This window comes from Eretmochelys imbricata, chromosome 8, assembly GCF_965152235.1.
Source record: "Eretmochelys imbricata isolate rEreImb1 chromosome 8, rEreImb1.hap1, whole genome shotgun sequence".
Taxonomy (NCBI): Eukaryota; Metazoa; Chordata; order Testudines; family Cheloniidae; genus Eretmochelys; species Eretmochelys imbricata.
Window position 1 is genome coordinate 15942639 of NC_135579.1, and position 144179 is coordinate 16086817.

General features: G+C 41.2%; 4 protein-coding genes across 8 annotated transcripts; 3 read left to right on the forward strand and 1 right to left on the reverse strand.

The window, feature by feature from the left end:
- The first annotated feature begins 7371 nt into the window (after positions 1-7371).
- HSPA4 (heat shock protein family A (Hsp70) member 4) lies at positions 7372-48110 on the forward strand. The gene is made up of 19 exons (XM_077823608.1): positions 7372-7802; positions 14871-14928; positions 17226-17366; positions 18498-18620; positions 19193-19292; positions 19720-19853; positions 23201-23445; positions 24812-24888; positions 25245-25396; positions 26603-26709; positions 27123-27256; positions 27847-28028; positions 37947-38036; positions 38911-39063; positions 41376-41501; positions 43908-44015; positions 45275-45394; positions 45956-46117; positions 46406-48110. Exons 1-19 carry the CDS (start codon positions 7696-7698, stop codon positions 46610-46612), a joined length of 2526 nt encoding a protein of 841 aa, XP_077679734.1. The 5' UTR covers positions 7372-7695; the 3' UTR covers positions 46613-48110.
- Positions 48111-50949: 2839 nt separating this feature from the next.
- On the forward strand, positions 50950-69898 carry RNF14 (ring finger protein 14). Of its 3 annotated transcripts, none has more exons than XM_077823609.1 (9): positions 50950-51098; positions 53379-53589; positions 54866-55028; positions 56466-56617; positions 60135-60662; positions 61631-61859; positions 63828-64000; positions 65489-65619; positions 67476-69898. In XM_077823609.1, exons 3-9 carry the CDS (start codon positions 54875-54877, stop codon positions 67531-67533), a joined length of 1425 nt encoding a protein of 474 aa, XP_077679735.1. In that variant the 5' UTR covers positions 50950-51098; positions 53379-53589; positions 54866-54874; the 3' UTR covers positions 67534-69898. The 3 variants fall into 3 exon arrangements, with proteins under 3 accessions (XP_077679735.1, XP_077679736.1, XP_077679737.1); XM_077823610.1 differs by having other exon boundaries at positions 51038-51193; XM_077823611.1 differs by having other exon boundaries at positions 51046-51203.
- GNPDA1 (glucosamine-6-phosphate deaminase 1) lies at positions 67224-82242 on the reverse strand. 3 transcript variants are annotated; one of them, XM_077823612.1, is made up of 8 exons: positions 82139-82242; positions 80359-80488; positions 76631-76732; positions 75108-75290; positions 73843-74027; positions 72780-72954; positions 70934-72152; positions 67224-67555 (listed from the first exon to the last, which is right to left on the reverse strand). In XM_077823612.1, exons 2-7 carry the CDS (start codon positions 80480-80482, stop codon positions 72055-72057), a joined length of 867 nt encoding a protein of 288 aa, XP_077679738.1. In that variant the 5' UTR covers positions 80483-80488; positions 82139-82242; the 3' UTR covers positions 67224-67555; positions 70934-72054. The 3 variants fall into 3 exon arrangements, with proteins under 3 accessions (XP_077679738.1, XP_077679740.1, XP_077679739.1); XM_077823614.1 differs by lacking the exon at positions 82139-82242 and adding an exon at positions 81929-81953; XM_077823613.1 differs by lacking the exon at positions 67224-67555 and having other exon boundaries at positions 70817-72152.
- A 13750-nt stretch (positions 82243-95992) lies between these two features.
- On the forward strand, positions 95993-128459 carry NDFIP1 (Nedd4 family interacting protein 1). Its single transcript, XM_077823989.1, has 8 exons — positions 95993-96299; positions 111725-111812; positions 115517-115647; positions 116788-116875; positions 118474-118598; positions 120938-121004; positions 123645-123750; positions 127505-128459. The coding sequence occupies exons 1-7, from the start codon at positions 96255-96257 to the stop codon at positions 123746-123748; spliced, it is 648 nt and encodes a 215-aa protein (XP_077680115.1). The 5' UTR covers positions 95993-96254; the 3' UTR covers positions 123749-123750; positions 127505-128459.
- Positions 128460-144179: the final 15720 nt, after the last annotated feature.

Here is a 144179-nt window from a genome sequence, read left to right on the forward strand (position 1 = left end):
GAACTGGGAGAAGAGTGAATTAATACAACCAAAGGTATTAGAGAAAATAGGATGAATTTTAGCAAGTATATCTGGGGGGAAAATGCTAGAGAGAAAGTAGGTCCATTAATAAAAGAAATGGGGAAGTAAAATCATTGATGGCTCTTAAATGGTTGAGATATTAAACTGCTCTTTTAAAATATGTCAGTAGAAAGGACAGTTAATAACAGAGTTTGTCAGTTAGGAAGTAATGAAGACATTGTAAAGACAGCTATTGATAAGGAACAGCTAAGGGAATATTTAGAAAATATGTACACATGCAAATTAGTGAATCCAGAAGATGTATTGTGGACAACAAAGTAGTAAGCAAAGACGATTAAGATCTATTTCCACTGTAGAAAGGTTTAATCACTTTATTTTATTGAAAGAGAATAACAAAACAAAAAGTGTAAAAAAAAAAAAATAAAGGAAGGAAGGAAAGAAGAAGATCAAAACAGTTGAAAAATGAGGGCGGGTTTCTTACAACTCCCAGATCTGAGAACAAATGTTATTTCAAGATGCCTCTTTTGTGGCTTGTAATATTTGGTGATTTTCTTAAAGTCTGGAATTATGGGATTACCTGAGAATCTCATCTTTAATTTAGTAAAAAAATAAATTTCTAGCGCTCCTTTTTTTTTTTTTAATGACTATCGTTTGTATTCAAGTATGACTATGATTGGAAATCAGTTTCCACATGTAGGTTCAGGAGACGTGCCAGGGCAAGTTGGTGTCTACATTTCCTCCTACTGTAGGCCAAGGTGGCACAACAATATCCTGTTGCTCGTTCTGCTTCCTCTGTAGCAGAGTGCCAAGCTTGCCTGTCATGGGCCATATCCTCCTAGGCCATTAAGTCCAGCCCAGCAGACAGTATGTGCCACTTGATGCAATCCTGGTAGTGGAGTTTGGGGCAGCCAAACTTCCTACAGCCTTTTTCAAATTCAGTGTGTAGAACTCTCTTAGGCAGTCGATTGTTATCCATACATATAACATGGCAAACCCAGGTCATTTGCCTCCATGCTAGCATGGCTTCCATGCTTAGCATGGCTGCCAGGCATAATACTTCATTGTTAGTGATTTTGTCAGATCATTTGATTCCCATTATGCTGTGTAGGTGTTGTTGTTGCAGACAGTTAAGTTTTTTGATACGGTGACGATAAAGGGGGCAGGTCTCTAATGAGTATAGAAGACAAGGAAGCACAACAGCTCTGTAAACTTGGCATTTTGTGGATACTTTGACTCCCTGTCTTGTCCATAGTCTTTTTTGTTTGTAGACGACTGAAAGTTGAGACAGCTGACTTTAAGCGCGCTGGAAGTTCTTTGTCAATGCTGATGTCATCAGTAACTATGCTACCTAGGTAGCAGAAGGATTTGACATTGTTTAATTGGCAGCCATTCAATTTTATTTCTGGTGGTGATGGAAGTGATGGGTTTCTGCCAGGAGATAGTTGGTACAGGATTTCTGTTTTCTTTACATGAATACCGAGGCCAAAAAGGGATACAGAAAATATTGCAGATCATTCTTGGAAAGGGCAAAAAATGCTGAGCTGTCGCCATACAGTAGGTCCATTATTTCACTTTGCTGGGATTTGCTTTTAGCCTTGAATCGGTGAAGGTTTAGAAGTCCTAGTTACAGAGGAAATATTGAAAAAGTGACCCAGGCTCAAACCCCGAAGTCAAATAAAAAAGAATCCAAAATGTATTGTTTGAAAATCTAGTGAGTTTTTAAGCCAATCTCATACATTTTGGAATCTGATTCATGATTTTTGAACACTGGAAGTTGACAATACTACTTTCTTTTTCTTACCTCTGTACTGTGTAAGTACCTGTCTTAATTTCTTCTAGCAATAAATGCTAACTCTATTCATTAGAACAAATTCTGTTTTCTGCTCTGGCTCCTTAACAACACTCTTTACAGTATTTATTTCAGGGGTGAAATCCTGGCTCCATCGAAGTCAATAGGAGTTTTGCCATTAACTTCAGTTGGATCAGGATTTTATCCCAGAGCAACCTAGAGTCAGCCAGGCCAGACTGTTATAGGTTAGTTGGTTTTGGATTGTTTTTTTTCATTGGTTTTATATATTGTTCAGAACATTCTGTTTTGGGTTTGTGAGTTATTTCCCCCCATATGCATCTGTTTCTCTACTCAGTTCCTGGCTTAATCCCACCATACTGTCATAGCAGAGGGTGAAGAAGTCACATGCTACAGACAGGTGTTGGAAGGTTGTCATAGCCTCAAGTACACTGGTATTAACACCCCCGTGATGTCAGTCTGGTGATGTATCTCAACCCATCTCCTCGCAGGGGATCTCATTATCAAAATGAAAGTGCAAAAAATAGGAAAGGTAGTATTTTAACTTTAAGTTGTGACTGTTGATGTGTGGTACTATACACTACACACAGAGTCACAGGAGCAGCTTTGTTCTTTGATGTTGCACTTTACGCCTAAGGACATGTAAGCTTAAACATTTCATTGGTATTTTTTTTCATTACCACTATATGCAATTCGCAGCCCACTTACAGCTGCCAAAGTGGTGTAACTGAATTTGTTACAAGGAATTACAAACATCCAGAGCTAAGACTACTCAATGGTCTTTGGGGTAAGAGCCCTTCCTGCTTTAAATATTGTGAATTCCTCTGCCATGTGTTAGACCTATCATTGTAACATTGAGCAGGAAAGTGGTGATGTGAACACAGAGGTAGGGAAAAGGAAACATTGTGGTCATAATACATTGCATTTGTATGTTTTATCTCAGAATTAAAAAGCACTTCCCAAACAATTAAACTTTATGGCACTCTTGTGAGTTAGGTAAGTATTATCATGTCTATGTTAAAGATGGGTAAACTGAGAGCCTGCATAATTTTTCAAAAAGAAAAGGAGTACTTGCGGCACCTTAGAGACTAACCAATTTATTTGAGCATAAGCTTTCGTGAGCTACAGCTCACTTCCTTCTCTCTCCCTAGTCTGTGTCTTTCTTTCTCTTACTTTTGTATTTCAGTGGGGAGTAGCCTTTCCTCTCACTTGTCCCACTAGAGCAGCCAGTCCCCTCTCTAATCTCGCCAGGGAGCATCCCATTAGCAATCCTATCTGACCAGGGGAGCAGCCTGCCCTACTGGAGAGCAGCTTGTTTGCTCCCTGTCCTGTCCCACCAGAGAACAGTGCCGAGCCCCCAGCCTGCAATCCTATCTCACTGGGAGAAAGCAGCCAGTCTGCCCTCCTGTGGTACCAGGGAGCAGCTTGTCCACTCTCTTGTTCTACCAAGACCTCAATTATATATTTATCTAATGAAATCCATCTGACACTGAAGCTTCTGGTTATAACACAGTCATTCTCCAAACACAATTAAGACATAGTTTGTCTTTGCAGCATAAATGGGGCTAAGTTGTGTTTTAACCACATTCTCAAAATGTGACACAGCCTTGAATTTTTGGATGACTAGTCAGAAACATAATCAAAACGTGATACGGACCAGTCTGCACAGCAAGATCCAACTATGTTTTAACTGTTGGGGTCTGTTATGTCTTACCTGGGCACCCCCAGCATGGCAGAATGTTGACTTAATAATAAATACTACTTATCTAAATAGCGCTTTTCATCCGTTGATCTCAAAACTGCTTTACATTGCAGAGGGGATATAGGAAAAGGTAAAACATTTATAATTAACTCCTTAGTTGCTGTATAAACTTGCCAGCTATGTCAGGCCAAATGCACCTCCATTGCTATCCCGCTTATACTACCAATATTCTACTGAGATTTCAACAGAACATCGGTAGACAATAGACTCTTCAGGGAGTTCCATCAAGTCCAATGGGACTTACGGTGTTATAGTGGGAAAAATGAGGGAGGACTCAGCAGAGATTTTGATGTGTTAGGGAAGAACTGCTGATGAGGTATGCTGTTAAAATCTTTCTTTCTTCTCAAGTATACAATAGTGGTGAACCAAAAAATGATGGTATCTCAGCAGACAAGGGGTCTTTATGTTGAAAGTGCAATGGTCCTGCCTTGAATAGTCTTTGAATATTGCCAACACCTGCAATTTTATCATGTCTCATGGTATCTGGTGTTTTTCTTAAAGTCCACGATCCTGGAGGCAAGTGATTTCATTTAACAAAACTGTAGATTTCATTTAACAAAAACAAGTACTTTTCTAGCCTTTACGGTTGCAGTGAAAGAATTAAAAATGTTGTTTAAACAACAGAACGCAAATACTCCCTCCCAACATTTATTATTTATAAAATCATGGTTTTATGCCAATTTTATGATATTTGTATGCTTGAGGAGGGCAGTATTGCTTTATACTTGTGATAACATTCTGACTATGGTCTTTCATAAAACCCAAAAGAATGCAGATGATGGGTCTATAATACATGGACTTTCAGTGTTGCTAACTATCACAATTTCATCACAAGTCTCACAATATTTGGTGTTATTCTTGAAGCCCTAGCTTCTGGAGACATGGGATTACATGAAAAAAACAATTTTCTTATAATGAAAATATAAATACATTTCTAACCCTCATGGTTGCAGAGAAAAACTAGAAAATGTGCATTCTATGGGTTCAAAAACCAGAAGGCAAATAAACAGAACCCAAAATTCACTGTTGTTTTTTAAACACATAATTTGGGGTGGACATGGCCCATGATTTTTGAGCACTTGGGATTGGCAATTCTGCTTTTACAGAATATAGTTTATTCTAAGCCGATGCTTGATGCATATTTTGGCAATGCTTGTTGAATTTGTCATTCCAATAGAGTATATTTGAACTGAACTGTCGATGCACTTCCCAAGATACACAAACAAGGGAACCCAGGCAGACCCATTATATTTGGCCATGGCATTCTTACTTAAGGAATATCAGGACTCATAGAAACTATCCTCAAATCACTCACCACACAAACAGCCACCTTCCACCAGGACACATCTGACTTTTTCCAGAAATTCCGCAACATTAACAACCTCCCTCAGAATACCATCCTTGCCACAATTGATGTCACCTCCCTATACACCAAATTCCCTTGCAATGACAGCATCACTGTCTGCCTCAAATATCTACAAGACAATGGACAACACTCACATATCCATCCCAAACATCACCAAACTCATTCATTTCATCTTCACCTGTAACATTTCACATTCAACAACAAACACTTTGGCCAAACCATGGAAATAATCAGGATAGCAGGATGGCTCCCCAATATGCCAACCTCTTCATGGGATACCTCGACAAAGAATTTCTGGACACATGCACCACGAAACTAATGATATACCTGAGATACACTGATGATATTTTCATCTGGACAGATGATCTAAACTCCCTCAGAGATTTCACCCTTCCACCCACCCATCAAACTCTCTCTAAAACACTCCCATGGAAGCATCTACTTCCGGGACACCATGATCAGCTTCAACAATGGAACCCTATAGACAGCTATATACAAAGAAACCCATGGATCACCACACTTACCTTCAGAGATCCAATATCCATCCCAAACACACCAAGAAATCTGTTATTTATAGCCAGGGCTTCAGATACCACAGAATATGCTGAGGTGAAAGTCTTGGATATATGGCCTAACACATTTCAAACCAACCAGTACACATTTAAAACCACCAGAAAAGAAGATCTCATAATGGAACAGCCACCTAAATCCGCCAAGAAAACCTGCTTCAATATGGAAAAAAAACCCTTCCAACTGCACACCCCTAGTTGTCACCTGTCACCTCACATGGGGACTCAGACAAGGTATCATCAAACAATTACAACCCACACTTGATGGGAACAACATCCCGAAATAAATCTTTCCCAAGCCCCCTCTTCTGGCTTTTAAACAACCTGCCAACCTCACCAAGTTTGTCATCAGAAGCAGACCAGAACCCACCAACTCAAAGTGGCACCCTACATTGCCATAACAACACAGGCAAAACCAGCAGACACATCTCCAATGCTATGATAATCAACACATCTTTCAAGATCCAGGGGTCCTATACATGTCTATTATGACTTGTGGCATACCTCTTCCAGGGCACTAATTGACCTAATAACAATTATGAGGGTGAAGTCAGACAATCACTTTGCTCTCAAAAAAACTCACATAGAAAAATGATAAAAGACAAAAACACCATATTACCCGTGGGCAAATACTTTTAATAAAACAATCACTTCATATCTGACACCCCAATCCTCGTCCTCAAAGGAAACCTACACAACACTTTCAAAAGATGAGCCTGGGAGCTTAAATTCATAACTTTGCTAAACAGGGCAGGTCTACACTACACTACAATCTTGCATCGGCACAGCTGCACCGAGGCAGTTGCGCCGCTGTAGCATTGCAGGTGAAGACGCTCTAAGCTGATAGGAGAGAGCTCTCCCATTGGTTTAATAACTCCTTCGCCACGAGAAGCTGTCTACCCGGCGGGTTAAAGTCTGTATAACTATGTTGCTTACACCCCTGAGCAATGTAATAACTGTATACTGAAGTGAGTGTTTAATGTAGACCTGGGCTAAAAAATGATGGTTTTAATAAAGACACTGGATTTATGGTTTATTACAGCAATCTATAACCCACTAACCCTCCTATAACTGCACAGGTGTTAACAAGCCAATACAGTATGTGTTAGTTCAGCATAAGCAGTTATCTGTTCCACCTTGTATTTAGCTGTGGCATTTCTGAGTACCTTTCCCAAACTCAAAGAAGAGCTCTGTGTAGTTCAAAAGCTTCTCTTCCACCATCGGAAGCTGGGCCAAGAAAAGATATTACCTCACCCATCTTGTCTGTCTGTAATGTTGCCTATGATCCTACTCATACTCTGGATTCTGGCTAATCCAGATTAACTACATTCAAACCTGTATAGGTGAGGGGAGTGACCGTGGCTTTGCACCAGTGTAAGAACAGACTCTGAGGTGGTGTGCCTCACTGTCTCCCTGAGGTACTGTATTTCAAGGCACTGGTGTGGGGGGCAATGTTGTGCCCTGGCTGGAGCATTCGCGGATGAACCCCGCCCAGGATGGGACAACTGCCGACCTCTCACCCCCAGAGTGAGGCCGGGGCTCTGTGAAGGAACCAGGCCCCCGGGGGCAGGGCAAGGCAGGAAGGTGACGTTGCAGGCGGCGAGGCTGCCAGCCCGCTGAGGGCAGGGCACAGTGACTGACTCACAGGGTGTGCCGGGAGGAGCGAAAGGGGAGGTTGTCGGAGGTGAGGATGAGAAAACGGGGAGGAGCCGTGTCGAAGGAGGCGACGCAGCTGCCCCACCCCTATGCAGCTGGGGGAGGGGGGGGGGATATTCTCTGAGCATGCGTACCAGCCGTTTGGCGTAGAGCCGCTCGGGACGTCCCAACGGTCGCTCTCGCCCCCGTATCCTGACGGTCGGGGCGGGGAAAGAGAGCGAGCGCCCCGAGGGAATCTCGCGAGAGGTTTTCCCTCCACTTCCACGCTCCCCTCCTCCTCCGACAGGACGGGATCTTTCGAGATCTCTCCCCCTCCCCTGAGAGGAGACTGCCGGAGCCGCTGCTCATTTAAACGGGCTGAGTCGGCTACGTCGGCACTAGTGAGGCTCAGGCGCCGGTCGGGGCCGAACCAGACGCTTCAGCCGCCCTTCCCGAGCTCCTCAGCCGTTCAGTCTTCGCCCGGCACCCTCCGCTCGTCTCCCGGATCCCTCCTCAGCCCACCCCCGCCCTCAGCATGTCGGTGGTGGGCATCGATCTGGGCTTCCAGAGCTGCTATGTAGCCGTGGCCCGGGCCGGAGGCATCGAGACCGTCGCCAACGAGTACAGCGACCGCAGCACCCCGTGAGTAAAGGGGCGGGGGAGAAGCGGGGGAGACGCGCCGGGGACCTGCCGGATCCCGGCTAGCCCCTGTTAGGCCTGTGCCTGGGGCCTGGTGAAAGGGCGGCGCTGCCCCTTCTCTCTCCCGCTCCCTTGTTGGGGAACGCTGGTGACTTGGGAGGGGGGGTCTCCGGAGCGTGGAAAAGCCTCATAACACCCTGGTTCTGCGCATGTAGTAAATTAGTAACGCGCGGGTGGGGGCTGAGCAGTGCCCTCTCCTTGCGCACCCCGGCGGGATCTGTGTACCGCTGAGAGACCTCGCTGCAGGCCGGGGCGCTAGCCTCTGGGCTCCCCACACGGGCTAAACGCTGGTCCCGTCTTGTGGCGTGCCTGGGAGCTGTGCGGGCGAACCACGGCGCAGCTCGGCGAGCAGGGCTTGGGACATGTGTTTCTGGGAGAGGGACCAGGGGCAGCAAGGCCTAACTCCACTGAAGTGAGAAGGTGGGGAAGAGGGAAATGTAACTTAAAAAAAAAAAAATCAAACTTTTTCAAACAGGAAGCGTGTGTGAGTTTATTTGGTTCACATTTATGACCTACAAATAAAAAAAGGAACTAAGATTGTGCAAAAAGTGCTCTTTTGTTGCTTTTCAGAGTAGCAGCCGTGTATTTGCAAAAAGAAAGGGAGTACTTGTGGCACCTTAGAGTACTCCTTTTCTTTTTTCACTGTGCTTGTATGCTTCAATCTGTCCTCTGTGCTCCACCTTTGAATGTTATGAATATTTTGTCTGTCAGCTCTTAGGGATGCTTCCCTGGGGGAATTCTGTGCAATGCAGAATTAATTTTCTGTGCGGAATTCCACTTTTCCTTGCAGAATAGGCACTGCAGAGTGGCTGGCCGCTGCTAGAGGCCACTGGACCTAGCAGTCTGGCTCCCCACTTCAGTGTGCTCGCCCAAGAGGTGCAGATGGGCTGTGGTTCCTAGCATGCCCTGAACAAAGGAGGTGGCATGTGGGCTGTGGCCCCTGCAGTGAGCGGAGTGCCCAGCCCAGTGGGGATGGAGGTCCTGCGTCTCTGTGTGGTCTGGCTGCTGGGCCTGATCCTCATCTACCCGGGACCTGAAGTGGGCCCCTGAGATGTAGCTGCGTTGGCTCTCTCAAAGGGTGTGAAGAGGTGGGGTCATATCGCATCCAATTGTGGCACAGTAATGAAGCTCAGCGGATCCTCAGCGGCTTGGCTCTGGAGACAGAGAGGTGCAGGTGTCTGGGCCGGGAGGTGTCCTGCAGCTGGGTTCTGGGGGGAGTGGTTTGTGAGTGACTGGACCCCCAAATAGCCCCATCCCAGTACACAACCCCCTCAACTGTACACCCCTCCAGCTCCCTCTCCCTTGGCAGTGTCCTCTGTTTGGGAGCTTGAATTATGGTAACCTTCCAGGGAAGAGTGAAAAAATGAGAATTGACTAAAAGACTGGAGGGACAGTTTTCCCCTAAAAAATACCTAGCTAGCACCTGTGACACACCCAAACTGAGGGAACCAACAAAAGCATAACAGGAAAACAGAAACTGGGTTGTTGTAGGGGTTTAACACTCTATTTGTGAGGAAATTTCTCTTAGCAAGTATGTCTAACAATACAGACAAACAGGTATTTTTAGATTACCAGAAAAATTGAAACTGGTGATTATATTGTGTTGTTTTGACAAATACAATATGCAGAATTTTAAAATTTTGTGCAGAATTTTAATTTTTTGATGCAGAATTTCCCCAGGAGTATTTGGGCAGGGACCTTTTCATCATGACTGTAAAGGGCTACACAGGCTTTTATTTTAGAAACAAAAGTGGCAGTTGAAATACAGCTAGAGTCTTCTCTATACTTTGTGACTGAACTATTTTAAGCTCGTTGTGAGCCACCTCTGTAACTGTCCTCAACAATGCTAATGGTGAGCTTTGTGCTGTACCAAGGTAGAGGAAGATGGCTTCCTTTCTGGTCATAAATAACTCACTAAATAAAATAGCAAGAGACGGTAAAGTGACCTATTGTCAGCAGTATAGCTGAAATTAGAACTTGGGGTGTCCCTGACTCTCAGGTCTTCTTAATAAGGTTGTTTTTTTAGAGGGCTGACTTGTATAAAACTATATTCCGATGTGTCAGAATAAAATGTCCATTCACTTGAACACAGTGTGGTAGGAACTGATAGTATTTTACAACAAACTACATAGTCAAGGTAAAATTATTCATTAGTAACTCCATTTGTCAGTTTTCTCTCATTTTGTGTTGGCAACAGTGATGGATGGCCAGCAGTATGGCCTCATCTTGCTTCCTTGTAAGTAATGCCATAGCTCTGGCTGTCTTTAAGGAAGGAATGTAGAAAAGCTGTATGATTAACATGTTTGTTCATTATACCTTTACTGGTTCTATACAAAGTAATACTGTCAAGGCTTGTTTCTTAAACATGTATTTAAACAGTCTTGAAAACCAGTGTCTAGTAAAATTAGAGAATAACAGATACAAGATGTTGGTTAATTTCAGAAATCTTTCCCAGGTTTCAGGAAATTACTGCTTTTTTAGTTTTGAAACTCTAAAGTGAGTGTGAGTCTTTCCATTTCAGTACATACAATGTAGTGCAGTTTTGCCACAACAGCTAGTAGATGTTCAAAAATAAACCAATACTGGATTTGTACTAAGGGTGCTAGAGGATTAAAAACTTGAAAAGGTTCTCCAGCATCTCTGAGTAAAATGCTAATTATCATGGAATGTCTACATTCAACATTCCCATGTCATTTTAATAACACTAAATAGATTTTAAATCCTGGAAACAAAATTTAAATACACTTTAACCAAAGTCTGAAACGCAAATGTACAAAGATACAATTACTTAGTGCCCTGCTTGAGAGACAGAGAAAGAAGAGGGCCTGGCTCTCAAAGAATTGGATGCTTATCATGTTCAGTTAATTAGGCTCTTTAAAGGTGTCACAAGTTGTGTACTCAGAAAAGTGAGGCATCCAAAATCATTAGTCACTTGTGAAACTTTTGGGCCCAATGTGTAATGTAAAATTAGCTCAAAGTGAGGCTTGAACTTCCTCTACAATGTACTTGATACTACCTGGTTCCACAGATCCAACACTTTCTGGGCGGGGGGAATGGGACAATATGGAGGCAGAGTAAAATAATGTGGTTGGTTTTGGTTTACATAATGAGATTTAAACCTAAGACAGGGTCAGGATGTGTGACTTGCTGTAACCAATATATATTGAAGTATTGTCATCTTAGCAAAATCACTTTGCACAACTGATCACAGTTGAGTTTGTACAGTAGTTTAAAGAAAATGAGTTTTGTGTTTGAATTCTACCCTTGGATCCATGCTTGCTAGGTTCTTATTAAGTTTGGTGGGATCTGCTGATGTTCATCCCAAGGCAGAACTTGACCCTAAAAATATTTGCTCCGTGTTTGTTCAACTTTGAATATATGGAGTCCTCCATATGCCTTCCCCTGCCCCTCTGGTGGTTGCTTATGTGTTGACTAGACCTGTTGTGCATGAACCCTCTGAACAACCACTGGCTCTAATGTTTTTGGGTTGAGGTTGCTCACTTCAGTTGTAACTGAGATGGAGAAATCTAAAAGGGATATTTCTTGAAGTGCTCATATTATGACACAAAAATGAACTTGAACGCAACAAATTACCTGGAGAAAATGAATTCTCAATTGTGAAAATTAAAGTTGCCATCAAACAGAAGCTTGGGGCTGATCTACATGCAGAAATTGCACCAATTTATCAAAGGCCATGTCTACACACTGGGAACTATACCAGCATCGCTTCGGTGCCATCGCTATGCTGGCATAATCCTGTATCATAGACACAATCTATGCTGACAGAAGAGGTTTTGTCAGTGGTGGAGGAACACCGCCTCCCTGAATGATGGTAGCTAGGTCAATAGAATCATTCCTCTGTTGACCTAACTGTCTGTTGTGGATTAGGTTGGCATAGCTATGTTGCTTAGAGGTGTTGATTTTTCACCCCCTGAGTGACAGCTAAGTTGGCCTACATTTTAACTGTAGACCAGTCCTAAATCTTTCAAAACTGATTTAATTAAATCAGTGCAGCTTGTATGGGCACTCATAAATGGTTTGAGTAGCAGCTATCAATTTATATTGATTAAGTACTGAATTAAGATTAAAGCACTTTTAAACCACACAAGGAAGATGCACTGATTTAACTAGACAGATTAAGAAGTTGATTTAGCAAAATAGTGCCATTTCTGTGTGTTGACTGGACTGCTGTCTTGTATGACAGATGGGATGCATGCATCTTCCAAGGTAGTGCATGGAGACAAAGGATAAGTGTAATCTAAAGTGATATCTGAGCAGCACCCACATGTTACTTTGTCCTAGCCTATTAATATGATAGTTGAGTTTTAACTTTGCTGAAATCCTGTCTTGACAAGATTTCACTAGGCTTCCCATGTCCGTCTTGTGATTGCGTCTGCTTCTATTTAAAATGTGTGGGTGTTTGTTAAACTAAATTTTCACCATTTGTGTGTTTATCCTATAATGTTCTTTGAAATTATAACTTAAGTGTCTCTGTTGCTTAAGAAAACAGAAAGGTATATAGCTTGAGCTTTGATATATCGTATGTACCTGTTACTGAGGTCTACATTCAGTCAGCTGGAGGGAAGGGGAAATAGCTCCTAGTGTCTTAATACACAGAAAATACTAAGATCTGACCAGTAAAGCCAGTATGGGCCACATAGGTTCCAAATACAAAACTAAAATATTGGAAAGTTTCCCAACGTTCCTTTTCCACCATCCAGAGACAGAAACTTTTCTTATAAACTTCTTCCTTAGCACTTCTGAGGATTTTTTTTTGAAATCTGCAAAACATATATGAGGCAGCTGTTTAGAAAATAAATGTTCACTAAAGCCAAATATAAATAAGGGCTTTTTAAGATAATCTTACATAGCACTTTTTTTTTTAATTGATCCCTATTGGGATCTCAATAGAACAAATGTGTGGCAGTGTAGGAAAGCCTGTTCTGCTGCTGCCCATGTGGCACCCCTTTCTGTGGATAGAGAGAGGATTCTAGTCTCAGAACTATTAATCTGGAACTCTGGAGAAGCACTACATTAATAACTAAACCAAACGTAGTGATGTTCCTGTGAATTCAGAATGACTCTTGAATTTTGCAGGTAACTAGCTAAATATGTTCTATGCGCACAGGAGAGAAGTAGAACCTTCAGTTAATGCTTCTATATTAATTTCTTCCTAAGGGCCAAATTGAATTAATCTGGTTTCTTGTGGAATGTTTAGCCTGAAGCCTCAAGATATATAGTTATGTCTACGCTAAAAACATTAGTGGCATAGCTGCAGCACTGAAGCTGCACCACTGTAGACACTTGCTACAGTGACTTAAAGGGATTCTTCCAGTGCTGTAATAAATCCATCTCTCAGCCTGTTGGGATCCTGGAAGTATTCTTCTATTGACCTAGCAGTGTCTACACTGGGGCTTAAGTTGGCTTACTTAAATCATGCAGCACATTAAATTTTTCACAGTTATGTGTTATGCCATTAAGCTGACCTAACTTTGTAGTGTAGACAAGTCCACAGTATTAGTTTTATTATTGCCTTAATGTTTCCATAAAACAGAACTTGGTAGCTTTTTATTGGCCAAGCCTTTGAATCACGTTATTAAGCACAAGACATGTTTCTAAGTATGTGCTTCTTAAGTTCATTACAGTGTACTTCTATAAGTGCATGACTGGCTTTCATTTGTTAACTAGACAGTGCACCAACAATGACTATAAAACAATAACCCAATCATGCCATGGCAAATTTCCATGCTGGTGGTGTCTGTTTATTCACTGTGTTAAGGTAGTTCAACATAGCAGGATATTCTAGAAGCCGTTTCTTTCGCTTCCCATGGGGCAACCAGTTCTGTAGAGCAACTCCCTTGTGTGCTGCATTGGGATCAATGTAATAATTATACCTATTAAAATGTGCTTGTTAGTAGTAAAAACTGGTTGAAATAATCCCTTTACAATGTTGCTTGCAGACAGATAACTTGGCCTAGAGGAACCATGTGGGAAATCTGTTTGATTTTATTTTTGAGTGTATTCAGATTTTGTAAGGGTGCTGACTGTTTAACGTAACAGTTTTAAAATTCCTCAAGTAAGGAGGCTTGACCAGTAGTAACTCTCATTCTCTAAAAAGATGAGGACTTCTTTTATCTCTTAAAGAACTGGTAGGCATCAAAAAGCAACACACACACATTCTTTTGAATAAAGTGTGTCTATTTGACTTTCCATGATCCAAACCCTGATGTTTGGTTTGATTTGGTGTTTGTGGGCTTTTTGCCTTGTGCTTATTCTATTCAGTCTTCCTTGTTGTTGGAACTGAAGAGTTAATTTTAAATTAGTCCACTATACAGATATTTATAACTATAGAAATGAGTTTTTCCTTGGTATTTTTATTTTCACAAATATGATGGTGAAATTGGGTATCCATGATCACCTGCATTAATGGATGACAAAATTAGCCCTCTTGACTAATATTTATTCACCTTGTTGTGAACAACCATCATCCTGTCAGATTTCTACCCCACTGTATAAATTGCTTTGCAGACAAACCTTCAAAAGTGGCCAGAAACAGAAGTTGCCTTAAATTATGAATTCTCTTCTAAAATGAAGAATGTAAATGTGTTTAAATTTAAAATTAAGGCTGGACAAATGTTACTTTTTTATTATGAAACTTAGTAGGGAATGCATTTGACTATTAACAGGTTTCACTGCTCATAAGTTTGCTATTTGTTAGAGAACTACTCCATAATGAGTGTTATGCTCTTCAAATATTATTCTAGAGCCATAATGGCAGAGTGGTCCTGCATTGTTAATATATTGACTCTTAGTAGTTAACAGTGGGAAGAGCTTGGGGAAAATAGCAATTTTAAAATGTTGTTACAGTAGTCTTGTTCTATACAACTGACAGTTTTATCTAGTGATAGTCTTAATCTTTAAATACATTTAAAAAAATCACTCAATGGCTGCTTGTTAGAAATCTTTATTTCTAAACTTGAATTAGATCAGAAATGTTTCTTCTCATTCTAGGTCATGTATAGCCTTTGGACCCAAGAATCGTTCAATTGGAGCTGCAGCTAAAAGCCAAGTAAGGATTTTGTATGTTCAAGAACTGCTTATAAACCAAAGCAAAATTCCTAACACAGTGTTTTTTCCAGTATTTTCTTGTTTATGGAGAGACTACAAATATCCATGTCAAAGTGGATATTTGCTTCTAAATTAAATCTTTAATAAAACTCTTAAGAAGCATTTGAGCTTTATTAAGCTGTTCAGTTTGTAACTCTGTAATCTGTCATTGTTCTGGATTGGGACTTAAGGGTTACGTAAGAATGTACTACTTGTTGTACATAATAGAATTTTCCCTTTTTAAAAGAAATCTGAGAAATTACATACCAAAAATCTTGTTAATGTTTGGATTGCATAATCAAGCACTCAAAGTAAATACCATTTTCTCATGAAATGTTAGTTCATCCTCCTTGTGCATATGCATTAGGATAGTCTTTAATTACAACATTGCATACCGTTCTTTCCATGGGATCCTTGCCTCATTCATTGCACAGGCTGGAGGCCAAAGGGGCAGATAGATTTATGGTTGCCCATGCAACCATAAATGTCATTCCAGTCTTCTGAGTGCTTGACTTTACAACCTAAATAACTGTCTGCTAATAGTTTTTTGTATAGCCAAGTAGAGTAGTTATGTAAATATTAATCTGGGAGTAAGGCAAGATTTAGCTGATTTATGACCCTTCCTATCTACCGGTCAGATTGTTGCCAATTTTTATTTTTGTAAAAGATGTTTCCTGCTGGATATATTGTTTGTCACCTGCAGAAAGTAACTTTTCAAACACTGTCAACATTTCACAAGAACAAATATCTCTAGATATTAGGAAATGATTTCCAGAATCCCTGAGATGCTTAAACTACACAGCAAGCATACTGTAATTGTGATCCCCCACATGTTCAGTGCGTTTTCTTCTTTTGCTAGAATTAAATGGAAACATCTTGTCAAATGTAGAATTGCTCCCTATGTGTGTTTGGTCTGATGTTGCACTAAGGTGTTTGCTGCCTGGAGATGCACATTGGTGCAGGGATATAGTTGATATGCAGTTTGAACTGTAATAACTGGATTTCTGGAAATTCTAAGAGCAAGTTGCTTTTTAAAGGGACAGTCAATTTAAAATCTAGTTACATATATTAAAAAAAAAAAAGTAAAGTTAATGTCTGATACTAAGCATGCCCTTGAGCACCCATACCAGTTCTTGACTAAGGCCTGGTCTACAGCAGAAAATTATATCAGTTTAACTACGCTGGTCGGGGTGTGAAAAGTCCACACACCTGAGCAGCCTAGTTAAGTCAACCGAAGTCCCTGTGTCGGCAGCGCTAGGTCGAATTCTTCTGTTGACCTAGCTACTGCCTCTTGGGGAGGTGGATTATCTATGCTGATGGGAGAATCCCTCCTGTCAGCGTAGGTAGTGAGTGACTCTACACTCAAGTGCGACAGTGGTGCAGCTGCTGCAGCGCAGCTGTGCTGCTTGTAGCATTTTAAGTGTAGACAAGGCCTTAGCTTTCCCTTATGTGTTTTCCTCTCCCTTCTTGCTAGTGAAAGAATCATGTAAATATAATGGAAAACCTAGTATTCAGAAAAATGGCTATGCGTAAAGTGCTGTCACACACGTTACAAAGAAATTAAAAGCAGATACTTTTCTTCTCATCCTTGGTTACGTTAATCATAGGTGTTACTTATAACAAGAGTATCTAGACAATTTTCACTACTTCAAGTTGACTGTCCTTTTAAGTCCCCGCTTGGATTTTAAATGGGTTCACGATAACACTGGAAGTTTTTTAGGTAGGAACGTTCCAAAGTAGGTAGTAGTATCATGCAGGAATGTCACATGGAGTTGGCTGGCCAGAGCAGGACAAGATAATGGGCCGGAAAGTGACGTTAAATGTGCTCAATGTCCTTCCTAGCTTAGTTGGTGGCAAGCTGGGGAAGGTGGTCAAAGTGGGGAGAAAAGTAGGGGAAAAGAGGAATACAGTGAAGAGAGGTATATTCCTAAAGATGGAATTTTACAGCTATTTGCAGAACACCTTTTAAAAGTGAACTGTATTTACATGGATTTTCATCAACATTTGCTCAAGGTTTTAAAATAGAATTTTTAAAAATCTAAACAAACTCCTGCAAGAATCATTTGGGAGATGAAAGGGGAAGAGGTAGGTTTTTGGGTTCGGGTATTTTAGTAGACACCTTATATTGTTGGAAAATACAAATTAATTACAAATTTTGATTTGGCAAGAAAAGCATAAACAAACTTGCTATTGGCTTATTTTCTCTGAAATTCAGAAGCTCCCCTGCCATCTCAGACTAATGTATTTTTCTCCCTTTAGGTTATTTCAAATGCAAAGAACGCCGTACAAGGTTTTAAAAGATTTCATGGCCGTGCATTCTCAGATCCCTTTGTTCAAGCTGAAAAAGATAACCTGGCGTATGAACTTGTCCAGCTGCCGACAGGCTCAGCTGGCATCAAGGTGAGTCAGACATACTTGGAAGAGAACCACAGGGGAAACTCAATGACAATTCATATGTCTATTTAGCTTTGAACCCTTTTGCACTGGGGCCTCTACCTTTGCAAATGCACTTTCCATTAGAAAAATCTTCATTGCTGGATTAATAAATGTAGGGAGATCTGTAGTGTAGGCTAAAATTCAAGCTAGTAAAATCTACTTATTTTATGAAGGAGGCTTAGAACTGCCTTGTGAAATAGACTATCTTGGCTATTTCTTTAAATAAACTGATTTCAGAATGATAGAGAACTTAATTGAATAGAATTGTATGTAGTGTGGGAAGGATCTGTGTAAACTTTTTCATATGACTCAAGCCTGAATAGTAGTACCCTTTTGAGACCTGAGCATCTTGATTAGATATTCCCAATTGTAACACACAGTGGTCATTGATGTGCTCAAGTAAGAATTAAGACTTAGATTCCTTTTCACTTGTGATTTAGCTAATCCAGGATTTGAATTCATTTATTAGAATGCTATTGTTTATCAAGGTCTGCTTTAAATTTAAAAAACCTCTTTGCTGTGTGAACAGTCTTTTGCGCTCCATAGTGAGTTTGGGAAATGAAGAAAGTACCAGAATAATATTCGGCACCAATGCTTCAGATATACTGCAAGGCTAGAGGAGAAAAGCAGAATATTTCAGACCAAATTTCAATAAATATATTTATATTTTAGTTGCAAAACCTGTTCAACCATGGAGGAATTTCCTTAATTTAAAAATAGCCTAGTGGTATCTAATGGAACAGGCTGTTGTTTAAAGGCCCGGTAAAGAGTCAGCTGCATACATTCTTACATTTGGAACCCACGAAACTTGAGCTTGTATACATGTCCTTTTCAACTTGCCTCTCTTAAAATGTCTTGAATTCTCAGATGTAAATATGAATAAAATGAGAAACTGTCATCTTATCCTGTGGTGCCTTCCCTACATGGCTTAGGCAGTGAAGTGGGGGCAATTATACAAGTATGCTGCAGGACTTAGGCTTGGTGTTAAGGACCACTTACTTTTTTTTTTTTTTTTTGCAGGCTTAGGTCACTACTTAATATCACTTGAGCATGTTTCTTGTCATTTACTGTACTTATACAAGCTTTTCATTAAAGGTTATGTATCTGGAAGAAGAACGAAACTTCACCATTGAGCAAGTGACAGGAATGCTCCTCACGAAACTAAAAGAAACTGCTGAGAATGCCCTTAAGAAGCCTGTAGTTGACTGTGTTGTTTCTGTAAGTAGGTGATGGTAAACTTGATTACGTTAAGTTGGCTACATAGTGTATCTGCATAAATTGAAGAATCATGGTGATAATGGAGTTGTATTGCAATTTATAAACCAAATAGATAAACAAGGTTCACATAAACTAGTGCCCCTGCTTATTTTCAGTAAACCTTGTGACTTTTTTTACTCAGATCTCTCCCTGAAAACTGATGTTTAGCTTATCATGCTAACATTCTAAATATATTTTAGAGATTTAATCAATAAAATAATACTATTTGTAGCTGGGTTTGCTCAGTTTTCACTAAAATGAATGGTTGTAAAGATGAGATCAAGTGGAAAGGCATGAGAAAATTATATAAGCAATTAAATCAAACCATTCTCTTCCCCATGTAGCTACTCACTTTTCCTTGCTTGCAACACTCAAAATAAAAATCTTGAACTTGCAGGAAATACTTAAAAATAAATAAATAAAAGTGGGGAGGGTTTGGCTTGTGTACCAGACCTCTGAACAATATTTTTCTGTTGATTTGGTAGAGGATTGCCTTTCAAAATATGTATCTCACTGCTATGCATTTCTTGCAGGTTCCGTGTTTCTATACAGATGCGGAGAGGAGATCTGTGATGGATGCTACACAGATTGCTGGCCTCAACTGCTTGCGACTAATAAATGAAACTACTTCAGGTAATCTTATTCTCTTTAAAACGTATACAGGATTGGAATTATAAATCTTCTTTCCCCATGTCTGTCACAAACCCCTTCCATCAAGAATTACCAGTTCTATACACTAATCTGACTCTGCTCTCCAAGGTTCCTAGAATCCGAGTTATTTCTATGGTAATACAGCTCCAGACTTTCTTCTTTAAAGATACTTAGAAATAAATGCAAGACATAAGAGGAACTAATAACTGTTTTTTTTAGTTAGTCTTCCATGCCATAGCTTTTGTATCTGGTCCATTATTTAACCAGATTCAAACTTTATAACTTGGAAAAATAGCATTAAATCTTGACAGTATAGTTATTCTTTAACAAGTATTGTTCAGGAAAGCAGCCAAAAAAAGGAGATGAATGACTGCCATTTTGTTTACTATATTGACTTTTTTTTTTGTAGTTGCTCTTGCATATGGAATCTATAAACAAGACCTGCCTGCCCTAGAAGAGAAGCCAAGGAATGTCGTTTTTGTTGATATGGGACATTCTGCATATCAAGTTTCAGTATGCGCATTCAACAAAGGAAAACTGAAAGTAAACAATCTTATGCATCCATTGTAATTATGAGTAAAAACATTCACGTTACGTTTATGGACTACAATAGGCTTGGTTGACTGCCTTAATATGACAGTTTATCCAGGCAGTGCAACTTATACTTTCCAAAGGTTCAACTTTGTCCTATGTTAGAGAACTGGGAAGAAGATCTGCTTAAGTTTTCATTGCTACGCTTGTTGAAACAAACATGTTTTCTTCAGTCACTTTTTGGTATAGAGTTAGAGTTCAGTTTATTTTTTATTAACTTCTCTATAGTAATAGTACAACTTACAAGACGGGATGTCTTTTTAAAAATGGTGCTTTAGTTCAACCACGAATTCATGTCTTAAAGCAGGAATTACTGGATTAATTTATTGTTATGAAAGTCTGACTAAATGACCATAATGCTTCCGGTTGACCTTGAAACCCATGATATGAGCGCTATAGGAAATATAACAGGTGTGAAAGTGTCAACAGTTAATTAAATCTCTTAGAACTTCCTTAACTTGAGCAGGTGATTAGATTGGATCTTTCTTTGAAGCACAATTGCCTTAACACTTGTTTCTATTAGGTATTAAAATTTTTTTTCTTTGAGAAAAAATCTTCAGTAATGTTAGCAGCATAGCCAAAAACGTATTATGAAATCCAGTAATCCTATATTGCTGCTCCAGTGGAAGGAACAAGTAATTGTGTTGTGATAGGCGCTCAGATAGTTAGGAGAGTAGTGCCTTAAGAGAACTGAAAAGTAAGCTAAAGTCTTAGAGCATCCTAGTTTAAATGGAATATAGCTGAGATTATGTTGTTCTGAACCAGAAGGCTACAAAGTGCTTTGATGGGTCCAAGAACAAATTAATTGTATGGAAACTTTAATAAAGTTAACACACTGAAACAATAGGAATGGTACATATTGAAGGAGAGAGGTGAAGTGTTAATAAGTACTGGTGTGCAGAACTGGATAACGTCATTTCTAGGTGGTGTGGAATTTCGAATTCAGCATATTTGAAAAAGGGATTGAGAAATCGGTGAGATGGAGGTAAAATGATGCAACAGGAAAAGATCAATCTTAGATTGTCATTCTGTGAGCAGAATGAGTTTAGATATGGGAGTGAAGGAACTAATCTCAAAGCCATAGTCTAGTAGCGATAGAAAGGAGGCCTTTTGAGATTGGGTGATGTGTGCATGTGCAAGTGGTACATGCATTTCAAAACTGTCTGGAATTCAGGCAAATTAGAAAGGCAGTAGAGAAGGGTCTTGTCTTAAAGATGTGAATTAACAGGTGAATAAATGAGCACTTATCTGCAGGAGTTAAACATGAAGAAAACAAATGAGTTTATTTTTAGCCCGGTGTGGACATGCAGGCAGTACCCTTTTAGGCATCATAGATTAAACTGGGATATGACTCAAACTCTGGCAGTAGTGTAATGAAGGTTGAAGAGTACAAGATCATGCTACTCTGCACCTGTGTTCCTTGTGTTTGATAAGCTGAAAAGTCTTCCTGTAGCAGTGGGAGTCCTGGCTACCCTAGTGCTAGCACTAGACCCAGGTGTCTAGAAATAGATTGGTGCCAGGGGTTATGCAGAACAAAGGTTATGACAATTTAAGGCAGGGGAACCACATAATTGCTACTGTAATCTCCAATATCACCATATTAATGCATATATGACATGTAGTTGCCTTTTAATATTTGGGGATATTGATTTTTTTGGGTGCGCGCCAGAGCTGAGGACTCTATCGATATACAGGATTGAAACTCCTGCAGGCATTAGCAATTTGAAGTGAACTATCTTACTGTTCTTCAAGTAGCATCCCTATGGGTGTTCTACTCTAAGTGTATTCCCATCCCTGCGCCTTGGATTGGAGATTTTAGGTCGCAGTGTCTGTTCAGCCTGTGCATGCACTCTCTGTCTCGGGCTCTGATAGAACTGATGTCTTTCTCAGATAGAATTGCGTCCCCCATCAACGAGGCCCTGCTTAATCCAGTGAAATCTATGTGGCAGGCACTAGCCACAGTACCCCCTCCGTGCAAATGGGCAGACAAAAAAGTGTGTCCTCTAAAGACATGGACATTTTGTTTTCTCACCCCTCCCCAAATTCCCTGCTTGTCAATGCTGTTAACAAATGTGGCAGACAGCACCATGCTAAAATGACACCATGTGACAAGGACTGAAAAAGACTGGATTTATTTGGATTGAAATCATATTAATCAGCAACAGATCTATGAGATCCCCAGTCTCTAAGCAAAGACTTTTTAGTGGGATATCAGACTGTATTATCTACTGCTATCGCACACAGACCTTTATTCTCCTTCTGGAGCGCAAACTCGCTCTACAAGATCTGCCTCCACTTCCACAGCCTTCCTCAATAACATTCCAATCACAGAAATATGAAGAGCAGTGACTTGGGCATCTGCTTGTACATTTGCTGGACGCTTTGCAGTCATCTGTGACTCAGCATTTGCTGCTGTATTTGGCTTGGCTGTACTGTCTTCAGTATTGGACTCTGCGTGCCCCTCCCACTCCATTAGGGGTACTGCTGTAGTCCCCTAGAGTGGCGCACCCATAGGGACACTACTTTAAGAGACACTACTGCACCTTGTGCAGTCTGGGACGGTCAAAACATTACACAGTTCTCTTACTCTGTTCCGTTTTGGTGAATTGTGTAATCCATGTCACCTCTAACTGGTATAGACAGGTATAGTGTATGACATACTATCCTCGACAAGACATGCACTTGGTAACTAGAAACATCATCTAATCTTAAAACTGTCTCTACAGTGCTAGCCCAGGGAAAAGACCATCTCTGTCAGGATTGCACCCTTGCTGCTCTTACACATGGCACTTCTATAGTGGCACAAGTAGGAGCATCAGAGTGAAATAACTTTACTTCTGCCGGCAGTGCTGGTAAAGTGAAATGTGCCAGAGTGGCATGGGACTATGCTTCATTGCTGGCAGGGGATGAACCAAGTGAAGGCACTGAGGAGGGAAATAAAAGGTTGTTAATTGGTTCCTTTTTTTCTACTAGTAGCAGAAAGTGGTTACCAGGCTGCTCCAACACAAAGCATTTATCTTTGTAAATGATGGCAGTAGGGGGGAAAAAGCTGAGCAATATATCTGATTCTTTCTGGTTTTACTCCTGCCACTGCCATAGCAGAAGATCTGTGGAGCAGCCAGGCGTTATTCTCCTAAGCAGGATTATGATGTCAAATATATATTACTGGAACAAGCTATTCTGAGTATTCAGACAAAGAAATTACTTAACCTGTATTGGTTACTAACAGGTTTTAGTGAGTAATCAGTAAATAGAACCATTTTCTTACTGAAATATTTTACTCCTTGTCTCGTTTTTAGGTTCTTGCTACAGCATTTGACACCACACTTGGTGGCAGGAAGTTTGATGAAATGTTGGTTAACTATTTTTGTGAAGAATTTGGGAAAAAATATAAATTAGACATCAAATCAAAGATTCGTCCATTGCTGAGACTATTTCAGGAGTGTGAGAAACTGAAGAAGCTGATGAGTGCTAATGCCTCTGATCTCCCAATGAACATAGAATGCTTCATGAACGATATTGATGTTTCTGGAACTATGAACAGGTATCGTCAGATTGCTTAGCATAAAGTCTGAGTTGATTTAAAAACTGCAAAAATAGGGAAATACAAATGTTTTGATCACCTTTGGTACATTTAGGTCACTGATTCTAACTCGAGTTATTAGCAACAAAGTAGTGAACAATGACTCTTTAGTAGCCTGCATGAATTAAGCAGGCAGTCTGAGTTACTAGTGTCCTAATTAAAAAACAGTTGTCAGTCTGGCACAATGGTGAATGGTCACAATGGGAATGAGGATTGAACTATCTTTTTGCCCTTACGTGTGTCATGTTCTCCTGTGTTCTAGTATTAGAACTAGTACAGGTGATACCTCCAGAGCATAATTCACAAACATTGCTGGGGCAATGGGGGAGAAATATATGTTGACCCTTTGTATGCTGTACATGTGATCACTAGAGGATTTGAATTACTAAACTGTTAATATGGCACTTTCTAGATCGCTGAAATTAGTTAAAAGAAAGGTTTCATGTTGGCATTTAACAGATAATAGAAAACTGAGGCTCTCATTTAAGGAACAACAAACTGGTGCATAGCTTATAAATAACAATAGTTTAGACAATGAGCAGAAGAGGGGAAATGATTAGTATACACTTTCATAGAGATTGTCACTGCTTTTGAATTAGTAAGTTTCACCATCTCTTGCTCTACATTCTATAACAGAAGTTAAGAACAGCTTGGAAGCAGTTAAGATAGAACCTAAGTTTGAACCATGTTCATCAGCAGTAATGGGCACTTATCTTTAGACTTCATGCTCCTTGGTGGCCTGTCAAAACCCAAATCTATGGACCTTCAAGTGCAAGGGAAGAGGGACATATTCACTTTAGCATTTGATTATTTTTGTGGTGGGTGTTGTAATTAATGCATGTAATCACTATAAAAATTGATGTAATGTAAATTCTTCAGGACAGGGACTGTGTTTGTAAAGTACTGTACCTAGCAGAGTGGGATTGCAATCCTGGTTAGTAGCCTCTGGGCACTAGCCTAATATAAAAGGTGGCTGGAGTTGGAGGGATCATGGCAGAATAAGTATCATTTGTACGTGACGCTCTCCAAAAGTATATACCAAAATATCTTACTCTTGATGAGTTTTCTTTTTGGCGTGGGTGTAGGGTTGTTGTAAATCGCACAAACTTGTATTGTGGAATATTCAGCTCTGTTTTATTATACAAAAAATCACTTTAGTGAAACACAAAACTTTATAAAATACTCTAGGATTCTGGATGGAGAAATAGAAAATTTACACTACGTAAACTTAAAATTGCTTTTTTCCATTTCAGCTGCATACAGTTGCGTTTTGCAATTTAAATTTTTGTTCATGGGAGTCTAACTTGACGTATGGCTTTTTCAACAGGGGCAAATTTTTAGAGATGTGTGATGGTCTCTTAGCTAGAGTAGAACCACCTCTTCGCAGTGTTCTGGAACAAGCCAGTAAGTGTACATGCATTCTCTTGACTACAATGCTTAATGGTATACATACAGGAAGAAAATATATCCATGGTTTTAGCTTTCTTTAGATGTTTGCCAAATCTTAAATTTAAACTTTTTTGCGCACTTGATTTTATGTAGCAGTTCAGTTACAAGTAGCATAAAAATTTCCTTAAAGAATCCCTGTGTAAAATAGGATATTTTGATATCCGAGAGTACAAAACTTTTAATGGTGGCTAGAGATTTTATTGTAATCAAGTGCAATACCTTCTTCCTTGTTTAAGAGGCACTAAATGCTGCTAATTTAGTGTAGGAATTTTCATAACACAAAGTTGCTAATGTATGTCTGCTTTTTTTAGAGTTAAAGAAGGAGGATATTTATGCAGTAGAAATAGTTGGTGGTACTACAAGAATCCCTGCTGTAAAGGAGAGGATCAGTAAATTTTTCGGTAAAGAAGTCAGTACAACTTTGAATGCAGATGAGGCTGTTACACGAGGCTGCGCATTGCAGGTAAACAATTGCCTGTATGCTAGGGGTCTCCTTATTCTTTGTTACTGCAGTCAGTGAGGTCATGTTGTGCTATAGTATCAGGCATTGTGAAACTTATTTCACCTTTTTGAAGTGCGTATGTGCTGTAAAAGTGATTTGATTGAACATTAAGAAGTGGGCAGTGGACGGGTGAGATTGGCTCACTGCATAGACTGTTTATGTTGGCTGATCAACTGAGATGTCTGGCTGAGGCAGACAGCACAATCAACAACTTGGCATGATCCTCTAGAGTTGGGTATATGTTCCAGTTATGACTGGAAACAATAGATGCTATATAAATACATTAAATATTAAATTATTTTTTCCACTGCAAGACTTTTACTGGTATCTTGGCAGATAGCTGAATTCTTCTGTAGAACTAACACTAAGAACAGGTTGACATTAAGAGTAATCATGAAATTAGGCAAAGCAAGATTACATTGCATTGTTGCTTAGTTAAATGTATTGCATATCTTTTTATAGAAGTGAAACCTAGTTCAAGTAAAGAATAAGATGACATGGCTTGACTTAAATTCTTGCAAATGAAAACTACATTGGTGTGACGCTTGCTATATCCAACCCTGGAGCAGTGCTAGAGTCTTTGCTAGAGAGACAAGTTTAAAGGTCTAATAACTTGCGTATTACATGAGCTTGAAGCAAATACTATGTATTGTTTCAAGTGCTCACTAATTGTCATTTTTGACAACTCTCTTTTCAGCCATTAGTAAAGGGTAAAACATCTGTTTCTAGTTCTAGCTGTTCTCGAGAAAGGGCCTTTACTTTAATTGTTGTATGGCACTTGAATACCATGGTGATATGCCCCTTAGAAATCCCTGTTAATTTAGGGTTTTTTGACTCCTACATCATTTGTTAGCACTAAACATTTTATTGGAGCCATTAAAATATTCAGAACCAGAAAACTTGCCACCAGATGATCTTGAGTGACCAACTGGAGGAGAAATTTGATTCACTTAGAATGAATACAAACAAAACATGACTGTCCCTGAAGTTGTTTATAGCAAAAGCGCATGACTCCATTAAAACAAATAGGATATTTTAAAAATTTAGGTGTCTAACTTGGAGTTAACATATTTGTAATAGTCATTAAACAATCTAAAGGTCTGGCATTACTGCTATTTGTATTTTCATTCTGTACAATTGGACTTACTCTTCTGCTATTTCTTATAGTGTGCTATTTTGTCCCCGGCTTTCAAAGTGAGAGAATTTTCTATCACAGATTTGGTACCATACCCTATTTCTTTAAGATGGAATTCACCAGCAGAGGAAGGGTTAAGGTAAGAATTTAACACTACCAGATCTTTAGCATGCCCGTAAAAGGCTCAAAACGGAAGCTACCGAAAAGTAGACCAGATTGATTCACTTATTGTAAAAATTTTGAAAGCCTAAATGCCAAAACTTCAATTACTGCTCTTGTGGTGGTAACAGTAAAAAGCAATCATTTTAGCTTTTGTCTAGTTAAATACTTTAGCTTTTTAAATATACACATTCTTTAATTTGTATCACTGCTAATGAGAGTCTATGGTAAAATGGTGGTCAAGGTAAAGCCATATGTTGTGCAGTAAACTTAAGTTGTCGCCTTTGTATCCACCTCTTTGAGGCATTTTAGTGCTTCTGCTAGGTCTTGTTGCATATTTCCTTCTAGATATTATAACAGCTGCCTACTTTCATATATCTCTTCCTTCCACAGCAACTGTGAAGTTTTCCCCAAGAATCATGCAGCTCCATTCTCCAAGGTCCTCTCATTTTTCAGAAGGGAGCCTTTCACTCTTGAGGCCTACTATACTACTCCCAAGGAGTTGCCTTACCCAGATCCTGCTATAGGTATTTAACAAAGGGAAAGAAGAAATAAGAACTAACTCCATATAGTTAGAAAAGAAAGTTGGGGTGTGTGCGTGGAGTGTTATCAACTTTTTGATCTTGTAGGTTGGACTTTCCCATCCCACTCTAACAATTATGATACTGAGGGTGTGTTAGCACATTAGTATCTTTTGGTTACATGTTTTTGTATGACTCAGATTGGGTTTTAAAGCCATGTGAGTGGAGAACAAAATTCTAAACTCCCAAACCACATTAATTAGAGGAGAAACATATGCCAAACGGAAAAAGATAGTTTAGTATTTGGGCAGAGCTAAAGGTTTCCTAAAACTACCCACAGCCATTTTTCCAAATGCCACATTTCTAAACTTTAAGTGTATCCAGAAAATGAGGGACAAACTGCAAAGCACAGTAAATGTTACTATGACTAATTGAATAAAATAAATCATTTAGTTCAGTTATTTTTGGCAAATGACTTCCACAATTGGATTTAATTGCAGTCTGTTATCAGCAATAGTCAAGATCTGCTAAATGTTCACACTTGATTATTTATCTTGAGTAAATATATCCTTTTTTCTCTCTCCTGGAATGTTTAGCTCAATTTTTGGTTCAAAAAGTCACGCCGCAAACAGATGGATCCAGTTCAAAAGTGAAAGTCAAAGTTAGAGTAAACATCCATGGTATTTTCAGTGTTTCCAGTGCATCTTTAGTAGAGGTTCACAAATCTGATGAGAATGAAGAGCCCATGGAAACAGACCAGCATGCAAAAGAGGAAGAGGTAATCCATTTTATTGCTATGGAGGTCACCTAGGAAAGAACTTGGAACTGAGAACAAACTGATTGCTCATAATTTGGTCTCAGTTTCAGAAAAACGCCAGGACTAGTGCATTAACCCTCTAAACCAGATCAAGTAACAGTTATATCTTTCCACCCACATTGCTGCTTAGGCATCAGATGGATTTGAACACAGTGTGTAGATTGTTACTTGCATCATAGTCTAGATGAAGCATGCAAATGTAATGCATTAGCCTTGACTTTTCCTGAAACTACGGCCAAATTATAGGCAACTCATAAGTGGATAGTTTGTTCTTTCACAATTTCTGTACATCACAAAAATCACCACACGTTTGTCAGTCTCTGCCTAGGGAAAGCCCATGACGAAGGACTGGGTTGGTGATGCAGCTGTAGATTTAAGAACGTTGCTAAATAGATAGGGAAGAGAATACAGGGCTGTATCTTTATATCCTACTTAATAGTTCTGTATTTTGGGAATACTAGTCTTGCACAACAATACTGTTACAGGTTAGTTAGTGAACAAACAGACAAAACTAATATATTTAGTTTAAGGAACAATATTTGGTAGCTTGCAGGCAAAACTTGTTTTGTAAATGTTTTCGTTATATATATTATTCTCTGTGAAACTTCCAAGGTTTTTGTCTTTGGTTTTTTTTCCCCAAGTTTTTTTTTGTTTTGATTTAAATGTTTTCCAGCAGTTTGTGTCTCTCAGACACAAAGTGTCGGAGAATAATTGAAAATGAAAGAAGGGCAAAATGTAAACATGTATTTGGTAAATGCCAACAGTGTGCTTAGAGACAAGGTGGTGGGTGAGGTAATCTTTTGTTGGACATTTTTCTGTTATGAAAATATAATTGATGTGTCGTGTATATCACTGGATTCTTGATGCACTTGTCCAGAAATTCTTCTTCAAGGTGGCCCATGAAGAGGTTGGCATATAGGGGAGGTTGGTCCAATAAAAGATATTACCTCACCCACCTTTTCTCTCTTAATATCCTGGGACTGACATGACCACGACAACACTGCATACAACAGTGTGCTTGGCACTTGTACATAAGAGTGAGTGTTTTGCTGTCTGTCCATGTAGACTGTAAGCACCTCTAGACAAGTTCAGTATATTGGGAGTACCATAGGATGGTTCTGACTTCCAAGGCAACACACACACTACCCTCCAAATCAGCAGACCACACTGCCGTTGGTACTGATCCCTTGGCACTGACCCGAGCACCTGATGCCTTGGTACTCAAAGCCTGGGCACTGAGGGTCACTCACAGTAGCCCTAGTACTTTCCACCTCAGTGCTGACTACGTCCCATCTCTGCACTGAAACTTCATATAATGTCAAGTTACTTATTGGTGGACCCAGGACCATAGTCAGTTCTCCTCAAGAAACTGAGGTGCCTGCCAAACGACCAGGTGTTGGAGGCACTGATACACCAGGCTAGTGGCAGGACAGAAGAAGCCTTCAGCTCCCTAAATGATTCAGGGATGACTGGGTTTTTTAGGACTCTTATTTCCTGACCTCAAAGAGGAAGCAGACATGATAAATCATCTTTTTAGATGGTGCTCTTCTGTCCAGTTTTTGTCAGCTACAGAGATCCTTATAGCTGGTGAGGAAGAAACAAATTCCCCTAGTTACTATCCTCTGCCACTTCCTCCTGCCACCCTACAGTCTGGGGCTTCCATGAGGTAGTAGGTTTGATGCAAATGTCAAGACCCTAAGAGGACCAAGAGAAATGTTTTGTTCTCACCCCCTGCATAAAACTTGTAAAAGTTTTAAGGTCTCATGCAATTATGTCACACAGCATGCCAGACTTCACCTATGCTCCATGAAAGGATGATTGAAATCTGTACATCCTACCAAGAGACACCAGATGAACAGGGTCGTGGTACCACCAGAAGTCCTCTCCAAATTAAACGGTGGAAAGACACTTTTCAAGTATGCAACAGAAAATCCTCTACACTTTCCTACCCAAGGCTCTGATGGATGCATCCACTTATTTAGATGACCTTCAAATTCAAGGCCCTCGGGAAGCTCTTCTCCACATAAATGTCCGAGAGCTCAGGGCCATCAGTTCGTCATGAAAAGGGTTCCTGCCTCTTTTTCATGGTACAACTGGGGATAGACAGAATCACAGCAATGCACATCAACAGGCATGAGGGAGCAAGATCGTCCATACTCTGTCAGGAAACCATACATCTGTGGAATCTGTGCATTCTGAACCAAATTACAGCAGTGGCTCTGCACCTTCCTGGCCTTCAGAACACCTTGGCAAATCAGCTTAATAGGCTTTTCTATGATTTGAGGTATCTATTCGACTCAGGTATATAGAGCCTCTTTTGCAAATGGGGATTTACAACAGATCAGAACAAGTGTCAGAGATTCTATTCCGGTGGGTGTGCAAGCTCAGGATTCCTAACAGATGCCTTCCTCATCCCTTGAATACTGGGTTTGATGTATACCTTTCGACCAATCCCCATGAGAAAACAGAGGATGCAGGGCACAGGACTGAAAGACCCAGCATAGGTCAGGCAGTTCTAGTATTAAGATCTGACGAATCTTTCAGTGTGGCTCCCCAAAAACCTTAGCTGCTTTCACTGATACTCTTCCAGAACAACTGCCAGGTCCTGCACTTGAACCAGCATCATTGTCCCTGATAGCCTTGGTACATCCACTGAAAGAGGCTGTTAACAACGTTGTGCTCCAAAGCGAGAAATCCATAACCAGGCTGACTTACAAAGCTAAATGAAAGGTTTTCTATTTGGTAATAAGGGAGAAAGTTGGTGCTGAAGTCCAAATCTCAGTGATACTGGACTGTTTCAGGGCTAGTAAACAATCTGGATTTTCTGTCCCTTCCATAAGGGTCCTTTTTAGCAACAATATCTGGACAATGCCCCCGGATCCAGGGCCACACTGGATTTTCCCCATCCTACAGCAGCAAGAGTCCTGAAGGGCCTCCTGCTTGTTTTCTCCCTAGTTTGGGAGTCATTCCTTCTTTGGACTTTAATATAGTTTTAGTTTATAGTGCCTTCTTTGAACCTTTAGCAACCTGTTCCCTGTACCACCTCTCAATGGAGGCTGTCTTTTTGTAGCCATTGTATGAGCTAGGAGAGCAGGGGAGACTTGAATCTTCAATAGACAGTATTTCATAAGGACAAGATTACTCTTAGACCTCAACCCTAGTTTTTACTAAAGATTGTCTTAGAGTTCCATATAAACAATTTCTAGTTTTTTGTTCCTAAACCTCACTTAACCCCCAGAAGAATGTAGGCGTCAGTCACATGCTTAATGTAGTAAGAGCACTGAAAAATCATCCAGGAACATGCTGACTATTTGTAGTTTTTGCTATATTCTCTGTCCTCATGGAGGTTATCCTAATGCAGGGGATAGGGATAATGCAGGGATTCTCAAACTTCATTGCACCACGGCCCCCTTTGGACAATACAAATTACTATGCAACCCCAGGAGAGGAGACTGAAGCCTGAGCCCTAGCAGGAGGCCTGTAACCTGAGTCCTGATGCCCAGGGCTGAAGCCCTAGGGCTTTGGTCCCAGGTCCCAGCAAATCTAAGCCAGCTCTGGTGACCCCATTAAAATGGGGCTGTGACCCACTTTGAGGGCCCCGGCCCACAGTTTGAGAACCATTGTCCTAGTGCGTCTCCAAGTATAAGGAGATATCAGTTAGCCAAGAACTACTTAGCCATATTAGAGCTCATTCCACTAGAACTCAAGCAGCATATGGCTTAGCAAATTTGTAGAGCAGCTATATCATAAAAATAAAGAAAGGGTAACCACCTTTTTGTATACAGTGCTATAAAATCCCTCCTGGCCAGAGGCAAAACCCTTTCACCGGTAAAGGGTTAAGAAGCTAAGATAACCTAGTTGGCACCTGACCAAAATGACCAATGAGGAGACAAGATACTTTCAAATCGGGAGAGGGGGGAAACAAAGGGTTCGTCTCTGTGATGCTTTTGCCGGGAACAGATCAGGAATGCAGCCTTACAACTGTTACTTAGTAAGTAATCTAGCTAGAAATGCGTTAGATTTCCTCTTGTTTAATGGCTGGTAAAAGATGATGTGCTGAATGGAATGTATATTCCTGTTTTTGTCTTTTTGTAACTTAAGGTTTTGCCTAGAGGGATTCTCTGTTTTGAATCTGATTACCCTGTAAGTTATTTACCATCCTGATTTTACAGAGGTGATTCTTTTACCTTTTCTTTCATTAAAATTCTTCTTTTAAGAACCTGATTGATTTTCATTGTTCTTAAGATCCAAGGGTTTGGGTCTGTGTTCACCTGTACAAATTGGTGAGGATTTTTATCCAGCCTTCCCCAGGAAACGGGGTGTAGGGCTGGGGGGGAGGAAAGAGGGGCGTGGATATTTTGGGGGAAGACATCTCCAAGTGGGCTCTTTCCCTGTTCTTTGTTTAACACGCTTGGTGGTGGCAGCATAGGGTTCAAGGACAAGGCAAAGTTTGTACCTTGGAGAAGTTTTTAACCTAAGATGGTAAAAATAAGCTTAGCGGGTCTCTCATGCAGGTCCCCACATCTGTACCCTAGAGTTCAGAGTGGGGAAGGAACCTTGACATGGTGGCAGAGCGGTGGGATCATTTTGAGATTTTTTTTTTTTGAGATCATTTTGAACCAGAAGCACAGCAGGATTTTAAACGGTTTTGTAAAAGAGAATTGCAACTGTAGATTCTGTGTCTTTGCCTGGAGACATAGGTGTTTTTTTTACAAAGGGATTTTTCTTTTTTGAGCTGGGTACCTAAAGGCAGGGTAGTTAACCTCCTGCGGGGAAATTCACAAGTTTTTTACAGACCTGAAGAGGTGTTTTTTTTCTTTTCTTTTAAGCTGAGAGCAGCTAGAGGGTTTTCTGTCTATTTGCCTGGAGAAAGGGGTATTAGTTTTTCTTGTTTTGTTTTTTTTTTTAAATAAAGGATTTTTCTGTAGGCTGAGAATAGCTATCAGAGAACGTAGGTATCACGTTACAGCACAATTTTACAAGCCAGGGTGTTTGGTTTTGTTTTGTGGTTTTCTTTCTAACTCTTGGGTGTAAAGTTAGTTAAAAACAGAGATGCTAGGATGACAGAAACCAAGGCACAGCACAAACTGGAGTTAACCAGCGTGGATGCAGCATAAGAGGCAGAAAAAGCCCAGGAGGCTGCCCACAGGTGAGCTGTGGAGTCAAGGGGAAAAAGAAAAGGAGAAGGAAAAAGAGGAAGCATGCACAGGAGATGGAGAAGGCAAAGGCTCAGCAGAATATACCGGATAACCCTAACAATCCTTCCCCAACAATCCCCAAATGGGAGCGACTGTGTCCACAGTATGATGAATCTAGTGATATTGCTGAATATTTTCTCGCCTTTGAGAGACTGTGCACACTCCATAAAATTCCTGAAGCTCACAAGATGGCCACATTGGTTGCAAAATTGACTGGAAGAGCTCTGGACATATTCAATAAGATGCCTATTGATGAGGCTTCTGACTATAATAAATTTAAGGATTTGGTTTTAAAGCAATTTCAAGTTACACCTGAAACTTGCAGAGTAAAATTTAGAGCCCTTAAGAGAGGACATGGACTAAGTAATGTGGCTTATATAAACCAGATGAAGGATCTGTTAGATAAATGGGTCAAAGGAAGTGGGGTAACTAGCTTTGAAGGAATGTGTGATTTGATGACTCAGGAACAATTCCTGAATATGTCCAAGGGAGGATATAAAACAGTGTTTATGGGATAAGAAAATGGACTCAGCAGAAAGTCTTGCTGCTTATGCTGATCAATACGAGCAGTCCCAGACCGCCAGAGGGGCGGGGCAAACCGGAACAAAATGGGTGGAGGGAGGAGAGAGAAACAACCCTGGTCACAGTTGGAGCGGATACCAGAAGGGACAACCTCAGACCACACCCTACTACTGGGGGCAGCCCAAGGCCCCAGCTACACCCCAAGGAGCACTCAAGACACCTTATCATCCCGCCACACCGTTCTCCAGCAACCCGCCTCACCCCAGTGACCCGTCAGCTGGACAATGTTTTAAATGTAACGAGCCGGGGCATGTAAAGGCCAACTGCCCCAAGAATCCCAACAGATTTGTGTGATTCCAGTGCAATGAACTGTAGAGGTCCTCAGGCCCAGATACCTCCCAGATACCCTGAGAGCGGAGGGAAACTGTGTGAGTGTGAGCGGGAAGAAGGTTACTGCATGGAGGGACGCCGGAGCACAAGTTTTGGCTATCCATGCTTCCTTAGTGGACCCCAATTTAATCAACCCAGAGGTCCAAGTGACAATTCAACCTTTCAAGTCAAACTCTTTTGACTTGCCTACAGCCAAGTTGCCAGTCCAGTACAAGGGCTGGTCCGGCATGTGGACTCTTGCAGCCTATGATGATTATCCCATCCCCATGCTATTGGGGGAAGAGTTGGCCAATCATGTGAAGCTAGCCAAGTGGGTGGGAATGGTCACCCGCAGCCAGGCTAAGCAAGCTGTCACACCTAGCTCTGTTCCGAAAACTTCTACCAGGACCCAGTCAGAGGTGATGGGACCAGACCCCATGCCAACATCTGGAACGGCAGTCGTGGATCCAGTCAGAGACCTGAGACTGGCTCTGTCTGGAACCGGAACAACCAGAACAACCAGAACAATTGCCAGCACTAAATCCAGTACTTGCAACCCCAACATCAGAGGACCACACCAAACCTGGACTGGCAGCAGCAGCAGATAACCCTCCATAAGAGGCTCAGCTGGAGCCTGAACCCCAACATAGTTCACCATCAACGGAAACAGCCCCATCACCTGCATTGCTTCCAGAGGGGCCAAGCCTAGGTCCACAATCCAATGAGGAACTGATATCTCCAGCATCAAGGGAACAGTTCCAGACTGAACAGGAAGCAGATGAAAGCCTCCAGAAAGCTTGGACGGCAGCACAGAGCAACCCACCACTTCTCACCTCTTCTAATTGATCCCGAGAATTAAAGGTTTGTCAGTTTACAGCCCAGGGAGGAGATGACAGAGTGGCCTGAAGGTGTCTACTACGAAGGGAAAAGTGGTGGTGGCGTGGAACAGGTGAACCTCTCCATGACCCTTGAGTGTATGCAGCGACAGCAGATCAAGGAGCTGTGCACTAGCTACGCGCCGACGTTCACAGCCACCCCAGGACTGACTGAACGGGCATACCACTCCATTGACACAAGTAATGCTCACCCAATTAAAGTCCAACCTTACCAGGGGTCTCCTCAAGCTACAACTGCTATAGAACGGGAGATCCAGGATATGCTACAGATGGGTGTAATCCGCCCCTCTGGCAGTGCATGGGCATCTCCAGTGGTTCTAGTTCCCAAACCAGATGGGGAGATACGGCAGTCCATGGAAAAACGTAAGCTAAATGCTGTAACTCGCCCAGACAACTATCCACTGCCACACACATATGAACTATCGGAGAACCTGGGACGGGCCCAGTTCATCTCTACCTTGGACTTAACCAAGGGGTACTGGCAGGTACCGCTAGATGAATCCGCCAAGGAAAGGTCAGCCTTCATCACACATGTTGGGCTGTATGAATTTAATGTGCTCCCTTTTGGGCTGCGGAACGCACCCGCCACCTTCCAAAGACTTGTAGATGGTCTCCTAGCGGGATTGGGAGAATATGCAGTCGCCTACCTTGACGATGTGGCCATATTTTCGGATTCCTGGGCAGAACACCTGGAATATCTACAAAAAGTCTTTTGAACACATAAGGGAGGCAGGACTAACTGTTAATGCTAAGAAGTGTTAAATAGGCCTAAACAGAGTGACTTACCTTTGACACAAGGTGGGTCAAGGAACTATCAACCCCCTACAGGCCAAGTGGATGCTATCCGAAAGTGGCCTGTCCCAAAGTCAAAGAAACAGGTCCAATCCTTCTTAGGCTTGGCTGGATATTACAGGCGATTTGTACCGCAATACAGCCAAATTGCCACCCTACTGGCAGACCTAACCAAAAAGAAACAGCCAAATACAGTTCAGTTGACTGAAGAGTGTTGGAAGGCCTTTAACTAGCTTAAAGCGACACTCATGACTGACCCTGTGCTAAAGGCCCCAGACTTTGACAAACCATTCCTAGTAACCACAGATGCGTCTGAGCATGGTGTGGGAGCAGTCTTAATGCAGGAAGGACCAATCAAGAGTTCCATCCTGTTGTGTTTTCAGCAAGAAGCTGTCTGAAAGGGAAAGCCACTGGTCAATCAGTGAAAAGTAATGTTACGCCATCGTCTACGCTCTGGAAAAGCTACGCCCGTACGTTTGGGGACGGCGTTTCCACCTGCAAACCAACCATGCTGCACTACAGTGGCTTCATACCACCAAGGGAAATGACAAAAAACTTCTTCGGTGGAGTTTAGCTCTCTAAGATTTTGATTTTGACATACAACACATTTCAGGAGCTTCTAACAGCATGGCTGATGCACTCTCCTGTGAAAGTTTCCCAGAATCAAGTGGTTAAAATCGTCCTTGAGATCTGGAAAATATTGTTAGTCTTCATACAGTTGGTAGTATATTTAGAGGTGTATGTGTCTTCTTAACTCTGTTTTCTCCTAGAGCTCCAGGAAGAAATCAGTCAGTGTTTTCACCCTATCTGTGATTTGGGGGGCATGTCATAAAAATAAAGGGAAGGGTAACCACCTTTCTATATACAGTGCTATAAAATCCCTCCTGGCCAGAGGCAAAACCCTTTCACTGGTAAAGGGTTAAGAAGCTAAGATAACCTTGCTGGCACCGGACCAAAATGACCAATGAGGAGACAAGATACTTTCAAATCGGGATGGGGGAGAAACAAAGGGTTCGTCTGTCTGTGTGATGCTTTTGCCGGGAACAGATCAGGAATGCAGCCTTACAACTGTTAGCTAAGTAATCTAGCTAGAAAATGCGTTAGATTTTCTTTTGTTAAATGGCTGGTAAAATAAGCTGTGATTATTATCAAGCCTTCCCCAGGAAAGGGGGGTGTAGGGCTTGGGGGATGGGGGGGGTTATTTTGGGGGAAGACGTCTCCAAGTGGGCTCTTTCCCTGTTCTTTGTTTAACACGCTTGGTGGTGGCAGCATAGGGTTCAAGGACAAGGTAAAGTTTGTACCTTGGGGAAGTTTTTAACCTAAGATGATGATAAATAAGCTTAGCAGGTCTCTCATGCAGGTCCCCACATTTGTACCCTAGAGTTCAGAGTGGGGAAGGAACCTTAAGCTGCATATAGCTTATCAAGCCATCTCCTAGCAATTAGACAACTGCAATAGTCACCAAGAGTGGAATCTGTGTGGACAGTGGCTTGAAGAAAGAACAGTTATTTACTAACAGTAATTGTAGTTCTTAAGAGATGTGTTATCAGAGATTCCACAATCTTCCCTCCTTCCCCTTGACGACAGAATCCTATTCCTAGGGGAGTCAGTACTGGTGAAGGAACTAAGACAGTTGGGCCTCCTGCCCTTTAAACCCTTGAGTGGGGGGGTTCGAGGGGAGACCAGGCCTCAATGGTCACTCTTGGCCAAAATAATCCAATCCCATCTGCATGTGTATGGAGAGTGGCATTTGTGTGGACAGCACATCTTGAAGAATCGCCGTTACTGTAGGGTAAGTAACTATTGTTTTTAAAAACAAGTACAAAACAATTGTGCTAATATGTATTAGAAATCTCAGTATGACAAATGTTTATCAATAAAGGTTAGGTGCAAAGGCTTAATTAACCCTGTTACAGTTTCTAGTTTCACTTGAACTAAATCTAGATTTTTATGGAGTTAAATCTTCACTGCAGGACCTGAAGAGTACTAACTATACAAGTACAGTGACCAGTCCAGAAATTTAAATTGGTTATACACTGAGTCATATTAAACTAAGTATTTGAGATTTAGCTCTACTTTTAAGTGTTTTCTTCTAATTTCAGAAGATGCAAGTCGACCAGGAAGAGCAACAAAAGAATGAAGAGCAGCAGCCGGTACAAGCTGACAGTAAAGCAGAGTCTGAAGAAATGGAGGTACTAAGTGTATTTGATGTCTTACTGTCTGCTTAGCTCATCTGGTTGGAGCATTTTGCCTTCTTGAATGTTTGCTCTGTAATGTATAATGAGGACCCATTCTCCACCCCTTACCACAGAACTAAGCTCTGGAAACTAAGCTTTCACTTAAGTATTTCTAGTTCTCCTGGTTGCGACTAGTGCCTTAAAAATATGAACAGAGTATAAATTGATGCAATGGTGTCTCCCTGAGACTGCAGGTGTCTCAGAGCTACTGTTTCAAATTGTGTGAACTGCCCCATTCATTTGAAAGGATTGTTCACTCCAAACACTAAACTGACAAATGTCGATGTTAACTCTAACTGGTCACCATTTAAGCAAAAATGTGCTTAGCCCAGTCTCCAGCTACACTCCTAGTACCAAATGCTCCCACTATCTGCTACTCAGCTGCCAAAACCACAAATTCCTCCGAACAGTTTGTACCATGTAGTTTTGCTTTTGATACAGAAATATGTGATGTGTTTAAAACAGAAAATTTGCAGCCGCATAAAACAAAATTTAATTTTAAAATAAATAGCACAAGGCTATTGTATTGATTGCATTCAGTTCAGTATTTAAACAAGTCTTTATTTTTAATATAAGTGAAGTTGTAGCAGAGTTTTGTTGCTACCAAACTAGAAAGCTGCAAAATCTATAGACTGTCACAGAATTTCAAAGCAGCTGAGAATTCCATTCAGAAGAAATGAAGCAGCACTGACTGATAGTTTGCTCTAGTAACTTAAAATGTTAATCAACATTGTAATAAAAAAAATTAAGACAAATGTGACTTGAATTGGGTGTCCCTTTAGTGACTATTGCACTCTGCATGGTGTGTGTGGTTTGTTTTTTAATGCAGACATCTCAGGCTGGATCAAAAGACAAGAAAATGGATCAACCTCCTCAAGCCAAGAAGGCTAAAGTAAAGACTAGTACAGTGGACCTTCCCATTGAGAATCAGTTGCTGTGGCAGATAGGGAAGGATATGCTGAACTTATTCATTGAGAATGAGGTAAATTAACTGGTACTTTTACCTTTGTCTAGACCATAGTCTTACAAACTGTGGTCTGAACAGATTCTGCTGGTCACAAGGTGCTGACTCTCCTCATTTCTAGCTGGAGAAAGTCAGAGGAGAGGGTGAGGTATTATGAACAGCAAAAGGAGACAGTATGGCTAACTTTCTCCAAGGCCAAAACTAACTGCACTAAAGACAGCTAAAAATAAACGCACCTTTCCCCAATGAGCATCTGCTGTAACTTCCTACAGGGATGTTCTACAATTGCAAATAGGGAATATGGCTACATTTTAGAAAACTTGCTTTATGAACCAACGCTGGAAAGTTTCAGAACCCATAACCTAGGTATTTATTATTGCACTCATCGTGTTAGTTTGAGTACCTATCTAATGTCTTGCAAGTTAGTGCTTTCGGTGAAAATGGTTAAAGTTATAAAAAAATGCATGTAAGGTTGGCAGGAGGGGGACAATTTAATTATATAATACAAACTCCTAAAGAAAAGCTTGCTGTGCATTTTTTGCCACCAGAAACAGTAAAATAAGTTAATCAAAGGCTAATATCTCAATTCTTGGGTCATGTGGCATTTGGGGAGTGGTTAATAAATCAGTTAATGAAGGCTGCCTACGTCAAAGCACAAGACTTTGAAGGACATCTGAGACCACCTTAAATGGTAAAAACACCACTGTATGAGGTAACCAGTATCTCCTTTTTTTAACAATAGTGTCAAGAATTCAGTGTGCTAAAAAAAAAATCCTGTGCACACTGTTTACAGCAGCTAAACTTTTCTGATTTGTATTATGTTCTTTATCAGTAGTACTGGATTGCTTTATAGACGTATTGGTTATTCTGAAGCTCTTGTCATCTGCTCCAATCAGTCAATCCATCTGGTGCCCTGAATGTCTGCAACTAAATCATTGGTATCTCTTCAGATGGCTACAGCTAAAGCACTTGTCCTGCAGCTACCTGGGCAATTCAAATTATATTGGCCTTGGAATTCTTTGCTATGTTTGGGTCAGTCTTAAAACTGGAAAACTAGGATACCAAGTTTTGAGTTGGATCAGTATGCTACTTAAATTGAATTCTGTGTTTAAAAGTAATTGGTTATTCAGTAAGAGACTAGCTCTGAGACTGTAAATTTTTTTTTAAGCCAGGGATTGTCACTTCAGCAACCAACACAATGAGTTCTCAATGACTGGGGACTCCATGTTCCACTCTAATACAAATAATATAGCCTAGCCTGTTGGTCATTGTCTTTCTCAAGCGAGATCTCCAATACAGAGTTTGTTCACCACCACCTTCCATCTTTCACAGTTTTAGCAGATTTCTTCTCCTTGAAATACAAGTCCATATGGCAATGGTTCTGATATAGCTGGCTCTTTATTCTCTTCCTGATTTGCCTGTGATCTTGCTTGATAGCTTTGAGTGCTTGAAGTGAGTCGTTATGAGTGACAAGCAGTGTGTTGGCAGAAGGATGTTCTGTGTGCCAGAGTTTTCTCTCCTGATTTAAGAACTCCAGCTTGCTGCGGAAATCTAAGGCATTGGACACAGGGTTGGCAGACACACATGTGCTGCTGTGCTAGTTTTTTCACTGGTTCAGGAAGTGTTGATCCTTGCAAAGGGTTGGAGAATGGGGGAGAATTTCTGGAGTCTACTGGCTGCTGGGAGGGGTTAGTCCCAGCCACCTGAAACATTTCCTTCCTCCCTTTGAGGATATAAGCCCTACTTACACTTGGGACTCATCCTCCCTCAGCAGAGGAAACAGCAGGATAATAGCACTCTGATCACCAAAAAGTACTTCCTTTCCAAACCATAGGAGAATTATCTGCATCTCTCCCTTGGAGATATTAACACAGAATGGAAGTGCCCAAGTAAGACAAAGAAGTCTAATTAGCAGCTTCAGAATTGGATTTGGTTCCTAAAGTCTGGGTTACTTTTACAAAGGCATCTCTAACTAAAAATACAGCAGTCCTTATGGAAAGCAAGTTTCTTCTCAAGGAACCAACAAGCAGGAGAATAAAATCATTCATCAGATAAAATGTAAACTTTGATGTCAGCCTTTAGGGTATCTGTGCCATCTATCTGCTTCTCAATGGCTGTTGTAGTGTGGGCAGATGAGCTTAAAAATGCATTTCCCCACAAAAATACTCAATTGAAATTGGCTCTATCCTGATGGCTTCATTCATCTCAGATGCATCCATGCATTTGCTTCTACCTGCTCCTCAGAATGTTCTCTAATGCTATTTCCTTATAAAAATGTTAATTGAGCTCTAATTCTTGAGTAAGATAATGAACTAATTTCTTTTCTGCAGGGTAAAATGATCATGCAGGATAAACTGGAGAAAGAGCGGAATGATGCCAAGAATGCAGTGGAGGAATATGTGTATGATATGAGAGACAAGCTCTGTGGCTTGTATGAGAAATTTGTTAGCGAAGATGTAAGTATCGCCAATTTGACTGTTACCTTTTTTTTTTGTTCTTTGTGACCTAAACTTTCAGGTCTCTTCCATTAAGTCTTTAAACCAAGGGTGTCAAACACCCTGGATGTGTTTGTGGCCTGCATGGTACATTCAGAAATGAAGCTTCATTTTTTAAGAAAAGTAACTTCCTAGTCCTCATAGTTATGAGGATAAACATTCCAAACATGAGACGTGTAAACTGATAATGCCTTTCTTAATTTGCAAACTACCTGAGAAAAGTGTCAACTCCCCTGCCCTACATTCATCTCACAGAAATGTTAATTCTAGAACCCAAATGATAACATGTTAATGCAAATATTAACTTTTAAATTACTGATCATTCCCAGGTGAAATGGAGAAGGGAGTTGAAGCAAAGCTCAAGGGAGTGAGAATTGAGAGTACTTTATTGTCATGGTCAGCCTCACTTGGTGGATAAAATATTCTCATTTTTAGGACCCCTATTTTTTTACCCTTGATCTCAATGCAAATCTCCCAGTGGATTCTGTTGTGAATTCAACGATTCCAAGTCCAGAAAGGACAATCGTGATAATTTAGAACTTCCCCAAAAAATTCCTAGAATATATGTCTTAGAAAAAATTCAGTGATGAAGAATCCACCACAGCCCTTGGTAAACTGTTCTAATGGTTAATTACTCTCAACATTAAAAATTTACACCTTATTTCCAGTCTGAATTGTCTGGCTTCAACTTCCAGGATTATATTATATCTTTTTCTGATAAATTGAAAAGCCCATTATTTGTTCTCCATGCAGATATTTATAGACTGTAATTAAGCCCCTTCGTTTTCAGTTTAAATTGATTTTTACTGAAAAAAAACTCAGGTTTTACAAAACGTATGTTTTTTTCCTAGTTCACTCTACTTTTGTATCATTCAACTGTATAAAAATAACTTGTTTTATTAGAAAAATACAATACATTGCATGAGATATATGTATGATAATACATTAGTGTGTGTATATGCTCAGCTGCCTGTTAAAAGTAAGATTATGTAGTGGTCTAGAAGATATATACAATAAACAGGCATGCATGCAAGCTCTGAAGTGCATGCATATCTGACTGTACTGATAAATCTCACGCCTACCATGTACACATTTCAAGCTGTTAGCAGATAACCGTTTAGATTTGACACACTAAAAGGGAAAGAAAATGAAAATCTGTATCAGAATGTGTTTTAGAACACAAAGTATTCATAAGTTTAAAAAACGAGAAAAGGATGAAGTTGAGAGTATGCGCTGCAAATGGTGTGGTCCAATTATTTGTCAATATTATTGGCTAATAGCTCTAAGTCTGCAAAAGTACCTTATTTATTCACATGAAAAGTCTTGTTTGTGGATTAGAGAGAGATTGTTTTCTTAAACTCAGAGGTGGCATTGTGTTCCAAGTTTTTTGTTTTAGTTCTGCAGGAAACCGCATTGAATTCTGTTAATCAGAGCATTAATCTACTGAATATTTTTCCCCCCGTCCTTCCATCCACCAAAATTTACCCATAAAATTTTTTTGTATGATTTTTCATCTGTTTTGTTGTTGGAGTAATAAACACCTATAAATTCCTGGGGAACATTAAATAAAATAAAAACTGAAAATGAAGGGCCCTAACTTGGTCACCCCTTCACCTTTTCTTCGTTAAACAGAATAGATTGAGCTCTTTGAATTTGATTTTTTTTATTGTTTTATAATTCTTTTGTGGCTTTTCTCTGAACTCTCTCCAATTATTAATGTCCTTGAATTGTGGGCATCAGAACTGGAAACAATATTCCACCAGCAGTCGGACTAGTGCTGAATACAGACGTTAAATAACCTCTCTCCTCCTACTCAAAATTCCTGTTTATGCTCTCCAGGATTGTTACCTTCAATTGGCTGTGGTCAAAAGAGCTATCAGTTCTTAAATTATGTTCCAGCCCACAAATGGGAATAGAATTTAGCCGTTGTTATAGATTGGCACCCCTTGCTCTATATGATCTCTACCATTTTATAATAAGGCTAGGTGTACACTAGAAACTTTTGCTGGTAAAATAACATTAGGGGTGTGATTTTACATTTCTATACCAGCAAAAGCTCTAGTGTAGATGCAGTTATACTGGAAAATGGGCTTGTGCTAGTAAAGGTGGGCTGGCAAAGCCTTTCTAGGGTAGACAAGGCCTCAGTGTGTGGTTTGTTTTGTTTTTTTTTAAAGTTAAAGAAATTTAAAAATTCTACACCAACACTTCAGGCTCTTTTTTTAAAGAAAATATTTAAGTTCTAGCAGACTCAGTGTCCATCTTTCAGGAAAGAGTATCTAAATGACACCAGATGTTTATCACTTTTGTTTTATGGTAGATAATCTCTAAGTTCAGTATTCAATTCATATTGGTTGTTTCTGGTTTCAGGATAGAAGTAGTTTCACTTTGAAACTGGAAGACACTGAAAATTGGCTATATGAAGATGGTGAAGACCAACCCAAACAAGTTTACATTGATAAATTAACTGAACTCAAGGTAAGTGGCACTTCTGCACTGTAATTGTCATCTTCAGATATCAATTGAATTTATTTCACTTAAGATATAAATCAGGCCCTAATGAACAATAAATTATTTAAATGAGTTGGGAGGTGATGTTGCTTGCAAACATAAAGAAAATAATTTGAGCATAGGCAGAAGAAGCTTTTAATTGAGCCTAAAGTGAAAGTAAATGCTAGTGATGGAGTGCTGCATTGTGTAGGCTTTTATCTTTCTCCTGAATCTCCTTGGAGAGGGAAGGAAAGGTATATGTGAGAATTGCTACTTGCTCTTAAAAGGTAACACAGATGACCTATAACAGGAAAATGTTTTTTATTCAAATGAGCTTTAAAGTTATGGAAGACTTATTTTGGAGGCTAAAAGAAAGCTACGTTGCCATATGATTTAATGTTGATGTTAGTCAAGCTTACTTTCCTGTACAGTTTATCTAAAGTAAATTGGAAGCAAAAGGATGGGTATATTCTGTATTGGCAGCAGGGGAGAAGATGATGTAATGTCTTTAGCTGGAATACTAGTGAATTTGAAAGCATTCTGTAATTTATTATGAAAAGGTATAATGAACTATTTTAATGTTTTTGAATAAGATAAACTTGTAATTAGTCTTGGCAAAGCTTCCCCAGTGTGGCTTTTGTTTTTATAAAATATTTTAATATGTGAATAAGTGGAGCCCCATACTTTCATTTGACAGTAGTGATGAAATACACAGAATACTGGTATTTGACAAAATGTGGGACATGCCCCCTGAGGTGGGCATTAAAGTGAACGAGAGAACTTTTAGTGCACACCAGCAGAGTGTACACAGACCAAATGTGCAACATGTTAGTATCTTTTAGAAATCACACCCCTTTAGTGCGCATTACTGCTTCATGTACACAAGCCCTGAGTTGACAGAGCATGAAACAATCGTTCAGAGACATGAATTGCCTCTACACTTCAGTTTGTGCTAACTAGAATGCCAGTGATAATCTAAATGTCAATAGTTAACTTTCACTTCCCATCAAAGCATGTAAGAAAGGGGAGGAAGCATCATATTATCAAGAGCTACAATATGGATATGCCTTCAACAACACATGGCAGGGTTGGAGGAGGGTGAGACTAATTTAATTTTCCTAAAATGGGAGGAAAGGGCTCAGCTTTCAAAAGTTGGGAAACACTGCCATGTATTGAAAAAAATCACTGTAGGTCCATTATAATGCTGTGTTTAAAATTTCAGTAACCTGTTCTGTCCTTTATTTCAGTCTCTGGGTCTGCCTATTCAGGCACGGTTTCAAGAATCAGAGGAAAGACCAAAAGCTTTTGAGGATCTGGGGAAGCAAATACAACAGTATATGAAAGTTATTCATGCATTCAAAGCAAAGGTATCTTCAGTTTTTCAAATGTTTTGCTGATTATAAGGAAGCGTTGAAAAACTATCTTGGATTTCTTCTTTCCACCTTTTTTCAGCATCAGATGTGGTGGGAATGGCCAACAAATAATGCAGTCTCCTGGTTTGGGGATCAGTGGCAGGAATTAACTTTGCAATACTTAATGACTTTCTTACGAATAAAAGTATGTATGTTCATATAATTGGAATGGTGACTGCCGGTGATGTTTGTAAACCAGCTTTCTCCCAGATGCGTTCCCTCCACTGGGGGAAATCACAGAGCATTACGAAGTTCTGCTGCTGCTAGCTCTCTTCCATTTGACCACACTCCAGAACGGTACAATGGGCTGCTCAGCAATTGTTTGCCCTGCTAAGCGTAAAATAAAGTTTCCCTTTGGGCAAATTCGAGCTGACAGTCCATTCTGAAATTGGAGGATAAGATTTGATGGAGAAGCAAAACAGATATGCTGCCCAGATGTTTAAAATAGTAGTGTCACTTACTGTGCAAATGAAATGTAATGTATAAATGTGCTGTGTAATTTTTTTCATACTTCAGGATGAACAGTATGACCATTTAGATGCAGCAGATATGGTAAAAGTGGAGAAGAGTGTAAGTGAAGCTATGGAATGGATGAACAATAAGCTTAATCTTCAGAACAAGAGAAGTCTTACTTTGGACCCAGTTATAAAGACTAAGGACATCCAAGCTAAAACTAAAGTAAGATCTTGTTTGACTTTGAAGAAAAATATGAAACTGGTTTCATGTTGTATAAGTGGTATCCTACTTACACCATGTTTCTTTATGCTCAGAGCGGCTCTGAGGAGGAGGTAAGGTGGGAAATAGAGTAGTATTATTTTCAACAAAACCTCCCAAAGCGATGTAGGGGCACTTCTGCCTTCCGCTGGGAACGTTCAGCTAGTGTTGTTGTAAGTTCCTTTAGGCAATGACTGTAGGTATAAGCCTTAATGTGTGCTGTAACTTAAATTCTCTCAACTCTTACTTTAGGAATTGACAGGTATCTGCAATCCTATAGTCACAAAACCAAAACCCAAGGCAGAACTCCCTAAAGAGGAGCAAAATCCAGCTGAACAGAATGGACCAGTAGAAGGCCAGGGAGATGCCAACACAAGGTCCCAGCCTGCTGAACAGAGCATTAACACAACTACTCCAACAGCTACAGAAAAGAAACTCCCAGAAATGGACATTGACTGAATGTCAGCACTTGTTTATATTACAAACTACAATAAAGCTTTAAATTGTCAACTTCGTATGTTCTGAATATAAATTGGAGCAAGTGAATACTACAACTTTATCACAGCAATGTTTGGAGAGGATTGGTTAATGTATTGAGAGTCAAAATATGTAGGTAGTTAACTACTCCAGCCAAGTATATTGTATCTCTTGCCATAATGAGTGTATTTAGAAGTCCCTAGTAATCCTTAATAGATTTACTGAAACAGCCATAAACTAATCCTGTTTTTTTTAATTATGTTTATGCAGAGTCTTGTTTTAAAGAAGTAAGATGGCAGAACTTGAAACTTCTAACTTACCACTAAGTTTCTTTTGTGGTTTTCAGCAACTATAAGCGTCCATTAATATTTCAAAGACTACATGGAGATGGCAGTGAGGTTTTTAGCTCTTTTCCAGAGCACAGAGGAACATAAGCTAAATGAAATACCATTTAAATCTAATTCTTATTTCTCTGTAACAGACAAAAATACAGACATGTTCCAGTCTGTGTGAATTCCACTAACTTCATGTTTGCACTTTTTTTGCATTTGATTAGCTCTGAAATAGGTATGGAGCCATGGATGAGGTGACCAGTATACCAGTGGTATTATGTTCTTAAGAACTGAGCTCTAAGATTGTTCCTCAGCTGGTGTCCATGCTCCATTATGGGTAGAGTTTTAATATGAAGTATAAAATTAAATTCATATATCTGATATGCAGAGTAACAATTATATAAATCTCTATTTCAGACTATCTGAACCTGCTATTAGATATGCAAGTGTGTATGTTGATGATAAACTCTCCCTAGCCATCTAAATATTGTATAAAACTTTTGTCCCTAGTTAAATTAGCTGCTTGTAGAGATTGAGGATTTATACTCCTGGCTGCTTGCACTGATGGATGATTCTGATTAGTTGCTAACCACTGAAAGATATATTTGCTTCCATGAGACCTGCATTTGAAATGTTTGGTTTAATTATCTTACAGCAAGAGAAAAATTCGGCTTTTTTCATGAGCTCCTCTACCCATGACTTCGCTTCTAGTATTGATAATTGTCATATAAACCTGAAAACATTAATTTGTATGTGTTTTAAATCAAAAGTTGAAACAGCCACACATTACAAGAAATAAATGCACTGGATTGTACTGGATTACTTTTTTAAATTGTCAGTTATGGTCATGGCAACAGCTGCAACTTGGGTTGGGGATAAATTGATATGTGACAGCAGCCTCAATTTTATTTGCCAGTGATCTTTTTGAAGGAACAAGAAGTTGCAGTGTGTACAAACTGTTCCATTTTCTCTTTCCAGACAAATGCAAGAATTGAATGGTGTTCCTTTTAATTAAAAAAAAATTCCCTTAGAACATTGTGCTTCTACAATAGCTCACTTAAATCCATTTTATGGGGTTTCAGAAATAGTATACATCTTAATATCTTAAGGTAAAGGGTTCTGGCTAATAAACTTGCTGTTAAATACCACCATTTGTGCAATATTTCCTGTAAAGTGCCTGTTAAGAGTTACCTTGAGGCTAATCCTACAGTTGACAGTATTTACAACACCCATTTCAAGTGCTGGAAACACTTTTAAAAAAAAAAAAAAAAAAAAAAGCGCTGTACACTCAAACTTAGAATGTTTGAGAAACATTACAAGTACTGCTCCAAATGCACTGTCTTTGAGTAAACCTTAGAACTGCCTCAGCTCTCATCAGTTCTGCTTGAATCACTTGAGTGCTCCAGCTACACTAATTCCATTAATACTCTCACTTCACTCCTGTAATATTTCCACTCATCCTTCAGTGACAGTACTGGAAACCAGCAGTATTACACATCTCTCCTGCCATCTTCCAGTTCCACCAATTTTAATTTTTTATTCCTATTTTTAAAAAGCTTGTTTATGGCTAGAGTGTCATATTGATGTAGGAGGATTAAGCAAATGCTAAGTGACCATATGTATGCAAGATCAGACTAATGAGAGAACTGTAAACACAGTTATCTGTAAGACACAAGATCACAGGCTGTCATATCCTTGCTCTGCATTCATATTTTTAATATTACATATTGCCTCTTGCTTCAAAGTGGTTAACAGCAACATGACATATGCTGCTATCTGGCATGGTCATGGAATGTTGCTTCCCAGGTGCTGGGAGTCAACCTCATATGAATTAAGGTTTGACTTTAGGGTATCTTTTTATATTGTTGGCATTGACAACCAGGTGCCTTGATCTCTGACCATAAAATATGGCCTTTATTATTCTTGAGTAACCTGTACAAATGAGGTGTCCAGACCAATGCAACTGAGCATGTTTTGAATGCCAGACATCCAACAACTAAATTTCATTATTGGGAATCTTATTGCACCGTTTGATCCTGCAAACAGACCAAAGATTGAGCTTTTTTACATGAAATATGAATCATATTTTGGCAGCCTTCTATATACAAAGCTGTTTTAAAACAATATTAAAAAAATAAGATAAAATGAGTTTTGTGCTGTACCTAAAATTGTGAGGGAGGTGACTCAAGCTGTGTATACATGATGAACCAGTTCATGCTAGCCAGAATGGCAAACCACTTCAGAAGTAAAGTCATAAGGTTTTAGCTGTATTATAACAATGAAATTGTGCAGTCCTTTAGCACGGAACTGGCCTATACTACTCTAGTTAAACTGGATCGGAACCAAGACACGATCAACCATGGCATATCTTGTGCAAAGGCTGGCTATTTCTGTAATCTTTTTCAGGCTATAGTTGGCTTGCCTCCTCCAGATAGTTCTGATTTCCTTTAGCTTCTGAAGATGCAGGCTAAATCTTGGACTTCTGAAAAGTATTTGTATTCTCTGAAAAGAAAAACCAACCTACAGAATCCTCTTCATTTGATTCTCTCTCTTCCTCCCCTCCCACTCCCCATCAGTGGATCTAGCAAAGGCAACAGGCAATGTCACCATAAGGTTAGTATTTTAACCAATGCAAAAAGTATTTTCAAATGTAGGCAGAGGCTGCAATTAGAGTCTTTATTATATTAGATTAAGTGTAACCATGAATAAATCAGGTCCTTGCCCTGAAGAGTTTACTTCTAACAGGCAAGATTACATAAGGAACTGCATTGGGAGAACCAAGATTACAAGGAAAACAGCATTGCTTAAGTTATGAGTAAACCTAGATGTACAGAAGTTTCTGTAATAGTAGATTCAAAGTTAGTAAATAAATAGCCTTTACTTGCAATCACCATCCCTTTCTGCTATATCAAATGTACACAAAACTGATATGCTTCAGCTAACCTGTATTCCATCAGTGTTGTTTTAAAGTCAATGGGACTAACTTGTCTAAATCAAGGTCACCTTGTTTGAAAATTCTGCACTAAAAGGCATAAATAAGGTCTCTGAGGGCCTGTGTGTTAACATTAAAGTTATTGATTTTTTTTAACTTTAAGTAAGGAAACATTAAAACAATTGCTTACAGTGTGAGAGAATTTAAGCAGAGTTTTTTGTTTCAGGATATTAGAGAGACAAGGTGGGTGAGGTCCAATAAAAGATATTAACTCCTGTGAGTGAGCGAGACGAAATTTTGAGCTTACACAAAGCCCTGCAGAGCTCTAATTTGCAATATCTGGTGGGATTGCTTTGTTTACCTTTGGTCATTTTGCAAAATGAAGAGATCCTACCATTAGTGGCATTTATAATTCAGTTCATTATGTTTTAATTTAATGTTGCAATAGCCCTACGTTTCAACTTAGGTATCCAACGACCCAGAATGGCTGTTCTGAGGGCAGCTGGACTGTGAGCTGCTGCTCTAAGAAGGGGATGCGCTGTATCCCTCGCCCATGGGCACGACTGGAGGAGAGGTGGGTCCCAAAACAGCGGCCTGAGGTCGAGGAGGCTGAGCCGCTCCGCGCGGAGCCTGTTTACACGACATGTCCCACCGCGGCGGGGCTCGATCAGAGAATCACAGCCTGAGCTCTCTATGCAACAGCGTTTAAACCGAAGTCACATCTACTGCTGCAGACGGGCTGTGGTGCGCGGAGTGGCTTCTGTTCGTAAATAGGCGGGCCAGGGCCCAGGCGCCGCCAGGCTGGGGCGAGCCGCAGGCAAGGCCCACGCTGCACGCTTCCTAATCGATCACGCAGCAGCCTCCAGCGCCGGAGTGCACGAGGGCTCGTTCCTGCCCCGGCTCTCCAGGCTCGCAGTTACGGAAAAGCCAAGCTCGGGTGCCGCACGTCTCCGCCGCCTCAAGCCCACGCGGGTCGCCCACAGACAAGGGCCGCTCCGGCCTTCCCCTCAACGCGTGCGCGCCGGCCGCTGACTTCTCCCCACCCCTCGGGTCCTGTAGGCGGCCCCGTCCCGCCCCGCCGGACCCGCCTCCCGCCTGTAGGCGGCGCTGGCTCCGAGCGGCGCTGCTTAGAGCTCACCCGCGGCCGCCGCGCCCGGGCCCGGCTGCGAGGTGAGGGGTGGAGGCCGCCCGCCCGCGGGCCCAGGTGAGAGCCGGGGACGGGGAGTCCCGCGGAGTAGGCCCGACCGCTTTCCGCGCCTCGACTGGGGCCGGCGCTGGGAGCGGAACGAGCGGGCCGAGGTGCGCAGAGGTGGGAGCCAGCGGGAGGCTGGGATATGGGGGCGCTGTGACGGCAGCGGGGGGGCGACGTGGGGCGGCCTGGAACAAGGGCGGGGGAGGGGGGAGCAGCAGTGAGGGAAGGGGGTGGGTTGGGCCAAGGGTGGGAAGTGGTGTGGGGCTGGCTAAGGGAAGGGAGGAGGGACTGGTCGGGGGACGGCGGGGAGCGGTGCGGGGAGAGGGGCTGGCCGGGGGGAGCGGTGGGGAGCGGTGCGGGGAGAGGGGATGGCCGGGGGGGAGCGGTGCGGGGAGAGGAGCTAGACGATGGGGAGCGGTGTGGGGAGAGGGGCTGTCTGGGGAAAGGGTTGGAAAACTGTCTAAGAATCAAGGGCCTGACTCTTCTGTCCTGAAGTCCCCTTGGAGTTACCTGTTAGGGGTGTACTTCCCAGGCCGAAAATCTCCTTTCAAACTCTCTGTTCCCTCTTGTTATTTCACAATCCTTTAATCTGTGCATATGAGAGTCGTCTTTATCCTGGGTGATGCGTGTTCTGTGTCTGACACTGCTCTGGAGTTTGTGGGGATCTGTGGCGTTAACGCAACTTGTCTACGCTAGAGTTAATTGCTCCAGCAAGAGTGGCCACGCTGGTACTTGGAAATACTACTTGAGCTGGACAGTGCAATTTTGTGAGCAGCTGAGAGGTTGTTCAAGTTGAGCTGTATCCCCTGACCAGCCAGCCAACTTGAGTTAAGTGTCACTGCACTTGAGTTAAGGTCTTTGTGCATGGACAGGTGTTGTGTTGGGGGCAACCCTTGAGTTATAACAACTACAGCAAAAACAAGCTCTAAGTGTTGCAGGAGCTTGAGGCCATATTTGGTCTGCAACTAGGTGCTGCCGCTACGCCACTCTAGTGTAGACACTTCCTACAACTTAAGGGATTTTTTTGGTGGTGTAACTAATTCATCACTCAGAGGTTATAGATGGGTCAATAGAAGAATTCTTCTGTTAACATAGCCACAGTCTTCAGAACATGTAACTTCTCGCAGCACAGCACTGTAGCTAGGTTGTTCTAATTTTTATGTGTAAACCAGGCCTGAGATTATATCTACACTGCAACCAAGGTGTAATTTTCATCTTGTGTAGATGTACCCGCGCCATCTTTCATCTAGCTAAGTTGTTTAAAATAACTGCAGAGACATGTCAGCGTGGGCTAGTCGTGCAAGTACATAGCTAGGGACCACAGTGGGCTTGGACAGCCCAGACCACTACATCCTTGCTGCCTTCTTAAGTAAATTAATTAGATTAAAGCTAGCCTGGGTACGTCTACACAAACTGTAAATCATGCCTCTGGTTGCAATGTAGGCGTAGCATGAGACCAGAAAGACATACTCAGTCTTTTACATCTGACTTGCACTGATGATTGGAACGCCCATTGCAAATTAATAAGTAAACAGGTCGTGAAATCAAGAGCATTGTATCACAAAGTGTACTTTAATCATCGCTTTTGAGAGTTGTAGTTTTAAACTATGTATTATTTGTTTTGTTTGGAAACATGGTGAGACCATGCAGGTCCTTCTGAGAATTGTTGTTCTGTTGCATTAACCAAGTGAGAGTTAGCAGAGTTCTTTATATGCTAGGCACAGTGGTATGTTAAAGGAAAGGAGTGATTTCAGATTTACATAATTAAACTCTGAGTTTCCTAGTGTGTAAGGGTTTGAATTGGACTTGTATCTCGTTTGTTTGTTTTGTTTTTAAATGCACCTTTCTTGGTTATATTTACAAAAATAGAAGTATACAAGTATGGACTTCTTTCAAAAGTATTATTTAATCATTTGAATCTCATGGATAAGTTCAAATGGTTTGAAACAGATCTCTTCCGACCCATCACTATTTGCCAGTGAGCAGTTTTTCTGAGCTGTAATCAGATAAGCCCCCAATCCTGCAATTGGATCTACTAGCATGGAACCCCATTGACTTCAGTGGAACTGTACTCAGCCCATGGGTCTGCACTAATAGATATAGACAGCAGGATTAGGACTTACATGCATAATTGGGATGTGTACTATCGAAAGCTTTTAAAAAAAACAAACAAAAAAAACCTCTTAGTCATTGAGTGTGCATGCCAAGGCTCACTTGAGTGAAACTGTTGATAACAGCAGCTCATAATGGAAATGCTGAGAGGATTTTAATCCCTCTAATTTTTTGTTATAGGCAGCAGACAAATACTGAGCTTCATCATCATGCCTGTCCTGGCAGCAGAACCTACAGTCTTCTTGCTTCCCCACAGGAAAAGCTTGTGACTTCCAGTTCCCTCAGAAGAATGAGCAGTGTCTATGCCCTGGCCTTCCTTACGTGGCTGTGCTGGGTCACTAACAGTACCTGCAACTCTAGTTGCTACTGTTTTGCAATTGTAACGGAAAAGGTAATGAAATTGCAAAGATTTTTTTAAAAGAGCTCCTTTAAATTGTTTACTGAAACGGTATGGAAATGCACCAACTTGATGTCTGTTTGGGGGTCCGTGTGTTCTTGCTTGTCATTTGAAATAATTTTAATCAAAAATATATTTTTAGATGTACCCGGTAGGTGATAGCCAGCCTACTGGAAGAGCGCTACACTGTTACTACTTCCTTCACCCCCCCCCCCCTTCTGTCTTTGTCCCTTCTTTGGTCTGTGGTTTCTATCTCAAGCGTTAACAAAGTGCCATTTTGATACTATTAACACTCCATTGCATATTTCATTCTATACTGTTCTTCAGCCTCTGACTTTCTCAGGCGGGGTGGGCAAATCTTTTGGCCTGAGGGCCGCATCTGGGTATGGAAATTGTATGGCGGGCCAGGAATGCCCGGTGAAGGAGGGGGACTTTATGGGGTGTAGCATGGGAGGGCTCTATAAGGGATGTTACCGAGGGGGGGGAAGGGAGGACTCATGGGGTGTAGTGTGTGGGGGGGACAGCTCTACAGGGGTGGTACTGGGGACTCCTAGGAGCCCTGCTGGCAGTGACACCAAGGCAGCCGTACCAGGCACCACCACAGGTGCAGGCACCCTAGCTGGGTTGGGTGCAGCTCCTGGGTGGTTTCAAGGCTCTCGAGGATGGGGCCATAGGAGACCATGGGGGATTGGGCATGCTGCCACGTGGGAGGGACGGAGGAAACGGTGCTGCTGCCTAGGAGCGGGGTTCCGATCCTGGAAACAGTGCGGTGAGGTCGCACCTGCACAGTGTGGCTCTGTGTGCTGGAAGATGGTGCTCATCAAGAGAATTATGAGTTGGGGCTGGGGAGCGCCGGGTGGGCAGAGCGGGGCAAGCCCCTGACTCCACTCCCCGGCAGGAGCACCGGGTGTGCAGAACAGCACAAGCCCCCGACCCCGGTGGGAGCTTGAGGGCTGGATTAAAAACATCTGATGGGCCAGAAGTGGCCCACCAGCCGTAGTTTGCGCACTCCCGTTCTAAGGGTTGGTCTCTCATTATCAAAGTTTGGAAGAGAGCCATTTTTTTATAACTTTAAAACTGCCAACAAATGATAGAACATGTGCAGGATCTTTAACCTGAAGAAAGAGTAATTATGTTTGGTAGTATTTCCATGTTTTATTGTTTCTTGTAAATTTGATTCCAATAACATTAAATATATACATTAACAGACTGTTTGACTTGTCTGTTTAGTCCTAACTCATTTTTTTGGGTGGTTTTCTTAATTTTGCAGAAAAGTTAAATGTCTTCAGAAGATAAGGAAGCTCAGGAGGATGAGCTGCTGGCTCTAGCTAGTATTTATGATGAAGATGAATTTAAGAGGGTAGACTCTCTCCAAGGAGGAGAAACAAGAATTTGTCTGGAGTTGCCCCAAAACTTCAAAATATTTGTGAGTGGTGAGTCCGGATGTTTTGCATTATCTTTAAATTAATTTTTATTAAAATATGTTCTAAAGGTGGTTACCCAAACATTTTTCATTTTCTCTTCTTAGAACTTTGAGGCCATGAACAATTTATCACACATTACAGCTGGGATGGGTATCACTCATAGTTGTAACTTCAGAATGTAATTCTTGCTTTAAGTATTTGCACATCACTCTTAAAGATCAAAACTAAAGAGGGTGGACTTTTAAATTTCAAATATAGTAGCTTCCTAGAATGGAATTTTTAATGGTTTGTTCAAATTACTTGCTAAGGAGACTTCATCTGTAGTATTTCAAAATACTTTTTTTTTTTCTAAAATATTTTAATTTAAAGTTGGAATATTTTTGTGTGAATTGAGCATTATTAGACCAAGGGGGATCCGTGGAGTAAACTAATCTAGATCTTTAAGTATTAATTTATCTATCTGGTGTGCTTTTGGATTGCACTGCATTGCATTTCTGTACTGCCTTTCATTTGAGACTGAGTTTTGAAATATTGGTTAAACGACACTGTCAATTTTAAAATGATACTTCTCTTTGGAAAAAAAAATATTGCCTACTGTTACCTGTAACACCGAGCATTACTATAACTGTTAGTTTCAAGAAAATAATTTTTTGTATTTGTTCGGGTGTTTTAATTTGTGTATTTGACACCATTGTGCATGTGTAGCTGCTTCCTTGGTTCCCATATGCAATCATTCAGTTTCCCTTGTTTGTATGGGCCAAACTCAGCAACACAAGTAACAAATAACAAACCTACACTTTTAAACATTTGGCAGAGGGACTTGAAATTACTTTTAACTCTGTTTTTAATTTGACTATTTTTCAAATTAATTGTGTCCTTTTAAGTTTCCCAATCTGTCAAGTGCGTATTAACTCCATCAGAGGTGCCTCTGCTTCAGTTTATCTATTAACTGTTATTTGTCCAAGACTGTACAGTGAAACACTGACAGATCCACAATGCTGTGCTCTGTCCACTAGACACTCCTTTCTCTGGAAAGACCTCTGAAATATGAATTCGCTTTTTCTCTAAGGAAAACTGTCAGTGATAAATGATAAAATTAGAGAGGCTTGTTCCTTTTCTTGTTGTTAGAACTTATTTACTCTTATTCTTGAGGATTTGCCTTTCCAGACTATCTGGTTTGTAATTTATCTGACAGATCATGGTATTAGCAAAGTCAATATTCACTAATTCAGCCTCCAGCCACAACTGTTTATGAAATGTTGTAGCACTAAAAAGGCACATTGTTTACTTAAGTCTCAGTAAAGCAGTTAAACTAAACATTTATCAAATGAAAAGAGGTTTCTTGGGAACTTTATCATACAGTTAAACTTTATGAGACTGCAACACCTAGAATTATAGTTCTGTTGATCTCTCTCAATTTGCGTCAATCAACTGTCTTTCATTCAGGAAGTCCCACAGAGTGTCTCCAGAACAGTGGATTTGAATACACAGTTTGCTTTCTGCCTCCACTTGTGTTGAATTTTGAACTCCCACCAGATTACCCATCAGTCTCTCCACCTGTGTTCACACTCAGCAGCAAGTGGCTCTCCCGGGCTCAGGTTTGTTTTAAAATCTTTTTGACACTTCTTGTCCCTTTCAGGAACATAAAAAAATTCTTTATAATTAATACTCTAATAGTTGTAAATGCAGCAGGTGAAGGAATAGTTGGATAGAACTTTGCTTTTAACATCCAGGTTCAGTTGGAGGAAACCATTAGCATCATGGAGTATAATACATACTTCTAATGAAATGTATAAGGAGTAGTTTTTATTGGTGCCCTTTGGCAACAGTCTTTTTCTCTTCATGCTGCAAGATCCTTAAGGATAAAGGATGGGATTTTCAAAAGCATCTTAATTACTTAGGTGCACAAGTCCCATAGAAAATCAATAGAATTTAGGCTGCTAAATCATTTAAGTGACTTAAGAGCCCAAGTCTCATTGACAGTCAATGAAACTTAGGCTCTTAAGTGCTGAAGTCAATTTTGAAAATGTGACTGTGTTCCTAAGTCACTTATGACCAGAATTTTAAAGGTACTAAAGATTCAGAGGGATGCATAGTGGTATTTTTAGAAGTGCCTAGGTGATTAACACCCATTGAAATGAATGGGAATTAGGCACCTAACTTGGTTTAGGTGCTTTTATAATTCTTATTGATGCTTATCTGTGTCTATAGGCACCTATTTGGAAGTCTGGCCTTTAGCTGCTTTTGAAAATCCCAATCATAGCAATTCGATGTCCTGTTTCATCTCTGCTTATATCCTGTGCGTTATAGAGTAGGTACATGTGAATATATATACACCGTACTATGCAAATACAGCCTATATCTGAAATTTTTTTGTATTGTGTCATGAGACTCAGGTGCCTTCCACCATTTAAGAAGGGCAGTATTCATTCATGTATAAGCATTCTTCTTGAAATACTTTTTTTTTCTATTTAAGAGGGGTTTTTTTTACTATTTAACTATTTACTATTTACTGTAAAATATTTTCTTGAAGAACAAAAATATTTAGTGAAAGAACACACAAGTGTATGTATTTTTAAAATCTCTGCAGGGAGTCATAGCTCTGTCAATAGCAGCTAAAGATCTTGAGATCCAAAGGCTGATAAAGGCAATGCTAGATTAAAGAGATGCTGTTAGGATTGATAGCCCCAGAATTTAACCTGCCTTTTCTGATGTTTGTAAACATGTGATGCTATTAACCCAGCATTTGTGAGCAATCCAAAAATAACAATCCAGGATGCAGGTGTGGATAGAGAGCAGTCTTCACTGAGGACACTTCAATTTCAAACTTGCAAGAAAGAGAGCAACTGGATTATAAACATAATGAAACTTAAAAGCATTTTGAATTTGCTTATTCAAAACCACATTATCAGAACTAACTGTGTATGAAATGTATACATTTTTTTAAAATTACACAAACCAAAAACCTGCATTAGGTAGTGAAATTATACAGGACAACAACCCATATCTTTTCATAGGTAGAAGAATGCATCCATTATGTTTGGGTACAGTGGGTATAACCTATCTGGATACTTCCAATTGAACTCTTTATTATTGCATTAATGTTACCGGGTATTTGCAACATAGCTGATATCCTTTGATTGTCTAACATGCAGCTATATCTATTAAATTCTTTACTGTGCAGTAGTGAGTTTATATGAAACAAGCATGTCATCTAGATTTTTTCACACAAATTAACTAAAATTTCAGTTGCATAGGCCTTTATTTGTTGTATGCTATTATTGTATTACAGTAGCATCTAGAGGCCAGCTCCATTGTGGTAGGCAGTGTACAAATAATTACACTGAATAGTGTGATCAAAACATGGTGCCTGATAATACAACTAATAGACTGTGCACGTAGAGTTCATTGCTGAGCAGTGGCCAGTTTAGTAAGAGCAACACAAACCTTGATATGTGGATGGGTGTCCCTTGTTTGTAAATTATACTTTGTTAATAAAGATAACATTTATTTTCCTTCTACAGTCTGCTGTATAAAATATCAGGGAGGAAGATAGAGAAGCAATTTCTTCCCATAGATTAGGCTTTTTCAGAGCAAACAACATCCAATTAACATGTCCAGCTTTTATTCTTTGGGAAATGTGAACTCAGATGAGGTGATCACATTTGAGTTAACTTGACTTTTGCTGAAACAGCAGTAAACATTGTCTGAATTAACATGCAGTAATTGTAGCATGAGCTGTTGCAATGTATGAGCAGTGATTGGTTAGTATAATTCGGAAAAGAAAATTATGAATGGGAACTTGCTAATCAGCTAAGAATTCAGACTGTTTTCAAACTGCACTGCTGCCAGTGAACTAACACTCATAACAAATATAGCTAGTTCCAAGATAAGCAGAATACTCATATTCTAACTACATTTAAATTACTAAGATAATTATATAAAACTGGGTACTAAAATTTCACTGCAAGTCAGGCAGAAGTAGAAGAGGGGGAAGTCTCTGGTACAAAGCAGATGTCGGTTCCAGTACACAACATTAGAATGTGTTCAGTGTTTGATAATGAAAGCCCAAAAGGCAAATGCTGTATGAATTAGTGCAGGCATGTAATATCTATTGTATATACAGATTTTAATGTTTAAAATAACACAATTGAAGTACATCAGATGATAAAACATTTAAAGCATTATACTTAAAACCAGAGGTGAGTAGTTCGCTGAATCTTGAATTGACTTCCAAATGTGCTACATTTAGTCTAGTCAGAATAATGAGGCTGATTTCTTTCATTAAACTCAGAAATTCAAAACTGAGATTGTTGAATATGCATCATAGTTACTTTTTGATATTCACTAAAAATAACTTCCTCCTGTAACCCAAAATATCTAGATCAGTATATCGGTCTGGCAGTAATTAGAGTGTTCTTACCTATTCACTTGAAAGGAAATGAGTTCTGATTATGCTACAGGTGGCTTTTAATTTATAAGTTTAAAAGTGACTGCAAAGCTGATGGGAAATTAGGTGTCCATTTTTGCTGCCTTATGATTTTATGAAGAAGGCAAGATGATATTCAAAATTCTGAGGGGAAAATCCAGCCGGAGAGAGACCTGAAAACAAACTATTCAGGCTTTCTTTAAACATAAAAAGGCAGGGCCCCATACACGTATTAAAAGTATTTTAGCTAGGTCACCTTGAAGCAAATGTTGTTTAATCTATGCAGTAAAGCATATAGAACTGTTATCTAAGTTACTTATCACATCATATGATTTTTATTTCTAAATCTACATTTCTTTACAATTACTTGCAATACTTCCTAATATTTTGTAATGCAGCTGACTTAGTTCATTTTCTGTATAGGGTAAGTTGTAGACTGAAGATTTTTGCTTTGGAGGTTAGCAAGTGATCAGGTGAGGATGTAAAATTATGCTCTCTTGTTATTTCCCAATGAGTACAAACAACAAAGACCTGGTTAAACTAAATTAGTTCATGGCCTAAACTTGAAATCTGAAGCTGCCTTAAAAGGTACCACATGAGAGGGAAATTGTTCTAAGATGAGTCAGGAGTTGTTGGAAGATGGAGCTATTCTTTTTGGGTTCTAAGCTCAAACTTTTCTTTTCTAGCTTACTGCACTTTGCAAGCACTTAGACAACTTGTGGGAAGAGAACCGAGGCTGTGTGGTCTTGTTTGCCTGGATGCAATTTCTTAAGGAAGAAACTCTAGCTTACCTGAACATCACCTCCTCATATGAACTAAAAATGTGCCGTCAAGAAAATGGGCAGAGCAGGACATCTCTGTTTCCTGTGAACTCTGAGCTGGATTGTTGTGGCGCAGCTGGTGCTGCAACAGCACAAGAAGAAATCCTTGATGAAAGAGCTGTACAGGATGTGGAGTCTCTGTCAAGTCTGATAAGGGAAATCTTGGACTTTGATCAGGCTCAGCAGAAAAAATGCTTTAACAGCAAGATGTTCTTTTGCAGCATCTGCTTTTCTGAGAAGCTGGGTAGTGAATGTATGTACTTCATGGAGTGCAGGCATATATACTGCAAATCCTGTTTAAAGGACTACTTTGAAATTCAGATCAGGGATGGCCAGGTCCACTGCCTCAGCTGTCCGGAACCAAAGTGTTCTTCTGTTGCTACTCCTGGCCAGGTAATAGCAGAAGTATGTAATCAGTGCATGCACACCTCTAGCTTACTAATAAAGCTGAATTGTATATAACGGATTTTTGCTCAAACCATAGTAATTAAAGCACAGAGTTTTTTCATGCTACCCAGAGACTACTTACATGCTTCTGAGTTAAAATTAGATCACCTTTGCCCACTATTAATTTCAGATGTCTTGGACACCAGTTTGAATTGACATGATCCCACTGATTGTGCTCATTGTTTTCACTATGTGACTCTAAACTGTCAGTGCCTGGGATTTGAATTGCTAGTGAATCTGTTCTTCAGAATATTTAAGATGATTATGTGCCAGCTGCATATTAACGCCTAGGCTGACAAGGCCAAGGCCTAGGCCTAGGCCGGCAAATTTGCAGGGGTGGCAAATTTATAATAGCACCGAGAGGCTGCCTCCCACAGTGTTGGTTTGCACCCCCTGCCCCAACTCCACCCCTTCCCCGCCCCCTCCCTGCCCCTATTGGTCCCCTTCCCCAAATCCCCGCCGTCTCTCCTGAGCGCGCCGCGTTTTCCCCCCTTCACCCCCCTCCTTTGCGAAGCTGTTTCGCACACAAGCATTGGCAGGGAGCGGGGAGAAGCAGGACCTGGCGTCGCGCTCAGGGGAAGAGTCGGAGCGGAGGTGAGCTGCAGTGTGGGGGCCGGGAGCCTCGAGGGGGGGGAGAGGGGATGCGGCAATTATTTCAGGGCCTGGGGCGGCAAAATCATTAATCCACCACTGTTATGTGCAGTGGCTGCAGATTTAGAGTATCATCAATAATTTGTATACTTTCTCTCTGATTATTGCAGTAATCTCCTGATCAGAATGAGAGTAATGTTTAAAATGTGCTAAAGCAAATTTAAGCTAGTTGGTGGTGCTCATGTCCTAAAGTTTTTTCTACCAGAGCTAATAGATTGAACGTCTGAATCCAGCAAATATAATGTTGTTTGATCTTTGCTTAGGTTAAGGAACTGGTTGGAGAGGAGTTGTTTGCACGTTATGATCGCCTACTTCTGCAGTCCAGCTTGGACTTGATGACAGACGTGGTATATTGTCCTCGTCCATGCTGTCAGACTCCTGTGATGCAAGAGCCAGGTTGCACCATGGGCATATGTTCCCGTTGCAACTATGCCTTCTGTACCCTCTGTAAAATGACTTATCATGGAGTCTCTCTATGTAAAATCACTGCAGGTGAGTTGCACTGTTTTGGCAGTGGAACACAAAGTGAATTGCAGTTTTCATTGTAGAATACAGTGACATTAAGTAGACACTCGGAAACATTTCTACTTCTGTATCTGTTATAGTAAGGGGTAAGTGAGTTGACACATCCGTTTGTGTGGTAGGACTCTCTGTGTAGTGGGGATGAGAGGTTAAATGTAGTTGAAGAGCTGGCCTCTGCCCTGAAGAGTTTACAGTTGAATGGCTAGACATGCTGCAACAAGTTAGATGAACAAATGACACAGTTTAGAAGGACAGTGGTTATGGCATTGTAGTTGCTTACTATACCCATTTGTATATCTTGAGGATTTTTTAAAAAGAAAATTAGTATTGATTACTTAGAGGGAAATACGATACACAGGGTACATTCCTGTTTCCCACAGTAGCTGGTGGCAAATGCTTGAGGGTAGGGCAAGAAACCCTAAAATTTATGGAATAACATGTCCCCAGGAAATTTCTTCCAGCTTTTAAGGAGTTTACCCATATGCCATGAAGCATGAGGGTTTATATTCCAGACATTTTAATACTAGTGTAACTCAAGGTATTATCCATATTGTGATACAGGAGGGCCAGGGAGCAGTGATAGAGGGGAAATATATAAGCCCTAGGCTAATTAAGGAGTGGCTCCCTGTAGACTAGGGAGGGTTGCTACAGGTTAATTGGAGCACCTGTAGTCAGTTAGGACCTGTCAGGAACCTAATAAACCCCCCTGCTTCAGGCAGTTAAGGGAAGAGGAGGAAGGAGAGAAGACTGGAGCTTGGAGGTGTGTTGTAAGATTTGAAAGACCAGAGAACCGAAGTAAGGGAGACCCTGCCCCAGAAGAGGAGGGAGACTTCCTCCCCCAACGTTTAAGGACCGAAGGTTCCCCACCCAAGGGGGAAGAGGGTAAGAACCCACAGGAGTTGAGAGGGGCTGGGGCTCAGAGTAAGGAGCAAACCCAGACCCCTTCCCCGCTTCCCTCCTCTACCACCTTCCTGGGCCACTAGCGAGGACCTCGGCTGCCCAAGACCAGGGGCAAGAGGTGGCGTCTTAGCCCCCCTGCCAAGAAAAACGCAGGACCCCTCATACTAACATCAGCCATCTTGCCACAATATAAATGTCCATTCCTTTTTTTGAATTTTGTTGAGCATTTGGCCTTGATGTCTTGCGATAGTTCCACTAAATGTATGGTGTTAGCAAAAAATATTTCCTTGTATCAATTTTTAATATGCTACCTATTTCAGTTTTATTGACCGTCCTAATTACAAGAGAGGGTAAATACAAGTGTCTAATCTACCTTCTTTCTACTGGTTGTTCTGTATACCTTTATCGTGTATACTCTTATTCATCTCCCCTCTGAACTAAACAATCCTAATCTTTTCAGTCTCATGTCATATGAATTTTTTTTCCATGCCTGTAATTGTTTTGGTCACAAAGCTTTTATTTCCACTTTAAGTTTTTTGAGGTAGGGTGGCTAGAACACAGCATTCCCAGCGAGGGTGATTCATATGATGGAATTGCAATATTTTCAATATAAACTTTTATTCTGTTCCTCACGCATCCTACCATTTTGTTTGCTTTTTTAACTTCAGCTGCATATTGAGCAGATATTTATGAAATAGTACAAGGAACATCTTGTTTGAGGATCTCAAACATAACATGCTTAAAAAAGTATAAAGTGTTTGTCCCTGATGTGTTTTGTTTTGTTGGTCCTGGAGTTTCCACAGCTGAGAGGTAGTAGATTATACTAGTGTCAGCAGCTGGGTGGAACTTCTGGGTGGCTGTTGCTGCCTCATTCTCCTAGCAGGGTTTTTGGAATCCTCTTGTCCCTTGCAATCTTTGGAATCTCCTGGATCATGTTTACAATGAGTTTGGCTCATCGTTTTAGCTAAGAGTGTGACTTCCATATGCAGTGCGGTATGTAAGGCTAATGTGTTCTTCTGTCTTTATTTCACTCCTTAGAAAAGCTAATGGATTTGCGTAATGAGTACCAAGAAGCAGATGAGGCCACTAAAATATTTTTGGAGCAGCGCTATGGCAAAAGAGTGATTCAGAAAGCCCTTGAGGAGATGGAAAGTAGAGAATGGCTAGAAAAGAACTCAAAGGCCTGCCCTTGTTGTGGCACTCCTATAGAGGTGAGTTTATTGGGCTAAACTTGGAGAATCACATTTATTCTTAATTGTTACTGTCCGATGTTGCTAATGTGATTCACTATGGGGACCAATGCCAGGGAATTAGGACTTTCATTTGTAGGGTCCATATGATTCCATTTGTGCCTCATCCCTACTACTGGCTACTCTAGTCTTACTTTTGAGCATTACATTTAATAAAAAAAATAGGTATTTTCAATTTTTAAAGGTATTCATCAGTAGTTCCCCAGGTGCTGGGGAAATAGGTTGCCAGCAAACAGTTCAGGAAAAAGTGAGGTTTCCAGTGTGTTCACTAATGCAGCCAGATAAAGCTTCTGTAACACAGGCTACTAGTTCATAAACAGGGAATGACATTCACCAATACTGTAGACTTACACTTGCAATAAAGCTTGTCCTCACTTCTGCAGCTAGCAAAAGCAGTTGGCATTACAGTAGGAGGAAACTTCTCCTCTGGATACACATCTCCTGAAACCAGGTTGAAGTGAGGACACACCTCAGACCTCACAAGGATACTAGATTTTATGGTCCATTCTGCATTTTGGTTAAATCCGGCTGCCTGTACCAGGCAGTGTTTCTCAGGGAGATTCTCCTGCCACCAAATATTCTGTAAACTAGGCAAAAGTGTACTGAGCTGGGAGCCAAAAGACCATAATTTCAAACCTCACCTCTACTGATTGCTGTTAGTATTTCAGTCCATTTCGGACTTTATTACTGACCATGGCCTCATATCCCAACCCTAGAAGGCAGTCAAGTATCAATCTCCCATTGTGCAGATAAATTAACAGATTATCCAAAGTCACTTCAAGGAGAATTGGGAAGAAAACAGAGGTCTGTAATACAGCAGAATCAAGTTTTAGCCACTTTGTAACACTGCCTTTCAGGCTGAATGTGCCAAAACTATGTATTTTGATTATCCTATCTAACTAGTACATGCCAGTCCCTTTCCAGAGCCAGAGATAGAACCCAGGAATCCTGATCTAATATTCTACTGCTGTCTAACAAATAGCTGGGTAACAGTCTGGCAAAATTGTCTTAGGTAATTTAGGTTCCCCCCTTTAGTGGCTAGTCCACATGGAGGATAATTACTCCTATAGTTCAAGTAGGTAGAGGTCTGTGCTGGGGATCGGAAGATCCAGAGCTCAGACCCTGCTGGTGACTTATTTTGGGGTGACCTTATTGTTGAATGAGATAACTGGTGATGAAAAGTTATTTCTTTTGAATAAAATTGTTTGTTTGTTCATACAGTGGGTAAACAATCTAGAAAAAAACTTTTATAGTTAAAATTTTAGCAGTCTGTCAAAGATGGTGTGACATAGTAAAATACTGTACAGATGTTCCATTTTTGAAAATACACATTTCTATCGTTTGTCGCATAGCGATTGCTGATATTGCACAAAGGCAGGTTTGAAGGCTTAGAAGTGACATGAGGTATGGTTGATTCTTACTGCTATTCCCTGTTTCTTCCCCCACCAGAAACTAGATGGTTGTAACAAGATGACATGCACTGGCTGCAGCCAGCACTTCTGCTGGCTTTGTATGGGTTCTCTGTCTAGGGTGAACCCATATAAGCACTTCAATGATACATCCTCCCCATGCTTTAACCGGTACGTAGTCACGATATATGCCCTCAAACACAATACAAGCTCCATATGTACACCATTTTTCTTGCAAGCCCTCCCAGAATTATTTTTTCACTTAATTATATAGGTAGTTACAAAGTTAAAATAAAAATGAGAGAAATTTTGAGGTATAGGCAAAGGAATAAAATGTTTTCAGATATGATTTGAAATATCGTATGCCTCTGAGGGATTTTTTGCCCCCTGTTGGAACTGTTCATTTTCATGTATAGGTGGTGAGATATCACAGTGATGAGTCTGGTAAAAATACTTAGGAAGGCAGCTCTAAATCTTAGGAACTGCAGAACTGGAGGTTAACACCATCAGCATTGGGATTGTGTAGAAGAATAGAGGAGATCATTGCTACTTGGGTAGATGGTAGGGGAAGTGGATGAGAGAGGTGTAATAGTGTGAAAGCTTGGTTCACTGACTTGTATTCTGTGTCTTGGAATGTTTTGCTAATCAAGCAGGATCGAAGAATTCTTTCCACATATATTCCATTCCCAAATATTTCTGTGCATTTATAATGTGCCCCTCACTGTGGTATGTAGGTGTCATATCAAATTAATACTAAGACCACATTTTTCACCCCTCCATTCTTCTGCTTTCTTAAGAGGATATGTTCAGTTATATTTATTTCAAGATGAAATGTTGGTGGTCATGTGCAGCCATTTTTGAAGTAAATGCTGGGCAAAGAGGAGTGTCATGCATTATGCTGTAAAGGCAACAAGATTTGGACTCTTCCTTACCTCTGGTGGTAGGAACTTCCCAACAACAGGACGTTGGCTGTAGAAGGCACAGTGAACTTTGGCTCCTGAATATTTATCTCTGGGCTTCATCAGCCTTAACAAAACCTTTGAGCACAGAAGGTTTTAGCAAAGGAAACCAGTGTCTTATCGTAGCCAGGCGTCCAACCATTGAGGGCCTTAAAGATTAGCACTGGGACGTTGAGTCTTTTATGTTAGACATTGTATTGATGCTTCAGTGGGAGGGAATAGGAATCAGGACTTCTGAGTTCTATTCCTTGTCCTCAAATAAATGAGTCAGTAGCAAAATTCAGCTACTTTCTGTGCCTCAGTTTGCCTGCTTGTAAAATGGGGAAAGGATCTATGTTCAGAGGATGGGTCATGATTGGACTTTCTGGCCTATGCTGATGGGCTGTTTGCTCCAACCCTCCCTCTTCGCCGACCCCCCCCGGTCTTTTCTCCTTTCCTCAGTTTCATTCCACAACTGCCCTTCTCCCCTTCCGTGCCCCACCCCTCTTACCCGCCTTCCCTTAAATGTTCCATCTGCGTTCTCTTTTCTTTCCATTTAGCTTATTCCCTCCTAACTTAAACCCACACCCCCAAAAATAAATTAATCATTTAACTAATTTGATGTGTTTGCTGCATCACATTTTTCACTCTGCTTGTGTGTTACACCCCATTTGCTTATCCTTGTCTACTTAGATTGTAAACTCTTCAGGACAAGGTATACTCTACTACTGTGTGTGGACAGTGCCTAGCACGCTGGGGCTCTCTATTCCAGTTTGGTCTTAGGCACTACCATAATAAAAATGATTAATAATAATACTCTCAGGAGTCTTTAGAGGCTTAATTATCATTATCATTTATTTGTATTACCATAGTGCCTAGGAGCCCTTGGCATGGACCAGGACACCATTGTACTAGGCACTGTTGTTAGTATAGAAATGCAAAATATTTTAGTTGACTCAACTTTGGCTGTTGCAATACATGCATTTCAATGAAATGACAAAAATAAAGAAGCTGGAAAGTTCAAAGCATAGTTTCAAATTCAAGTTGATCTTCTCTGATTCCTAATACAGATTCTTGCCTGTATGACAGGTTGTTTCAAGCTGTGAATGTTGATGGTGACTTCTGGGCTGCTGAAGATGAAGACTAGTTATGTTCTGCATCACCTAAAGCTGAAGAAACCAGAAATGAATCTTTTCCGCTTATGTCAAGTTTGTTGCTTTCATATAAGAGTGGTAACACTTCACACTGCAGGCTGCTTACACAACTATTTGGATGCTATGCCACAAACAGAAGAGCCTATTTTCCTCCTCTTGTGGTTGTTTAAGTCCCTTACGTACATGTCCAGTGCTAAATAGAGTGAACAAACTGTCATCCAAAGGCTTAAAAAATAGTCGAGAAAACTCTAAATACCATAATGTGCCCCTTTTTCTGAAACATATCCTAGAAATCTCTGTTTGGGAATTTCTCCAGGAAATTTGGCCTGGCAAGGATCTCTGGATTCCATCCTGCATACTTTGCAGTAATCTTTCCTATTGCTGAGGTGGGCTAGATGTGCTCTCCCCGGAGCCCTTTGGTGAAGCTGCTTGTGTCTATTGCAGGAAGGCTCATTAAATGTAGCATAATAACTTCTCCCCTCCCTCAGAGACTGAGCCAGTTGCTTTCATAGCATTTCCTGACCTGGATCCAAACTGATTTTTCTGTGGTGGCTCCCTGCTCGAGCACTGACACACTTCCCTGGGGTGGTAGAGGTTTATAAACTGCAGAATTTTTGCACCCCATTCCGTCTCTTCCTCCCTCTTCTCCCCCCAGTGGATCTAATGCCTGGGTCCTGTGTAGAAAGTTACTGACAAACATTTCCTATCATATATTTTTATTCAGTTTCAGTAATTTAATTTCCATGTTGCTATCATATCTTAACAGGGAAGGAATTTATATGGTCTGGTGATTATTTTCATAATGATGGATATTAAAACAGTCTGTGTGCCCAATCTGTGAAATTCTGTGCAGTGTTTCTTGACTCAAATATTAATGAGGTGCTTAAAAAAAAGAAAAGCGACCTCAGACACTGAACTGACTTAAATCCCTTAATTGCATGTTTTTCCTTCCCAATTTCTAGTTGTTAAAAATTTTTGTGAAATGATGTCCTTTGGCCAAAGACCTCTAGTCTAGATAAATGGCTGGGACTAATGTATGGCCCTCCAACTGAACTAGCTCACTCATTCATGCTGTCATTATACTTCTAAATAATAAGTTATTGGAAAAACAAATCTCCCTACCCTGTAGTTTTACAAGCAGTCTCAAATATGAGAACAGTGCTTGGATTACATTTTTAGAAATCCTTTTCATCTGTAAAATGGGCTAGAAAACAGTTGCTTTGATTTTCTTTTAATGAGAAGTATACTTTGTTCAAAATAAGACAGCAGGGCCTGAATGGCTCAGCAGCTAGGTAATGATACAGAGAGTCAAGGTCAATTCTTCATATGCAGCTTTGGTTGTTAGTAAATAAATCTTTACTCAGATGTCTGTTTAGCTGAATTGAGTAAATGGTTTTAGTCCATTTCTGGAAGGGACAAAGATTCGTTACACAACTCACTATCATGCTTGGTAGCTTGAGAGATCAAAGATAGAATACACATGGAGACAGATTCCCCTTGCCTAGAACTGGTCCACCTTATTCTTGGTTGAGGTGGGTAGGGGAAGCTTGCCCACTCCTGTGTGTGGTTTGTTTAATTTGAATTCCAGCACCTTTCACATGCTCTAACTTCACTTTTTAAAAGTAAACTCAATTGTCTTCACAGTTGTGTCCATTATGGGATGCATATCAGGACATAGAAAGTCACTCTATGGGATATAATAATAATCTGCTTCTAGGTAACAACTGTGATGATCGCTTCAGCTGGTAAATTAGTTTAGCTGTTTGTAGTAATCATGTACATTAAAATGGTAGTGCCTAGCCCTGGTGCATATCATGCAAAGTGTTAGGATAGGATTTCCTAGATTTTCACCTGTTCACAAAAAACTAAACCCACACTGCAGGGTTTTCCTTCTAAAATATTGTGTTTGGGTAGACTGTTTGCTAGCTCTGTATTCTTTTGTTCTGATAACTGTTTAAATACAATGGCCAAGAATTCAAACTGTAAAGTTAATTCAGGTAGAAGTTTCCTATTTAAGCACTATTTCTGGAATGTCCTTGTTTATAATTCAAAACAGTTTTTAAAAACTCATCCTAATGCATACCAAGTATTTGCAGGGAAGGATTATGCATACCGACTGGATAAAGTGTCTACCTCCTAATCTCTCTCAATCTAACTGTGTTAGCTTTGCAAAGCATTATTTGCGGAAATAGCCATGAGATGTTATGCAGTAAAAAGGCTGGTAAGTTTTTATCCTTTAAAATAGTGTTTTAATGGTTCAAAAGAGCCCGGTTCCTTCAGCTTTGTAAAAAGGATGTAAATCTATATTACCACGAATGAATGTAAGATGGAGATAAATAAATGTTGTTTAAAAATTTAGATTTGCTCTTAACTGTAGAACTTTCATCTAGGCTCAGTGCTTTTGCTGCTGATTTCACATCCTTGACATTAACTTTCCATTTCCTTCTGTGGACAATTTGTGATCTCTGTACCTTAGTATATGGTACAGTCTTTGACAATCAGACTGGTAAGAGCCAAGTTTTGGCCTTGGGTATGCCTGTAAAGATTGACAAGTTATGGAAGCTGGAGTAGTTCTAGCTCTTTAACAGTATCTTACCCATAGCTGTTAGAGGGCCCAAGTTATGGTTCAAGCAAAATACTTAATTTTTCTGCAGCAGCTCTATAAACTTTTATAGCAGGAGCATATATATTTACTGTGTATGGCCTGCTTTAAAAATGGGCCTCCAGTTTTTCTGGTGCAATTTCACACCTATTTAGGATGAAGGCAAAATTCTTGCAACAATGGAAACCAGCTTGGTGGTGGCTCTGGAATTGAGTAAACATGCTTTTCTACTTATTTTTACAAGTTGCTTTTTAAATCCAGAGGTGGTAATAGACCAAATTTATAGAAAGCCAAGATTTGCATCACTTTTTAGGTTCTACCACATGGTGAGCAATGTATTCTGGTTGTTTTGTCTCAGTTCATTTAAAAAAGTTAAGTATTTAGAGTAAAACTTTTCAAGAGCACTGAAGTCCTATGGACATCCAGTAAGTCCTAAGTCACTTAGCTACTCTTGAAGTTTTTACTTCTAGGTCTGCTTCCATCTCCCTCTTTCCACAGAAGCCCTTTTCAGCGGGTGGTGACAATCCTTACCATCAAGTCTTACCCAGCTAATGATATTTCTGGCACGCCAGCATCTCTTTCCACTACAATTATTCCTGTCTGGCCTTGCACAATGTTCTAATTCCTACTAGAACTTTGAGAGTTAATAGGTAAAGACAGGCAACATGACTCAGTTTATTTGGATAAAAAATACTGCATTTAATGTAGAAAGTTACATTATGAAGAGTTTGTAGGATTTCCATGTAAACAAATACATATCCCCCACCTAAAAAACAGCACCAGTGACTTACACTTCAGTAGTTTGATGTAAGCCCGTTTGGTATTAAGGGTAAAACCACCATAGTTTTGAAAGTAGCATGGTCTATAGCAGTAGAGGGTTTCATTCATCATAAAGTGGATTTAGGTGGTTAAATATATGGGCTATGTTCATGAACAGCTGAATTATGAGAAGTCTCTGCATGTTCTACTGTGACCTATGAGGAAAGGCAAGAGGTGAACTGTCTAGAAGATTTGAGTGAAGGCAATCAGCCCTACACTGCTACAACCAACAGAACACTTAATGGTATTGGTGGGGAAGGGGGGGAATGGCAAATCCACACAAATATGTAGACTTGGCTGCTATAGTCCAATGACCGCACCTTAGTCTTGATGTACAGTGGCATTCACCATGTTTGGATTTATAGAAATCTGACCATGAAGTGAAATAGTAGCCAGAGTTACACAGATGGAGAAGGCACAATTGCTGTTTAACCATTTGGTGGTAGCAATTTTATTAAGCTGAGAACACTGAAGAGCCAGGGTTTGTGATTTTGCTGAAGTGGAGGGTGTGTAGCACATCACAGGATCAGGGCTTTAGTAGAAGGGTATATACAGCAATGAACACTGAAGTTAATAGCATCTCCTCAAGAAAGCCCCAAACTAATAGTACAAATTAATGTAGGGGAGCTTTGAGGAAGTTTATTTAATGGCTAACTCTAGTTAGTGCTAGTACTTCAATGTCATGATGCTAGTGCAGTTGAGATTAAGTGCACTGGGGCAGGGGGGACCTATGTGTGTCCTTCAACTGTAATACATTCTACAGTTTACCCGTTCGATTCTACTCCTTTCATAGCCTCACCTTTGAGTTCAGGGATATTCGTTTCGTGTTCTCATTTACTTGCTTTATAGATTACACACCTCATTTCAATTGGCTTCACTGCTAGAGTGAGTAGTGTTTGAGGTTGCTAGAACACAGTACATCCTCATCTAATTTATTAAGCTCAATGTATTCATCTCTTTTAAAAGATGGAGATAATGAGCACATCTCTGCTAATTTATGAACAAATACAAGAAGAATATGTAGGGATTCCTCCTCTCCAGTGCTGGTTTCCAAGAGAAGAGCCTGCTTAGCACCATACCAGCCCCCAAGAAACTAATCACTGTATGGCTTCTTAGCCTGTCTTCTTTCTGCTTCTGTTTCTTTCATACTGTATAAGGGTTCCACAAGCTTGTTATGAACAAGCATTAAACCTGGTGTAAGGGGGAAAAGGAAAGACTAAGTATGGGTAGTAAGTGCAATGAAGAAAGGACTTCTGCTTTTAATTAAGTTATAGCCACTAATAATAAACTAATATCCGTACATGTCCCCCTTCCCACACAACCTTAAAGTCAGTATTTTTCACCCCATTGCTTTAAGCTTGATATTAGAGGGACTGTCAGCATAATTTTAAATAATCCTTAGTCATTTACCACTACAGACTAACAATTTTTTAAATCTAGTTTACATTCTATTATGTACAGAAAGAGGGACTTACTTCACTCAGCTTGGAGAATTAAGCTAGCCTCATGCATTTCATTTATGGCCTCTAAGCAGTAGTAGTTCCTAGTTTTGAGTTACTAACTCAACACAGGGTTCATAACACTATAGTGGAACATTTAAACAAACTACATTTACATTTACCCTGAATAGATTTTCTAGTCAGTGGAGATGTTGTATTCTTTGTTTTTTTAAAAAAAACTTTAGGGTTGAGAGTTAATTGGCAGCACTTCCTCCAAAACACAATTTTTCTGACAGGAAAGATTTACTAAATTAAATGGTGTCACTTAAAATATAGAAAAGCTAATTGAAAAAGTGGCCTGATGTGGCCAAATACTTACCTTTAAAGTATTTCACTGTTTTAACTTTGAGTTCTAGGGTGGCATCCTCATCACACACAAAGACAGTGCTGGGATGCTGCTGAAAGGCAGACACTGTCCACATGTGGTTCACCCCTTCTTCAATGGCTTTGTACAAAGCAAATGCTTTATGGGCTCCTGTGATTAGAATCATAACCTGAATTTAATTAAAAAAAGACAGGAACACCACTTAGGTTTTGTAATGTACATTTAAAGGGAACACACCCAAGTGTGATTTGAAGCAGGAGATTAAGTCATCTAAAGAGGAAAACTATTTTAGTCCTTCCCAGCAATGTTTCACTTCATTGACTGGGTACTGTTCACTTTGGCTGTATCATTTTAGGTAGTACAATTAGAACTTGCCTGGCCATTTTAAAGCTTACCCACCTGTTGCATAAACTCTAAAGGGAGAGCTCAAAGTAAGAGTAGACTAGAGCACTTTAGACAGCTAGAGGAGGTGGTGATTAACAGTTATGAACTACAGGTGTAAAAGTAAGTTCAACCACACACCATCTTGTGACTCTCACAATTTACTGGTATACCTCTGAGTAAGTCAGTGGTTCTCACATTTACCTTGTGAGATTGTCCCCTAGACACCTCCCTTACCCAGCCTCCCACGCTAAATACAACTGTATTGCATAGCTACATGAAAAATGTTAAAGTAGCATAATGGAAGCCACCTGAATAAGCTCATTTTGCTGTAATGCATATGACTGTTTAGTAAGCCAACCCTTCTTTTCCTCTCCCTGAATGTATAGTTTTACTTTTATTAGGATCAAATCTCAGTCATCATTCCACATTTATAAGCCACATTTCAATTTGGGCGTCTAATTTGATCACGGCTAGTTTGATCTTTGCAATCAAAGAAGCCCCACGAAAAAAGCTAAGAATGTAGTTGGGTGGGTTGTTTAGTTGAGCAAACTATGTTTCTGGAAGCCCTGTAATGCCTGGGGCTGGGCTGCAGAAAGTACCACTTCTTGAAGACTAGACAACCTTTTGATGCTCCATGGAGCACTATATTAAGTCACTGAATTTTAATTCTAACCTCTCTAGCATCCATGACTGTGCCTACTCCAACTGTCAGAGCCATTGTGGGGACTTTGGAGAGGTCGCCATCAAAGAATCTAGCATTAGCCAATATGGTGTCCATAGCCAACGTCTTCACTCTAGTTCTGGACACCAGACTTGAGCCGGGCTCATTGAAGGCAATATGACCATCTGGGCCAATACCTGTGTTGAAGACAGTTTAAGAACTATGTCACTACCTTAACACATCATAGGAAACAAAGCCAACATCACTCTTACTGTAAGGATGCTATAGGCTCCCAAGAATAGCTACAGAACAGGTGAAGCACATTACTTTTATACAAGAACTTGCAGCTTTGCTCAAGCTCCTGCTTCCCTTGAAGTGTATGGCAAATTTCCCCCTGAAGTCAAGAAAAGCCGAGACACTGTTCCTTTGCATTTTGGGAGGTAATAACTAAAGTAACTTGGATGTTAGCACCCAAAAGCATCAGATTAGAAGTTACCACTGTTGCAGAGGCTTTATAGCTGATTACAGCAGTTACCTGGTAGAACTTGCTATTGTAAAGGTTGCAATAAGAACACCTTTCCCCCTAATTGTTACTAGATACTTTTCTGAAGAATTCACCTATTGGACTGAAATTTTCAAATCTAGATCTTAGATGAAATGGCAATTTAAAACAAATCAATAATTTGAACAACATCTTTAGCTATTTGACTTCTGTGGAAAAAAAGTTACACTCTTTTCCTCTTCTGGCCAAATATACCTCAAAAATGGCTGAACTTTAAAAATTAAGTTTGTAAAGAGCACTCATTAAGGATGTCATCCACAGCCAAGTGGATCAGAACCACTCTGCCATCATCCCCCACCCCTGTAGCCTGAGTCTTTGGAGCCAGTCTATACTTCACATTTTGAGACTCATCTACTTAAGCAGGAAGCACATTCCACTGACCTAGTATGGTCGTAAGGCTTGACCAGGGATAGAACTGCTACTAGAACAACCTGAACATCTCATTGAGACAGAAAAAAGCCCAAACACCACGAGTCACCTATGCATAGCATTTGTCCCCATCAGTGCCATAGAAGGGAATGGATAGAGGTGACACTTAGGTGTGCATACACTAATTGGAGACGGGATGTACATGTGGCTTTACTGACTGCCAATCTAATAGGTGGCTTAACCAAAAACAAAAAAAATAAAAAAAGGAATTCCCCCATGTTAGATAGAATTATGGCAAAAACAAGGCTGTGTTCTCTCCAAGTCTGTTACTCCTTCTGATTTTCACCTCCAACAAAGAGTTCGATTCCACCAGCTGCTTTGATTTTCCCCTCAAAAGCATCACACTCTGCCTGTAGATCAGCTGCATTTCCATCCAGAATGTGGGTGTTTTCTGGAGGGATGTCAATGTGCTTGAAAAAGTTATTCCACATGAAGGAGTGATAACTTTCCAGGTGATCCCTTGGGAGACCTGTTAACCAGGAACATTTATTATTTCATGTTTATATTACAGTTACACCTGCAGACCCTTCAGGACCCAGACCCATTGTGCTGGACATTGTACAAAGACAATCCCTGCTTCAAACAGCTTACAATTCAAGGCCCCATTGACTTTCACACCCTGTTTGCTACAGCTTTCAGGACTGGGGCCTAAAATGACAAGTGGGGGCAAGAGAGAGGGCTACAATAACCTATATAAAAACTTGTACATACATTTGCATAGACATCAGGGGTTTTGATTACAAATCAATCCCATTATCCCCATCTTCGCTTCAAGCTGGGCTTCCTTAACTTCCATGAGTTTAAAAAATAGTCACGTTAGGGAGAGGCAGATCATCCTAGTTATATGGATAAGGTGCATTAATATTATGCAGCAGGTTCTCCAAAAGAGCAGATACACAGCAGGTCTAATTTTTCTTGTCTTCACAACATTCTGCAGAATTATTGTTCGTCCAAGCTTGTTAACATGATCTCAAAACCAGAGAAGCAATTTTAGTCTGATTACAAATCAGGGAATTCTTCCAAGAACTCTCTAATTGTTACAGAGTCATCCTTTATAGACTGTCTAACCCTAACCTAAGCTCTCTGACTATTCACAGAAAAAAAAAAAAAAAAAAAAAATCTGTCCACTCAAATCAGGAAGAGGCTGCAATAGCATTAGGGCCAAAGAGTAAACTAACATATATATTTAGCACGTATGTTTGGTACCTTGATAACCAGAGGATTTGTTCACTTTTCTCTCTGAACCAGCTCTGAGAAGAGATTACATCACAACTTCACAAACAAGGCAATCCTATCCTAATCTAACATAATAGGACCACATATCAATAAATCTGAAGTGCAGTCTTGCTGGAGCACTGCCTGTCTTCATTATTAATTACAGATAGGGCTGCAGCAATCCGTCCAAACCAGCCAAGTAGCAGAAGTAGCAGCAGTTTCCCTGATCAGAAGAAAGCTGGGCTAAAATGGGAAATTCAAAGTTGTTACATACAATCTACTAACAGCATCTTCCATGGGACTTCTTTAATGATATACTCGGGTAGTATATCACTCAGCTTTTAAGAGTTATAGCTAATGTGATCTCTCTAATTGGAGTTCGTTAATTTGTATTACACAGCATTCCAAACTCCTCTTTCTCCTCCCCATCTGGTTTTGGGATCATTTTACATTGGGTTCTACCCAAAGTGATTTATTTTGAATTAACATAAATGACTGATTTCATTTGATTTTATTCACCAGAATAAATAAAGTTTGGGGCCAAAAAAAGCTTGGTTGGGTCCTTACCACATTTCATGAAATAAGATGACTCACCTACATATTCATCCATATTAAAGGTTTTCACATATTTGAAGGACAAGTCTCCATTCTTGTAATACTCAATCAGCTTTTTGTAACATCCTAAAGGAGTGCTTCCTAAGAGAGATACAGGGGGGAAAGAATCAAAATAGTTCGTGGAATTAGTGTATGCACAACACTGTTAAACACTGAGCTGTGTAAGTGCTATGGATCATTAATTTAATTATTCAAAGTGTTTATGTTACTGAAAGACTGAACTATTTAATTACAAAATATTGGCTCACACACACAGAAAGCCATCTCAGCAAATTCAGTACTGGTGCCCTCTGCTCAAAATCCTACTCATAGCAGAACCTCACTAATGACTGGGAGACAGAAAATTATTAAGTATAGAAAATAACACAACCACTATCACATTGTCTCTTTGGGCCTCAGCTTCCCTACATCTACCTTACAAAGCAGGGGTTTCTGAGACAGGCAGTGTCTAAACACAGTTGCTTTGAAGATGTTTAGCACTAAATGTTATAAAACAAAAATAAAAGCAGCCAGATGTACCAAACAATGGTTTTACCAAGACATCACAGAAGTAGCCTGCGTGAGACCAAACTAGTTCCTACATGGTGTAGTGGGAGGGGCAGCCCAGTGGGTTGCAGTTCTGATGCTGCCTCTCCAAAAACAAGAATGTGGTTGGATCACAACCCTAACATAAAAAAAGTTATATGGAAAACAAATCTATGTCAACTTTCAGTTTCAAGAGTATAGAGTCCAGCTTCTGTTGCTCCAAGATTACAGACCCTTACTACTTGAACTAAAGGAGAATCTCCATGATTAGCCATACAGGGGCTATGACACACAGTTGAGCAGTTCCAATTCTGCCCAGTTGTAATAATCCGGCTGAGTGTGTGCAATCCTACCCTCAACTGGACAGAATCAGAACTGCTCAACTGTGTGTGAGCCCAGTATAGCTAATATTGGAGATTTCTCTTTTAATTCAAGTAGTAAGGGTCTAATCTTGGAAGTAGATGAATGCTGTCTCTATTTTACACACTGGGGAAGCGCATAGTTCTCCAAAGCACCACTGACTATTCCACCTATATGAAGAGGTATTTCATCATGCAATGCATCAGCGTCTATATTATTGTTATTGGGAGGCATCACTCTATATAATTTATTTACTTTAAAAACAAAGAAAGGTTTCATAAGCTAAGTAAATTATATAGACTGTTGCTCCCCAAATAACAACAGAACCATCCATCTATATGTTGCATAAGGAGACAGTCCCTTCACATAGGGGAACATTCTGTCACTTATAGATTCATAGATATTTAGGTCAGAAGGGACCATTATGATCATCTAGTCTGACCTCCTGCACAACGCAGGCCACAGAATTTCACCCACCACTCCTACAAAAAAAAAACCTCACACCTATATCTGTGCTATTGAAGTCCTCAAATTGTAGTTTAAAGACCTCAAGGAGCAGAGAATCCTCCAGCAAGTGACCCGTGCCCCATGCTACAGAGGAAGGTGAAAAACCTCCAGGGCCTCTTCCAATCTGCCCTGGAGGAAAATTCCTTCCCGACCCCAAATATGGCGATCAGCTAAACCCTGAGCATATGGGCAAGATTCATCAGCCAGATACTACAGAAAATTCTTTCCCAGGTAACTTGGATCTTACCCCATCTAAAACCCATCACAGGCCATTGGGCCTATTTACCATGAATATTTAATTACCAAAACCATGTTATCCCATCATACCATCTCCTCCATAAACTTATCGAGTTTAATCTTAAAGCAAGATAGATCTTTTGCCCCCACTACTTCCCTCGGAAGGCTATTCCAAAACTTCACTCCTCTGATGGTTAGAAACCTTCGTCTAATTTCTAATCTAAATTTCCTAGTGGCCAGTTTATATCCATTTGTTCTTGTGTCCACATTGGTACTGAGTTTAAATAATTCCTCTCCCTCTCTGGTATTTATCCCTCTGATATATTTATAGAGAGCAATCATATCTCCCCTCAGCCTTCTTTTAGTTAGGCTAAACAAGCCAAGCTCCCTGAGTCTCCTTTCATAAGACAAGTTTTCCATTCCTCGGATCATCCTAGTAGCCCTTCTCTGTACCTGTTCCAGTTTGAATTCATCCTTCTTAAACATGGGAGACCAGAACTGCACACAGTACTCCAGGTGAGGTCTCACCAGTGCCTTATATAACGGTACTAAAACCTCCTTATCCCTACTGGAAATACCTCTCCTGATGCATCCCAAGACGACATTAGCTTTTTTCACAGCCATATCACATTGGCAGCTCATAGTCATCCTATGATCAACCAATACTCCAAGGTCCTTTTCCTCCTCCGTTACTTCTAGTTGATGCATCCCTAGCTTATAACTAAAATTCTTGTTATTAATCCCTAAATGCATGACCTTACACTTCTCACTATTAAATTTCATCCTATTCCTATTACTCCAGTTTACAAGGTCATCCAGATCCTCCTGTAGGGTATCCCTGTCCTTCTCTAAATTAGCAATACCTCCCAGCTTTGTATCATCTGCAAACTTTAGTAGCACACTCCCACTTTTTGTGCCCAGGTCAGTAATAAAAAGATTAAATAAGATTGGTCCCAAAACCGATCCCTGAGGAACTCCACTGGTAACCTCCCTCCAACTTGACAGTTCACCTTTCAGTAGGACCCATTGTAGTCTCCCCTTTAACCAATTCCCTATCCACCTTTCAATATTCCTATTGATGCCCATCTTATCCAATTTAACTAATAATTCCCCATGTGGCACCGTATCAAACGCCTTACTAAAATCTAAGTAAATTAGATCCACTGCGTTTCCTTTATCTAAAAAATCTGTTACTTTCTCAAAGAAGGAGATCAGGTTGGTTTGGCACGATCTACCTTTTGTAAAACCATGTTGTATTTTGTCCCATTTACCATTGACTTCAATGTCCTTAACTACCTTCTCCTTCAAAATTTTTTCCAAGACCTTGCATACTACAGATGTCAAACTAACAGGCCTATAATTACTTGGATCACTTTTTTTCCCTTTCTTAAAAATAGGAACTATGTTAGCAATCCTCCAATCATACGGTACAACCCCTGAGTTTACAGATTCATTAAAAATTTTTGCTAATGGGCTTGCAATTTCTTGTGCCAATTCTTTTAATATTCTTGGATGAAGATTATCTGGGCCCCCCGATTTAGTCCCATTAAGCTGTTTGAGTTTCGCTTCTACCTCAGATATGGTGATGTCTACCTCCATATCCTCATTCCCATTTATCATGCTACCATTATCCCTAAGATCCTCTTTAGTCTTATTAAAGACTGAGGCAAAGTATTTGTTTAGATATTGGGCCATGCCTAGATTATCCTTGACCTCCACTCCATCCTCAGTTTTTAGCGGTCCCACTTCTTCTTTCTTTGTTTTCTTCCTATTTATATGACTATAGAACCTTTTACTATTGTTTTTAATTCCCTTTGCAAGGTCCAACTCTACTTGACTTTTAGCCTGTCTCACTTTATCCCTACATATTCTGACCTCAATAAGGTAGCTTGCCTTACTGATCCCTCCCTTCTTCCACTCCCTATATGCTTTCTGCTTTTTCTTAATTACCTCTCTAAGATGCTTGCTCATCCAGCTTGGTCTACAACTCCTGCTCCAACTGGTGAAATAGGATGCTTTGCAGTTGCTTAAACAGAAGGTACCATCAGCATTTTAATTAATCCTCTTTCAAATCTTACCTGTGGGAAGTCCAAGAGTGAAGTATTTGTCCAGGCCAGGGTTAAACTGGATAATTCGATTCCTAATATATTTTGCAGCCCACTCACTGGCTTGTGCATAGTTCTCAAGAATGATGAGTTTCATTGTCTCCTGCACATTTAAAATAAAGAAACTTAAACAAAGGAGTTCACTTTCTACATTGAAATAAATATTGGGAACTTATATCGCTACTAATTTTTCTGTACAGTTATAGTCTCCCTCCACCTCTCACAGCAAGAGGTGCATACAATATTGGAGTGCATTCATGAAACAATAACCAAGTTACTCTGGCCCTGTGAAAGGAACACCGTTAGTCAATAGGAGATACTACCGAGAAGAATTAACCACTACTACGGGTTAGATTGCTCCCTAGGCAAATTATTCCCATATAGGGGTAGGAAAAGAGCTTGGGTTTACTGAGCATCCAGACGATTCTTGAAATGGTGTGGCATTTTGGATCTGGAAGAAACTGGATGTAGGTTCCTAAGGATACCCCTCCTTAAATTATGCCTTCACGCTGACTCTTCTTCCCAGCTGTCTCTGATTCTTGGTGGTATAGCTTGACAGAAGCCATACTACAAGGGGTTCTCTGCAAGCCAGTGCCCCAGAACTTGCCCAAATAGGGTTACCACTTACAAAGGGAAAGAAAGGGGCAAGTTAACATTGACCAGATCAGCAATTAGTTTACCCTAGTAGATTGCGTTTTGAGGGGTACATAGCTTCCTCCACTGGACCCTGTCTCTTCTCCACCCCAAATCCTATAAACATAGATCAGCCAGTGGGGATGGAGAGGAAGGCAAACAATGCTATGGAAGCAGCACTCCCTGGCTTCTTTTCAGGCCTGGTTCCACTAGATCCCAATTCCCGCTCCACATGCCGGCAGGAGAGGATACGATCCCAAGTTAAAAGGAAGCTGGCATCTTGGCACTCTGGTGTAGTAAGACACAGGGAAAGTGGTTTCCCTTTGAACCCACCCCCAGTCTGAAGACTTGGGAAACTGTTTGTAAGGTAATCCCTCTTCCCAGGAAAGTGAGGGCTAAGCAGAAGGCAACCCGCTGCCTGCAGGTGACCCGGCCTAACTTACCGACAATAAAACTAAACACAGGGTGGGTGGGTGGGTGTTCCCCCCTGGGTTTAGCTCAGGATCATGGGCACTAGTTAACCCCAGATAAAGAACAAAGCCCACGAAAGAGAGGTCACCCCAGAGAGTATTCTGGGAAGAGGTCAGTTTGGTCCCCTACCTTCTCTCTGGGAGCATAGGCCCAGATCACGCACCCAGCCTAGCATGTGGGGGACCTTACAGTGTCACCCCTACACAAGGAACAACAGGAAGTGGCCCCGCTCCTGGACAGAGGCATTAGCCTTCACCGGGGGAGGGGGGGCAGGTGGGAGCAGGGATTTAAATAGGTTGACCAGATGCCCTGATTTTACAGGGACAGTCCTGATATTTGAGGCCTTTTCTTATATAGAAGCCTATTACTCCCCACCCCCTGTTCTGATTTTTCACACTTGCTGTGTGGCCCCCGTAGATTTAAAGCCCTTCCAACAAACCGAAGCTATCCGCGTTCCCGCAGGCGCCATTTTAATCCCGAGGGAGCGGCTGGGGCTCGAACTCTTGCTCTTGCCCCTGCCCTCCCCGCGGGGCCCCGACGCAGCCCCCCTGCCGCAGCCGCGCCGCGCGCTCTAGCACCTCCTATAGCTCCGCCGCAGCCCCTCAGCGGGAAGCGCACAGCCGGAGCGCTGCCGCCGCGGCTGACTTACCTGTCCAGGCGCGCGCCACACCCTGCTGCGCCCGCCCCCCACTCAGCTTCTCCCCAAGCCGCGGCCCCTCGTCATATGACTGGGGGCGGGTCATGTTGGAGGAGCTGACTCAGCAGCGTGGGCTCCCGGCGTCCTCCCCCAGCCGAGCACTTCCCCTGCTCCGGCCGGCCAGATGCGTGCGGGCGTTGGAGGGCTCCTGCAATAGCCCGAGCGCTGCTCACGCTTCGCTTCCAAAGCCGGTTTCCCCTGGAGGCTCCTACACCAGCCTGGGCTCGCTTGTGAGCTTTGTGTTTGGGCCACACAGTCCTGGTTTGCTTCATTGCAGCTCCTGAAATGCCGTATTTATTAACCAGCAGCTGCCTTTTTAACGCTTCATTTTAAAGTAGCCAAAACAACAATCTCTGGACAGAATTTATTGGAATTCTTTGAGGGGGCGGTCAACCAACATGTGGACCAGGGTGATCCAGGGACTATAGTGGACTTGAGCTTCCAGAAATCTTTTGACAAGGTCCGTCACCGAAGGCTCTTGTGCAAAGCAAGCTGTTATGGGATTAGACAAGAGCGGAAGGTCCTCTCATGAATCAGTAATGGATTAAAAAATAGGGAACCCCGGGTAGGAAAGAATAGGTTTCAGAAAGGAGAGAGGTAACTAGGAGTGTCCCCCAGCGAGCTGTAGTGGGACCAATGCTGTTCAACATACTCATAAATAAGCTGGGAAAAGGGATAAACAGTGAGGTGGCAACGTTTGCAGAGGATATAAAATTACTTAAAATATTTAAGTACAAAGCAGACTGTGAAATTACAAAGGGATTCACAAAACTGGGTGACTGGGCCAAAGGCTCCGGAATGGGGGATCAGGGGACCATGGCCCCTCCCACTTTTAAAAGTGGGAGAGGTATGCCCTCCCACTTCTTACTGGCTTTAAGGGTGAGCGGGGAGGGGGCGGAGAGGAACAAGCAGGGGTGGGGTCTTGGGGATTGAGGCAGCGCAGCAGTGGGATCTCAGGGGAAGAGTGGTGTGAGGATGGGTCTTGAGGGGGAAGAGACAGTGCAGGAGTGGAGTCTTGGGCAAGGGGTGGTGCAAGGGTGGGGGCTTCGGACGGAAGGGGCAGTGTGAGGGCAGGGCCTTGGAGGAATGGGCACTGCTGGGGTTTGGGGAGAAGGGGCGGGGGAACGATTCCAGCACCTGTGTTCCCCCCACTTTTAGAGTGCTTCCACTGCTCCTATACTGGATAACAAAATGGCAGATGAAATTCAAAGCTGAGAAATGCAAAGTAATGCATTTTGGAAAACAATCTCAACGATACATACAAAATAATGGGGTCTAAATTAGCTGTTACCACTCAAGAAAGAAATCTTGGGGTCATTGTGGATAGTTGTCTGAAAACATCTGCTCAATGTGCAGCAGCAATCAAAAAAGCTAACAAGGTTAGGAACCATTAGGACAATGACAGATAATAAGAAAGTGTGACATTTCCCAGGGTACAATCTGGACTGATGGATCGCTATGTCCCCTCAATTTTCCACCCTGGGGTGCCTTTTTCACTGCTTTGCTGTGAGAGCAACCATGCCTGGTCTGCCCACCCATAGCCTCCAGCACATAAATCACTCCCAGCTATACTGTGCCAGTTATACGAGTGCTTAGCTAGCCACCTATGAATTACACCAGCAGGGCAACAACTCTCAGTCCCAGATTTCCCCCCAGTGCATCTTCTACTGCCAAGCACCTTCCTGGACAATTCAAGTTCATATAAAATGCATTAATAGAAAATGATATGCACAAATCTTGTTATCCCAAATGAAGTTCCCAAACACTTCAATCCAAACACCACTGGTTTAGATAAAACAATAAAACAAGTTTATTAACTACAGAAAAATAGATTTTAATAAGGCATAAAAGTCAGAATTGGTTACAAAGAAATAAAAGGTGAAATGCAAACTAATACCTATTTTAACAAGCTAAGTGAACTTAAAGCAAAAGGATCTTTCTCACCACATGTTCTAGCAGCCTTATTGACTGGATCTTTCAGCCAGGAGCCCTCCCCAGTTCAGTGGTGCTTCCTTTGTCTTTCTAGTATTGTCAGTGCTGTGTGTGACTAGATATGAAGGGAGAGATAATTTGTGTCCTCTGTTGTCACTTATAATTATTTTCCTCTTTGAAAATCATCAGCTGAGATTCAGGAGATGGAAAGTCTGTGTGGACAGGAACTTCCAGCTGTTCCATTGCCAATATGTAAATTTCTCACTCACACACTTCTTCCTGCCAAAGAATGGCCGCTTAACCAGGTGATAGTCCATTTGATTATGTTGACACTGGGCTGAGGTGTTGGCTAGTCTTTTATCTCTGGGGAACTGGTTTGAAGCTGTTTCCCTAGACTTAGAACATTTCTTATACAGTAGAATTTTATAACTTAACATACAATGTTGCCACACATATTTTATCAGGACAAGAATGATCAGTAAATTGTGAGTTTTCAAATGATACCTTACAAGGCACACTTTATACAAAATGTATCGTAGTCTTGTAAAAAGGGTGAGCATAGGGATACAGACTGTCACAGACTGTACATGCTGGGACTTAAGGAGGACCTTTATACTTGTCTCTTCTTTCAGATTATTTAATTATTTCATATTTAGAGAACTTTTTATTTTTAATAATAATTTCACAGGCAGTTTCTCTTGTGATCCTGCCTGTGTGGTTTTCTTATTTTAATAATTTAAATATTTAAATGCATGTAGTGTTGGCTAACGGAACCAAAGCCTGAAGAGCTGTGAGCATCCACAGAGTGGGTACATCATGGGCAGCTGCAGTGATAGCCTGGGCTTCCCCCACATGCTTCCCCCCACAAAATGAGATGGAAATATAATGGCCAATAAATCCACCGGTAGCAATGGCCCTGTGTGATGATGCTTGTTATCTTTTGCCTTGTGAGGGTTAAATCATTTTAATATACCTGTTAATCTCAAGAGAATTAATTGGCTATGAATTACTACTTCTGTTAATCCCTGGGGAATGAAACACTGATCTCAGAGCTGTAACTTGAAACGTTCAGTTCTAGACCAGTGCCAGCAAACATTGCTAATCAGAGGGACCAGTGATAGTTTTAAGTTCTGACCAGTTCTGGTCCATAGGGTCAAAAAAAAGAGCCTTGATCCCTAGTTCCTCTTTTCTCAATCTGGTAGATCTCCCTATCAATACCAGTGTCATTTGTTGGAATCTGTAATAAATAAACATTTCAATTATTGAAACACATGTGCAACTTCTGGTGTGCAAAGACAGAATGCTGAATAGTGCCCCTGTGACAATACACAAGGACCTCTAGACTGCAGATAACCCTCATCACAGCTCACATCTCATGCTGTTACTATGGTAACGTGGTCAGGTCTCTGAGTTTTCTAAAAAGCAAATACTGAAGACACAGACTGCATAAGAATTGATTATGAGAATGACAGCACTAGCCTCTCCCAGCAATGGCACTTTAGGGGTTTGGGTGGAAGCAGCTAGGTCACCCACTCTGCTGTGATTAGAACACTATCAGGTTCAAAGGCTTCTACATGGCACTTGCCCAGACCTGTCACTGTTTGCAGCATATTCTTCTGTTCCAATGGCCCTTTGGCTTCTCGGATGCACTAAGTGGAACACCGCTGCATCTGAGGAATGATCCCACAATATTCAAACAATCATCAAGAATCGGCTGAATGGACCTAGTTCATAGTACATGAACTAGAATTTGCCCAGGACACTTGGATTAACTCCCCACATCTCATAAAAATGCCATGAAATTTTAATGGTCACAAATGGTCAGGCCCTTGTTTTACATTCTGTTCAAAAGATACTTTGATAGCCACACTGCACGAAGGCACAGTGGCCATGGGCAGCTCCTGACAAAAGCAAAGCAGAAATAAAACCCCAAAGCAAGAGGGGAAAAAATCCAAGAGATATCCTGGTGCATGCCTCAGTTATGAGAGCAGCCATGCTCTGCGTACTATGTGTGACTGCAGATTATGCAGGTCTGTGTAATGAGCAGCTGTGTGAATATAACTAGCAGTCCATGTGCAGTTATGATTATTTACACATTTCAATGTTTTCCTATTTATAGTCGGCTGTTGTCAGTGATTTAAGTATTAAACAGCTCCATGGTACCTGTACAGGCTCCTTTCCACACAACTAGCAGATTGTAAGGAGCAAACAACTCTGCTTCTCAGAGCAGGTACATTTTAAATAGGTGACTAATAAGCAGAATATTTTTCTTACTCTCTGTGTTGCCTTCAGCAGAACCCAGCAGAGTTTAGAGACCAGGATTTTCCTCTTTGGGAGCGGCTTGAGAAGCTTTTAATTTTTTCTGGGAATGAAAATTCCTGTTTTAATTTCTGTAAAACATCACCACTACCAGGGACCCTCTTTCAGATCCCTCAGTTGACATGGCTTCTTTCAGCTTTACCATCTGACATCCCTCATTGCTTGGGCATGTTCCACTTCTCCTCTCACCCCTGGTGTGAAGAAAAAGGGGAAAAAAAGAACAAAACAGATGAATAAGAAGGAAAAACATGAAACTGTCTGGCTCCTGCCAGCCAAACCTGGATACAAGTCTTGGATGTTGAGTCTGTCAGAAGTAGGGGCTTAGTGACACAAGTCATCATCAAACCCCAGCTGCATTAGGAGTCCCAGAGCTTGCCAGTACTATCACTGTATGCTTATACAGCCCCCATCACCATAGTATCTCAGTGGCTCACAATGAATTTATCCTCAACAATGGGGAGTTGGGGCACAGAGAGATTAGGTGACTTGCCTGAGGTCACCCAGGGAGCCTGTGGCAAACCCAGGCATACAACCCAGATCTCCATTGTCTCAGTACAGAGCCTTATCACACAATTAACCTTCCTTGTGATTTAAACTCACTTTATCTAGTCTGATCCAATGCAGCTAAGCATTTATACCAAACTCTTTGCTGAACTTTCTGAGGGCTTGTCTACACACAAAAGTTGTGATGCTTTAACTGTACTGATAAAGTTGCTTTATACCAGTATAGTTAGTCCCATATGGGAAGTGGAATAAGCTATTCTGGTATAAGGCACCTTTACACTAGCATAACTGCATCCAGACTAGGATTGTAGTGCTGTAACTGTGGCCTTGTCTACACTACAAATGCTTTGCCAGTATAGCTATACGGCAGAACCTCCTAGTGTAGACACAGCAAATGCCAATAGAAGGAGTTTTTCTGTTGGCATGCTATCACCACCTCCCTGGACAATGTTAGCTATGCCAACAGAAGCACTCTGTCAGCATAGCTGTGTCTACTGGGGGTTTTGCCAGGAAAGCTTTGTCAGTTACCGTATGTGGTGTTTTCATGCCTCACCAAACTTGATAGTGTAGACCTGGCCTATATTAGTAAAAAAATCACAACTCTAACTGAAAAAGTTATAGTGGTAACAAACTGAGTGCCTTGTGCTCATCGAGCCAAATAGTAGCTGAACCTGCATAGATGCTCTTACTCATCCATTCAAGAGGCAGCTGACAGGAAAAGGAGGAAGTTGGCTGATGTCACCATCAGTGCGGGCCACTCCTTGAAGGGGGATTGTCTTGGTGGAGCAGGGGGTGGTAATGACTGTGCTCATCAAATGCCAATAAACTGCACTGGAGGGAGCATAACCTACCCCTTTACTAAGAGATACCAAAAGCTGCTGCTTAGCATACTCCCCCAGCACCCTGGGGAATCATTACAGCCATTAGGCCTTGTAAAAGCACAGGGCCCAGTTCCGCTCCTTTTGAAATCATTGAGTTAGTTCTACAACTGACTTCAACGGGAGTAGGAGTGTGCTCATAATACCTCCTTCCATGCCATCTTGGCACCACTGGTATACTTATCTCCCCTCCCCCACAATATTCCATGACTTGTAGAGCCTTAACTACGTGCCTGGGTTAACGATGCACAGCTGTGAGTAATCCAGTCTGGGTAGGAGGAGGGTATGAGATGTGTGCTTGCTAAGACCTCAGCTGTGGGAGGATGCCTCTTTACAGCAAACTGGGCACTCCAGAAATTACAAAGCACTTTTTATCATTACAACTTACAACCAATGAAAATTGCAACTACATGCAGAACAGAACAGCCTCTGTGCTGCTGAGGAGGATGATAGTCTCAGGGAAGGAGAATATCAAAGTGGAATAGAAGGAAACGATCCCATAGTTGGCATCCTCCCTCCAGATGATGTCATGGTATCCACTAGCACTAGGATACCTCTCCGGGGGAGGGAACTCCAGTTATTCGGAAGAGACAGGTAATAGTAGTGGGGGATTTGATCATTAGAAATATAGATAGCTAGGGGAAATGCATGGTGAATTGCCGGCCGGGTGCAATGGTTGCAGATCTCTCAAGACATCTAGACATGTTTATATGCAGTGCTGGGGAGGAGCCAGTGATTGTGGTACATGTAGGTATCAGTGACATAGGGAAATATAGGAGGCAGATCCTGGAGGCTAAATTTAGGCTGGTAGGTAAGAGGTTGAAGTCCAGGACCTCCACGGTAGCATTCTCTGAAATGCTTCCAATTCCACACGCAAGACCAGTTAGACAGGCAGAACTGCAGTGTCTCAATGGGTGGATGAGACAATTGTGTAGGGATGAGGGGTTTAGATTTATTAGGAACTGGGGAATCTTTGGGAAAGGAAGAGCCTATACAGGAAGGATGGGTTCCACCTGAACCAAAATGGAATCAGATTGCTGTCATGTAAAATTAAAAAGGTCAAAGAGGAGTTTTTAAACTAAGGACTCGGGGAAAGCCAATAGGTGTGGAAGAGCATGTGGTTTGGACAGAGACATCCCTCAGTGGAGGATCTATTAATGGGGATTCTTTGTATCCTAGTAAGGAGGAGAGGATGGAAGATGATAAAGTACAGGTAGGATCTGATGAGAAACAGTCAAATTAAAAGGAGTCTCGTTCAATTACATCACATGAAGGCAGACAGCTAAAAAGTGACAAAATTTATAGGTTCTTAATACAAATGCTAGAATTCTAAATACTAAGATGGGTGAACTTGAGTGCCTGGTATTAAATGAGGATATTGATATAACGGGCATTATAGAAACTTGGTGGAATGATGATAATCAATGGGAAATGATAATACTAGGGTACAAGATATATAGGAATGATAGAATAGAATGGGGGAGTGGCACTATATGTGAAAGAAAGCATAGAGTCAAATGTAGTAAAAATCTTAAATGAACCACACTGTACCGTGGAATCCCTATGGATAGAAATTCCATGCTTGAATAATAAGAATATAGCAGTAGGGATATACTTCCAACCACCTTACCAGGATGGTGTTGATGACTGTGAAATGCTCAGGGAGATCAGAGAGGCTATAAAAATAAAAAGCTCAATAATAATGGGGGATTTAAACTAACCCCATATTAAAATGGTAAATGTCACCTCAGTACGGGCTGCAGAGATAATGTTTCTTGACAGCATAAATGACTGTTTCTTGGAGCAGCTTGTCCTGGAACCCACAAGAGGAGAGGCAATTCTTGATTTAGTCCTAAGTGGAGCACAGGATCTGGTACAAGATATATCTGGTGAATATAGCTGAACTGCGTGGTAATTGCGACCATATTATAATTAAATTTAACATTCCTGGGGAGTGGGGGGGAGGCGGATAACACCAAAGAAGCCCACCACAGTAGCATTTAATTTCAGAAAGGGGAACTACACAAAAATTAGGAAGCTAGTTAAACAAATTAAAAGATACAGTCCCAAAAGTGAAATGCCTGCAAGCTGCACAGAAAGCTTTTAAAAAGGTACCATAGTAGAGGTTCTAATTAAATGTATATCCCAAATTAAAAAAAACATAGTAAAAGGACCAAAAAAGTGCCACCACGGCTAAACACCAAAGTAAAAGAAGTGGTTAGAGGCAAAAAGGCATCTTTTAAAAATTGGAAGTTAAGTCCTATTGAGGAAAATAGACAGGAGCATAAACTCTGGCAAGTCAGGTGTAAAAGTATAATTAGACAGGCCAAAAAAGAATTTGAAGAGCAACTCAAAAACTAATAGCAAAAAAAAAAAAAAAAAAAAATGAAGTACATCAGAAGCAGGAAGCCTGCTAAACAATCAGTGGGGCCGCTGGATGATTGAAGTGCTGAAGGAGCACTCAAGGAAGATAAGGCCATTGCAGAGAAACAAAATGAATTCTTTGTATCAGTCTTCACTGCAGAGGATGTGAGGGAGATTCCCACACCTGAGTCATTCTTTTTAGGTGACAAATCTGAGGAACTGTCCCAGATTGAAGTGTCATTAGAGTTAGAGGAGGTTTTGGAACAACTTGATAAATTAAAGTTTAATAAGTCACCAGGACCAGATGGTATTCACCCAAGAGTTCTGAAGGAACTTAAATATGAAATTGCAGAACTATTAACTGTGGTATGTAACCTATCATTTACATCAGCTTCTATACCAGATGACCGGAGTTATAGCTAATGTGACACAAATTTTTTAAAAAGGCTCCAGAGGCGATCCCAGCAATTAGAGGCCGGTAAGCCTAACTTCAGTACCAAGCAAATTGGTTGAAACTATAGTAAAGAACAGAACTATCAGACACATAGATGAACATGATTTGTTGGGAAGAGTCAATATGATTTTTGTAAAGGGAAATCATGCCTCGGGAAATCACGCCTCACCAACCTATTAGAATTCTTTTAGGGGGTCAACAAACATGTGGACAAGGGTCATCCAGTGGATATAGTGTACTTAGACTTTCAGAAAGCCTTTGACAAGATCCCTCACCAAAGGCTCTAAGCAGTCACAGAATAAGAGGGAAGGTCCTCTCATAGATCAATAATGGGTTAAAAGATAGGAAACAAAGGGTAGGAATAAATGGAAAGGTTTCAGAATGGAGAGAGATAATTAATGGTGTCCCCCAGGGTCTATACTGGAACCAATCCTGTCCAACATACTGATAAATGATCTGGAAAAAGGGGTAAAGAGTGAGGTGGCAAAATTTGCAGATGATTACAAAATTACTCAAGATAGTTAAGACCAAAGCAGACTAAGAAGAGTTACAAAGGGATCTCACAAAACTGGGAGACTGGGCAACAAAATGGTAGATGAAATTCAGTGTTGACAAGTGCAAAGTAATGCACATTGGAAAACCTAATCCCAACCATACATACAAAGTGATGGGGTCTAAATTAGCTTTACCACTCAAGAAAGGGATCTTGGAGTCATTGTGGATAGTTGTCTGAAAACATCTGCTCAGTGTGCAGCAGCAGTCAAAAAAGTTAATAGACTGTTAGGAAGCATTAGGAAAGGGATAGATAATGGGACAGAAAATATCATAATGCCTCTATGTAAATCCATGGTACACCCACATCTTGAATACTGTGTGCAGATCTGGTCGCCCCATCCCGCAAAAATATTGGAATTGGAAAAGATACAGAGAAGGGCAACAAAAATTACTAGGAGTACAGAATAACTTCCGTATGATGAAAGATTAAAAAGACTGGGACTTTTCAGCTTAGAAAAGAGATGACTGAGGGGGGATATGATAGAGATCTAGAAAATCTTGACTGGTGTGAAGAAAGTGAATAAGGAAATGTTATTTACTCCTTCACATAACACAAGAACGAGGAGTCACGCAATGAAATTAATAGGCAGCAGGTTTAAACCACACAGAAGGAACTACTTCTTCACACAACACAGAGTCAACCTGTTGATCTCTATGCCAGGAGATGTTGTGAAGGCCAAAAAAGAATTAGATAAGTTCTTGGAGGATAGGTCCGTCAACGGCTATTAGCCAGGATTGGCAGGGATGCAACATTCTCTGAGTGTCCGTAGCCACTGTTTGCCAGAAGTTGAAAGTGGACGACAGGGGATGATGGATCTCTTGACGATTGCTTGTTCTGTTCATTCCCTCTGAAGCACATGGCATTGACCACTATCGGAAGACAGGATATTGGGCTAGATGGACCATTGGTCTGACCCTGTATGGCTGCTCTTAGGTTCTTAACAGAAGCTTAATCATGGGGGATACTAGGGAGGGGTAGTACCTCTGTTGGAGGAACATGTTGTGCTCCATAGGGAGTAGTTCTTCTGCTTTGGCCCATCTAAACCCAGCTCTCACCTGTGGCTCCAAGTAGCTGTTTGCATGCGACACCGACCACACCCTGATAAACCACTTCAACAAGCAGGCTAAACCATGTGAGGTGAGTGAGGATAGCAGATGGGTCTTTTACCCTCGGCAAGATAGGAAAACTGCCTTCCTCTAGCATGCAAAGGCTGTTCTGGCAGACTGGATGGAGGAAATGAGTTTGTGATTCAACGGCCATGAAGGTAATTCAGCAATCGGCAGCATCCTAGACGACTAAATAGCCCTTTTTAGGATAGCACTGCTCACCCTTTTTAAGGGAAGGGGTTAGAAAAGGTGTCCTAAACATTGCCTGCCGCATAACATCTGGCCAGATTACCGTAGATCATCCTACAGCAGTACAAAAACAGAAGAAAAGACTCATTCTAGGAGCATGGAATATCTGCACCCTTATGGACAGAGGTGATGCACAAAGACCTGAGAGAAGAACACCACTTGTTTCCAGAGAACTTGCCCACTATAACGTTGATATTGCAGCACTGAGTGACTAGACTGGCCGGAGAAGGTTCCATCAGTAAGCTAGGAGGCAACTCCCTGGCCTTCCTGTTGGCCTGAATGAACGGCTCATGAAAATTCGATTTCCCTGAATCTTTTACAGCATATCACTATCATCAGTGCCTATGCACCTACACTGACCAGCACAGAGGAAAGGAGCAGGTCTACTTTGACCTGGGCTCCATCATCAGATTAACCCCTGCATATGACAAGCTCATTCTGCTGGGAGACTTCAACGTTAGAGTTGGTAAAGACAACAGAGACTGGAGAGGTGTGATAGGACAACATGGAATGGGAAAGATGAACTGCAACGGACTCCTCCTCTTGGGTAAATGTGCAGAACACAGTCTGCTCATCACTAACACCATCTTTTGGCAAAATGATAAATATAAAATGACATGCATGCACCCATGGTCCAAACAATGGCACCTGATCTACTATGTTATCACCCGCTAACGAGACATCCACAATGTCAGAATTACCAGAGCCATGCGTGGTGCAGAATGCTGGACAGACCACAGATTGGTAAGAGCAGTGCTCAACCTGCATGTAGTCCCTTCACAGCTCAAGCACCCCAAACTTAATACAATAGCCTTCAACAGAGCAAAACTCAAGCATACCAACTATTAGGTGCAGTTTCAGCAGTCACTTAATGACAAGATTTTTCCTGCCCGCCAATCACTGGTAACCCAACAGAAAAATGGAACCAGTTCAAACATGATTATTGACACAGCTAAATCAGTGCTGGGACCAAAGAAAATTGTATACAGGATTAGTTCTATGAGAACAATGAGGACATTTCCAAACTCCTAAGTGACAAGAAGAAAGCATTTGTTGAATGGCAGAATGAACTCACTTCCATCTCAAAGAAAAATCGGTGTAAGTACCTACAGAGCAAGGCCCAGTCTGAACCGCGGAGAATGCAGGATGAGTGGTGGGAGAGAACAGCTGCAGAAGTTCAACATTATGCAGATACAGACAACACAAAGATCTTCTTTGACTCTCTCAAAGCAGCCTACGGAGCACCTGAATCTGGCACAGCCCCTTTGAAGTCGGCAGATGGAACAACCCTCATTAAAGACAAGGAGGGAATCGTACAGAGATGGGCTGAACACTTCCATAGTCTACTCAATAGACCAGTTGATTGGCATGTCTTTGATCATTTACCCGAGAAACCCATCAAAGAGGATCTTGACCTACCTCCATCAGTTGAGGAAGTTATGAAAGCCATCAAACAACTGAACTCTGGCAAAGCCTCCGCAAAGCCTACTGTACAGAGGAGAGCAATGTGGGGATGGGAGCACTAGCTCCTGGACCATGGCCCCACCCCCACTGAGCCTCTTCCCCTCAAGACCATGCATCATCAACCTCTTCCCACCAACTCCCCTATGGCCTGCCACCCACACCTCTCTGCCCCCTCCCCGAGGTCCCCCCACCCGTTCCTCTCCACCATCTCTCACAAGATCCCCCCACCTGCTGCTCACTCCTCTCTCTCTCGTCTTCCTCTTCTCCCTCCCACATAGCTATCACCTCTCGCGGAGGTGGATTTATTACAATGCTGATGGGAGAACTCTCTCCCATAGGCATAAAGCGTCTTCACCAGACACATTACAGTGGCGCAGCTGCATCAGTACAGCTGCCCCAATGTAGCACTTAAGTGTAGACTAGCCCCCAGAAGCTGAAGCCTCAGATGGATTGAGTGGAGGCAAGAGGGACTTTGCCACCCGTAAATGACTTGCTCCATACCCCTCACAAAAGTGATGAGCTCAGACTGGGAAGCGGGGGTATGTTGTGGAATTTGTTGGTTTCCATGGATTGGTAACTCCCCTGTACTTTTTAAGAACAAGTGCGTGGCCTGGTCTACACTGAAAAGTTATATTGGCATAGCTGTGTCATGTGTGGAAAAAAGCCACAACCCTGACCTATGTAGCTATGTCAACATAATACCCAGAGTAGACATAGTTATGTCAGAAGCTGTCTTCAGTTATCAACATAGCTAACTTTGTTGGGGGGTGGTGGTGGTGGTAATTCTTCACTGACAGAAAAATCCCTTCTGTCAGTGTAGATTGTATCTACACCACAGAGCTATGTCAGTATAGTCTCTGTAGTGTAGATGTGTGTTCCTTTGCTAAGCCTGTGTTCCTTGCTTTACTGCCACGGTGTTCCTGAAAGGTGAAACTAGGAAAACCAGAACTCACGTGGCCAGGCTGCAGAGAACCTGTTGAAGCAAGTTGTGGTATTGGGAGGGCTGAGGCAGTGGTTCCAGGTCTAGGGGACTGGACTCTAAGGTCCCATTGACCAAAAAGTGTGGCAGACATGGGGTCTGCATCTGGGGAGTGTGTCAAGGAAACCAAGAGCTAGGAACGGTGATCAGTCGCTACCCATACCCAGGGAGCTTAGCAGCATGTCAGATTCAGCAGTTGTATTACTTAACAACAAATGATGTCTGTTTGGAGGGTAGGGCTGGACCAGACTGTGACAAGGACAGCTCCTAAACAAATATTTTGCCAATACTAATGATTAAACTATTGATATTATTATTGTTGTTCCATGTAGCTGCCCCTATTGGAATTGAGTTTTTATTGTGGTAATTTCTGTACAACGATATGAAAAGATATGGTCCTTTTCTCCAGGCAGCTGTAGTGTATGGTAATGAGTAGGGTGACCAAATAGCAAGTGTGAAAAATCGGGACAGGAGTGGGGGGTAATAGGTGCCTATATAAGACAAAGCCCCAAATATTCGGACTGTCCCTATAAAATCGGGACATCTGGTCGCCGTATTAATGAGTTCTGGTTAATCAGGACAGCATCAGCCTAAAGATGATTTAATAGGGATTAATTTAGCTACTCCCAATTCGTTAACTGGTGGTCAGTCAGTTGTTAAAAAAAATGGGAAATGCTAAGGCTTGGAATGGGTTTGTAGGATCCGGCCCTAGGATGGATCTAGTATGGCATGACACCAGGGTGTCAGACAGCACAAGGCAGCAATTTCAGAAGGCTCCACACTGCCGGCCCTTAGGAAAGTGCTTGGCTCCTGCAGAAGGTGGGAAACTGGGAATGCCCCTTCGTACCGATTAACCGCAATCAGTATCGAGCTGACCCGTGGCTGAGGGCAGGTGTGAGGGATGGCCCCCGGGCTCCGGAGTGAGCCAGGAGAGGCGCCAGGGCCGGGCCAGCGAGGGAGGAGGGAGGGAGTGTGACAGCAGCGGGGGGAAGGGAAGCGGTGGGAGCTGAGCAGGCTGCAGCCAGGGACCCGGCAGCGCTGCGCTTGCGATCCTCCGCTTCCAGCCGCAGCAGCAGCAGCAGGGGCAGGCAGCGCCCACTCAGTGTGGGAGGCCGGCGGGGAGGAGGGGGGGGGGGGTTCCTGAGCGGAGCCGCGCCGCCTCCGGAGCCGCCCCGACTCGTCTTTGGGCCCTCCGACCCCAGCCAGCCCCGCGGGGCCTCCGCCCGGTCTCTTCTCTCCGCCTGACACTCCCTCTCCAGCGCCATGGCGGCGGCGGCCGCCGAGCCCAGCAGTGGCCGATACCAGCAGGTGAGGCCCGGCAGGGCGGGTACGCGAGCGCCGCGGCTTTCTAGGCCGCACGGCTGGGCTGATGGGGCTCCGGGGAGAGCCGATTCCCCCGCCCCGGCCGAGATAGGGAGCGGCCGCGGTGGGGACGTGGGACCGGTGTGGGGCGGGGAGCAGAGCCTCTCCTCCGCGGGGTGTGGGGGGGTGACCCCACAGCCAGCCAGCCAGGCCCGCCCCGCCTCCCCAGGGCTCTGCCGGGCACCCCGAGCCCTGGGCCAGCGCGAATCTGCCGCCCCTGCCGTGGGCGTGGGGCCGCGAGCACCCAGGGCGACACACGGCTCCCCGGGCCGCTCCTCCTGTCCCTGGCAGCTCCCTGCCACTTGCAGCCTGGGCCGCCGGTGGGTGGAGGGGCCCGGGAGACCCGCCCTAGAGCCTGGGCTCGGGAGACCATCCAAGGAAAACTACGGTGTGGATTGTAAACCCCCCTTCAAAAAGCCAATGCCTGTCCCTTGGCTAAGAGCCCATGGCACGCCTACAATTACAGGTTGGGGGAACAACTGGACATCAGCCTCCGGGAACAGAAGTCCTGGCCATAATGCAGCCCAGCCGAGCGGGCATGAAAATCTGCACAAAATCAGCTAGGCCACGCTCAGCAGTGTGATCACAAGATACACTGTGGGGGCTTCACGGCGCCTGGTGGCATTGCATGCACACACAGTACTGCCTGGGGGAGTGTACAAGTGGAGGGGGGGGGGGTGTCTGATGTGTCTTAGTATAGCAGAATCCTGTCTTAGTATCAGTATGATTTAATGGGAGGAATTTGCCCGGTGCTGATAATAGTGTTCAATCAGGAGTAAACTAAACCGAAGATGTAACATTTATTTGGGTGTTTTGGACTTTTCATTGTAGCTGACAGGTTAAAGCACCTTCTCCATAATAGGTCTTTTGGATAGAAGAGTTCTAAACTAAAACCCCTAATTTTGGGAATTCAGATGTATGTTGTTGAGATAATATAATGTATGTGACATATAAACTTATCCAAGCACAGAGGGTCAGAATAAGGTTTTGCATGCCATTTGAGCTCTGCCTGGGAAGATGGGCATGAGTCGAGCAGCCACACAGTGCTTGGTGCCTGTTCTGTGATGGATCGAATGGAAGTTCTCTGTAGACTGGTATGAAATTGGCCATTGGCTGCAGACGGGGGGAGACGCGGGTGCAACAACGGATGGATCTGCACTTAAAGTGATCTTGCTAGTCTTGATGTTCAGCTAATTTTCTTTGTTTCCTAGTTGTCTGTGTGTAGTTCCATGTTGCAGCTACTGCATTTAATGATCTCCCAATCCCAGTTCTCAGGGCCTTAATTGTCTATGTGTAATTCCACGTTGCAAGCTACTGCATTTAATGATCTCCCAATCGTCAGGGCTGCTATCTTATTCTGATATTTCCTAAAAACTACTTTCTTCTTCAATGTCCGTAAGCAGAGTTAATCTTTTTTAAATTTCTGTTTTTCCCTCTTCTAGATTTCCTTTTACATCTGGGCAGAAACTTTCCTTATCTGAGCATATTGTTTGTGATACACAAATAATTATTATTAACAATAAAGAAGCTGAAGTGGAGCCCCACAGTCTGCCCACATATTGGGAAGCTGAATTCCATCCCCTCACTCCACATGATTCAGGCTTTCTGTGGCAAGGAAATGTATATTGCTTGGACCATGTGTCTAGCAAAATATTTGAAGACACACAACTCTAAACTAGACAGACAAAGGCCTCAGTCCTGCAACTGACAGTACGAGTGGACCCTCACATCCACACATTCTAACATGTAGAGTTGGGGCCTTAATTACTTTAAACAAAGGAGAATAATTGTGATCAGTATAAAAGCATTACAAAAATCTTTTGATTCTGTATATCAGTGGTCCCCAACCTTTCTGTTGCTATAACATATTCATGTTTCCAGAAGAGTGTGGCATTTCCGCAGCTGGTTGTCTGGCGGCCGGGCTCCCTTGTCACTCCGCGGGCGCACATACATCCCACTGATGTACATAGTTTCTGTTAGTTTCAGTTTTGATTTCACACAGTATTTATCTTCTCTTCCTGTCTATGCAGTGCAGACCCAGGGTCTGCCTGAGCTTGCTAGAAGGTTTCCTTTTGATAATTTTTTAAATTTTGTTTTGTTGTTTTAAGGGCCTATCTGAAATAGTCTCCAAAATAAAGGTTTCTCATGTGTGCGGGTATTGAAAATTACCAAACCCGAAATTAAATTAATGGTTTTACTGTCACTAAAACATTTCTAATTAAAATAATGCTTTATTTTGAATTTAAACATTCTCCTGCATTTGTAATTCAAATATTGCATCATTGTGCTAGTGCATCAGAACTAGGAAGGTAAACTGTCTGGTCTTAATTGTTCTAGCTAAGTGAAGTGCAGAAAGTAAACCAACAGTATGGGCAGTGAAAAGCCTATTAGATTTTTTGAGGAAAGAATGAATTTATATGAAATATTTACTATCTACTACTTATTATAGTGTCACTACCATGACAATGTAATAAGCTGTAGATACTAAACCAGAACATCACTTTCTCTTTTCAGAGTGCTTTAAACTTTCAAAATGATTTCCCATTAGGATTACATTTTTCATGATTATTCTCAACTCCGTAGTTAGAGTTTTTTATGTATGTCTAAAAGCTAGATAAAGCTCTATTTAGTCTTTTAATATATATATTATATATATTTTTAGATTTTAAGTGTTTTCACCATTAAGAAAGTTTTCAGTCTTTTTTTTGGTCTCAGATATTTAAAAAGGCTTAACTCCACCCCAAACTTCTTACGCTAATATTTGCACTTCTGTAGCACTTTCTATCTCAGGATCCCAAAGTATTTAAACATTAGTCTGTATGTCGCCTCTGAGAGTCAGAAGCCGGGTCTACACTTAAAATTCAGATCAGCGTAGGTGCGAGGCTCAGGGATGTGAAGAAGCACCATAGTGCAGACAGTTCTAGGCTGATGGAAGAATCAGGGAGGTGGATTACACACAGCAATTGAAAAACCCCTTCTGTCACTGTAGGAAGTGTCTACATAGCTGTGCCGTTGTAGCACCCGTAGTATAGACATAGCCAGAGTGTGGCCCGTTCTACACAAAGAAGTTAGGTCGACCTAGCTACTTTGCTCAGAGGTGTGAAAAATCCACACCCCTGAGAGACATAGTTAAGCCAACCTAGCCCCTGATTTAGATAGCTAGGTCCACAGAAGAATTCTTCCATCAACTTAGCTACCGTCTCCCAGGGAAGTGGCTTCACTCCAGCAATTGGAGAACCTGACATCGCTGTAATTCAGAGGTGGGCAAACTATGGCCTGCAGGCCACATCCAGCCCGCAGGACTGTCTAGCCCAGCCCTTGAGCTCCTGGCCGGGGATGCTAGCCCCCAGCTCCTCCCCTGCTGTCCCACTCTCCCGCAGCCACGCCGCCATGCATGCAGCACGGCTTGCACCCGCCCACCTCCCAGGCTTTCCAATAAGCCACTCCTGCCACTCTGAGTGGCATGGTAAGGGGGCAGGGAGTGGGGGCATTAGACAAGGGGCAGGAGGTCCCAGGGGCAATCAGGGGACAGGGAGCAGTTGGATGGGGTGGAGGTTCTGGGGATGGGGAGCGGGGCGGGTTGGATAGGCGTGGGAGTCCCAGGGGGCCTGTCAGGGGTCGGGGGTGTATATAGGGGTTGGGGCAGTTAGGGGACAGGGAGCCGGGGGGGGGGTTGGATGGGTCAGGGGTTCTGGGGGGAGGTGGTCAGGGGATGGGGAACGGGGGGTTGGATAGGCATGGGAGTCCTGGGGAGCCTCTCGGAGGCTGGGGCAGGGGATAGGGGTTAGGGCAGTTAGGGGACAGGGAGCGGGGGAGGGGGGTTGGATGGGGGGGGTCCCGGGAGGGGGCAGTCAGGGAATAAGGAGCAGGGTGGGTTGGATGGGTCGGGGGTTCTGAGGGGGGCGGGAAGTGGGAGGGGGCAGATAGGGGCGGGGGCCAGGCTGTTTGGGGAGGCACAGCCTTCCCTACTCGGCCCTCCATACAGTTTTGCAACCCTGATGTGGCCCTCGGGCCAAAAAGTTTGCCCACCCCTGGTGTAGTGGGTGTCTACACGGAAGTGCTGTAGTGGCTCAGTATGTAGTGCTGCCTCTGTGCTGGTGCAGTGTTTCTAGTGAAGCCATAGTCTGTGTTACAGAAGGATTCAAATTCTGGTCTTGGGTCCTGAGCCCATACGGGTATATGGGGAGGAAGCATGCTGCTCCCTAGAAGGAGAATATTGTATTACTCTTTAGTTACCGCACTGACTGATAAGAATGACATTATACTGTTCTCTGTAAAGAAATCAAAGCTGTCATTTTGCCAGGTCCTGCTAACCTCTTAACCATGCACATAACAGGGTTGTTGTTACTATGGTGCTGTAGTATTCCTGGTATTTTACAGATTAGAAAGATAGTCACTGCTCCAAAAAGAGCATCAGAAAATGGAAGGTACCATGAAAAGGCTGTCACAATACAGAATCTTTGAGAGTAAATGTAATTGGAGTTCAGGACCCTAAGGGACATGCAAGAAAGAGGGGGAAAAATCTTAGTTCCTCCGTTCTTCTTTTCTTCTCTTAAAAAAATATGTTGTTATTGGATTGATTGGTATGCTGTAGTCTGTCTTGCTCCAAAAGCGTATGCTATGAAAATAAAGATGCATAGCTGACATTTAGCTGTAGAAAGGATGAGGAGAATCATTTTCTAACACTAAAGATGTCAAACTTAAATCAATTTTATTCCATATTGCTATGTATTGTAATGACAACAGTGAATCAGAATCAGTCACTTGTGACTATGACATGAAATATAGCCCTGAGTTAATAACCACAGTGGATATATTTAATTTCAGGAACTGGTCAACCGACAGACTGTGCTCCCAGAAAGCAACCCATAGAACAGGCTCATACCTCAAAATCACACACTTAATTTTTTACACTACAGGATTATGAAAGGGTAGAGGAGGGTGGAAATCCTGCTTTTAACATTTTTCTTAATTTTAATTTGTCAGTGGGTTTCAGATTGTATAATAGCAATGGTGAATTACTGGCTGGTCCATGGCAAGCTAAATATAAGGGGTTTAGATGTATTATCCTGGACAGTATGGTAATTTAAGCCCCACTCCTGCAAACAGTTAGGCATGTGCTGAATTTTATGCACCTAAACAACCCCATTGAGTCATGGGACGACTCACATGTGTAAAATGTTTTTAAGAGAGTGTTTCTTCCAAAAACAGGAAGTTATTTTCAGTTATTGTTTCAGAAAAAATGGGTTTGTCTAGATATCCTAAAGACAACAGGAACGAATGGTAAAATTCAGTGTAAGAAAAAAAAAAATCTATCCTCTTTCCCAGTACTGATCCTCTACTGAGAACTGTGTGCAGGCCCCTGTATCCACCAGGAGCCCTGTCTCGGTGCATGATTGGAGGCTAAGTCACTTCACCAATAAGAGAAACCTAAAAATCGTGTTTGATTTTGATTTAAAAAAAAAGCTAATCTTTAGGCATTTTTAAGCATTGTGATTGGCTCAAATATGAGATGATACTGATAAAAAATAGTATATGTTTGTGCTGTCAAAGTGATGCAACAATTCGTCTAATCATGTATATTCTGCTTTATATGGTTATTGTTTTTTCACTAGGCTCAGAGTCTGCTGTATTTCTTCAATAGATTTAAGTCATATATGGTGAGATCCTCAACCCCACTCCATCTCCTTTATGTTAGAGAAAAGTGGCTGGAGCAGCTTACAGGAGCTGGCAAGGGTAATTGCGGAAGACAGCTTCAGGCGGTCTTTCAGGGACCCCCCTCATAAGATGTGGCATAGGGGACATGCCAGAGGAGGGCTGAAGTGGGAGGGATGTGTTGGGAATGAGCCCATAGCACACAGTGCTGTGGAAATTTTCGGTAGCACTGTGTCCCATAGGGGAGCCCCATGAAGCTGCCATAATTTAGACAGGCTTCTAGGGCTGTCTAAGTTATGCTGAGGGCCTCTCCAGCCTCTGGAGTGGCTCAGGGTGAGGTTATGTCTACACTGCAAAAACCCTGTGGCACTGAATCTCAGAGCCCTGGTCAATTGACTCAGGTTTCGGCTGCAGGGCTAAAAATTGCAGTGTAGATGCTCAAGCTGGAGTCTGGGCTCTGAGGCCCACCTCCCCTATGGTTTCAGAGCCTGCACTCCAGCCCAAGCCTGAATGACTGTGCTGCAATTTTTAGCCCAGGGGCACGCCCCAGGTCTTTTATTGCAGTGTAGCTGTACCTAAGAATCTGGGAAGATCCAGCAGTCTTTAGAAATTGTAACTAAATATAAAGGTTATCAGTAGCAACTCCGTAGTTAAGGTTATATTCAGTTTTCCAGTTGAAGTGAGGTTTTAATCGCTAAGGCATGAAAACAAATGCAAAGGACATGTTTATTTTATGCTTTATTGTGTGGGCACGGTTAGATTTATTATGTCCACAACTATTCATTTCCTTGTTATTTAACTCTTGCAGTTAGTGGATGTGATCGGTAAATCTACTTTTGTCATTTAGGTGAAGTTTTGATGGCATGAAATTTCCAAGGGGCCTGGGTGCTTTTTATTTCTTCCTCACTCTTGTTAGCTCAGTTGAGTTAGATAGAGGGGAGTGAAGAGGCCTCTCATGTGCTTTACCATGCAGGGTGTCGCCTTGAATGATCCAGCTAGCATGAGTAACAATATTGGCTTCAGTACGGGGAGTAGAAGTCCAGCACGGACCCTAGGTATGTACTTGGCTCGCCTGCGCTGCACTGTCTTCATAGTTATTGTTACCTGTGCTTGCTGGATTCAAGCTTGCTCAGGTGGTTGACTCGTGCACGGCTTTTTCTGTATATACGTACCCTAAGGTCGGAGGGCTTGTCTACATTTGAAAGTTGTTTCGGATTAAGGTAGGGTGTGAATTTCAAGTGCAGTAGCTATTCCTGAACAGCTCCATGTGTGGACACGCTTTATTCCAGAATAAGAGTACCTTGTTCCTGTTTTGCTTAACCTATGAACAAGGCACTCATTCTGGAACAAAGCAAAACAGGACCAAGGCACTCTTATTCTGGAATAAGTGTGTCCACTTACGGAGTTAAGAACGCTCCATGTGTAGACAAACACCTAGCCTGTGTCTTAATGAGTGTTAAGATGGCTTTTCAGTTGCATTAAATTAACTCAGTTGAGCAAACAGTGTTGAAGAAAACACCCATTTTGTCCTTTGAGACAAGGCCACAGATGATTCTATGTTATCCGTGTGGGTGGAGCCTTACAGGGGTTCACTTACATGTATCAAATTGCAGGATCAGGGCTGTGGTGCTTGATCCTGTTCTCATTTAAGTGAATGGCAAAAAACTTCCTGTTACATTAATGTGAGTAGCTTTGGGTCACAACTCTCATTAAAATCAATGGACATAAAATTGGGCACAAAATTATCTACAATAAAAAACAGTTAATCACTTTGCTTAATTACAACTTTTTCTCTTTGCATGAATTTTCAGGGAGATTTAGAAAGTTTGGAGATTTTGAGCTGGGAGGACCCAAAGCAACGTCACACACAAGTCAACATTTCAAATGTTAAATAACTAACTCAAATTCAGAAATGTTTCTTTTTTCTCCTTCATAGATTGCAAAAATAGTTTCCTTTGCCTTTAAAGTAAATATGGCAGTTTTAGGTCATATCCCATTTCAAGTCAAAGATTTATAGGGGGACAAAAATAGGGCTTTATAATGGAAATTACTTGTAACCTTTATATAGGGAGGCTATTGGCTCTCTGTACTAGTCTCTAATTTGTCACCAATACATACGTTGAAAGTGTTTTCTTGTGTTTTGTTTATACTTGGCTTTCACAGCTTCTGTGATTTTCACTGTGGTGAAAGGCTGTAACTTTTGGTATTGATTCTTATGCAGTCTGTGACTTCAGTGTTTTCCTTTTAGAAATCTCAAAGAACTCTTTACACTACCATAGAAACAGCATGAGATGTGAGATTAGATGAAAGTTATCTGCAGTTAGAGCTTCTTGTATGTTGTCACTTTGGGACTGTTCAGCAATTTCTGCTTGAGCACACCAGAAGTTGTCAGCAATGTATTTCAGTAACTGAAATACATATTCAGTGTAGATTCTGCCCAGTAACACGGGTGTTGCTAGGTACTTATCAGAGTTTCCTTTGAATGTGTATATACAGTTGTGAACTAGTGGCAATGGTAATTTTTCTAGTCTGTGAATCCTTTTTATTAAAAGGTTTCTTAGTGATTTAACCCTCCAAAAACTGATTGATTAAATTTTAATGGAACAAACAGAATCATAGAAAGAAAAGGAGTACTTGTGGCACCTTAGAGACTAACCAATTTATTTGAGCATAAGCTTTCGTGAGCTACAGCTCACTTCATCGGATGCATAAAACGAAAGCTTATGCTCAGATAAATTGGTTAGTCTCTAAGGTGCCACAAGTACTCCTTTTCTTTTTGTGACTACAGACTAACACATTCTTCTGAAAAGAATCATAGAAGACCATTGATAACAACTAAATTATTGGATAAATGCTAAAGCAGTCATCTTTGTTGCATGTTTTAAATGATATTTAAATGATATTGGATTTTTTAAAGGTTGGAAATTTTATATTAAGGAACTTTAAAAACAAGAATGTTTGAGTTCGAAAAAATAATTAAACTTCTTTGTCATCTTTTTGCTAAAGCTTCAATCCTCCAAACACTTATGCTCACACCTAACTTCACTACCATGAGTAGTCAGTCCCTGTCACAGTAGTAAAGTTAAGCATGTGCATAAGTGTTTGTGGGATTGTGGCCCAAGACTGCAGAGCTCATCTGTTCTTTCCAGGCACAGAGGTCTAATTAATGTTTAGCAGTACTGAAACAGGTATTGGCTTAATATCTACAAGATGTCAAATTAAAATCAAATGTAATTTAAAATTCACTCATTAAAAATGGTGGATGAATTAATTTGATCGTGAACTTGTTAAAATGGACACAATCAAGGCATATTTTATAACTTCTCTTTTGTTTCGAAATACCTCTTGGAAGCTAGAAACTGTTTCCTTATTTTTTGCCTCCCACCCCCAAATCTTGTCGTAGGGATGATCTTGAGTGCTTGATTTGGCCTGACCAATCTTGAGACCATTAGTTTGTTGTTTTTTTTTTTTTTCCAGGAACACTTGGGCATGGAGTTTTATTTAGAGCTTGTTTTGCTGCACACTGCCGTATTGTCAGGGCAGTAATATCAGAGACTGATCTGCATTAGTTCATTTCTGCTGGTAATAAATCACAGTTTTGTAGAATGATTTATACAAGAAAAAAATCAAAAGCTTTCTTGGAGGCTATTCTGTTTGATTACAGTTTGCTTTGTGACTGTGGACATTCTACTCAGACATTTCCGCACCTGTTCCATTCTGTAGGATTGCACTTGGAATAGTTAAGAAAAGCATGGAGAATGGATTTCATTTTGTCTTTTTCCATTCCATTTGCAATAATCTTCTAATTTAATTTAGTTTTTCTTAGATTCAGTTTTGGATGCCCGAGTTATCACATGCTGATGTTCTTCTAAAGCATCTTGTTTTCTGACTGTGGCTTTTTAAGAGTTAGAACTTGGTAGGAAATCTGATTACTTTTGAAAAAATTACAAAAGCTATCTTGTAGTGCTGTTGAGTAATATGTCAACTGCAGATTTTACTCCTGATTCTCTATACAACACATTATCTAAATATGCTATTCAGTACCCAGGGTATGGATTTTTAAACACTTGTTTGGAATTGGTGTGTGAGATCTGTGGGTAACTTAGACATGGAGTTTAATCAAAAGACATTTCAGAAATGATACTATATCTGAAGCCCATGTAACAGTATGTTTTGAAAGATTGCTAAAATAAAAATATTTTAGTTATTAAATGAAAACTCTGCACTTCAGTAGAAAAATATTCAGCCAAAGTTCTCAAAGCATTTTACAAAGGTTAAAGTTCATACCAGTACTGTGAAATATGTAAATATTGTTATACACCTCTTACACAAGGAGAAACTGAGGCACAGAGGGTGAGTGCCTTGCCCATGGCCTACAGTGAGCTCATGGCTTCATTGGGAATGGAATATTCCAGGACCTCATCACATACTGTAGCCACAGCACATGTTACTGCTCTAATATCTAAGTAATTGAGGGGAAAATACTTAGCTGAATGTTTTTTTAAAACTAATGCTCTGTCTACTAACATTTTAATTCAACTTTTTTTTTTCTTTAAAACCCAACAAAAAAGAATGTTCTTAAAGTAAAAGACTTCAGTGAATCAAAGGGAAAGTAACTCTTGGCCTAGATCAGTGAATGAAAAAGCCCCCTTCTGACTTAACTCAAATTGTGCTTACATCAGAATTCTCCTGTTGTGAGCAGTTTTTTAGTAGCCTGAAGGGGGAAAATATCTCTTGAAAGAGCGGATAATAAAGCATTTTTAATTGTGTGTACTAGGTCCCTGCATCATCTTACATGGAAAATGCAAGACTAGTGCTGTCATGGCAATGTTGGGCCACTTGAGGCCTGATGATTCATTCTTCCTGCCACATGAACCCTTATTGTTTTGTTAATGAGCACTTAGTTGAATTTAAGATGCCTGGAAACATTAAAAAGGCTGCAAGGCATGTCTGTGTACCATGTTCATTAGAAGGAAAATCTGTTTCATATAATTATTTAGAATGTTGCAGGCCTTGGAATCTTCTAAACTCTTCTTAATTGTAAGAATATTTTTCTACCCCCTTACGTCACTTGTGCATTTTCTTCTTTATCATATCTTGTAATATTATGTCTGTCATAAATATAAAGGGAAGGGTAACCACCTTTCTGTATACAGTGCTATAAAATCCCTCCTGGCCAGAGGCAAAACCCTTTCACCTGTAAAGGGTTGAGAAGCTAAGGTAACTTCACTGGCACCTGACCCAAAATGACCAATGAGGGGACAAGATGCTTTCAAATCTGGAGAGGGGTGGGGGGAACAAAAGGTTCTGTCTGTCTGTGTGATGCTTTTGCCGGGAACAGATCAGAAATGCAAGCTTTCCAACTCCTGTTAAGTTAATAAGTAATCTAGCTAGAAAATGCGTTAGATTTTCTTTTGTTAAATGGCTGGTAAAATAAGCTGTGTTGGAGGGAATGTATATTCCTGTTCTTGTGTCTTTTTGTAACTTAAGGTTTTGCCTAGAGGGATACTCTATGTTTTGAATCTGATTACCCTGTAAGGTATTTACCATCCTGATTTTACAGAGGTGATTCTTTTATCTTTTCTTTCATTAAAATTCTTCTTTTAAGAACCTGATTGATTTTTCATTGTTCTTAAGATCCAAGAGTTTGGGTCTGTGTTCACCTGTACCAATTGGTGAGGATTATTATCAAGCCTTCCCCAAGAAAGGGGGTGTAGGGCTTGGGGGGATATTTTGGGGGAAGATGTCTCTAAGTGGTCTCTTTCCCTGTTCTTTGTTTAACACGCTTGGTGGTGGCAGCATAGGGTTCAAAGACAAGGCAAAGTTTGTACCTTGGGGAAGTTTTTAACTGAAGCTTGTAAGAATAAGCTTGGGGGTCTTTCATGCAGGTCCCCACTTCTGTACCCTAGAGTTCAGAGTGGGGAAGGAACCTTGACAATGTCATTTAGCCAGCACTTTCACTTTCCTTCCCCTTGGGATTACATCTCTCAAGTCTCTAATTTCCCCCCACCCTCCTTCTTTTTACTTATAAACATTAGAGAGGCTTAGCTGGACACTTCCTTCCACTGTTAAGATAGCGGGTGATGCTACTCAGAGAGTAATAACAGAACATCTAGTGTGCCAGACCCTTACTTCATTCGCTGTTAATGTCATGAATTTTTATGCAAGCTTATTTCTCAGCAGACTGCATAGCTGCAGTTTTCTTGGGTAGCATTTTAGGTTTTCATTTTCAAGTGTAACTTTCAGGGATTAAAATTGGGCCAATGCTTCACAGAAGGGGAAGACAGAAGAGTCATTGGGTCTGAACCTTTGCATGTTACAGGATTGTTCCCTAGATTACTTGATGTGTTTTCTCCAACCTGTTCTTCAATATCACAGTGATAACTCAGATGCCTTCTTTCAGAATACAGTTGTTCTTCAAATTGAGAATATTTTTCCCTAATGACCAAACTACCTGCATCATTCCTTGTCCCCAGATTACTTCACCTTGTCCTACCTACTTGGCATTTGGACTAATAATATAGTATTTAATGAGCTGGGCATGGCCATAAAGTTAGTACCTTTTATTAAAAAGCTTTTTTTAGGTTATATGTTTAAGCTTAGATTGGGGGAGGGGAGGAGTATGGTGTAATAGTTAGAGCAGGAGACTGTTCTGGGTTCTGTTTTATTAATTTATTTATTTTTACTCTGACAGTGCCTTACTTGGTGACTTTGGGCAAGTTCCTTTTCTCTGCCTGTTTGTTTTCCCATCTGTTAAATGTAAAACCTATTATTGGTAGTAGTCGTAGCAGCAGTAGTATTATGGAAGTGCTTAGGGGCTGTAGATGGGGATCACAGCCCCCTTCTGCTACGTACTAGACAAATTCATAACAAAAAGATGGTCCCTGCCCTGAAGATCTTGCAATCTAACACACATTCTACGCTAGAAAAGATGTGCTAGTTTAGTTATAGCTATACTGGCAAACCCCCCCTACTGTATAAAGCGCTCTTTTGCTGCTACACCTGTGTTTACACTAAGACTTTTGCTGGTATACAAAATGTTATTAACATTCACACTTCTGACATTTCTATACAAGCAAAAGTTTTAAGCATAGATCTGGCCTTACTAAACTGGGTTTGTACCTTGTACCTATGTTACAAGAGGGTAGAGAGGCTTTATTAATTAGTGTCAGGCTGTCACAGTTACACACACACCCTTGCAAATACCCAGTGTGTACTTGCAGACCGGATATTTGTGAGTGCACATGCCAAGTTAGGTGACATATCACTGATTATAAAATGGATTGGAAATAAGGTTGTATTGTAACAGTAGCACTTGCTGCTATCATGTTAATCTGCTTATGCTGTGGGAGGCTAACAGAATTGCAGCAATCAGGAAAGGTACCTGTGCTCTTACCCACCTGCCTTTATTGCCTTAGTATATCCTGTGGAGGAATAGGGTTACTTACCAGCAGTGTACTTACTGCCTGCCTGCAGTGGAAGAATAGTGAGAAGTTGACACGTTTTGTGGGTTCAAATTCTTCTGGGAGGAGTGTTTTAAATTTTATATTTTCTAATTCTTCCCTCTTGTGGCCAGGAACAGTTGGGGTGGGAGAGATGTTCTTTACTCTTAATAAAGGTCAGATTTTGGACCTTGACTAATTCCCCACTTTAGGGAAGAGATTCAACCTCATGTCAGACCAGGAGTTCTCCACCTGAAAGGGCTGGTCTACACTACCACGATAAATCGACCTAAGTTACACTACTTAAGTTAGCTTAGATCGATTTACCACAGTGTCTACACCACTCTGTGTTGACGGGGGACGGTCTCCTGCTGACTTACCTTACTCTTCTCAGGGAGCTGGAGTACCGGAGTTGATGGGAGAGTGTTCTCCCATCGACTTAATGCGTCTTCACTAGACCTGCTAGATCGACACCACTGCATTGATTGCAGCAGTTGCTGATCTAGTAAATGTAGACATGGTCAAAGTTGCTACCAGTGTGCCCATATTGGTATATGAGTGGTATCCTAGCTAGAAGGGGAGGGTGACCTCAGTGGATGTGGAGGGGATCCTTGTATGGAAGAGGGAGACTTATTATGGAAAGGTTGAAAGCCACTGTGTCAGAATAATGGCAATTTTTGGAGGCTTGTCGAGTTAGTAATTCATCTCCAGAATGAAAATTTGAGGAATTTAGGGAGACTTTATATTGTACCTAATTAACTATTTGCATGCACAATTACCTGTTGTGTATGCAATCATGATAATTTTACAGCTGAATTAGGCATGCGATTGTCCATTTAACTTTTTTTTTAAATCTGATCCCCAAATATTTTCTAGCAAACTTCTAGGGCCTGATTTTCAAGTAACTTAGACACAAATGTTTGCAATGCACACATACATTACTTGAATATGTGGTGCTTAAAGTTTTTGAGGTTGACTTTCAGAAGCAGTATGGATGCACTTTGACCCTTAGCTGTTGACTGTATGTACAGCAAAAAATACATACTGAACACAAGACACAGACCAAGCTCATGTAAAACAAGACCTTCAAGGACTTCATATATGTGCAAATAAAACAGAAACCTGACCATAAAAATAATAGAGCTGTTACTTCTGCAGGCTGAAGAGGAAGAGAGAGAGAATTTTGTTTTTAAATACTTGGGAGGCAGTCAGATACTATAGTGAAAAGAGGTCATGAGTGTCTCAGTAGAGAACAGGAAGAAAAATGTCTCGACTTCAAGGATATTAGCATTATTATGCATGAAAGGAAGATATTAATAAAGGAATTGCCATTTGCAGTGTTACTGTCATTTAATTATGATTTTTAAAAAAAAATCTCTTCAGATGTAGGAAAGTGGTTCAGTCCCAAGAAATCTTTCTAAATCCGAGAGTCTGTTTGTTATGCAAGTGTGTGTGTGTGTTATTGATTCAGTGATGTGCAGTAGAAAGAATGAAGTAGCTAGATGATAGCTGATACACTCTTCTTTGGACATGCCTAATCCAGTATTGCCAGCTTTTATGATCAAAGAATGTTTTCAAACCCTACATAATACAAGCCACATACTGTATATACGAAAAGCTGTATGCCTGTTTATGTGTGTGTATATATTAATCCAAAACAGAGTGTACAGTTACAAATCTCACCCCTGGATCCCTCTTATCCACAGCATGACTGACTGATAAACAGTTTATTTTGCATAACTCAGCTGAGCACCAGTTTTCTTAGCAAAGCCACAGATGGTAATGGAGATTTTGACTGAATGTCTCCTACCATTTCCTCTTCTTATGAAAACTAATGCAACTTGGTCTTCTCACAATTAGTATGACCCGATAGCTTTTAAATTAGTGCTGAGGAAGTAGAAAGATACAACAATAAATACACATGGATGCTCTGTAGCAATCTGGAACCTGAAATGTAGAAATATAACTTAGCACACAGACTTATCACAACTGGCACATTGATTAAAATCTACCAATGGGATTACTTTGGCTACCTCTGGGGTGAAATGTGACAAGTGTTTAACAGTGCACTGCATTTCTGTACAACCGTTTAAGATAAGAAGAGACTGCCAAATGCACCTGAAAGTGCAGGGTAATTTAGGTAGCCAGAATGTAACTAACCCATTTGGATCTTGACCAGGACACCATGATTGTGTAATTATCTGTGTTATGAGGGAGTCCGATTTATTTGTCTGTTTTCTTCAGCCCTATTAAAACGTAAATGATTCTGTTCAGTTGCAGAATGAGGAGGAGCCTGGAGAGACTGAACACACTGTGAATGATGCCCCTCCACCTTACAGCAGCATTTCTGGGGAGAATGCAGGTAAACTGAGCAGCAAGGAAATAAACGTTTTTTCTCTTGGTTTTCTTTCCCATACCTTCAGTTGTTTCTTTTTCTGTAATATGCTCACTGCTGTCTGACACTGCAGCAGCTATTAAGACTGGGAAGGATGGGACCTGATCCAAAGAGACTGTGGTTATTTGTGGTTTGAAAGAAAACATGCCTTGGTGGCAATCAACTGATGTCATCTCCATAAAATGGTGCTTAGGTTACTTTCTACAGAGCTCTTAGCATACAGAAGAAGGTGAAAATGGTAGTGCAGTGAGGATTTGTGGTCTCTAATGATCTGGTATTTGAGTAATATCTTGCTTCTTCCAGTGATCTTTAATAGTATCTTTACTGGTGTCTGTTACTTTACTGTCCTTTTTCAGGGCTTCTTTCTTGGTCATGATGCTGAATTTTTGTCTTGTAAAGTATATACAAATGCTTTTATGATACTGTAGATTAATAATGCTTGAATGCATTACAGTGTTTTAAATACCCGTCATCTGCAACTATAGAAAAGAAAGTAGCTGGAGCTGAAAGCTTGGAAGAGAGCTCAGCTCAGACATAACATGGCAGTCTTCTTACTCTCTGCTAATTAGAGCAGAAATCCAGTAGAAATAGACCTGTTAAGAGGCTACGCTTATATTTTTTTTCAGTAACTTATCCTGTATGTGTTCTGTGGCATCAGAAAAGTTAGAAAAAATGCCTTTGTTCAGACCCGTTTGATAAAATGTTGCCCCCAAAACATGAACCTTGCACTTTTGTTCTAACAAATTCAAGCTTTTGGTGCTTGCTTCAGGGAGTAGTTTCCACAGCCAGCGATTTGCCTCTGAGAATGCCCTTCCTCCAGTCTTTGAGTTCACATCTTGGGACGTGGTCTGCTGTCACACCTGGGTATAGGTGTAAAGGCAGTCTCTAAGGTAGCCAAGTCCCAAACCAGGAAGACCGAGAGTGGACATACCTTTTCAAGTACATAAAAGGTTGTTATAAGGAGGAGGGAGAAAAATTGTTCTCCTTAACTGCTGAGGATAGGACAAGAAGCAATGGGCTTAAATTGCAGCGGGGGTGGTTTAGGTTGGACATTAGGAAAAACTTCCGAACTGTCAGGGGGGGTTAAGCACTGGAATAAATTGCCTAGGGAGGTTGTGAAATCTCCATCATTGGAGATTTTAAAGAGCAGGTTAAACAAACACCAGTCAGGGATGGTCTAGATAATACTTAGTCCTGCCATGAGTGCAGGGGACTGGATTAGATGACCTCTTGAGGTCTCTTTCAGTCCTGTGATTCTATGATTTACAGCTTTCTACATTGTAATCAGCACCTTCAATTGGCACCTGGAAATAGATGTGTATGCAACACAGATGTAATGTGCATGCACCAAAACTACATATTCTGCACTGCGTGAAGGTTTGGAGTGGCATTCGTTATATCATTTTCATTTTAGAGATAATTATGATCATGGACATGATAATTTCTTGGTAAAAAGTGGAATGGAGACTGGTTAACTCTTCCAAGGAGAGTGCCCCTGAGGAAGCTATCTTTTCCGCATGATCATACCTGTGTTAAAAGCCAATCATACTTTTCAGAGGAACTGTCACATTCATGCTAGTCATAATCTAGACCCTGATTTCCCCCACCCACATTTTCTTAATAAAATGTCAAAATCACATTTGAAGATCAGACACATCAGATGCAATAAAGGCAGCATATGGAAACCAAGTGGGGAGGGAGAAAAGGAGAAGATTAAAGATAGTACTGGAAAGAAATGATAGCCCCATCATTGTGGTAACCTCCCCTCCCTGTCCCAATTTATACTGCTCAGAGGAGTAAATAGACATTCAAAAAATAGCTAAGGGTAATTAACCAGTAAAGTTGTCATTTGCAAATAAAAAAAACCCTGAAAACTTAGACATAAACCCAAATGGAATTTAGTGTACAACCTTATCACAATCCATTCCAAATGTGGCACTTTTTGGATAAAATCTCAGTTTTAGACCTGCCATGATTTTTTAATACAAAAATTCAGCTATCTTCATTAGAGGTCTGCCTTTCATACAGCCTGTAGGACAATCTGGGATAATGGGTGCCTTTCAGTCTGCCTTCTTGGGCAGAAACTCTTTACTTTGAAGAGAGAAACATCTAGGGTCACTGACCTTGCAAACTGGCTACCAGCCAGTCTTCTGGCCCAGATCCTCAAAAGGTATTTGGGCTCCTAATTTCCATTAAAATCACTGTCCACTAGGAGCCTAAATACCTCTGAAGATCTTTGCCTCCCTGGGTAGAGGGTTTTGAATTCTATTCTTTCTTGCTACTGGATGGGGTCTGGGTGAGCCTTGGCCTTGTTGGATCATACAATATGGTCTGGGGTGCCCATGTTACCATGTCCAAAAGGCACAGCATAGTTTTATCATATGGTTCTCTGCATAATGGAGAAAATAGGTGTGTAAAGTATACACACACAACCCTAGAAACATACAATTTTTTTTTATATCTCCACAGGGAATCTGTAAAACATGCTGCTATCAGGGCTCTACATGTAAATGATAGCAGGCTCTTCCCCTGCAAATTCTAATTCGTCAACAGGTCTGAGAGCCTGGTGTTCAGAACCAGTACGTTTGACTTTGTCCCACTCCCCTTCTCTTTCCCCTGAAAGGAAACTGGGATATTTTTCAGACAAACTGGCCACCTTTGGGCGAAGACCTTATGGCAGGGGTGGCCAACCTGTGGCTCCTGAGCCGCATGTGGCTCTTCAGAGGTTAATATCCAGCTCCTTACCTAGGCACTGATTCTGGGGCTGGAGCTATAGATGCTACCTTTCCAATGTGCTGGGGGGTGCTCAGTGCTCAACCCCCTGCTCTGCCCCAAGCCCTGCTCCCACTCCGCCCCTTCCCCTGAGCATGCCATGCCCTCTCTCCCCTGCCCTCTCTCCCATAGCCACCTGCGCACATGAAACAGTTGATTGCGGGGAGGGGGGAAGTAGGCGCTGATTGGTGGGGGCTGCCAGCAGGCGGGAGGTGCTGGGGGCTGGGGAGTGGATGGGGGTCTGCTGACGTATTACTGTGGCTCTTTGGCAATATAGATTGGTAAATTCTGGCTCCTTCTCAGGCTCAGGTTGGCCACCCCTGCCTTATGGGGATTCTTCTTTGACTCATCAGAATCATCTGAAATTTGAAAATATATCTTTCTGTCTCTTACTGAAATCAAGGGAGGCACAGCATGGTTCCTGTCTCTGTTGCTTTAGATTGGGAGGGTGCCTTTGTGCACCCTCTATAAAGTGGTCTTGTTCATACTCTGTATCTGCTGTGGAGCGCCTATGTTTCAGTCCTTAAAAAGCTCAGGAACCTCTGTATATCGTATCATAGCGTGCATATGTTTCTAACAAGGTTTCAACTTTCCTTGCTTTTCCTTGTCTAGGTCAAGATGACTGTCATACTAATTTATTTAGGGTGAATTCCCTTCCCCTTCTGAAGTCTGTTAGTATCCTACTGTAGGTCTCAAATTTGCTTTAATGTTTTCTCTATTACGGCATAATAGTTCAATACACGTGAGTTTAAATTACAGTCTTTCACCAAAGAATACATGGTAATTTTAAAATCATGATCTTCTTCATACTTTGTTTTCTTTGCTGGTTGTAGAGCTGCTTATACCAGGTGTCAGAGGCATATTATATCCTATAATTCATGTAAACTCTCTCTTTGCAGAATATTTTGACTACAAAGATGAGTCTGGGTTTCCCAGGCCCCCTTCTTATAATGTGGCCACAACACTGCCTAGTTATGATGAAGCGGAGCGAAGTAAGGCTGAAGCTACCATTCCCTTGGTTCCTGGAAGAGTAAGTTCACTTCGTGTGCTGAATGTCCCTAAAGGTCCATTTGTAGAATTTATACAGCTGAATTAACCTAAATACTTTGTTAATCAAAATCTTGATTTATTTTTTCTCATTGGGGGGTTTTCTCAGTGTACTACAATATTTTTTTGAAAAACGTTTTGTCTGGTCCACTGGCATCATGTAAGGCATGTCAATAGCACTAGTGCATGCAGTACTGATTAATTTGGCAGGCTGATATAGGCTACATGTGTAGCCTTACTGTTTTATCTTACAACTTACTCATCTGTACTTCCGACGTACCTCCCATCAGAAGATCTCTCAGCACCCAATTTTCGAGTGAGTTCCTGTCGTTCAGGCTCAAGTGTCTTCATTGTTATGAAATGGGAGTTGGTAAAGCTTCAGAGGTCAGGGCTCATTTCATACCTTTGTCAGATAGACCATATCCTACCCAGTGATCAAATAAGAACAAAACTTGAAAAGCAGGTGGTCACATTTTGATTTCTTTCCTACCTTGTTAGGTAACTTGGCTTTCCTTATCACGCCTACCACTTTTTGAACTGGCTCTTCTGGTCTGTGAATAATAAAATCCATTGTCTCTGACAGGAGAGATTTTCCTTCTCTTCCTCCGTTGCGGTCTGCCCTCCTCCCTCGTGCTCCTTGATCACAGCAAACATTTGGTAGTAGTGCTACCAGCATCTGCTGTCTAATGCTAGTAGCTCTTCTCCCATAAGAGCCTGAGTCCCACTGAGACTGCATATGATGTTGTCCCAATGAGGGAAAATGTTAGAGAAAGACAAGGAGGTAAATTGTATGGTCGGTATTGGGAGTATCCTTATTTTCTTTTTTCTAAGGGGGGGGGGGGAACTACCTAAAACAGGGAATCTCACCTGACAAGTCAGTATTTCATGTCTTATATAATCTTTAGCAATTGTTCAGGTACAAAGGGAGATGCAGAAATGTTGTTGTCCTTAAGGAGGGAATGAAAAGATATTCTGTACCCTTGCAATGTGAGCTTTGTGATCTCTGCAAGTTGATAGCCCTTTCCTGTAAGATCTTGTGTAAGCTCATAACCTCAGGCTTGCTGTATGACTTTGATTGCATTAAACCTGACCTCCCTCCATTCCCTTCTCTCTCCACTTTTAGGAGGATGACTTTGTGGCACGGGATGATTTTGATGATACTGACCAGCTGAGGATAGGAAACGATGGCATCTTCATGCTAACATTCTTCAGTAAGTACCCAGTAGAACCTTGAGCTTTTCCTCAGTCCAGACAAGAATAAGTTAACCTCTTAATGTACGTGGTGTATAGCTGGAAAAACTAGATATACCAGTGTGACATTCTGGGAAAGGAAGAATTTCTCTTCCTCCTCTAGAAATGATCGACTAGTCAGGCAGGTGTCAAACTCTCCAAGTTAGTCATGGGTTTCATTACAAACCCCATCCCCTTCTTTTTCTTTTCTTTTCTTTTTTTTCCACTACAGTGTATCCCCCAATATCTGTTTCTGTTTCTCCCTATAAACCTCATTAATAACATGTTGTGAAGAGCTGTTCACCTCCACAAGGCAGTGACTAGAGTGTGGAGATGCACCTCTTCATTCACTAAACCAACTCTTGCCTTATATATATCCCATCATGCAAACCAAAATTTCTAGCTGTAGGGTAATAGCAGTAGAAATTCCTACAAAACATCAGTGCCACTCTATGATGTACCACTAGAGGGTGCTAAAGTATGGTGAATGTTCTCTCGTCCACCCTCCTCTTTCCCCCCTGCCCCAAAAAGGAGGGTGCATAAAGGGAACTGATGATCAGGAGTTCCAAGGCTGTTCATTCACGTAGTATGCTGCTGACCATGCCATTGAGAGATCCTAAAACATCTCTGCTCTTTATGAAAACTAGTTATTTATTTGGTTCAGTCAAACTTCTGGGACTATGTTCTCTTGGTTGGGGGCGGCAAACCCATACTCTGAACTCTTAAAAATTGAGTTAGTTGGTAATGGATGAACATTAAAAGTGAAGTAGCTCTCAGTATTTTAGGAAAGGGCTAGTGTCTCAGCGTTTATTTCCAGTGCTTTCATGCTCTTCACATACATAGTGTAACTAAATTGTCATGAGTCATTCTCGTAGTCTGAGTTAAAAGGGGATGCAGGCTTTCGTGGCTCAGAACGCACAGAGGATCAGATATTAAATCTAAGTTTGTCTGCTGTTCATAAAGATTTTGGGGGAAACCCTGATTGAAGCCAACAGGAAAAGATAAACACTCATTTCACTTGCAACAACTTGTGTGAAGTTTAAATTACCTCTAAACAAGAGTGGGCAGGCAAAAGTCAGTATGTGGAAGTGGGGCTATTCCAATGACCAACATACATGTGACTGCGATGAAACACAAACAATGGAACATCTGTTATTCTGCTGGCTCCTGGAGGAACATGTACTATGAAAGATCTTGGCAGGGCTACACATGTGCCCAACACTGGAAAAACCTGTGATCTGTGGTGGAAGGACACGAGAAGAAGACAGCCTAAAAATATGAAGAGGCATTTAATAGATGCATAGATACCAAGGCCAGAGAGGACCACTGTGAGCAGCTAGTCTGAGCTCCTCTATAGCACATGCCATACAACTTCCCAAAAATAATTCCTAGAACAGATCTTTTAGAAAAACATCCAGTATTGATTTAAAAATTGTCAGTGATTGAGAATCCAATTGTAAATTGTTCCAATAGTTTGTTTAATCGCACTGTTAAATTTTTACACCTTATCTGCAGTCTGAATTTGTCTAGCTTCAGGTTCCAGCCATTTTGACCTATTGCTTTCCCTTTGCTCTCTCAGTGGCTTTCCTCTTCAACTGGATTGGATTTTTCTTGTCCTTCTGTCTGACCACTTCAGCTGCAGGACGATATGGGGCCATTTCGGGGTTTGGTCTGTCTCTCATTAAGTGGATCCTGATTGTCAGGGTAAGTTAGTGCAAAAAAAAAAAAAGGGGGGGGGGAGCCCAGACAAACATAAAGCCTCTGTGTATTTGCTACATTACTTAATAAGTGGCTCATCTCAGTTCATAATTAAATAGCTTTTTTGCCTGGCAAAACTTACACCTGCAAAAACCTGAGTTATTGGGCTTTGTACTGTGCACTAAGCAGGGGTTTTTGGAAGGGGAAGAATCCTGTCCTTTCCCACCCCACGAGTAGGGGTACAGTGCATCTGTGGCTAGGGCCCCAACCCACATGCGTAGCTGCTGCCACTCCACACGCACTGTTGGCACCACTCAGTCTGACATTTCAGCTTCCACAAAGACCTCTGCTCTCTGACTTGTTCAGTGTGGTGTGGAGCTGACCTCCTCAGCATACAGGGGATATAAGGCCTCTCTGCATGGCTGCTCCCCTCAGGCAACCCACAGTAGGGCTAAATGGAAGGCATAGAGGGCTTTGTGCTGACTCTTCTTGCCAAGAGTGAAATTTGCCCTAAATCCTTCAGCAGTTCTTTTCTGAAGATTGGCCTGTTTGTTTCCCTGACCATCACAAAAGTTCCTTGGGGACTGTTTTGATTCAGGTGTAATTTTTAAATGACCCTTTCTGCTTGCTTTATTCTCATCTGACACAGTAAACTCGCTTGCTGAGGCACATCTAGGAGTGTGCTTTGGGAATGGGGGCTGTGACAGATTGTCTAGAGGTTGAACAGAGCTGGTAACGTGACACTGCTCTGGTACGGTGTAATGGTCCTTGTTGTTGTAATAAATAAGAATAATGTGCCAGAGGAGCGCTGCATTTTTTATAAGTGTCTCTTTCTTATTAGGTAAAGCAGCTTATGTAATATATAGGTGTCCGTTAAGCAATATTTGTTTAAAAGAGATACCACCTATCCCAGATGTTTTATTCTTGAAGTAAAAAAAAAATCCTCTTTGTGAAAATAAAGCCGGTCAAGAAAGCAAAGGCTTTTAATGGGGAAAGGAATGAAAAATTATAAAGCTATATCTTTGTGAAAATGTCAGACCAATTTCTGTCCAAGCAAACATGTTGTGTGTGCAGCCTGTGACTAAAAGAATTGCAGACAGATGTGCAAGGGAAACCAATAAAAAAAATTGGCTCTGAAGACCAAAAGCAAAGGGATTCAGAGTTAAGGTCATCACTTTATCCTTAATCCTTTTGTGCCAGGACTCAGATCCTGCAAATATGACATCTAGTGAGATAACTGTCTCCATTGTACAGTGCGTAGGTACTGCAGGCGTCTCATTCAGAAGACTTAAGTGCCATTTCCTGAGATAAGAAATGAAGTGAGAGAGACTGGCAGCCTTAACTGTGAATTTGATTTCAACCTTAGTATCTAGTTTTTCTAACTTATCCGTCTTCTGATTTAAACTTTAAAAAAAAACGAAAAATCAAGTTAATAATCTACCACTGACAACATAATGAAATTTGATTCTGTAATTATATCAGCACCAAGGTCACTTTTCATTTAATAGGAAGCAGTTTTCCCAGTAACTGATTTTCAAGTCCGAGAATTCCTCATACCCACAAGAGCTTAACTTCAGCTTCACTGCTGTTTTGTTACATCATCCAACCTTGAAGTGTAGTTAGCAGGGGTTACTACTGCAAGCCTGGCCTTTCGCTTCCAAAATTGGCAGAGGCTGTTAGGCAGCAGGGGGGTGAGGGAGAATGGGAAGAGCTGTCATTCAGCAGTGTCTCCCTACTAGCTGATCTCAGGAGAAGTATTGGTGAGTGTTGAACAGTCTCTTGTATATGTCTCCTTGGTCACAGTGGAGCAGTTTGGGGTTTGTGAGGAACAGCTATACATTACCCCGTTCCCTCAGATCAGTGTATACCTCTTACTTTTTAGCAATTAGGATTTGTAACTTGTGCTTATCTCACAGTAAGGCTAAGTCTGTGCTTATGGCCGTATGTCGAATACACATACCACATGCTTCCCTAGCACAGGTATAAATTTAGCAGTGTAGACGGTGAGGCACTGCTTAGGCAAGAAAAGTAAAGACACACCAGAACCTTAAGGTATATACCCTGTATGGCCTTCTGTGCTCCCAAGAAATGCCTCCCTTGCCTATACTGCTATTTTAAGCAGTGTAGTATCCCACTGCCAGAGCCTTTCACTGTCCCGTGTGGCTTCACACTACAGTGTGGATGCAGCCTGCTTTTCACTGTGGCTTGTGGATACACACATTTTACATGCTGCCTCCAGTGTAGACAAGGCCATAGAGGGCACCATCTGGCTATCATTGACATCAGTGGGAGCAGGATTGGGCCCAGAAAGTACCAAGTGTTATAATTTCTGTTTTCTTTTTTAGTTCTCAACCTATTTCCCTGGTTACTTTGATGGTCAGTACTGGCTCTGGTGGGTTTTCCTTGTATTAGGTAAGTCCTTACAATATTTGAAGTTGTGCCAAAAGTGACTTTTAGAGACAAGTGTTGTTGTTTTCATTACCAGGTGTTTAAAGGTATAAGGCCAAAATGTTATCTTTTTAAAATGATTTTATTCTGGTAGTGAATGTCTTTGAAATTTGTGTGTGTATTTAAATTCCTCTACTGTCATCAAAAAATTAAGGAGTAAAAGCATACACATCCTCTCACCAAAAAAGAGTAAGAAAATCAGAGAGCAGCACTTCCTCACACTGACAGTAGCTGCTAGGAGTTGAGTCACTAGACTATGGCACTCAAGTTTTTAAAATGCAAGTAGACTGTGATTTGTTCTAAATCCTATACTGAGTCTCAGTCGCTCTTGGGACCATCATGAGGACTGGTGGGCCCTTTGAGAAATTAAGTATCAAAAAATATGTAGATCAACTTTGCTGCACCAAAACACCAGTTATATGGGTACCAAGTGATACTTAACTTTGTAGTATCAATCTGAAATGCATGTCACTGTTCCAAATATGCCTCCTGGAGTTGTAGCCAGCTGATACTCAGCAAGTCTGTTCTTTGACTCTGTGGCTAATATTTAGCTGTAAATCTATCTATGTGGAAGAATAAAAGTGATAGTACAGTGAAACTAGTACAAAAGACCACCTTTCTAAGGCAACCTGTTGCCTGAAAAGACCACCCCAAAGTCTCCCCAGACATATTTAGTACAATTCTGCTGCATCTTTTTGCAGCTGACTTTTGTTTTGGCTTTTGTTTTGACCCAGAGTCTTGCCTACGACACATTTTTACCTAATTCAAGAATCTTGCATGCTGAGTTTCTTGTACTGTACTAGGTAAAGGATTTCTGCCATCTAGCAGTGACTTAATTTGTTGCACACAAAGGAGGTAAAAGAATATTATTTAGTACTTAAGTAGCATTTTCCATCTGATGCTCTCAAAAACTGGAAGTATTGATGAACTAAGCCTCCTGCAGTGAAAGGAGAAAAAATAATTGTAATAACGTCAGAAATGTGTAGTGTGGAATCAGAAACCTTATTATTGTTTGTCATATTGGGAAAATGAGTAATATTTTTTTTTATATATATTTTTCCCTTCAATCTTCTACTGAAATCTACCTCAAAAGTAATTCAAGTCATAAACTTGCTGGGTCTGTTCTTTCAATGGTGCATATGGTAAATAAGATAAATCTCTTGTATCACGGTTTTCAGCTTTCGTTTTAAAGACTTTGTTCTGGAGCTTGATCCTGCAAACTCCTACTCAAGCGAGAGAACCCATCAAAAGTGGTGTATTTGGGGACTGGGCTTTTAATTCGTAATATTTTAATAAAATGCTTTTATTTTCTATAAGGTTAAATATAGAAAAAAGTATCACAACCAAATATATATTAGTAATAATAATCCCTTTTCTATAACACTCTTAATCCAGAGATCTCAAATCATATGTATAAGATAGATAGATATAAAATACATATAAACACACAAAATAAGCAGCAACATGACAGACAATAAGGTTTCTGGTTCCACAATGTACACTTCTAATGTTACTACAATTATTTTTTCTCCTTTCACTGCAGGAGGCTTAGTTCATCAATACTTCCACAGTTTTTGAGAGCATCAGATGGAAAATGCTACCTAAGTACTAAATAATACTCTTTTACCTCCTTTGTGTGCAACAAATTAAGTCACCGCTAGGTGGCAGAATTTCTTTACCTAATATAGGGGTTCTCAAACTTCATTGCACCGTGACCACCTTCTGACAACAAAAATTACTTCACGACTCCAGGAGAGGGAAATGAAGACTGAGCCTGCCCAAGCCCCACTGCCCGGGGATGAGGGACACACACTAGACATAGCCTGAGCCCCACTGCTCAAGGGCTTCAGCTCCTAGTCAGGGGGCCTGCAACCTGAGCCCTGCTGTCCATGGCTGAAGCCTGCGGGCTTTGGCATCGGCCCTGGACAGTGGGGCTCGAGCTTCAGCTCTGGGCCCCAGCAAGTCTAAGCCAGCCCTGGTGACCCCATTCAAAGGAGGTCGTGGCCCACTTTGGGGTCCCAAACCACAGTTTGAGAATTGCTAACCTAGTATACGCAACTCGGAACATGCCAAGATTCTTAAATTAGGTAAAATGTGTCATAGGAAACACTCCAGGAACCAACAAAAATCAACTGTAGAAAGATTCAGCAGAATTGTACTGAATATGTCAGAGAAAATGGTACTGGATCTTTAGTGACATAATCATAAATTTCCAAGAAACATGACTACATTTCATAAAACTATTCCTCATTTATTTGAGTTACTACCTTTTCTAAATTGGTTTGATCACTAAAGCATTCATACTAATTAGCAATTTAGATTTCTTTAGGTGACTTGCAGATTTGTAGAACTAACTTCTTGGTAATTAGGTTTACCCTTAAGATAAACTTTCTTGTTGTTCATTAATATGGAAATCCAAAACTTTAATATCATAGTTCAGAAACAAGTCTATATTCAGTTAAATGCCACAAGTGCTAAGAATCAGAGGCCTTCTCTGTAAGACATTGTGAGATGGACTGTCCTTTCCTAAGTGGAGAAGAAAACATTGGAAATTATATAGATTCAGTTTCTTAACTGAACAAATGTGTTTTTTTTTCCCCTTAGGCTTTCTGCTGTTTCTCAGAGGATTTATCAATTATGCAAAGGTTCGGAAGATGCCGGATACATTTTCCACTCTCCCCAGGACCAGAGTTCTCTTTATTTACTAAAGGTACATTTTAAACACTTGAGCTGCTTTTTTTTTTTTTTTTTTGCTGTTTTTTGTTTTTGTTTTACTTTACTGGGCAATTTCTTTAGGCTGGGTCTGCTCTGCTATGATTTCGCAGGCCAAAAGCCAGTGGCTGATATTTTTTTTCTTGGGCTGCCAGCTACTCTACATACTTCTTAGTCCAGCTTCCCTATGACAGCACAGCAGGAATTTAATTTGAAGTATCAAGTATCTGCTCCAGAGTTTGATGAAGGGAATTTTAGATGCTTTAGATTCCAAGATTTGAAATACCAGAACAGATCCCTATTTCTTGCTACACTTGTGCACCCTGGAGGATGTGATTTTAAGAACTAGTAATGCGCTTGAAACATGTGACATACCTTCAACTTGAGTTAAGGTCACAGACCACGCCTGAGCAGAGGCATATAGCAATGTCTTTGGCTTATGTCCCAGAACCAGCACTTCATCTGGGTTTTCTATATTACTCAGTCTCTGCCAAGTTCTGGGAGAAACTCTGAAAGCCACTCCCACATGCCTTTAACTAATTGTAGTACCTGAATAATTTTAAGGATTTTTTTTTTTTTTTTTTTACGTCTAAAATTCACCCACTTTTGGGCTGCACATGAACATGTTGTCTTGTTCTTGTCTTTCGCTGAAATTTTGGTGGGACCTTGATGGAGGCTTAAGTAGTTCAGCTTGTTTAGTGCATTTCCTTCTTACAATAGATTATGGCTAGGATTAACTTTCTTTCTCTTGAGGCAGAAAAAAATCCTTGTAAGTAAGAGGTTGCTTCCTAGATGATGAGTGCAACATGATGCTCTATGAAGCTAGATTTCCCCAGGACAGAGCTGAAGCAGTTGTAACCAGGGTAATAGTAGAAAAACAAAACTTTGAATCAGATGTCGTTAAATTGTTTGGCCTTCAAAACCAAGGCTTTGTTTTCCTGTTCCATTGTCACTAGGCCAGGAACCACACACATTGCAAGTGGTTCTGCTTTATTAAACTGAACCTGAAAATGCTATAAAAAGAAATTGCTGTGTGGTGGGTTGGTTTGCTTGGGTTTTCCCCTTCTTAGGGTTTGTGGTAACCTCTGAACCCCTCTTAAATTCACATTGTTACTAGCTGTACAGCCACTTATTTAATACTTGAATACTAAAGCTGTTTCTGGTCCCAGCAACTCATGTTCTGCTCTTCTTCAAGTGACTTGATTTGCTTCTTTCCTGAAAGCAGCTCTTCATTTCTTATAGGAGTTGCTTGGTTCCTGGTCACATAGACCTTGAAGCCTACGTTTTGAAATGCAAGTAGTGATTTTGTGCCTACATTTTTGGGTGCCCAACCTGAGATACATTAAAGGGGCTTGTCTTTCAAAGTGTGGGTCCTCTGCACTTTCTGAATCAGGCCTCTTTAAGATGTCTCAATTGGGGCATCCAGAAACATTAGGAACTATGAAAATTTAGGCCTTGATGTTTCAACATGCCCTAAACTGCACTCTGTTGGACTCTTCAGATAAACCTATAATGTGAAATATTGAAGAGAAGCACCACAAAACACTTCTGGTATCACTATAGCATCCTTGCTCAAATCAGATTTCTCTTTTATATTTTCTGGTGCCAGTGAAGGGAAGCTGCTATTTCACTACCTACTTTCTCACAAGTTAAAAAACTTGATTATATATCTAAAAATGATTTATTATGAACGTTGGAGGATGTTAGAGGTTAGCATTAAATTACAATTTGTCTTGTTCAAATTGAATGTAATTATATGTGAAGTGTACATTTGACTACAGAGAAGACAAAAAGTTTTATTACTGGATTTTGTGGCCCTAAATGTTGGATTTTCAGGCCTGTGTTAAAGCACATCTGTTTTATTTATTTAGACTTAAAACAAACTATACAAAGAGCTGTAGGTGCCCTGAAAGTCTTATAACAGCATAATAATGATAATCCAGCAACAACAACAGAAATCCTATCTGGATATACACAAACCGCCAGCCAGTAAATCAAAACAACAAAAAAGTTCTTTCTACCCTCTTCACTCTCCCCATAGCTCCAGGAATATACCCCCATCCTTCTCTAAAAATTCTGTCTTAAGGATGAAATAGGGGCTGATTTGTCCATAGCAATAATACCAAAGACTGACTTGTGTAAGTCAACTATTTGGACTGCATTGCATCCTTCTAAAAACATTACAGCACATATTTGATCAGTTCCCATGCAGCTGCTGTAGCTGCACATATCTCACTGGGGTTTCTACATCTGCTGTGCCTCTGTGGTCTGTGTAGGTGCTTTGTAGGAACAAAAGACCAGCTCTTCCACTTGTCCGTGTGTCACTTTCTTCTCCTTCTGAGAGAGCTGAAGTAGACGTCATCAAAATAAGGCTGTTCAATTGTTTTGCTTTTAAAATGCCCTTAAAGTCTCAGAGAATAAATAGCTGTGAAAAATGCTGACCACTGAAGAAAGGAAAATATTACTTCTAATTAGCGTTCGCTTGCTAGTGAACTCCACCCACATCAGAACACCATTGATGAGAGCCAGACATGCTGAGCATAATAGAGGGGATATTATAAATACACTATTTGTAGTAATATTGAAGGTAGGTGGTGGAAAGAATCTCTACCTATGTATTGGGAACCTTGTGAAGAAGTTAGTGTGGTATTCTCTGCTTCCTTTTCCTTAAAGAACTGTTCCTTTTAGAATTAGGTAATTTAAATTTGGTGATGGAATCCAGCATATCATAACCTTCTCCAAATATGCCTGTACTGATAGACCTTGTGAGGACATGGAATGAGGAGAGGATAAAAGATTCCAAAGCATGGGTCAGGCTTCCAGAAGAGGCCCAAGGCTCATTGCTTGCGAGTGGCTTGTGAACTTGGAGTGGGGATTTTCTGAGAATACTCCTTTTAGTTAACTTGAACTACAAGCCAGTGTGTATCACTTTAAAAAACAAAACAACGAACAGAGTTGTTCTTGAATAAAATCCCATCCACTGTGAGTGAGTGATAGAAGTGCACAAAACACTCTGGAACCTGTCACTGTTAGGACGGTGATTGTTGGTTTTAGTTTTCTGAGGGACTGGGGAGAGGGTGCTTTGTGCAAGTCAAAAGTAGTTAAAAGTAAAATGAACCGGGCTGAAAGCTTGGCATATGCTGTTTAAATACTGTGTTCTAATGGATCACGTTATCTATCACTGCTGGAAATCTTCCTGGTATATGACTGCATGTAGTTGGCAGAGCAAATCAGTAGCCAAGCAGAGAATACAAACTACACTGTAGGTGTACTAGCTTCAGACTTTATCCTTGGTGCAAAAACATCCCAGCCAGAGTAATCGGGAAAGAGAGTTTAGGAGGTTTGGCTTCTCCAATATCCCATATGTTTACTAGAATGTAGCCATATTAAGGGCGCAGACAAACCAAACCAAACATGGGGTCAAAATCTGCTCTGCCATTATTCAAATGCATGTTAACTCCAATGCCTTGACTGACGTTATTATGGATTTACACCAGGAGAACCAAGATCAGAATCTGGCACGTTCTTTCTTTTTCTGTTGCTTTATGTTCTAAAGGGGTTTGAACTCTTTGAAATTGTCGAATAGGCAGAAAACTACTGTGTAATTGTGCCATCGCTGTAATCTTGTAACTATGCCTCAGATGCATGTCGTATGTCTTCCGACATCCTGCACTCTTTGTGACCTACTTCCTTTTCTTAACCAAAATAACAATCTAACTATAGTTTCAATATTCAATATCCTTCTCTGACAGATGTTTTCTGGCAAATGTCTTCCTGCGTTAGTGAATTCTCCCTCAAGAAGTAACAGGACACCTGCAGGAAGTGAATCAAGACTCTGAACACAAGAAAAAATAATCACCTGCTTTAAAATAAATAAATAAAAGTACTGTTTCTAGGTGTAAAATTTTAATAGTTAATGCAGAATTCTGTAATCATTGACTCATTAGTGGGCTAATGTTTGGAAAAGCTATTGCAGTCAAGTCTGTGATGTACTAATAATGCCTTATATAGTATTTGTAGTATAGCATGAGCTATGCCCCTCTAGCCACTAGGGGGTAGTCTTGCTTTATGTCATTCTCCATCTTAAAAAATTATTCTGGAATCCAATATTTTAGTGTAAAATAATGTATAATGCTGGCTGTTTTGAAGGGGTTTTCTCAAAAGTTTAGAAGACTGTTTTGTTATGACTACATTTCTGCATATACTTATCTGCTGTTAAATCTAAAACTGTCCTGTCTCTATACCTGAAAGTAAAATCTGTGTGCACAATAGATTGATTATGGCATAATTGGGGGAAAAAGTATTATTCTGAAGGTGGCACCAGTATTGTTTTTTTTATAGTCTCTTCTAAATCTTGCAGGATATTTTACTTTCATACTGCATACTTTTTGGACTATATAGGGATTTTCGCAATATATGCTGGTAGTGTAAAGCTCAAAGATCAGAATGCAACTTTGTATAAAAAAATTTGACCTTGCAAAAAAGAGGTCTTTTTTTTTTTTTTGGCTTTGGGACTTTTGAGATGATCCCTAACATACCTGTAATTCTTGCTTTTATAATTTGTGTTAGCAGAAACTATGATGCATTATAAATGTAGATTTAATGTGCACTTTCGTGCTTTCTGCCAAGTGGTAATTCACTTTGGAGTTTTACTATGTTAAAACTGTAAATATAGCAGAACGTTAATAAATGTCACTTATGTAGCAATTTTTGCTGTAGATAAGTGTTTAATTTAGAAAATGAAGTTTATTGGAATCTGGATATCAGTTGCCAATACAGTCTGTTTAATGTCTTGCAAACCAGTGTGGTACAAATGGAACTTTGTTTTCTGTTAGAAGAAAGTTTTCTACACATCTATTTCCTGAAATTCAAGGTCTTTCTTCCTTTATATAAACAGTTTGTCAAGTCCTTCAGGCAACGACCAAATACTAGCTATCCTTCTGGCATTTTCAAAACGAGCGGTTATGTGAACAATTTTAAATTGTTTTTGTTAGTCCAGAATGTATAACTTTATCTGTTTGTCAAATGATTTATTCATAGCCTTCATGATTATACAGTTGTGATAAATGGGCAGTTGAATTTACAAAGATCTATGCAGCTTACACAGAGGCTTCCTTTTTAAATAGGAATAAGTGTACACATTTGCAGCAGGGAGAATTAAGTTTACCCTGCAAAGTACTATCTGCAGCATTAGAGAACTCTAATTCACATTTGCCCAAACTTGGTAGATTAGCCTTGTGTTTATTCTCTTGGCATTTGGGCCTTATTTGGTCTTGTATATTCAGAGAACTGGAATATTTTGCATTCCTGTTTCCATTCATTTGGTGGCCAGAGACTTGTCAGACACCCCTAGTGTTCAATTACGTTTAAGACATCAATTCTAGTTTAAGGAAGCATTCGTTTTGGTGTATTTATAGGGATGTGGGGGGAATATTCTGTAAAAATGGGTGAATGGTTGGGCTTGAAGCATCTGTTGTTGTTGTTAAATGGAGTTCAGCAGTGGCTTCTCTAAATTCCAAGCTGAAATAATTATTTTGGGGGTTCAGAAGCAAATCTTATGGCAGTTAAACCATTTTATACCACACAGGTGGTGGTGACAGTTGTGTGATAAAGTAAATTTATAACACACCTTTGGCCTCTTCCCTTGCCCATTAGTTCAACACCCTAGGACTCCCAATATTCTAAATTCTTGAGCAAGTTTAAATAGCAGACATGTATTTTTTTTATATCAACCTGGCATAAAAATATATTTTCCCTTGAATGTAGACTCTCTCTCCCTCCCGCAAAAAAAAAAAAAAAAGAAAAAAAAAGAAAAAAGCGTAAGTTGGGTATTCACTTCTGCCCCAGTAACAGTTGTAATGTCCAGTATTTCATGCCATGGCCTATGCAGAATACATGGTGGTGAGGCTTTATTGGCATATATTTGGGATGTCATGTATAGTTCACTCTGTAATGCAGCCATCCCAAACTCATGCCTAGAAGAGATTTATGCCACACCACTGTTTTTTCCTGTGTCTTTTTATTTAGATAAAATTGAATTCTGATCAAGTCTCAGGTTCAGTCATGTTAATCTTGCTAACCCTGTACACACAAGTCCCATTAAATGGGAGTAACATGCACAGAAATGCAAGAGGAACAGGTTCTAAGTGTTTGGTGGGGGGAGGGGGTGGCATGTGAAGTAGAGAAAATGCTGCAGAGGTCTATACTTCTTCCTTAGAATGACCCAGTAAGGGTTCACTTTGATCGTATAAAAGATGGGGTAACAGACACCAAAGGAGAATTTACTTCTGGGAATCTAGAGGGTTTAAGCACAGATGAGGAAACAGATTGACCCTGTAGTGAATTACTTTGGGTTTAAAAATCTCTCAATTTCCATATAAGAAATGTCAAGTTGCTTTGGACCCTTTAGCTAGCTGTGTATGGAATAAGAGATCTAGAAGACTCTGGGCTTGTCTGCATACACCAAATTGTAGCACTTTAACTATCCTGGTATAAAGAGGTACAACCCCCTAATGTGGATGCAGTTATCGTGATACCAAGGTGCTTTATACCGGTATAACTGTCCACACTAGAGGTTGTTACAGCATAGCTATTTCAGTTAAATAAATCACATCTCTAACCAAAATTATTAAAAGATCAGTTATAAGCACCTAGAGGATAATAGGGTGATACATTGCCAACTTGGATTTGTCAAGAACAAATAATGGATTACTGGCCTTGTGGATACGGGCATGTAGTAGACCTGATCTATCTTGATTAATGGCTTCTGACACAGTCTTACTTGACATACTCATAAGCAAACTAGGAATATGTGGTCTAGATGAAATTACTATAAAGTGGGTGCACAACTGGTTGAAAAACCATACTCCGAGTATTTGACAATGAACCATTGATAAACTGGGAGGACGTATCAAGTGGGGCCCTGTGGGGATCTGTCCTGAGTCCAATATCATTCAATATTTTCATTAATGACTTAGCTAATGAAATGGAGAATATGCTTATAAAAAATGTAGCTGACACCAAGCTGGGAGGGGCTGTAAGCACTTTGGAGGACAGGATTAGCATTCAAAATGACCTTATCAAATTGGAGAATGGGTCTGAAATCAACCAGATGAAAGTTAGTAAAGACAAGTGCAAAATACTACACTTAGAAATGAAAAATGAAGTGCACAAGTACAAAATCGGCAGTAGTACTGCAGAAAAGTATCTGGGGGTTATTGTGGATTCAGACTCAATTTGTGATCCACTATGTGATACACTTGCAAAAAAAGGCTAATAACAATCTGGGATGTATTAACAGGAGTGTGGTAGGTAAGACACGGGAGGTAGTTATTCTGCTCTACCTTGCACTGGTGAGGTCTCAGCTGGAGTATTGCCCAGTTCCGGGCACCACACTTTAAGAAAGATGTGGACAAATTGGAGACAATCCAGAGGAGATCAAAAAATAAATAAAAAAATCATAGGTCAGGTTTCCAAAACCTCTTAGGAAAGGTTAAAAAAAAAAAAAAACTGGGTGTGTTTAATCTTGAGAAAAGAAGATTGATGGAAGACCTGAGAGATCAGTGGTGGGCAAACTTTTTGGCCCAAGGGCCACATCCGGGTGGGGAAATTGCATGAAGGACCATGAATGTAGGGCTGGGGCAGGGGATTGGGGTGTGTGGGGGGGTGCGGTGTGCAGGAAGGGGCTCAGGGTAAGGGGATGGGGCAGAGGGGGGTGCAGGGTGTACGAGGGGGCTCAGGGCAGGGGGTTGGGATGCAGGCGGGGTGCGGCAGGGGGCTAAGGGCAGGGGGTTGGGGTGCTGGTGGGGTGCGGCAGGGGGCTCAGGGCAGGGGGTTGGGGTGCTGGCGGGGTGCGGCAGGGGGTTCAGGGCAGGGGGTTGGGGTGGGGGCTCTGGCCCAGCACTGCTTACCTGCAGTGGCTCCGGGGTGGCAGCAGCACTCACTGGGGCCAGGGCAGGCTCCCTGCCTGCCCTGGCCCCACGCTGCTCCCAGAAGCGGCCGGCACCATGTCCCTGTGGCCCCTGGTGTGTGGGGGTGGGGGCAGAGGGTTCTGCGCGCTGCCCTCGCTTGCTGGTACCTCCCCTGAAGCGCCCATTCGTCGTGGTTCCCCGTTCCTGGCCAATGGGAGCTGCGGGGACTGGTGCCTGCAGGCGAGGGCAGCGCTCGGAGCCATCTGCCCCCCTCTTTTTCCCCCCATCCCACTCCCCAGGGGACGTGGTGCCGGCCACTTCTGGGAGCGGCGCAGGGTCCGCGGCACCACCGGGGTGGCAATCCCACGGGTCGGATCCAAAGCCCTGGCAGGCTGGATCTGAACTGAGGGCTGTAGTTTGCCCACCCCTCTGATAGATCTTCAAAGATCTTAAGGACTGTATAAAGAGGACAGTGATCAATTGTTCTTTATGTCCTCTGAAGGTAGGACAAGAAGTAATTGGCTTAATCTGCACCAGGGGACTTTAAGGTTAATATTAGGAAATCTCTCTAACTGTAGGGATAGTGAAACACTGGAATAGGCTTCCAAGGGAGATTGTGGAATCCCATCAGGATTGTCTCTAGACTAGATCAGGGGCAGGCAACCTATGGCACATGTGCCAAAGGCGGCACGCAAGTTGATTTTCAGTGGCACTGACGCTGCCCGGGTCCTGGCCACTGGTCCAGGGGGTTCTGCATTTTAATTTAATATTAAATGAAACTTCTTAAACGTTTTAAAGGCCTCATTTACATACAACAATAGTTTAGTTATGTATTAAAGACTTATAGAAAGAGACCTTCTAAAAACGTTAAAATGTATGACTGGCACGCGAAACCTTAAATTAGAGTGAATAAATGAAGACTCGGCACACCACTTCTGAAAGGTTGCTGACCCCTGCTCTAGATATACTTGATCCTGCCTCAACATGGGGGAGAGGGAAGGGGGGGAGATGGGTAGACTAGATGACCTCTTGAGGTCTCTTCAAGCCCTATATATCTGATTCCATGAAAATAGTTATACCAGAACAAAAATTGTGTTGACCAGGCCCTCCTCAGAAACAAAGAGTTTATTTTGCCTCTTATTACAAAGACGTATTGAAATTGATAATTGGAAATCATTTTAAGAACACCTTACTAGAAGGGAAATGAAAGCAGATGTAAAAAAAAAAGTACATACGCACGCAAACACAAAAAGGAAACTGGTAGTGAATATAAATCAAAAGTTAGGAATTGTAGAAAATTGATAAGGAAAGCCAAGAGATACAAGGAGAAATCCATGACCAGCATGGTTAAGGACAATAAGTGTTTTAAACATTAGGAGCAAAAAGAATCCTCACAATGGTATTGGTCAATTACTAGATGGAGATGTTAGAATCATCAGTAATAAGGCAGAAAAGGCAGAAGTGTTCACAAAATATTTCTGTTCTGTATTTGAGGAAATAACAGATGATATCTCATCATATGGTGATAACACTCTTTCCATTCCACTAGTATCTCTGAAGGATGTTAAACAGAAGCTACTAATGTTAGCCATTTTTAAATCAGCAGGTCCAGATAAACATGTATCCAAGATTTTTAAAAAGAGCTGGCTTATGAGCTCGCTGGACTGTTAATGTTGATTTTCAATAAGTCTTGGAGCACTAGGGAAGTTCCAGAAGACTGGAAGAAAACTAATGTGTCAGTTTATTAAAAGGGTAGACAGGATGACCCAGGTAATTATAGGCCTGTCAGCCTGACATCAATCCCAGGCAAGATAATGGCTAATATGGGACTTGATAAAGAACTAAAGGACGGTAATGTAATTAATGCAAATCAGCGTAGGTTTAAGGGAAATAGATCCTGTCAAACTAATGTGATATATATATATATTTTTAATGGGATTACAAATTTGGTTGATAAGGTAATAGTGTTGACATAACCGACTTCTGTAAGGTGTTTTGACTTAATATTATACAACATTTTGATTAAAAAATTAGAGTGATATAAAATTATCTTGCAACACATTCAATGGATTAAAAACTAATAGATCTCAAAATGTAACTGTAAACGAATAGTCATCAAATGGGTTCGGTTTCCAGTGGGGTCCCAGTGGGGCTGTTTCTTGGCCCTATGTTATCTAACATTTTTATTGGTGATCAGGAAGGAAACACAAAATCATGTCTGTTAAAGTTTGCAGATGACACAAAAATTGATGAAGTGCTAAATAATGAAGAGGACAGATCACTGATACAGAGCAAGCTAGATTGCTTGGTGAACTGGGCATAAGCAAACAATATATGCTTCAGTATGGCTAAATATAAATGTGTACGTCTAGGAACATGTAGGCTATAATTACACAATGGGGGACTCTATCCTGGGAAGTAGCGACTCTGAAAAAGATTTGGGAGTCACGGTGGATAATCAGCTGAACATGAGCTCCCAGATGATGCTGTGGCCAAAAGAGCTAATGCAATCCTGGGATGCATAAACAAAGGACTATTGAGAGGAAGCAGAGAGGGTTACTTTACCTCTGTATTTGGCACTGGTGCGACCGCTGCTGGAATAACGTGTCCAGTCCTGGTGCCCACAATTCAAGAAGGATGTTGATAAATTGGAGGGGTTTCAGAGGAGAGCCACAAGAATGATTAAAGGATGAGAAAACATGCCTTATAGTGATACGGTCAAGGAGCTCAATCTACTTAGCTTAACAGAGAGACAGTTAAGGGGGAACTTGATTACAGTCTATACGTACCTACATGGGGACAAATACTTAATAATGGGCTCTTCAACCTAGCCAAGGAATAACACAATCTAATGGCTGGAAGTTGAAGCTATATAAATTCAGACTGGAAATAAGGTGTAAATTTTTTATGTTGAGAATAATTAACCATGGGAACAATTTACCAGGGATTATGATGGATTCTCCATTGCTAATAGTTTTTAAACCAAGATTGGATGTTTTTCTAAAAGAGGTGGTCTAGGAATTATTCTGGGGAGGTTTTATGGCCAGTGCTATACAGGAGGTCAGAGTAGAGGATCACAGTGGTCCCTCCTGGCCTTATCTATGAATCTATAAAAACGAGGATGTTGCGTGGAGCAGTGGTGACAATTGTTCCCTCGCACAGGTTTTTCCAGAGAGGTGTAACATACCATCTGACTCAGTTCCTGGGGTTTGTTCAGTACCAGGTTTACAATGGCATCATGGGGCTGGGCCCACACTGGGAAGGGGTCCATTATGGACCCCTCTAACCCATCCACATGGCTGGGTCTGGCTCCTCACTTGGTGCAGTCCCACGCCCAGGCCTTCCTGTGTGAGTGGTTCCAGCCAGTAGGTCCTGCTCACCTGCAGGGAACTAGCCAGGCTCCGCCATGCAGGCTTAGCAGGGGTGCTGGCCATGGGGCAGGTGGGTGCGGCTAGGCTGGGTGGGCTCTTGGGGATTGCGTCCCAGGGGTCTGCCCCGCTCCACAGCACAGCTCCAGCACCTGTGGGGTCCCACCTACCTCCCTGGGGCTGAGCCTCCTGGGACCAGTGCAGAGGCTGGTCTGGTCTCAGCTAGTGGGGGAAGGGGTAGCGTGGGGGGCTCGGCTGGGCCCCAGCAGGCAAGTGGGTCCTGAGGGAGCCTGGCCTGGGCAGGTTCCACTCCTGCTCCAGGACTGGCCCAGGCCACACTGCCGATTCAGCCTGGCAGACACCTGTCATCTCCTAGCAGGGCGGTGAATGTGTCTGGGGGTTAGGGTGTGGGGAGTGGGTCTCTGTGTGTGGGGGGGTGCTGGTCAGTGGGGAAGGTTTGTGTGTTTTGGGGTGTTGGGCACTGGGCAGTCTGTGGGGTTGTGCTGGGCAATGGGAGGTGGGGGAGGTCTATGTGTTGGGGTGCTGGGCAGTGAGGGATCTGTGGGTGGAGAAGTGCTGGGTGGGGTGTGTGTGCAGGGCACTGGGTAGTGGGAGGGTGTCTGTGGGGCAAAGGTGTGTGTACAGGGCACTGTGCCATTGAGGTGGGGGTCTCTGGATGGTGAGGCGCTGGGCATAGCAGGTCTGGGGGGGCATTAAGTGCAGGGGTCTGTGGGGTGGATCTCTGGGTGGGGGTGCAGGGCATAGCGGGTCTGTGGAGATCTTAGCGGGGGGGATGCTCAGCATAGGGACCTGGCGGGGGCGGGTCTGGGCTGGGAGGGGTGCTGGGCATAGGGAGTCAGGGGGCTCTCGGCAGAGGTGCAGGATGGCATGGTGTGGGCCTGCCCCTGAGGGGAAGGGGCATACTGGCAGCACAGGGCTGGGTACCGGGCCAGTGTGTGTCTGGTGGCTGCCAGTTTGTTAACAGTGCCCTTGCACTGGGCTGGGTGGAGTAGGGCTGCTCCCGTCATGCCATTGCCCCCAGCTGGCCCCTTGCTCTGGGGACCCTGTCCCTCCTGTCATGCCATTGCCCCCAGGGGGTCCCACAAATATGTTTGGTGCTGGGCCTCCAAAATGTTAATCCAGCCCTGGTTTGTTGTAAGGGGCCATAGCAGTCAGGTTCTGACAATCAGTTGTATTTGATCCTTCTGTTGAAGTTCAGTTCTTTTCATTTGTAGAGCTGCTACCATTCTTAAAATGTCAGCTTTGATGGCACATGTGCAATTTAAAAGACTATATCATGAATAGCAGTGTTGTGTATTTTTTAATATCTGATGCATCTTCCATTGAGATGACAGGATTCTGATTTTTCCAAAAGACTGACGAGATGATCTAGTTTGTCTTTTCCATCGGTAACGTCTTTAATCCTATTTTACCCACTAGCTTGTAGAGAGGCTTTACAACACCTTAGAAATGACATTTGGAATTGTGGTAATACTGGCAGGGGATGGTACTATTAACTCAGGTTTGTTTTTTGAATTCAGTGATTCCAAGAGTTGGATCTGTTTCTAGAAATCCTTTTAAGCAGGCCTGCTGTTAAGGTTGTAAACTGCATCTAACGTTTTAAAAACCCTATCAAAGTGTGCAAAGCAAATGTCTGGGTTTCCATGCAGAAACTGTAGATTCATGTATGTGGCATCAGTTTCCTGGAGCTGACATCTCCCTTAATCCGCAAGTAGTAAGCTGAAGACTGTTTTTAACTGGGACTACTGAAAACTGCTTGCAAAGAAAGAAAGGTGCATTATCTCTTTGTCTCACTAAGAACTGCTTTGGCTTCATGTCTGATGATTAAAATGCTTTTGTTTGTTTTTCCAGGAAATGTTAATTGGGAAATTTTTAACAAAATAAAACCCAGTATGTGTTATTTAGTACAGATGGGCTTGAGCCACAAGACTTCCCTAGAGCCTGAGGCTGCTGGTGTTTGGGCCAATCTTTACTGTTTAGTCTTTCAAGAAGGCTGACTTGTTTCCTTGGCCCCGTGTTCTGTCTGTTCCATGTAGGAACCAAACTTTTCTGCTTGGAGGTAAAACTGTTGGATTTTTATTTAACCTTCCCTGATGGTTGATGGTACTTTGCATTTACCCTAACATCTTTCATTGCAGGTCTTAAAGTGCTTTACTAAGGTAGCCAAGCGTTAGCCATGCCAGATTACAGCTCAAGAAACCAAGAGATTGACATGCTCAAGTTTACACAGTGAGTCTTTGGCAGAGATGGGATTCGAATTTAGGATTTCCTGGCTCCCAGTCCTCTGCTGTGACCAAAAGATTATTTCATTGTAAGTCTAATAAAATAATAAGGTTAACCATTTACATCATCATTAGCCTATATGCAGGAAGAGCAGGCTATGCTAGAGAGGAGCCACTCTTTCATTTGATATCAATATTAGAAACATTTGTATGATTCACCATTTTTCTTTGCAACCATTTAAAAGTCCCTTTTGGAGCTTGTCCCAGCTATTTTAGAGCACATTCCTTGATGTCTTATTTCTAGCTCCCCTGAAGGAAGAAAAAGCAAGTGGATAGAGACACGATGAGATGATGAGAGGAGAACACCATGTGTCGGAGGAAATTAAATCTGTCTACAAAGAATGGAGGACTGTCAGGTGGGGTGCAGGGGGGAAATTATGAAACCTGTCCCCTTTTGTTCTTTTATTCTATCCTAATGGGAGTTCAGCTTCAGAGGAAAAGGTTTGGTGCTAATTGTCCATGGCCTTCATGTGAAAATAGTGAGGATTAAGGCTGAGCAATGAAACAAGTTAGTGGGAGCCCTCCCCATTGCTTAAAAAGATTGAGGAATTTTTCCTCCTTTCATTCCAGCTGATTTTGTTTTTTTTTTTAACATGATTATGTTTCCAAGAAGTGGTTGATGAATACTATTAGATATTTTTTTAAACCTTAAAAACTTCCATAGACTTTGCTTTATGCCAAAGGCTACAAGAAAAATGTGTTTGAAGTGCAGTCACTGTGCGGCACTTTGGCCATCACAAAGCCAATGACTTGATCTTGTTTTTGGTGGCTTCCGTCATGTAAATGACTCATTACTTGAATTATCTTGGCCCATTTTATAGTGTGGTGTAGCCTGATCTTTTAAGTTATTCTTGGGATGGGTGCTGCAAAGTGCTGAGTGCCCTTGCAGTCAGTGGAAGCTGAAAGCACTCAGTATCATATAGGAGGTGCTTAGTACTTTGTAGGATTGGGCCCATAATTTAGAGAAAAAGCAAATTGACCTACAGTAGCTTGATGGGTGTGTAGCTTTTCTGTATTTTCAGATCATATCTAGAGAGTATGCGGGACTTGCTGCCATCTCATTACATAATGAAATAAGTTTTCATAGCACATACTGTTGCTTTTATTTCTTCATATTGAGAGCAGAGTATACTTTAATTAGAGGGAAAGATAAACAAATGTGTTGCGGAAAATAAGTACAATAAGCCAAATCTAGTAGCAGTTGGATTAAAGAGGCTTTTAAAAACTCCTGGAACATGGAGCATTTACAAGGCTGGGTTTATTAAAGACACTTATTACTCATAATATAAAAACATTTACCAATGTTAGGAACAGGAAAAGGTTACTAAGTTCATTCAAGCTAGTCCGTTTATGTTTTGAGTACAGCCGCTGCTCAAGAAATGAACCCAGGACTGCACCTCCCTGCAATGTTTGCTTCTTAGAAGTTAATTAACCAATGCAAAAGTGTTCCCTTGGGTCTATGTGCCCAGTATCCTTTGTTAAGAATAACAACTAACATCACAGGCCTTAGTGTATTAGAAATTGCATTATGTTTGGTGTTCAATAATGTGAGCAACAACACATGATTTCCTCCTGCAAATAATCCTTTGGATAGTTAGTTCCCTTTATTAGAAGATGCATAAACTCTTTTGCATTTGCTGAAACAAAGAATGAGCTCATGGGAATACTGGTTTATGCGTTAACTTAAAGTTGACCACGCTCTCCCCTTTCCCACTACTGGAAGGACATTTTTGAACGTTTTTCATATTTTTCATCTCCTTTGTTGACAGGTTTGGTTAAGGAGATTATCGTAACTATTTCAGCTGTTCATAAATATCAGCAAATCAATGATCTGGGGCTCAATTTATTGAAACCAGCAACAAACGTCAACTCTTGTCTATTATCTAACACAAAAGTAGGTGCAGTCTATAATTGTTTCTTACAACTTTCTTACCTAATCCTCATGTTAAAGCAGTGATGTTGCTTTGAAATGACCAAGTCAAGCATGCTATCTTTAGACTAATGGGTTTAAGAGGAACTTCTCGGGGTTGCTATTTCTTTGGACCCCAGGCGGTACCTAGGTTTTTAGCCTGGAGCAGAGCTCGTTGTTTTTGTACAGTTTTTAGCAGATAATTCCCATTTATTGTCTGTCACGCAGTAGGTCTAAACTATGATTTTTCATGTGCAAATCAAACATTTCTTAGCTTTTGTGTTTAGCTGTGTGAAAATGCTGTTGTGTTAGTTAGTTGCTGTTGTGTTAGTTAGCACTCTTCATAGAAAGGAGAAAGGGAAGACTGAAAGATTACTGTCTGATCAATATTTTTCATTCATTTGTTTAAAAAATCCTGCTTGTTTAATTTGAACATGCAGTTGGCAGGTTTACGTGCATAAACTGGAAAACTGCATGCGAATACTTCAGCCATTGGAGAGCACAATCTCCCCATGTAAACATTAGATGGGCAGCTACAAGTGAATTTGAACACCTAATCTTTTTAAAAACTGCATTAGTGTTTTAACTTTAAAAAAGTAACTTTAAATGACTTAATAGGTATTAAACATCACTTACGAAGCACAATTAATGTCCCCAGCAAACTTGGGTAGCAGGAAAATGGTGTTTTTTCTTTTTGTTCAGATTTGCATCTTTTTTTCATGTGGCAACTAATACTACCCACTGTTACTTTTTAAAACATTTTTACAGAACAAGAAACACAGTTGTATGAATTATAATATTTCTGTATATTTCAGGCAGGAGCAGTTAAATAACTAGTCCAGGTCAAGAATAGGATACTTTTATAGATGCTCTATGTGTGCAAATATGGAGTAGAACAGTCTCATCATCTATAAGCTCTGTGATAAAAGAAAATACATTTAAAATAATGGACCAGTGCTACCTTGCCCTTGTGATCTCACAAATGTATAAAAGAGCAAGGGAATCTTATAGGAGACAAGCTGTGCTCAATAGAGACAAACTATAATTTAATGTAATTAAATAGGCTTCTTTCTCTATATCTAATACCATATTTACCACTATAAAAGACAGTAAGCTGCAGTCATGTGAGTTTCTGAGTGCCTCCTGAGGTGTATTGAGCTCCCACAATGCTCAGTGTAGTGGATGGGAGTTGAGGGTACTCAGCAACTTGCAGGATAGGGCACGTCATCGGTAAGCAGTTCTAAGATGATGTAGGATAGAACTGTGGTTGTCTTGATGGGTCCTACAATTAAAAAAAAGAGAGAGAGAAAAGAAAATATACCTTTATATCTGCTTCTCTTCTTTGCTGTCTAATGTAAAGTTACAGCCAGCTAGAAACAACCACAAATGGCCCCAGTCTCCAAATAAAGTTTATAGTATTTGGGAAAGTATAATGGAAAGGAAAAAAATGGATTCGGGAAATAAATATACAGGGGCTTTCCCATAAGGCAGCTGTCATTCCATGCATCCACTGGAAGAAACGGGACAAAGTTAAGCCAAGTGATCAAAATATTCATCTAACTTAATTGAGGCTTAGAACTGGATTAATTTCTAGTAAAATGCACTATTCTGTAGGAGGATTTGATGATGTAGCTCTGTGTGGAGTTCAGTCTTGCATTAGCCTCTCTCACTGGGTCCCTCCCTCCCTGAAAGGAGAATGTCCAGAGGATCTGCCTAGTTGTGGCTCTATCACTCCATCCACAAACCTACCCCATCCCTGGCATGCAGGGAAGCCTCATAGTGTTGTCTCCTATGTTGCAGAAGGAGCATGGACCTCGGGGTGGGCTACACAAAGCTGTCCCCTGTGCAGCAGAACCAGAAGGGGCAGATTTTGCCCCAAAGTAAGTAGGACAGTTGCTGCTAGGGTGAAAGCTCCTTCATTCAGCCTTAGCACTGTGGTGAGCTATGCCGGTGCAAGCACAAGATGCAATAATGAACCATGAGGAATAATCTGAGCACAAGCCTAGACCGTATGGAAAACCAGGGGATGGTAACCACAGATGCACAATGCACAAAAGGGCTTTTGTTTGTCAGAGTCTATCAGTGTTTAAATAGAACTGGCAAAAGCACAAGCACACGGTATCAGTGCCTTATCTGGGACCATGTTTATTCGCACATATTCATCAGTCACATGCGTTTACCCACCTACACCAGTGTGAAGTTTGAAATTTCAGATGTGTCACAGTGGTGCGGCTTCAGTGTTCCTTCTAGAGCAAATGTCTGCCAGGAAGTGCTGGGAACAGGATGTTTTATTTAATTATACAGGTGTGGTATCCTCAAGAACATGCTTATAGTTGCCCGGGACTAATTAGCTTGGATGGTTTATTTAGGTAGGTGTAAAAAGAAACCAAGGTGACTCTGCCTTGGACCACACTTGTGATGAACATTAACTACTTGCATTCACTAGAGCAGGACTGGCTGTAACACCAAGCTACTTAGCCTTGGCTCTCAGCTGTGTTGGATTCTGGTGTAGTTAGTAGTCTCATGAAGTGAGACAGCATTTCTATGCCTGGTAGTATAGTCTGATATTCGTCCTCGCACTTGTAACATCCTGGATTACTAGGGAGCTCCTTAAAGCACTGGGACATGCATATTGTAGAAAAGCCGTGAGCTTGATTGATCGTGTCTGCACTGCATGAGTATTCACATAGCAACAGCTAAACTTGCAAAGACCTGTCCCATGTTTCATTAGCCTTGGTATAAAACAGGGTGGATTTGATTTAAATCGAATTCATTTAAATCACTAGTCAGGAAGACTCAATTTAATCATGGATTTCTACATAAAAGTGCATTCTTGTTGGTTGTTATAACCTTAATACATATTCTTCACAACTCAGAGATAGATGTAGGTTTCATTTTTAGAAGGTACATACTATACATTTTTAAAGTGATTTATTTTGAGAACTTTTCAGATTAGTTTTACAGCTATATCAGAAAATGAATGATTGTTTGGTTATTTCATTTACCAAAGGTAATTGAAACAGCTATTTATGAAATCACTGGGAGATGAACTATCTCCAATTCAACAGGTTAATCATTAATATTTGGAGGATTTTCTTGCCAGGCTGTATTAGGAGGAGAACATCACCAGACAATTTCAATTGTTTTTATTTAACTAAAACAACAACGTTATGGATTCTGTTTTTTTTTCTTCAACAGAAAACATATAATATTTTAACAAAACAAACATATGCATTTTTGAATTTAGTTAAACATTCAAGTTTTTTAAAATCAGGTTTTTTGTTTTTGTTAAAATTGTTTAACTAAAATAGTTAAATGAAATATTTGTTTTAAAAAAACAAAAATTAAATCGACTATGTCAGCCAGGTCAACATGAGAAACTTAAAATATTGGCTTCTGCAACTAACTCAGTCGTCTTCACCTTCATTTTCCTGTTTGTTCATAATCTGGAAAAGAAAAACAAGCTTTCCTGCTTTTTCAGGTCCCAAATGATTTCTCAATTTGGAATGAATTAGTCCAAAGGAAGAAAATATTCTTTCTACACGGCAGAAGAAGCTACTGCTGTTAAAAGTGAGATTATCTGAATCCAAGTTCTTAAGTGACTTCCACCAGTTCACTGGTGTGACTTTCTTTAAAACATCATCAGCAAACATATATTTCTTGAATGTTCTTGTTCCCAAACTGGGTCTCTTTTACAGCCTGCTGTAAAATTATAGGTTTTCTTGTCTAGTGAGAGAATGGTATGGTAGATCTCAAATCAATGAAGGCTACTCTCAGAAAGACCTCAAAACTTCTGGAATATGCTGCCCAAACAGTTTCATTTTTGTTTCTACTGCCTGTCCCTCCCTTCTCACATTAGTCTCCAGACTTCTCCTTGTCCAGATCTGTTCTGCCTCCAACAATCTTCTATTCATTGAACTTTTTGAAACTTTGCACTTTTAGAGAGAGGTAAGGGATTGACTCTGTGTACACAAATTTGCAGAGGGACAATAGGCTTGAGGTCTGTTATTTCTCACGTCAATATATTATTTATTTATTTTAAAACATTTTTGCTGTTAACAAGCATGTTACCTCTGGAGACACAAATCCACAGTTTGAGAACTGCAAAACTAAACATCTCTGATGGTATCTTCTAGACTGAGCACTGAGTCCCATTGGGTAGATAGAAAGATTAATCTAAATAATCTATTCAGAAGCCTCTGAAACCCCATAAAATTGGGTCCCTTAATCCATGAACTATTGGAACTCATTTACAAAACTTTTCTTAAACATTACATGATATATTGTCTCATACTATAGAATTGGAATTTATAATCCCTATTACATGATGAGATATCTTTGAACTATAATGTATCTTAATTAAAACTATCTTTAGATAGGTTTTTTCCTCAAAAAGCATTTTATCAAAAAAATCCGATTTAAATAAAAAAAATCAGATTTTTTTTTTAAAATCACTGATTTTTATCCACCCTGGTGTAAAACTTGGGATGGATTGTCTTGGGCTCATCTCCTCTTTGGTGGTTTCAAAGCCCCGCGGAGGAATGTGGAAGGAATGTCTCAGGACATTATGCCCCCCTTAAAGACTCCAGCTCAGGGTGGCTCTGGCCAAGGAGGGCTTGATGATCTTACCTGTGTCTAATTACTATACTCCTGGGGGCATTCTGCGCCAAAAAATTCTGCGCACAATATTTAAAAATTCTGCAAATTTTATTTCTCAAACTAACACTACATAACCCTGCCAGTTTAAATTATTTTGGTAATTTATTTCAAAATACCTGTCAGCAAGTATGTCTGTAACAATACAGACACTCATAAAAATTCCCCCAGGAGTAGAAGAAACCCCTGTGACAACCCACTTCCTGTTTCTCTGCCCCCTTCCCACAAACCCAGCCGTGGCTCCCCCCCAGCCAATACATCCGAACCCCTTTTCCACCCAG

Coding starts and splice junctions, on each gene's coding strand:
- HSPA4 (XM_077823608.1), top strand. CDS start 7,696: ATGTCGGTGGTGGGCATCGATCTGGGCTTCCAGAGCTGCTATGTAGCC. Junction 24,889..25,244: donor CAGTGTTCTGGAACAAGCCA/GTAAGTGTACAT, acceptor TGCTTTTTTTAG/AGTTAAAGAAGGAGGATATT. Junction 38,037..38,910: donor CAGAGTCTGAAGAAATGGAG/GTACTAAGTGTA, acceptor TTTTTAATGCAG/ACATCTCAGGCTGGATCAAA.
- RNF14 (XM_077823609.1), top strand. CDS start 54,875: ATGTCTTCAGAAGATAAGGAAGCTCAGGAGGATGAGCTGCTGGCTCTA. Junction 55,029..56,465: donor CTTCAAAATATTTGTGAGTG/GTGAGTCCGGAT, acceptor TCTTTCATTCAG/GAAGTCCCACAGAGTGTCTC. Junction 56,618..60,134: donor AGTGGCTCTCCCGGGCTCAG/GTTTGTTTTAAA, acceptor TTTCTTTTCTAG/CTTACTGCACTTTGCAAGCA.
- GNPDA1 (XM_077823612.1), bottom strand. CDS start 80,482: ATGAAACTCATCATTCTTGAGAACTATGCACAAGCCAGTGAGTGGGCT. Junction 75,291..76,630: donor TAATATGGATGAATATGTAG/GTGAGTCATCTT, acceptor CCTGGTTAACAG/GTCTCCCAAGGGATCACCTG. Junction 74,028..75,107: donor AATCGAACTCTTTGTTGGAG/GTGAAAATCAGA, acceptor TCTTCAACACAG/GTATTGGCCCAGATGGTCAT.
- NDFIP1 (XM_077823989.1), top strand. CDS start 96,255: ATGGCGGCGGCGGCCGCCGAGCCCAGCAGTGGCCGATACCAGCAG. Junction 115,648..116,787: donor TTCCCTTGGTTCCTGGAAGA/GTAAGTTCACTT, acceptor CTCCACTTTTAG/GAGGATGACTTTGTGGCACG. Junction 118,599..120,937: donor AGTGGATCCTGATTGTCAGG/GTAAGTTAGTGC, acceptor TTTCTTTTTTAG/TTCTCAACCTATTTCCCTGG.